This window comes from Pinus tabuliformis, chromosome 4_2 (assembly GCF_031772625.1).
Source record: "Pinus tabuliformis cultivar Carrire ecotype Pingquan chromosome 4_2, CPIR1, whole genome shotgun sequence".
Lineage (NCBI taxonomy): Eukaryota > Viridiplantae > Streptophyta > Pinopsida > Pinales > Pinaceae > Pinus > Pinus tabuliformis.
Window position 1 is genome coordinate 1,016,404,846 of NC_142304.1, and position 144,179 is coordinate 1,016,549,024.

Consider the following 144,179-nt stretch of genomic DNA (forward strand, 5'->3'; position numbering starts at 1 on the left):
ACCTGTACAAGACAAACGAGCCACATATCAAGAAGAAAAAAAGCATAGCAAAAGGGATATAGGCATGAAGCACGGAAATCCGAGCATGCAGCAGCAAAAGAGCCAAGCAGCACTGCAACACAAGCATTCGACCTGCAGGTAAGTGTCTAACCCTCTCCTCTATTGCATCTGTATAATTCAAAAACTGCATGAACGAATGAAATGGTTGGGATTAAACCAGAAAGGTGGCCAGTTAACTGGCCACCCTCATCCAGTTCGACTGCGCTCATCCAGAGATCCCACACATGTGTGCCTAGTCAACTCACAGAAAATCCAAAAAGACAGGTAGTGGTGGGTGTATAAACTCCAATGCAAATGATGGGAAGTGATTGCAGGTAGAAATCATGAGGATTCATGATGACACAGCAGTGGGGACCAACGGTCCGAATAATGGCAACGTACCCTTTTTGCCACCTCACATCATCACCGGAAATATCTCGAGTAAACATAAGTACTCCTCCTCGAACTTATTCACCACCTTTGTTTCCATTTTATCATCATCCCCGCGGCTGCAACAAGCTCTATACCACCTCCATAGCCTCGAAACCACCATTCTCTATCATTTTCATCCCTCCTCCTCTTATCAGCATTCTGCAGGAGCATTATTGGGTTCTACAGGAGTAGTAACAGGTTCTACAGGAGAACCCACAACCATTTCTATAGGAGGGCCAGTAAGCAGTTTTATAGGAGAAAACATGGGATTTTCGCTCAAATTCGGGCTTGAAGAGGTAGGCTCTGTACAAACCCACCTTGGATATTAATATGTGCAAGGAGTGATGCAATATTAAGGTAGAATTAAGCCTAAAAAGGAAGAGGAATTTCATTAAAAAATTCTGCTTGTTTCTTAAAATAAAAACACAGTTTTTCTCTGTTTCCTATTTCTGCAAAAATTCTTGTCTCCTTCTCCACCTGGGGTATTCCAAAAGATTATAAACATAATGATAGGGGGATTCATGAGGAAGGAACCCCTAAATTCAGTCAGGCTCCATGAACATCCTGAGGTAGTAGCCATTTTACCAAAGCCAAATGGATGGCATTTTTCGAAAAATTTTGAGGGTATGACGAAGAAGTGACTCAGGAGTTTGACCTTTCCTTGGTACCCCACTCAAAGACCCATGCCACTGTTACTTTCAGAGGTCTCGTCATGGAAATAACCCCAGAGTTTATCAGTAGGGTTACCAGTCTTCCACTTAGACTATCGTGGAGCAAAGAAGAAAAGCCACTGGGTCAAGTTTCCATGAAAACCTTCTTCCAACCAAATGAGCATCTTGTAGAGGACAAAAATGGCATCAGAAGAACAAGCATACCTTACCCATGGGATGAGGTCAGTTACCAAATTATCAAGTACATTTCCTATGAAGGGAGGTATAACATAGTTTATGGTTACCATTTCAGACTTCTGCATGAGCTGAGATATGGCATGGATACTCCCACACCCCAAAAACTCAGTATTCCCTATTTTTTCCTATAGTCCCTTATAGATTCCAGCATTAAATTGAAGGCAGGAGGCCCAGATCCATTGGCTTACCATGGACTAATTAAATTGTTGGTGGAAGAAGCCCTCCACACCTTCACAATCCCCATATCGTAGGAGATCTTGAGAAATCTGACAAGATAAGATGATATAAAAGCCCTCACATATGACCTCAGTCCTTCTAAAACTGAGGGGGAAAAGCAAAAAGGGGAAGATGAGGAGGAAACCAAAACAGAGGAAGAGGACACCACAACAAAGAAGGAAGAACCTGAAACAGGGAAGGAAGAGACTAAAATAGAGGAGAAAAAGACCAAAGCAGAGAAGAAGGAACCTAGGACAGAAGAGAAAAAGACTAAAACAGAAAAGAAAAAGACTAAACCAGAGAAGAAAAAGACTAAAGCAGAGAAGGCAGAAACTAAACAAGATGAGAAGGAAACCAAAACAGAGCTAGAGGAAACAAAGCTAGCAGAGGAAAAAAAGACAAAAGAAGAGGAAAAAGGGGCAAAGAAGACAAAAGTGTCTCCTAAGACACTAGAAAGGGAAGCAGCAACTATTCTTGCTGCCCTCAACACCCCAATTAAACCCAAACAAAAGAGGAAAAGGCAACCATCAATGTATTTCAGGGCTCAAAAAAACACAAGAATAAAAATAGGGAAACCACATCCATCCTCAGAAGAGCCTATCATAATTGAAGATTCCGCTACTGTCAAAAGGGAATCATCTCCATCCAAAACCCCCATTACTTATGAAAGAGGAAATCCTAGATCTTCCACTTGGAAGGAAAGAATAAAACTACGGGACTCAAAAATAGTCCTACAGGAGGCACTGACCGCTCTATAGTTGTTATAGACATTTTTGGGCACTGCAACCCCAAGCATAAATGTCCATAAACCAAGGGCTCCTAAGTCCGTAAAGGTGTTGTTCCAACCCCTAAAAGAACAAGGTCAACTGATTACAGCATCTCCCAGAAGTTCTCCATGAAAAACTACTCAGAACTGGTCAAAACTGGACCATTTCACCTGCTCCATAGGCAAAGTGCGTTGCATCCCACCTAAGTACACATAGTAGGTGTGATGCATGTCAAAAAGCCCTTCTATGGGGTGTGATGGGTGGGAATGGACAAATGGCAAGGTCAATCCGCAAGGTGGAGGAGCATGGAATCTTCCAGAAACCTCTCCTGTGACACTTGCCTCTCTGAATTCGACCAGGGATGAGTAAGAGATCATCAATCTCCAAGTGGAATCAAGAACTATCAGTGTTAGGCCCCTAGACTACTAGTGTAACCCCTTATTTTTATTAGTATAACCCACTTATTATATTGATGTACCCATGTAGTGCCCATATTGTTACTATTGTGCCCCATAGAAGCCCACTATTGTTATTATTGTGCCCTTACATTATTATTGTTATGTCGGCTCTGATTATGTTATAACCCCTTAGACTCCTATATATAGAAAGGAGGTCTTTTCATTTGTATCATCCAAGAATTGTTCATTTATGTAATGTAAAGGAGGTTGGCCCCTCGAAGAGGCTGAATTCTAAGGCATTGATCTATCTTTTCTATCTTTTTCTTGAGGTGGTTTCATAACATTTGGTATCAGAGCTTTGGATTCTAGGGTTTTGTTGCTCTAAACAGGTCATCGTGGCATTTTCGCTATAACTTTTTTTCTGTGACGTTTCAGAAGTCGCAAAAAAAAAACCCATTTGAGAAGAAATCGTGCTAAACCTTGGATCCTAATTTCAGATCTTTTCACGTGATATTTACGGAGATATGATCTGAGGAAGTTGGTCTTTTTGCAGACTACTGAATTACATTCAAAACAGGTGACCTGGGGAAAATCGTCATAACTTTCTCTCTAGGGATCGGATTGAAATTTCGTAAGAAGGTATAGAAGGAGGACGGACTGTAGTTTCTTGTATGCATTTTTCAGATCCAAAGGTTGAAACAGTGACACGTGGCACTTCATACAATTTCGCTCGTCTTGAAAGGTCTATAATCAGGTAATCTTGGGAGATTGTGCATAACTCTTTCTTAGAGAATCCAATTTGGATCAGACTGGTGGCATTGGAAAGAGGACACAGAGGGCTACTATATTTCACAATTTCATAACTTAAAGATCTGAAAGTACATAGTTACAGTAGTTTCAAGGTCGAGCTCCCAAAAATCAAGAAAAAGCAAGATGAGGAAGTTTGATGGCAAGGATCCGGTAAATTGGATACTTCAGATGGAGCAATATTTTGATCTACATGGTGTACAACTGTTACAAAAGGTATGTATTGCATCTTCATATTTAGAACCAGATCAATTTTTATGGTATGAAGGGCTTTGTTCTCGTAAAAAACTTGTTACTTGGTCAATTTTCACGGAGGAAATGATAGCACATTATGAGGATACAAAGAGAAACACCTTCTTTAGAGCAACACCACAACAATTGGAAAGAGTAAAAGGGCGTTGTGACATAATGGAAAGCAAAATTATGGAAACCAGGAAGCATACCCCTCACAACTATAAAGATGGAAGTGTTGTTTCTCCAAGCCTTCCACAACCTACAAGGGTTACACCACAACAATTGGAAGAAAAAAGAGAAAAAGGGCTTTGTTACAATTGTGATAGCAAATGCACTGAAGGTCATAGGTGTGCTGAGAAGAAATTATTTTACATAGAATATGAAGAGGAGGAACAAAAGGATCAAGAAACATCAAAAGAAGAGGATATATGCCAGGACACCACCCCAGAGAAAGAAGAAATGAATCAGACCATATCTTGTATAGCATTGGCAAGAATTACCACTCCTAAAACTCTCAAGAGAGAAGGACATATCAAGAAGAAAAGGGTGCAAGAACTGAAATATCACATCGAGAAAGAAGAAATGAATCCAACCATATATTGTAATTCAATGGACGAAATTACCACTCCTCAAACTATCAAGATAGAAGGACACATCAAGAAGAAAAATGTTCAAGAAGTGAAAGATCACATCGAGCATCAAGAAATGAATCCGACCATATCTTGTAAATGACTGGAAGAAATTACCACTCAAAAATAGAAGGAAATATCAGGAAGAAAAAGGTTCAAGAAGAGAAAGATCACATCGAGCATCAACAGCAAGTTCTCCAACTTTTAAAGGATAACACCACTTCGGTGCAAAATCAAACGAAACAACAGGTAGATCAACATCGTAGTGAAAAATGTTTTGATGTAGGTGATTGGGTATTTTCACTACTACATCTCAAGCAAGCTATTTATGAGAAGGAAATGTTGGCAATACTACATGCACTTAAAAAATGGCTACCTTACCAAATGGGAAGACTCTTCAAGGATGAGGATGTGGAAGCATTATTTTGTGCTATTTATATTATCCAACCAGATTGGATAAACGAAGCAAGGGATGAATGGAAGAAGGACGAAGAAGTATGGCCACTTATTCAAAAGTTGCAAAAGATCCCAATTCAAGTAATATTGCCAGAAATTGAAGAGGAAGGAAAAATCATATTGGAACCTGGAGCAGTCACAGAAACAAGAACCCGACAGCTACGAAATCGATCAATTTCAGAGTATCTCATCAAGTGGAAGAACTTACCCGCTGAATATTCCACATGGGAGGACAAGAATTTTATACAAAAGCATCAAGAACTACTCAAGCGTTGAGGACAACGCTTTTTGAAGGAGAGGGGCATGTTAGGCCCCTATACTACTAGTGTAACCCCTTATTGTTATTAGTATAACCCACTTATTATATTGATGTACCCATGTAGTGCCCATATTGTTACTATTGTGCCCCATAGAAGCCCACTATTGTTATTATTGTGCCCTTACATTATTATTGTTATGTCAGCTCTGATTATGTTATAACCCCTTAGACTCCTATATATAGAAAGGAGGTCTTTTCATTTGTATCACCCAAGAATTGTTCATTTATGTAATGTAAAGGAGGTTGCCCCCTCGAAGAGGCTGAATTCTAAGGCGTTGATCTATCTTTTCTATCTTTTTCTTGAGCTGGTTTCATAACAATCAGAGAGAAGACACTAATCAAATCTCAAAAGCTGACTCACCTCCCTTGCAGACATCTATATATGGATCCCTCATCCCAGAGATCCAGAGGCTGGACTTTCGTATCTTGTAAGGAAGTGCTGTTGGTTTCTTGGTGCAATATCATAGTGTTGGGTGATCTAAGCTTTTCATAAGGTGAAGAAGGGCTTTCTTACTGAGAGGATGATGTTGGGTCAGAACAATTGGTTGTAATTCTCTTTGCTCTTTCTTGATTATCAATAAAGCAATTCAAGTTTTCCTCCACATTCTTGTATGATTGATGACTTATGCATTTGTGTGGTCAATGTACATCTGATCCTATATTGTTTATGATAATAGATCTATGTTCTTGGATAGTGTTATGCTGATTTGATTCTACAGGTACTCTTTGAAGCTGGGTAGACAAGGAAGCGAGTGGCAAAGACCTACCAGAAGAGAGAGGAATCGAGAAGGAACCAAGCGCAAGACAGAGGTTGGTCTCCTTATTCTTCTCTTATCTATTTCTCATAAAGGAAAACGAAAGTAGTTTTTAGTGTGTTTGTTTCTAAGGTAGCTACCAGCCTTAGTGGGATTAGCATCTCTGCATAGACACTATTCCCGATAACAAAATGGCGACTCCACTGGGGATCGAACCCAGAATATCTGGTTTCGCAGTCAATCTTCGGGTTTTGTTTATGAATTAAACGATTGATTTACACGCTTTCTAATTGCCCTCACGGTGGCTCTAGTAACCTCCTTATATCTACCCTTGTGATTGATTTACTGATTACCACTTGCTCGGCCTAAATCCCTGAACTGAACTGCAAATTGTGACCCGGAACCCAATCAAAGTCTCGTCCCTGGTCCAACGCACTGTCTGTTCTGTGAACTTCAAATGCATCTCACTTCCCGAGTGTAGTAGGTGCGTTTCATTTCAGTTTCACTGTGTTACAGGTGCGCTGATCAGACAAGGCCTTGTTCCTAAATTTTGGTTTCTGTGTTCACTCTTTTCAGCCCTATTCAGGAGTTTTGCTGCCTGTAGTCGGTACACCTTTGTTTGAAAACCATTTCCTTTCTATTATTCCGCCTCCATTATGCAAAGAACTGTAAATGTTTTTATGTATTTTTGAGTCATTTTCAGTTCTCCTTTACAAAGAAGTAGCGTAATTGTACTGTCGTTTCTTGATTTGAAAGTGTCGCAAGTGTCGTTTTCAGTCATAGAAGAGAATCTCATTGTTCTTGATAGTTGATTACCCTGTTACTCTTGTATTTTATTTGAGTTAGTAGTTTTCCAAGTGTCGAAAGCAAGTTTTCAATTCCAAATAACAAAGTGTCGTCATTGTCCTCGTTTTGTTTTGAAAAGAAACTTGTTAGTAATTGTCGCTTTGGAAAATAATTCAGATTTGCACTTAGCTTTGTTTTTATCATTCACACATTAAGAAGGCTAAAAACAAATACATGCATGTGCATTTGCATTTAGAATGTTAGTTGGTTTGATTTAGGAAAGTGCATATAGTGTGTTCTCTATGCTCTTTGTTGAAAGAACGTCATCTCTCTTTCCTTAGTAGCTAGGATTTTCATTGCAGAAAGAAGATTAAACGACTGTTTATCATCTTAGATTGCATTTTAGGAATTGTACATCTACATCACGCAGTGAACCTGAAAGGAAAATTTCTTAAGCAAGATCAACCATAAAATAAATTTAATGAATCTAAAAATGCTTTGGAACCTAACGCACAACATCTAGAAGTCTAGGCTAGAGACGTATTCCAGCGTCGTAAGGCCTGGTAACTGTTGTTTTCACTGTTGGTTGGGTGATTCCTCCACTTTGAGATGATAAGTGCCAGTACGGACTTGTGCTCCCACGTACCGTTGAGTATATTTTGGGAGACCACAATAGGCTATATCCTTTATCCATACGAAGCCGTGTCTACCTCCCTATCAATCGCAATGCACTGAATACAACATTCAGGAAGATTGATTGCCGTACCGTAAAAAGTATTCTGCAGTTTTGCGATTGGTTTGGTAATCCCTCTGTCTAGATTTCCAGAGCAGTCCCTTTCGTTCCTTTTCAGACTCCTTAATGGAAAAGGTCCATCTGAGCACTTGTCACTTCAGGATCATTAAAAATCGAAGGCGACTAGAGTCATCTTTTGTTTTTTCTCGACTCTTAAAAATTTAAAAAACAAGTTGTGTCAAAGCGTCTAAAATTTATTTTAATCGGAATAACATCACTGTTCCCTCATTGGTCTTAGAATTTAGTCTCCCTTCATCGCAAGTTCTTATAGAATCGCTAGGAAATCTTTTGGATAGATTAGATATGTCTGAACAACCGTCGACATCCAGGACTGTGTCATCTGACGCAGTAGCAGCAGAGCCTCCTGCTGCTACTCCAATGATGTTCGTCGGTATACCATCTATCTCGGCAAGTTATCAACAACAAGTCGGAGTCCAATCAGGGACTGTTTCGACGACATGGTCAGTTCCTATTTCTTCATCCGGATTATCATCTGGTATTTCTTATGTTGAAACTCAAAAAATTGATCCAATGTGTCTTCAAAGGCCAATCTACGCTTTAAGTACTGGATTGCCACCATATGGAGGGCTGTATGCCTTTTCATTATTCCCTCCCGGAGAACAACCATATGAGAGTTTACAACAAAGCTCAGGTCAAACTGGAATTACATCCAGCGGTTGGGTACCAATACTGCCTCAACAACCAAGGGTTGTATATTTAATGCAACCAGTCCAACCTGTGTCGAATATTCCTACTATACCTGCTATGGTGACTGTGTCGCAAGTACAAGCGCTACCTGTTGTATGTCAACCCCAAGTTTCTCAGGTTGCAATACAACAGCCTCTTGTCTCAACGACTCAATCACAACCTCAGGTTAGTGCCTCCTTATCTGGAGTGACTCAGGCTCAAACAAGTACTATGACTCCTCATCTTGGTCAATCATCCAGTATTGGGCAACAGCAAATGGTCCAACAACCATGGCTAATTCAATCTCAACAACTGCCATTCCAGCAATCATATCAAGGACCTGAGCAACAAGTCTTTGTAAGTAATGGGCAACTGCATTTCCAAAGCGGTTATCAACAACCATATTATAATGGTTATGCCCATCAACCTTATCAAAGTTACCAGCATCAAATACATTATGCTGGTATGCAAAGACCCACTGCTCAGGCGATTCCATCTTATCCTGGGTATGCTTCGCCTAACCTGAATCAACAGTTGCCCTTTGTTGCAACTCTAGAATTACCAGATCTAAACCGGCTGATGAATGATCCAATTACTTATGCCCCTTGGTGGCTGGCAATTCCACATAAACTTCCATCAGATATTCCTAAATTTAATGGAAATCCGGGTGAAGACCCGTCGAATCATGTGATGACCTTTCATCTATGGTGTTCATCTAACACTCTAAATGATGATTCGATTAGGCTTCGCCTTTTTTAGCGAACGTTAACTGGTCCAGCAGCAAAATGGTATATTGAATTGCCTAGAGCTTCATTCGATAACTTCAGCACCCTAGCCACAACCTTTTTAACCCATTTTCAGTTACCAATAAGGTATGAAACAGGAACAGAGCTTCTTACCAATTTCAAACAGACAACGGCCACTCACATATCTGATCATATTCATGAGTGGCGATGTCGTCACAGAATGGTAAAAACATATGTTCCTGATCAACTGCTAGCTGAATGGTTTATTAAGTCATTATTACCTTCTATCACAGAGGATGTGGCAAAGGGAGGAGTCGTCACTGAAGAGCAAGTTATTGCTCGTGCACAATATCTAGACTTGATCTATACTCAGTATGGCATGCTCTATGATAAAATACCTGATGCTCCTAGACCGGAATTTTCCGTTCCTCCCCCTCCTAAATCAAATAAAGACTCTCATGCCGGTGATGGCGTGATAGGTACGACAAGCACGAAATCGACAAAGGCTACATCTAAGAAAGCCCGTAAGATTTCTGATCAAAATGAAAATGAAGAACTTCTCGCCTTAGAGGTAAATGCCGTGTCAACCGACAAGGGAAAACAACTGAAGCAACCAGGGGGCAAGAAGAAAAAGAAAGGGAGAAAAAATAAGCAGGATGAGTCATCTCCTGAAAAACCTTCTGCAAACCCTTCTGGGCAAAGGAAACCCCCTGCGGGGTGTCAGATATGCGATGAGGATCATCAGACGAGAGATTGTCCTCATAAACCTGAAGTTAAGAAACTCTTTAAGAGTTCAAAAACCTCAGCAGTATTGACTGATCTGTTTCCAAACCTGGGAACCAAACAAGTTGCTAATCAAAATTCTTCTCGATCCCAAGTGCTTATGTTGTCTATCTCAAAGCAGGAAAATGATGCTTTGACAAGGAATAAAGATTACGGGAATCCACAGTTGTCGAATAACAAGGCTAATGAACAACCTAGTAGTTCGACAACAACTTTGACCGAAGTTGTGCCACCCATCATTCCTGAACCAATGATAAAGTCACCAAAGGGAGTAGTACACAAATCGACATTTAATCCTCGTGCAAAGGTAGCACAAAATTATAATATAGTAGAGGACCTGGCCCAATCGCCGTCCGCTATGTCGACACTTGAGGTACCGCAAAATTGCCTCTCCCAAAAGCAGGATCTATTATCAGTAATAGGTGGGATTGACCCAACGGATTCCAATCTTGTATCCTTTAATCACAAAGGATATGACCCTCAATTACCAGCTCAACTAGCTTTCCTTATTCAAGTGAAAGCCCTCAACAAAACTGTTCATTGAACAATTATTGATGAGGGGGCATCTACATGTATTATGTCGATGAGTTGCTGGAAAAATTTAGGCTCACCACCCTTGTCACGATCATCAACAATGTTAAAAGCATTTGATGGATGATCATACACTCCATACGGGATTTTAAGTAACTTGCAAGTTGAAATAGGGGGCAAAACAGTAGAAATTGATGTTGAAGTAATCGACGGAAACCTCGATTACAACATCCTACTGGGAAGGCCCTGGATATATGCCATGGCCGCAGTTGTGTCGACCTACTTCAGGAAGATTGCATTTCCCTTTCAAGGAGGAATTACAATCTTCGACCAAAAAACATTTCTCCCCAACAGTTCACAAGTTACGGGAAGCATTCCAATGATCCATGGAAGCAATCATTCGCTTCAAAATATTGGAGTAGGTCTCCTAAAAGACCCTGCCTTAATGGGTACTTTTTCCCTACCACCTCCAAGTAATCTGGCGGAAGTGGCCACAGTGGAAACCTGCAATATGAAATCTTCTATATCTAATGGATTCGGAAGATTCCTAAACATTTTGTCAGCATGGATCATCACCATTTTAGAAATATTGTAGCAATCAATTTTCTTGGCCTGGGGGGCAAACCCAAATCAACACTAATCTAGTGTTTGGATAGATAGGTCTAAGGAATATGGCACCCCTTCAGATCCTTGGTTGCATGTACATTCTACAGAAGGAGGAATCATTCAATCAATGATGATAGGAGGGGCACCATGGGAAGATTACCACCATCACTCCCATCTTCGGGATTACCACGAAGATTATTCTAGCAACCTTAATCATCCTTCAGTTTTTGATTTTCTATCAAATACTGTAAATATGGTGGATTTCGAGGATGGTTCTTATCTCGTGTCAACCTCGTTAAAAAATGAAACAAGGAGTCATGAGGATAGTTCTTTTACTGTGTCAACCTCATTAAAAAATGAAACAAATCCCTTTCCAAATCTCAAAGGTAAACCTTCATTCCAACCACCGAGTTGAATGCAATGAAGGTTGGGGGGCATGCACCTTGATTTGCGTTATTATGCTGGGGGCATGCAAAGTTATCACGAGCAGTGTTACTGCAGGGTTCAATCTCATTAAAAAATAAACCCGCCTCGAGCAGTTTTAACGCGGAATTCAAGCTCGTTAAAAAATAAACATAAGCAATGAGAAAGTGTTTCCCCCAGCGTTTAAGCTCATTAAAAAATGAACCAATATCCGGTAAATAGCCATCGTGAATGTAGTACTTTAGCCTTTGAAGCCTTGGTCGTGTTCTCGTCATCACCTCCACTCTGTATTGGCTGATCATTCACCTCCATTTGATTGTTTACCCCTTTTGAGGAACAGTTGCGAAGAGTGATCTTGTTAGCCATCCTTGTGACACTGCCGTGATTGGAAAATTCCAAACCTTACTTGGAATCAGCTGCTACCCGAGTCTATCACTCGTTCCTCAAAAAACGAGTCTCCTTTAAGCTCTTTTCAACTGACTCATAAAATATGAAAAGATTGTCGAGCCATTGGCCTCTCCAGCTCGTTAAAGTGACCGGAAGAGCTATCCCTCCTTTAGATTTTAATCTTTTTGGACCTGAGGGATTATTACACAAAATGATCGAGCGCTTGTCTTGTTCGGCTCATTAAAAGTACCGAAAATTCATCCCTTTTGTATTATTTTATACTTTTTCGAACTTAAGGGATTAGATGACGAAAAAGGATTTTTGAAGTTTCCTTTACGTCCCTTTTCAGACTCTCTAAAATTGAAAAGGACCGAGTTATCTTTGTCGTTAAACTCGTTAAAACCTAATAGCGACAAAGTTGTCCATAACAGACAAGAACAAGTTTCACTATCGCTAGGCTCGTTAAAACATAGTGGTGGGTTTTCCCGAAGGGCAAATTATAGAACAAGAATATGTTATCCTCCTCAAGCTTGAAAAAAATAAAGAGGTACTGGTCAGCAATGACTGGGGAAAAATTGGGAAGAAAACTTGAAGAAACTTTGTTGGTAGCAAGTCGCTCTTGAACATGACACTTTCACTCCACATCCGAGTCGGGTTGGGTTGTTCCATTCACTGGTCACATCACCATGGTTCCATAACACCATCCACATTTGGGGTTAATGCTACCAATCCATCATGTCAGTGTCGCCGATATGTTCAAGAGAAGTTGCTCAGAGAATTCACCTGTGTCTCACCCACTATAATACGTTTTCGCTCCATTCTTTCATGACCGCCACCCTAAACCGTATATCACCAGATCGTTTTCACCTCCATTAAAATCATTTGCTCCGTTCCGTGTCATTGATGTGGGATTCACTAAGGCCCTCCTATGACGGATCGCTTCTTTTCGACATCAGCTCATTATCCAAGAAGTCGATCTAGGAACAACCCTTTCAGTACTTTGAAGCTTGCATGCCTCAATGGCAAGTTTCTCACTTCCGGCGACCGGTTTACATCAATGGCCTTCGACCGAAAGATTTTGTGTGGTGTTCGACGCCAAGTCCCTTATTCACACCACGTGAATTGTACTACAGTACCTTGAGGATCATTATCATTATCGGTGATTCCTCTCGCGCCTATTAACAACTTACATCATTGGCTGGTAATCAGGCGATGTCTTTCCATGTTCGACTCCAGAACATCTCTCACATGGATCAACTTGTACTTTGAGTGAAGATCGAACGAGATTGAAGACCCCGGATCTAGTTTCATCCATTCGGGCTGCGATATATATTCAGGAAAATAAAGACATCGAATGTACATCATTGCTGCACAGATAATCATCCAATCTAAGGGATGATGGCTCTACCAGAATCATCAGTCTACACTCAGACGATTGTCTGTCCTATGTACATGAAAATGAATTGATAAAGCTGAGCATGGGAATGCCCGCCTCAGCTAGATCATGAAAATAATATGAAGATAATGTATTGTATTGTATCTTATTACAGGTCACCTTCCAGCGCGAAAAAACTTTGGATCCTCATGATAAAGCATTTCACCCGACATCAAAAGATTAACGACCTCATGCTTCAGGGGGCAACTGTTATAGACATTTTTGGGCACTGCAACCCCAAGCATAAATGTCCATAAACCAACGGCTCCTAGGTCCCTAAAGGTGTTGTTCCAACCCCTAAAAGAACAAGGTCAACTGATTACAGCATCTCCCAAAAGTTCTCCATGAAAAACTACTCAGAACTGGTCAAAACTGGACCATTTCACCTGCTCCATAGGCAAAGTGCGTTGCATCCCACCTGAATACACACAATAGGTGCGATGCATGTCAAAAACCCCTTCTATGCGGTGTGATGGGTGAGAATGGACAAATGGCAGGGTCAATCCGCAAGGTGGAGGAGCATGGAATCTTCCAGAAACCTCTCCTGTGACACTTGCCTCTCTGAATTCGACTAGGGATGAGTAAGAGATCATCAATCTCCAAGTGGAATCAAGAACTATCAGAGAGAAGACACTAATCAAATCTCAAAAGCTGACTCACCTCCCTTGCAGACATCTATATATGGATCCCTCATCCCAGAGATCCAGAGGCTGGAATTTTGTATCTTGTAAGGAAGTGCTGTTGGTTTCTTGGTGCAATATCATAGTGTTGGGTGATCTAAGCTTTTCATGAGGTGAAGAAGGGCTTTCTTGCTGAGAGGATGATGCTGGGTCAGAACAATTGGTTGTAATCCTCTTTTCTCTTTCTTGATTATCAATAAAGCTATTCAAGTTTTCCTCCACATTCTTGTATGATTGATGATTTATGCATTTGTGTGGTCAATGTACATCTGATCCTATATTGTTTATGATAATAGATCTATGTTCTCGGATAGTGTTATGCTACTTTGATTCTACAGGTACTCTTTGAAGCTGGGTAGACAGGGAAGCGAGTGGCAAAGACCTACCAGAAGAGAGAGGAATCGAGCAAGGAACCAAGCGCAAGACAGAGGTTGGTCTCCTTATTCTTCTCTTATCTATTTCTCATAAAGGAAAATGAAAGTAGTTTTTAGTGTGTTTGTTTCTAAGGTAGCTACCAGCCTTAGTGGGATTAGCAGCTCTGCATAGAAACTATTCCCGATAACAATAGGAGACCCTAACAAAGCTACAAGAGACTAAGAAACTTGAGAAAAGGGCAGAAGAGCAGACCAAGGGGAAGGATGAAACAACAGAGATTCAAGAACCTAACCCCCAGCCTAGTTTGGGCTCTTATTACAATCTCCTTGAGGGGGGAAAATCATCCCACAGAAGTTTGTAGTCCCACTTTTCTTTGAGCTGGAGAAAGAAAGAGTAGGGAGCCATAGATGGATACAAATGGCCAGGTCCAAAGGGGTGGAAGACATTGGCCACATGGAGAGCAAGCTTAGAGAAATGGGTTAGGAATTGAGCACTATAAGACATATAGAAGCAATTAGAAGATCTCACTTGGAAGCAAAGAATGAAATGTTAAGAAAACAGCTACAAGAAAGGGAAACCCAATTAGCATGCATGGCTAGCTGGTCTATGGAGGCACTACAGTGCAGACAACCAGCCAAATCATATGGAGTATACCTCAAAGACCAGTGGCTACAGTTCTAGATCAAGACCTTGGCACAGAGAGGCACCATGCCTTTTCAAGATTATAGACAGTTCATGGACCTATGTGACCACAGTTCAGCAGAAGACAAGGCAAAGTTGGTAGAGTTTTATTTGCGTAACATCGCCCTCACTAATATGAACCTATGGGACCCAAATGATAGGTTAGGGGACTTGCAGCTGATGGCCATGGCATCATGGATGAGTCATGAGGAGAAAAGGGCAACAGAAATCAAGAAGTTGATGGCAAAAGAAAAAAATGAGCCCCTAATGATTAGAGCAGAGCCATTAGACCCTATGGCTCTCATTAGCACACACTAGCTACTTGAAAATGATCCTCAAAGGGCCCCTAAGTACATCAATGATCAGGCCCAGGCTATTGCACATTTTGAGGACATGGAAAGATTACTTGAAGATGACTGCATTCTTGCCTGCATGAGGAGGTGGAAAACAATGCCACAGCTTGCAGATCAAGGAGCATCACTCCCCAACCACGATGAAAGGAGCATTGAGGAGAGTGCCACTGTACAAGCACTCTATGCAGAGTTTGAGGGCCAATTGGATTGGCCTCAAACTAAGTCCCCCACTGCTGCTAGGACTGCTAGAGGGCAGAAAAGAGGAAGAAGAAAAACAACAGTGGGAAGAAGTGGACAGAAAGGCAGGATTCCATGATAAAGAAGAGGATCTCACATCAAAAACATGGAATGTCAGGGAGGCCATCAGGGCCATCAAAGATGAAGAGATGGACTATTTGCTTAGAGGATGAACAACACATTCAGTAGGGGGGTGATGATGAGCCCTAGAAATGGGTAATTATATGGGCTCATTTTGCCTCCTAACTTAGCTTAATCCACCATTCTCATTATAGAAATGGGTAATTATATGGGTTCATTTTTCCTCCTAACTTAGCTTAATCCACCATTCTCATTAGTTTATTGCATTTTTTTTAATTATATTTATGCTAATAGAGTGAGTTGGGCTAGTCATTATGCCATGAAGTCTAATGTGTGATTTATGCAGATTTTTGGTCAATTTTGAGACAAAGTCAAAGGTTTAATGAGCATTTGGCAGCCAATATTTGAGGAAAACAAGGGAGAGGATTTATAGAGGGGTGTCCCCCTCATTAATGACTCCCTACTTCGAATCCTCCTTCAGAAAACTTGGAGCACAAGCAACCACATCAATTCATCAAAGAGGCAGTCGAGCAAGTGAAGAATAATTGCTGTCTATCTCAAGTCTTGGGAGCCAAGCCTCCTTGATTTTAGGAGAGTTGTTGGGGGCTCCATCTGTATAAATAGAAAGGATTAGGGCCTTAGTAAATTGTTGGATTTTAGTCAAATTTTTGCACTTTTGGTGCAGCTCTTGCTCAGCTCATTTCGAGCTTACTTTGGTGAACAGTTTTATGTAATGTGACTATTATTTTGATAATGAAGATGAAATATTTTCTGAGCCAGCCCTGAGTTCTTCCAGAGGGCTGAAGCTCTTGGGTTAGGGCCCAACCCAAGCTGCCCAACACCTCTTGCTTTGTATTCATATGTTTTGTTTTAGTTCATGAACTAGTTACTATTAGATAGATTTTCTTTTCCCTTGGTTAGAACAGGTTGGTTTTGGTGATTTACATAGCTGTTTCCATTTCAGTTTGCTGAAGTAGGTTAAATAGTGATAGGAAAAGATACAAAAAGGCCATCAATAGAGCCTTGACCTCTTTTCCTCCCTTTGGGACTATGAGCTGAGGTCAAGACACTCTTGCTGCCACAAAAACATAGTTTTGCTTCCTCCATGCAATTTCTAGTGTTGCAGTTTGATTTAGAGGTTAATGTTTCACTTCAGATCCATTTTTCCATACTCATTTCTGTTTCTGCAATAAATATCTTTCCATTCTTTCCTTTCCATATATCATTGTTCAGCATTTTATTTTCCTAGATCAGAATTTAGGTTAACATGAGATATAGTTATGTTTTTTTGGTGCAGCTAGTTCTTTTCTTGCTCAGTTTCAATGTTTGATTTGTAGCTCTCTTACAGTACATATCTACTCATAATAATCCAATAAATCAGCCATCACCATCTCTTTTGCTACATGTTTCACAGGTCATTCACAGCCCTTCACAAATCTGCCCTAATTTCTGCACTTTTCTCATAAACTTTCCTCTCGTCTTTTGAACAAATCCAACCATCATTTTCTTTCCTAATCATCCTTGATGAACTTCAGACACCTTAACACATCCCTCTAGTCTTCAACTACCCTTTCCCACCATTTTTCCACCTTTAAAACCTCTAAAACAACCCTCGGCATCCTCCTGTAGATCCTCCTGTAGATCCCCTGCAGCCTCCTGTAGAATTTCCTGTAGGTGACTTTTTGAAGTCCGATTGTAGGGAAAGCCTCTAGAAGGTTGCCAAAGGCCTCCTAGGACCCCTCCACACCTTCCTACACCTATGAAAATTCCAAAGTCGCCCTCCATCGCCACCTAATCGCTGCCACATCCACAAATAGATAAATTACATGCATGACAATTTCACATAAAATACATAAAAATCCAAAAAGATGTTTTTTTTTCTCATTTCTTTCTAGAAATAGCTTGAATAGATGTAGGTTACTTCCTCAGTAGGTAATGGCATTCATTTCATAGGTTTTCATCTCTCTTTCTGCAAAAATAGGGTTAGTTGGTAAATTAGGGTTTGCTAGGTTTTGCTTTACATTCTAGTCTTCTTTCTCTTTATACAAGTAGAATAGCTTATGTAGAGTAAGCTTTCCCTTCTTTCACCACATTTAAAGCTCCTTCTAGAATCCATAGAAGTTGGCTTGAGCTCCTAGTGATCTTGTGCCAGCTGACCAATTGACAGCCTGCAGTAAGAACTAGTACTTGTGCATATAGCACCGTCGCTTCCAAGTTTGTTATGAACTACTAGGTTGATAAAAGTAAAGTAGGAAGTCCCAGAAGTTGTAGCATTATTGTTGCAATACTAGTGCTCACCAATGGTGGGGCATGCATAAAGAAAATATAGGAGATTGGAAGGAGTATCACCAATTGATGAGGCTCAGGTTTAATCATGCAAACACAAGGCTCGTAGAGAAGTATAATGGTAAGGATTATCCCTATGAACATTTGTCTCATTGAGCTCTAACATGGGGCGAAGAACCTCAACTAGAATGGGTACACATATTTGTCCACACTTTGGATGAGATATCGATGAATTGGTATCTCGAAATGGAGTTTTGCCATGGCACTGCTCACTGGTAGGATCTAAAGGAAAGTTTCCTATTGATATTTATCTTAAAATATTATTTTCAGTGTATCGATGATGCCCTTCAAGAAACCACAACAAGAGTTTTCTGGACACCAAATGAGCCAATGACTTGGGTACAGCCTAATCGGAATTCACAATTGCAACATGTAATAGAATCCTATAACATGACCGCAGAAGAGGGCGAGGAAGATACATGCAACATTAACATCCCTAAATCAGAAGGGCAACGTGAGGTTGCGGGACTAGAAGTTGTGATACCTGACATAACATATCCTGTTAAGACGAAGCAAGTCAATACAGTCTCAGAGGCGAAGTCCAAATTCGCGTGCATCGAAGATTATTGGGTTGTGGATACAGTAGGTAAGGTCATTGAATTATTGCATGAGTACCAAGAGTTGTTTCTGATGCATTTCATTGAGTTAAAAGGCATCGTAGGCAATCTAGGTGTAATGAGGATCACTTTGAAGATAGATGTGAAACCTGTAAAACACCGACCATACAGGCTAAACCCAAAATACAAATAGAAGGTGAAGAAGGAGCTTGAGAAGATGGTCACAGATACAATAATTGAACCTGTGGAAGAATCTGGATGAGTGAGCCTGCTAGCAGTGTAGGAGAAAAATACTAAGGGAGACATAAGGATTTGTGTCAATTTAAGAAATTTGAACGATGCATGTGTACACAATCCATTCCAAACACCATTCACTGATGAAGTTTTGGATAATGTGGGAGGATATGAGGCATACTCCTTTACAGATGGTTTTTTAGGGTACCATCACATTAAGATCACACCGAAAGATAGGAGTAAGACCACTTTTTCTACTTAATGGGGATCGTTTCAATACACAGTCGTGTCGTTTGGATTGAAGAATGCACCTGTGATATTCTCGAAAATTTTCATCGCAACATTAAAATAATTCATCCAAAAATTCGGGAGGTTTATTTTGATCACTGGACAGACTTTTAATTGTTAAAGAAGCATGTTTCAAACCTACGCTTGATGTTGGATACCTGCAGGAAATATCAAATCTCGCTAAACCTTAAAAAGTTTTTTTTTGTGTACCATATGGAATATCACTGGGACATGTTTTTTTCAAGTAGGGGCTGATGTTGGACCCTGCAAAAATTATTTTTATTATCAGTCTGGATCCACCAAAGAATGTGAAGCAGTTATGCGTGACTCTAGGGCATATTGGTTATTATTAGAAGTTCATAAAGGCCTAAGCGCAGATCACTGCGCCGATGGAAAAATTGGTGAAGAAAGATATCACCTTTTCTTGGGACGATGAATGTCAAAAGAGCCTCGACATATTAAAGGAAAAAATGGTCACTACACCAATCCTAGTGTTTCCAGATTGGAAGAAGGAGTTCCACGTTCATGTAGATGTGTTGTTCATAGCTTTGGGTGTTGTCTTAACACAGCGAGGAGAAGGGAATCTTGATTAACCGATCTTATTTTCGAGTCAAAAATTATCTAAGGAAGAAAGAAATTATTCTACAATGGAATGAGAAGGCCTGGCTATGGTGTACACGCTGCAGAAATTCAGTCATTACTTACTAGGCACACACTTCAAGATGTTTACGGACCATTCTGTGTTGAAATACTTGGTGAACAATCCTGTGTTGGGGGGGGGGGGGGAGATGTGCAGGTGTTTATTGCTCTTCCAAGAGTAAGATTTTGAATTAATATTCAAGCTAGCATGATTGAACGCTGGGTTGGATCATCTATCCAGAATTGAGATCGATGAAGAACCAACGAACATTGAAGAAGAATTGCCCGATACTCAGCTCTTTGTAGTAAGTTTTGTTGATGATCATTTCTTCGATATCGTTTACTTTTTGTCTACCAGAGTAGCCCCTGTGGAGTATATGAATCAACAAAATAAAGAACTTGTAGTCATAGTTATGGATTTTTCTCTGATTGTCAGACATTTGCATAAAATGGGCCCCTATGAGATATTGTACAAATATGTCCTTGAGCACAAAAGACATAATATTTTGGCAGAATCACATGGTGGAGTTGCAGGAGGACACTATGTAGGAAAACCACTGTGTAGAAGATTTAATAGCGAGACTATGGTGGTCCACGGTGCACAAGGATTCCAAAGAATATTGTAGTTCTTGCGATGTCTGCCAGAGGAATGAAATACCATCAAGAAGGGACAAATTGTCGTTGAATCCAAAATTCACCTTGCACGCTTTTGATAAGTGGGCGATTGAATTTGTTGGGCCGATCAATCCGTCGGGAAAGAAGACTGGTGCGTGATACATTATTACTGCGATGGATTATCTGACCAGGTGGGCTGAAGCACAACCAATAAAGGATTGCAACACAGACATTGTTGTGCAATTCATATTTGAATATATCTTGTCGATATTTGGGTGTCCAAAGATCCTGATGAGCGACCAAGGATCACACTTCCTACACAACACTATTGAAGCATTGACGAAGGAATTTCAATTACATCATCAAAAGAGCATGCCTTATCATCCTCAGGAAAATGGCACAATTGAGGCTTTCAACAAAATTTTACAAAGCTCTATGACTAATGTATGAAATGTCAATGTAAATGATTGGGATGTGTGCATACCAGCAGTTTTATGGGCATACAGTACTACCTACAAGAAGTTGATGAGACAAAATCCATTTAGATTGGTTTATGGACAAGAAATTGAAATGCCTATATAATACATAGTACTGAGTCTTAGAATTACCGCAGTCACGGATATGGTAGGCAATGGCATTATGGAGGAGAGATTGGAAAAACTGCTTGCACTTGAAGAAGATCTCTTTATTGCAGGACTTCACCAACAAGTGTAGAAAGCCAAGGAAAATGCCTGGCACAACAGCCATATTAAGAAGAAAATTTTCAAGAATGGAGACTTGGCTCTGTTATATGATAGCAAGTTCACAAGGTCCCTAGGAAAATTCAAAATGCATTGGTTAGGACCATACATTGTCAAGGATATCTCAAATGGTGGTGTAGTTCAACTCGCAAAGCTGAATGGAGAATTCTTCCCTGGGCGAGTAAATGGTAGTAGGTCGATAATCTACAGGGACAATTCCATCCCTTGGACCACACAATGACTATATTGACAAAGAAATTATTAGTGCTATAGGCAGTTGGAAGGAAGCACAAGACTTTAAACTACTTTGTCAAAGCAGGACTTCATCGAGGAGGAAGTGTTGTGCTGTATTAAGGAGAATGGTGTCGCTGGAGAAAGTTTTGATGAAGAAGGAGTAACCACATTGCAAGGAAGGGTCTGACGCAGATCACCCAGAATATGACCCTTGAGGTTGCTACAGTTGATTTGACAAGGAAATTTTTGTTACAAGGAATGGGAGGAATGCATTTAATGGGCATATCTAGGAAAATTTGCCGCCAAATTGGCATTTATGAGGTTGATTTGAAGGAGATCATGGAGTTTAAAATTCAAAAAGGTTATAAATATCGAAACCTGCTGCATATTTGAACACTTTTCTCACTGAGATTTTGACTAGTGAATCTTCACTTAAGTGTGAGTCGAGTGTTCTATTTTATGAACTGGGAGGAGATTGAAGAAGAATTTCTTAGATGAGGGCTACGATTCCTCATGACTGCTACACTGCTAGTGCCTGTCACCGGGCCAAGGTCCCCCAGGAAGAAAATTGTTGGCACAAGCACATATAAGAAGAAGTCACCACAACAACCTCCAGTTCGACAATCGCCAAGAAAAATCACTAAGTATCAGAGAACTAAGGAGACGCTAGACAAGCAGAAGTAGGCAATGGAGCCCCGAGATTCAGATGTGGAAGAAATGGCCGACGGAACAGAAGTTGCAGATGAGGCTGCAATTGGCAACTCCACGAGACGTTCGGGAACAACGTGAAGCAGATATCAAGGCTTCTATGGAAAATATAGCTACTACATTCAAGGACTGTAGCTAGATCTTCAAAGACACTATGGAGATATGGGCCTCGTTGTAGGAGGACCCAAATGCATAGAAGATATAGGCATAGATCCACGACAAGATGCAGCAGTTTGATGAAATCAAAGTGACGACATAGACCATAGTCCCTGCTCAATAGTTTTCCTGTCTTCAAGAGGGAATTTTTTTGTAGGGACGAATCGATGAGTTGCGGTGCAAGAAGCAGACCATTTCAAAACATATGCAACCATGGGCTGATGAACCCATTTTTCTCAAACAGACAGTCGAGAACAACCTGAAGACCTTAAGGCAGATGCGAAGAACCATCGATCTGGTGACAACAAGGCCAATAACAAAAAAGGTGGTAGAAGAAGTAATATAGGCACCATGCAGTGCGCAGAGACACTTCAAACTTTGAAGGATGCATATAGCGGTCTCAAAGTGAAGATTCAGGACATACCAAGTGGGTGACTAGGGACGAGTCAGATCTTTTTGTTGGGGGCCTCTTGGGTAGGGTCCTGCTACGTCAAAGTTTTGTAAAGAGCCTGTATTTTGAGGAGTGGAGCATGATTTGTGTAGTGTTTTAGGAGTCATAGGGGCTTTAGGGTGGGTCAAAGCCCCTTATTTTGTAAAAGGATGGGATCAATTTGTATGTTTGGAGCTCGAACCATGGTTCGCAGACCATGGTATTGTAAGAAAAAATGATATATAAAGGGTTGTCTTAGTAAGTCATATGCAATGAATCAATGAATCAATAATGATGGATATATTTTGATGTTTTGGGTCTGTAATATCTTTCTGTGTTAGAACGAAGGGGAAGTCTCCAACAACTATGTGCGCGGAGACCATGATAAGTGTGCACTTGTGTGTGCAGGCCCCTTCAATTGTGTGTGCAGGGTAAGAAGGACTGTAATTGTGAAGATTTGAAGATAATAAAGAAGATTTTGAAGGTAGATCTCTGTAGTTACATTTTGTACTTTACTTTATGCAATTATTGTTTACTTTTGTGTTGCACAGTAAAAGATAATGTATGAATGTTGTTACAATTAGTTACAGTTAAGGTCGATTGACTTATGCACAGTAGATAGAGTTTTAGATATGCAAAGTAGTATTTTTGTATGAATAAATCGGATTTGATATAATATTAAGGTCGCATAGTGCAGTACTAGATCTGTAGGTGAGTCAGACTAAGTCAATATCCACACTCCATATCCTCCTGGATGTAGAAATATGGTTCCAACATCCTCCAATATTGCCTCGGGTGAGACTGCAGTCTACGCGAGCAGATCCCTGCCGAAAGGGTTAGTGATAAAATGGTTTTGTTAGTTAGCACAACTAACTCTGAACCTGGGTTTGAGCCCCTCAAGAAAACACCCAGTGGGCCCTTTTTTCTCCTAATTCTTTCTGCATAATTAATTTTTTAAATCTTTTATACAAAAATATTACCTTGGTTTTATATTTTAGCAGATAAAATCTAAATCTTTTACTACCTTAAAGATATAAAAGGCTTGTTTTTCAATTGTTGGGTAATTAGCTCATCTCCCTTTGTTAGGTCCCCATAATACTAGTGTATATTCCATATTGTTATTGTTGTGCCCATGTTAGCTCCCTATAATACTAGTGTAGCCACGATATTGTTATTGTTGTGCCCCACAGAAGTCCACCAATGTTATTATTGAGCAACTACATTATTATTGTTATGTAGGCCATAATTATATTTTGATCCTTTAAACTCCAATTTAGACCAAGAGGGTCTTGTCATTTGAATCATCCAAGAATTATTCATTTATGTGATGTAAGAGGAGGTTTCCCCCTCGAAGAGGCTTATTTCCAAGTAGTTAATATATATTTTCTTATGTTTTGTAATTTGGTTACATATGATTTCACATAAGAGCTTTGGATCTTAGGTTGTCACTGCTTCAAACAGGTCATCTTGGAATTTTCCCAATGATGTTTTTATTAAAGGATTTAGAAGATCAAATTTCGACCACGTAGAGCTAAAATCATTTTGAACATGTAAAACTTTCATATCTTTTTTCACTATATTCTCAGAGATATGATTCAATGAAGTTAGGGTTTTTGTATGCTCCAAAATTTTGTCTCAAAGAGGTGTCCTGAGGAAATCATCATAACTTTAATTTCATGCATCCAAATTGAATTTCGTAAGATTTGGCTAAATTTTTACAGATTATAGTTTCTTGGGTACCATTTTCAAGGTTGAAGGTTGAAATAGTGACATGTGGCATTCCATAAAAGTTTTCTCTACTGAACCAGTCTATAAGTAGGTCATCTTGGGATATTTGTCCTAACTTTATCATGAAGAATCCAATATTGTTCTAACTGGTGTTAATGGAAAGAGGACATAGAGGGATACCACAGGATAAATGTTTCGACCTTACGAGGCTAAAATTATAGAGATACAATAGTTTCAATATCAATCTCGAAAAACCAAGAAAAAATGTGTGTGTTTTTTTAAATTTGCATAACTTTGGTTTGAAAATTCAGTCTAAATTGATTCAAAGGGCATGGTAAAGCATATATATCATTATTTGGTTTCAATATTCCTCGTAACAAAAACAATTGATACTCCTAGTAAGAAACCATAAATATCTACTATGACACATCAAGAAGAGGAACAAATCCAACATGACATATCAAAATTACAAGACCAAATGCAACAAATTTTTCTCTCCCAAAGAGTAACCAAAAATGAAATAAAAGTGATGATGAATTTTAATATGGATGGTTCAGAAGTAAAAATAAAAAGGGAAATGGAAAGTTTTACGAATGGTTCAAAAGCAGACATTGAATTAATGATGAATGTCAATATGGAAGGGTTGAAGGAAGGTTTGAAAAAGTTGCTACAAGAAAGGATTCCTAGTTATGATAAGGAATTCCATGAAAACAAGGATGAGGACAAAATTAAAATCAATTATGACTTTAGAGACTCTAATTTAGGGTTGAAGATAAACCATATTCCAAATATTGATATGTGGAAGTTTGATGGCAAGGATCTGGTAACATGGATACTACAAGGAGAAATTATTTGATCTACATGATGTGCCACTTACACAAAAGGTACACATCGTATCTTTATATTTAGAACCCAATTGGTTTGTGTGGTATGTATGGCCTTGTTCTCATAAATCAATTTTCACTCGAACAAATCTTGTAGAGGAATTAATAGCACATTATGAGGATGCAAAAAACAATACCTTATTTAGCCAATTGATAAATCGTAAACAAAAGGGTTCAATGGCGGAGCACATCGAGGACTTCCAAAGACTTAATATCAAGTTACCTAATATTCTAGAGGAGTATATGATTGATGTCTTCATAGGGAATTGAAAGGATAACATCCAATTTGAGGTTCGCCTTTTGGAACCTAATTCATTATAAAATGCATTCAAGGTGGCAAGAAAAGTTGAAAGAAAAATTATGGAAACAAGTAGGCCTATCACTCACAACTATAAATATGGAAGTGTTTCATCTCGTAGCTTCCCACAACCTACAAGGTTGATGCCACAATAACTGGAGGAAAAAAGTGAAAAATGGCTTTGCTAGCTTTGTGATAGAAAATACGCTAAAGGTAATAAGTGTGATGAGAAGAGATTATTCTACATAGATTGTGAAGAGTAGGAAGAACATGAACAATAAAAATCAAAAGACGAATATATAAACCAAGAAACAACCCAAGGAACTGAAAAATAAGAAATGAATCTAGCCATATCTTGTAATCCAATGGAAAGAATTACCACTCCTCAAACTCTCAAGATAAAAGGGTATATAAAGAAGAAAAAGGTAATAGTGTTGATTTATTTATGTAGTACTCATAATTGTATTCATTATAAGATAGCCAAGTATTTGAATTAATTTCTATATCCAGCACCAAAGTGTGAAGTCATGGTTACAAGTGGAGGACCTATGCATTTCTAATGAAAGTACCATAATATTAATCTAACCATGGGGGAATATGTAGTGAATAGTCCAATGCTTGACATTCCAATGGGTGGTGTGGATGTTTTATTAGGAGTCCAATGGTTACAATCTTTAGGGATGATAGCTTTTAATTTTCAAGAACATTTCTTGAAAGTTTTCTTGTAAGGAAAGGAAATTGAACTAAAAGGTATGACAGGGAAACCATGGAAAATAATCGGCTATGATTGCATGAAAAGGCTTTTTAATAAGGAACAATGAGGGGTAATTACACAATTATGTTCACTAGATGTTCAAATATCTAAGTCATCAATTTCTCCTAGTCTCCAAAGAGTCCTTGACAATTATTCCAAGGTATTTGAGATTCCCAAAGGTATCCAACCTATTCGTGATCATGATATTTCTATTCAATTGATTCCAGGAAGTGTTCCTCCAAACATTAGACCTTACATACATTCTTATGCTGAGAAGAGTGAAATTAAACATATGGTTGTAGAAATGCTAGAGGGAGTTATAATTCAACCTAGCCAAAGTTCTTTCTCTTCTCCAATAGTATTGGTGCACAAGAAGGATGGACCATGGTGTATGTGTCCAGATTATAGAGAACTAAATGAGCTCACTATGAAGAATAAATTTCCCATTCCTATCATTGATGACTTGTTGGATGATATACATGGAGAAATTTACTTCACCAAGCTGGATATTTTCTTAGCATATCATCAAATTAGAATGAAGACAAAAGGAATTCCAAAAAAAACATTCAGAACTCATGAAGGTCATTATGAATTTTCGATCATGCTTTTTGGCCTTACTAATGCACCTTCCACATTTCAATGTTTTATGAATTTCATTTTCAAACCCTTCCTTAGAAAATTTATGTTAGTATCTTTTTATGATATACTAATCTACAACAAGTCTTGGAAAAATCATGTTCAACATGTTGGCATGGTGCTCAAACTAATGGCAGAGAAACAATTGTATGCAAAAACATCTAAATGTTTCATTGGGGGATAGGAAGTGGAATATTTGGGTCATATTGTATATCATGCAGGTGTTAAGGTAGACCCTAAAAAAACAAATCCATAAAGGAATTGAAAATCCCCACATCCTGAAAGCATAATCAATGATTTCTCGGGTTGACGAGGTATTATCACAAGTTTATTAAGAATTACGGGAAATTAACAACACCACTAACAACATTACTGAAGAAAGATGCAACTTTTTGAACTCCAGAAGTAACTAAGTCCTTAGAACATCTTAAAGAGGAAATGTTTCGAGTTGCAGTCTTAACTACACCAAACTTCACAAAAAACATTATTATGGAATGTGATGCCTCAAGAAATTGTTGTTGTTTCAATGTAAGACGGAAGAACCATTTATTTTGAAAGTCCTCCAATCAAATGAAATTATATATGCAAATCTATTTATGAGAAGGAAATTTTGACAATACTACATGGTCTAAAGAAATGGTGCCCTTACCTAATGTTAAGACACTTCAAGGTAAAAACAAATCATGATAGTCTTAAATACTTCTTCGAACAAAGATAATCTTTAGACGAGCAAGAAAAATCGGTCACAAAAATTTTGGGTTATGAATTTGAAATCATCTACAAAAAAGGAAGAAAAATGTTTTTGCAGATGCACTATCAAGAAGGGAAGAGGATGTGGAAAAAATTCTTTGTGCCATTTCTATTATCCAACCTAATAAGATAACTGAAGCAAGGGATGAATGGAAGAATTAAAAATAGGTATGGACATTCATTGAAAATATGAAGAAACATCCCAATGAATTTATTACATTTACATGGGAAAATGATTCACTATGTTAGAAATATCGCTTATATCTATGTAAGAACTCCCAACTCAAACAAAAGGCTTTTATGGAATTGCACACCTCTCCTATGAAAGGGCACTTTGGATTTAAAAAAAAATTACCATAGGGTCAAGAAAGAAGTTTTTTTTGATGGCCTTAAATATGATATTCAAAAGTTATCGCAGAATGTTTACTTTTCCAAAAAAATAAAGTGGAGACAATTAAAACCCCAAGTATTTTACAACCATTAGCTATTCCAATTCAGCATTGTGAGGAGGTCTTACTAGATTTTATCACCAGTTTATCAAAGTTCAAATGAAAGAGTGTCATCATGGTGGTCGTTAGTAGACTTACAAACTATGCACACTTTTTGTGCATTACTCCATCCTTTCAAGCCCAATAAAATAGCTACTACATTTGTTGAAAATTTTTAAAAGATACATGGAAACCTAAAGATTATTGTAAGAGAAAAACTTAGGATAAGACTATTCTCTTGTCTTGGTACTCAATTAGCTCATAGCTCATGTTATCATCGAGCTCAATCCCATTAGAAAACTGAGATAGTGAACAAATGTTTGGAAGGATATCTTCGTTGCTTTGTATAAAATAAAAAAACCCACTCGGTCAAGTGGTTACCTCTAGAAGAATGGTGCTATAACACTTCCATCCATACCACAACAAAAAAGGCCCCATTTATGGTTCTTTATCGATATCATCCACCATCCATCACATCGTCTTTAAGAGACAATTCTAAGGTTCAAGAAATGGAAGATCACATCAAGTATAAAAAAATGTTCTCCAAATCTTAAAAGATAACCAAACTCTGGAATAGAATTGAATGAAATAATAGGTAGATCAACATCACAATGAAAGAAGTCTTGATGTGGGTAATTGGGTCTTTTTATGGCTATAACCATACAAAAAAATATCCCTTAAGAAAGCCAAGAAGGATAATAAATTATCACCGATGTACTATGGCCCTTAAAAGGTGCTGCAAAATATTGGTACTATGGAATACAAATTGGAGTTGTCTGCATCTTCACGAGTACACCTACTTTACAATGTTTCATGCTTAAAGAAGGTTATAGGTGAAAATATCGTAGTTCAAACTATATTTCCAGAACTTGAAGAGGAAGGAAATATTATATTGGAGCCTAAATAAAACATGGAAACAATAATCTAACAATTATGGAATCGATCAATTTCAAAGTTTCTCAGAAAGTGGAAGAACGAACTTGTTGAAGATTCCACATACAGAGGTATCCAGAACTACTTAAGCATTGAGGACAACAGTTTTTTGAAGGGGATGGGCATGTTAAGTTCCCATAATACTAGTGTATCCCCCATATTGTTATTGTTGTGCCCATTTTAGGTCCCTACAATACTAGTGTAGCCCCCATATTATTATTGTTGTTCCCCATAGAAGTGCACTATTATTATTGTTGAAGTGTACATTATTATTGATATGTAGACCCTAATTATATTTTGACACTTTAGACTTAATTATATACCAAGAGGGTCTTGTCAATTGAATCATCTATGAATTATTCATTTGTGTGATGTAAAAGGAGGTTTCCCCATCGAATATGCTTATTTCTAATTTGTTGATCTATCTTTTCTTCTGTTTTGTGATTTGGTTACATAAAATCGTTAAAATCATAGATCATGAATGAAATAGGAATTTCATTATCAAGCTTTGTTTTCTATGTAAGGACAACAACATAAGAAGAATCAAAATAAAATGTATAAAATATAAAATACTTAGAAAAATCATAGCTCATAAGGGAAGGAGCTTCAAAAATCGCCTATTTTATAGTGCCAAAAGCCTGTTTTTCCTATCTTGTCCACTTATAGTTAACATTATTTTTTAAGAGATCTTGAAGTGCTTAACTATTTCAGAAAAATTTGGGTTGGATCGTCTTAAAAAAATAATTGTATCAAGGAAATACCGCATGGCCTTTTTGTAGTTAAGAGGCACTAAATTATCAACGGTCTTTGTTCTTTCCAGGTCAATCATTATACTCTCTTTGGACATAGTACATCCTAACAATTTTCCTTCTGTGGCTACAAAGATAGACTTTTTTGGGTTTAATGAAATACAAAATTTCTTGTAATGCTCAAACACATTTGTGAGATCGGAAATATGATCATCTATTTGTTTAGAATAAATGATGACATCATCAAGGTAAATGACTACATGACTACAAATTGGTTATTCATGTTAGAAAATCATATATTACAGAGCAATGGTACACATAAAATAATGTGAAAACACAAACACAAAAAACACATAAAACAAAAGAGACAGATATATGTGGTTCACCTAGTTTGGGCTACATCCAGGGAGAAACGACCAGTCCTTCCTTTTATATTATCTAGAAAAATGAAGACATACAACCTACAACAGGTTCGTTGTGATTTCCTCTTTTCTCTCACACAATATCTCCTCTCTTTCGTTCTCAAAATAAACATATACACATCTGCAATAAAATTCCCTCATATATAGCGAGGGGTTTCCTTCTAAAAGAAAACCCTAAATTAAACATAACTTCTATTGTGAGATCATCCACCTAATGAACGACTCAGATTGACTATGAAATTACAATATTTTATAGTCACCCCTCCTAGACCCACTTGAAAATGGTTAAATTGGCGGCATTGCCGCCCTGTTAGGAATTGGGATCCAACACAGTGATACCTATGAATAAAGAAGATAATCAAGCTCCACACCTAACAAATCAACCCCAAAAAGGTAATATCCATTGCCCCCTAAAAAGCTTCCCTAACATTAATTAGTCCGAAGGGCATTGTTTTGTAGGAAAATGTTCCCAATGGAGTTCTAAAGGTAGTTTTAAATTAATCAGAGGGAGACACCATAACTAGATTATAGCCTACAAAACCATCTAAGAGGGACAACATCTCAATGCGTGAAACTCATTGTAGGAGTTTCTCCATGGGAGGTACTAGGTATTTATCTTTGTTAGAGTCTTTATTTAGATTTATGAAGTCTACATAGAGATGAATGTATCTGTTCGTCTTTCGCACTAGGACTAAATTTGGAACCCATTGGGTATGGAAAATAGGGAATATGATTTTGGTTGCTAAGAGTTTTCTCAATCCACTCTTGATGGCTAGCTCTAAGTTGGGGTGGTTGTTCCTCAACTTTGTTGGAATGTTGTATGGTATTGGGATGAAAAGGTTTAAGGTCCTCATAGTCCCAGTCGAATATATCTTTAAATTATTTAAATAGACGTATAAAATTCAACTTTTCCTATGTACAATTAACCCCAAAATTTATATTTTTAGGTTTATCTTTAGTTCTAAAGTTTATGACTTCGTATTGCATGGTTGAACTCTTAGTCTTATAATTACTAGTTTTATTAAATTTGTCCTACAAGTCATAAAAAATTTCAAGCCTAATAACAGGTCAAGGGATAGGGTTTACTAGATCAACTGAGTCATCCACTGACTATTGACTTTGAATATGAGAGAAGTCATGAAGGTTCTCCTCATGCGTCAATTATTTGATTAGATTATCACAAAAACTCTCTTTTGAATGGAGGAACTAAAGTATCATTGCTTGGTAATTTTTTAGGTGAGTTGAAATACAATGTATGGTATCCTTTACCTTTTTAATGATTATTTCATAATCACCATAGACCTTTAAGCATTGAATTCCAAGGTCGAAAGCCTTCTTTAGTCCTTGTTTTAGTGCCTCATACTTTGTAATCATGTTAGTGCACTCAAACTCTAGTCTACAAGAAATAAACAATTTATTACCTCTAGGATCCAAAAGGAGGTAATCTTCACATGTGCCTTCTTTCAATTTCAATCCATTAAAATATAAAGACCAAAGTTCACATTTAGGATAAGAACTAACATGAAGGAATTTTTTTCTTTTGTTACTGTTTTATTAACAGAAAACAACTCAAATTGTTGCTCATTGTTAGCAAAAGGAGAAATATCAGTGGTAATGTTTCCAAAAAATTAATCAATATTTAGAGAGTCATTAAATATACTTGGTTCATTCAAACTGTCAATATCAGTAATGACATGGCTCATATATTTTTCTTTGTTGACACTAATGTGTTTGGGTTCCCTTTCCAAGGTAGCGACAAATGAGTTAATTTGGTATCCATGTATCCCTTTAGATGTTGCATCCAGTCCCGACTTAGGAATAAACCGTACTCTTCGGGAACATCTGCAATAACTATGTTAATAGTTTGGTGAAATCTGTGATCTAAATACATTCTAATAAGCAGATCTGTTAGCTCACATACTTCCTTTACATTCATTCTATAAAGTGAACAAATTTTGCCTCAAAAGGATTCATTTGGGCATTGTGTTTCTTGCATATAGAGAGCGGAATGACATTCGAGGAGGCCATTGAATCTATCATGAAATCGTGAACATTGCGGTTAAATATCTCATAAGAAAGCAAGAATGGAGGTGGTTTTATTCTCTATGTAGGAGGGTTTTCTAATGGACATTTTAAAATTTTCACATGATGAGTTGGGGTTTTTTCAAAACTATCTATATTCTGTTTATAGCGGATTTATTTTTAGCAGAATTTTCAGCAAAATGTCGTTGAACTTTTTGTTGTATTAATGCGACTTTCAATAGCTCAAACAATGATAAGTTATTTTTTTGGTTTTTCAAGTATTCGATTCGATCAATACTCTAATTTCATAACAACATTTTTCCATACATTTACAGATTGTTTTTTGGTGTTCTTCGCTTTATCAACGGGAGGAGAATCTTGTTTTCAATTAATATTTTCCTATGTGTGTTGTGTAGGTTTTAACCCCGTACAGAAATTACCTGCATACGAATTCTAAAAAACAAAGAAAATAAACAATGCGAGAGCATAACACATAAAACACATATACACAGAGATTTTCCCCTGGATCCCAAAACCATGACTACCAGCTTGATTTTTCATTATATTCCTTTCAATGTTACAATACATATTTATACATGCCAAAGCATCTAATACCATGGACTGAAAACCATCACGTCCAAAACCATGGACCGAAAAGCCATAGGTAGGTCCGCCCAACCTAATATAGGGTCCAAAAAAAAAATTCCCGGGGCATTGCCCCGGACCCCGTAGAGGGGGGCTACTCGCCCCCCCTGTGACCCCCCCGCTGCGCAATCGGTGTAACGAAGGGGGGGATCTACTCCCCCTCTAACCCCCTGGTTCACTACGTGGGTTAGTCATGGAAAGAATATAACACAACCCAACATTCTCCCACTTGTTGTTTTCTTTCAACAGGGGGCCACATGAGAGCTTAGTCATTTTTCCAACCCTGAAATTCCTATTGTTTCTCTACACCAGGAGCACTTCTCAGAGCTCACAGATTTTGTCAATGCATCTGTAGTATTCTTCAAAGTGTCCACCTTTACCGGCAACACCTTTTTGTCTTCTATCATATCCCTCACAAAGTGATATTGAACATCAATGTGCTTTGTCTTTGAATGATAAGCAGGGTTCTTTGCCAAGAAAATTGCACTTTGGCTGTCATAGTCTATCCTTGTAGCTCCTCGTACTAACCCCATACTTGAACATAGTCTCTGCAACCAAACTACTTCCTTGCTTGCATGAGTAGCTGCGATGTATTCTTCCTCTGTAGTTGATAGTGCCACTAGAGATTGTTTCTTACTCATCCAACTGACTGCACCTCCAAATAGGTTAAACATATACCCACTTGTAGATCTTCTCTGATCTAAATCTCCAGTCGAGTCTACATCAACAAAGCCATAGATATCCAAAACTCTGTCCAATCCTCGTCTTCCTTGATAGCACAAACCATAATCACTAGTGCCACGCAAATACCTGAAAACCTGCTTCACTGTTGTCCAATACTCCTTCCTCGGTTTTGAGATAAACCTGCTCAATACTCCCACTGCATGTGCAATGTTTGGTCTAGTACAAACCATTGCATACGTTAGGCTACCAATTACACTTGCATATGGAACATGGGACATATCCTCTTCCTCTTCTTTTGTCTTGGGACACTATTCAACAAATAACTTTACACCTACAGGAATAGGAACCTTCACCGGTTTACTATCCTGCCTATTAAACCTCTGCAGTATTGTATCGACATACTTCCTCTGGTTTAACCAGAGCTTCCTCTTTGCCCAATATCTTTTAATTTCTATGCCCAAAATATAGTTTGCAGCCCCAAGATCTTTCATGTCGAATTTGGAGGACAATTGGGTCTTCAAATCATGGATAATTTCTTTGTCATTTCCAACCAGCAACATATCATCCACATACAAGACCAGATAAGTAACACAGTCACCAATTAATTTAAAATACACACAGTGATTTGATTTGCTTCTGGTGAAGCTAAGCCCCTGTATAAATGTATCAAATTTATGATACCACATCCTTGGTGACTGTTTTAACCCATACAGAGACTTCTTTAACTTGCATACCAGTTCTTTCTTACCCTTCACCGCAAAGCCTTCAGGTTGCTTCATGTAGATCTCCTCTTCCAGATCCCCATGAAGAAATGTTGTCTTCACATCCATCTATTCTACCTCAAAATCAAAAGCAGCAGCAACAGATAAAAGTAATCTAATAGAAGTTACCTTGGCAACAGGAGAAAAAATATCACCAAAATCAATTCCTGACACCTGGGAATAACCTTTTGCTGTCAACCGAGCTTTGTATTTCTCCACCTTTCCTTCTGCATTTGTCTTCTTCTTGAACACCCATTTGTTGTCAATGGGTTTTCTTCCAGCCAGCAACTCCGCCAGATCCCAAGCCTCATTTTTGTACAAATATGTCATTTCATCAACCATGGCCTCTTTCTAGAGTTTTCCATCCTCTAAATCTACTGCTTCCTTCATAGTTCTGGGATCATCATCAGTAATAGATAAAGAAAAATTTGAATAGAAAGAAGATGTACTATACCTTTCTGGCTGCCTTCTTTCTCGAACTGATCTTCTTACACCCGGAGTTTGTGGCTCTTCATCTTCTGAATCCTCCTCTGTTGTAGAGTCTGATTCTTTCTCCTTTAGCTCAAACTCTATCTTCTCACGTTCTTTTGGTTGGAATTCATGTTTAATAACATCTTTCACCTCTCTGAACACCACATCTCGGTTGTACACAACCTTCCTTGTTGCTGGGTTCCAAAGCTTATAACCCTTTAAACCATCCTTATACCCAATAAAGATGCACTTTTGAGATTTACTATCCAACTTGGTTCATTTCTCCTTTGGAACATGTAAATATGCATCACATCCAAATACCCTCAGATGTGAAAGAGAGGGTTTCTTACCAGTCCATAACTCTTGTGGATTCTTATCCTCCAACGCTGATGAAGGTGATTTGTTGACTAGGTAACATGTTGTCTCCACTGCTTCTACCCAGAATTCCTATCCTAACCCAGCACCACTAAGCATGCTTCTTGCCCTTTCCATAAACGACTTGTTCATTCTTTCTGCAGCTCCATTTTGCTGAGGTGTATATGGAGTAGTCTTCTGTCGTGCTATACCACACTTCTTACAGAATTCTTCAATTCCGTTACTGAAAATCTCTCCATCGTTATCTGTCCTCAACACTTTTATCTTCTTCTTTGTCTGGTTTTCCACCAGAGCCTTAAATTCTTTAAACCTGTCAAAGACTTCAGATTTATTCTTAAGGAAATATATCCATGTCTTCATTGAGAAATCATCTATAAATGATACATAGTACATAGACTTACCCAGTGATGGAACCTTCATAGGTCCAAACACATCACTGTGCACAAGCTCTAATATTTGTTTCACCCTCTTACACCAGAGGGGAAACTCACTCGATTCTGCTTCCCATACACACAATTTTCACAGAAATCAAAATCCAGAGAGCTATTACTCATACCTTGTACCATACCTTTACCATGAAGTATTCAAAGGCCCTTCTCTCCAATATGTCCAAGCCTTTGATGCCACAACATGGTCTTCTCTCCAGAGTCCACTAGATTTTCTACTCCACTTTTAGGAACCAAAGAACTATGGCACCCATCAACAACAGTGCTACCTTGCAGCTTGTACAGAGTTCCAGTCCGAAATCCCCGCATCAATTCCAGTGCTCCTCAAACCATCTTGCAGGTATCTTTCTCGAACACTGTTTTTACACCTGCATCATCCAACTTGCTTACAGAAATCAGATTTCTGGCTAATGAGGGAATATGCAGAACACCCGGAAGTGTTCTAACGCTTCCACCTTGCAACTTCAACTTTAATTTTCCGCGAACAACGATTCTAGGCTTCCTATCATCCCCTAAGAAGACATCACCACCATTGTATTTATCATACTCACAAAACCAATCTCTATGGGGAGTGAAGTAAAAGGATGCACCTTAGTCAATCAACCATGCCTCATGATCTACATGTGTACTTGAAGAAGCCAAGTACACATCCCCACCTTCATCTGAGGTGGTTTTCGCCTTTGCAGAAGAAGCATCATCAGATCCCTTTCCTTTGTCAGGAGCTTTAGATTTACAATCCCTTTTGTAGTGCCCTTCCTTTACCCATTTCCAGCACACCACCTTTACATGTTTTCCTGGAGATTTAGATCTCCCACTCGATGACTTATTTTTGTTCTTGTTCTGGGACTATCCTCATATAGACAAGGCATCACCTTTCTGGCTCTCCATATTTTTCCGTCTCATCTCCTCCGTCAGCAAGGATGAGACTATTTCATCAAACTGCAAGGCAGTTGCATTGCTACCTATTGCAATAACCAGACTATCCCACGAATCTGGTAGAGAACACAACAAACTGATGCACTTATCTTCATCTGAAATTTTAATATCAACAGATAATAACTGACTTACCATAGTATTAAATGCGTTCAGATGCTCTGTCACCGAGTCTCCATCTTTTATCCTCGGGTTATACAGCTTTTTCCATAGGAACGGTTTTTTCACCAGAGACTTAGATTGGTACAAAGTCCCTAACTTGTCCCACAAAGCCTTCACCATAGCTTCCCCTGATACATTCAACAATACTGAATCTGAGACACACAATCGTATTGTGCTCTTTGCCTTCTGATCCAACTTCTTCCATTCTTCATCGGACAATCCGGTTGGTTTAGTACCTGGATCTACCGCGATCCACTAATCTTTATCCACCAACAGATCCTCCATATTGAGTTTCAATAAAACAAAACTCTGACCATTAAATTTATCGATCTTTGTCTTTCCATTGCTCGTCATCTTCTCTCACCACCAGAATCGATCCTGCAGATCTCCCTCTAAATAGGGTCTACCATAGGCCCGAGCAAAACCCCTCAGCAACAAAGGCATCCCCTTGAAGCCAAAACAACTCTGATACCAAATGTAGGTTTTAACCCTATATAGAAATTACCTGCATACGAATTCTAAAAAATAAAAAATAAACAATGCGAGAGCATAACACATAAAACACATATACACAAAGATTTTCCCCTGGATCCCAAAGCTGGGACTACCAGCGTGATTTTTCATTATATTCCTTTAAATATTACGATACATATTTATACATGCTGAAGCATCCAATACCATGGACCGAAACCATCGCGTCCAAAACCATGGACCGAAAACCATAGGTAGGTCCACCAACCTAATATAGGGTCCAAAAAAAAATTTCTCGCGGCGCTACCCCGGACCCCGTAGAGGGGGGCTAACTACCCCCCTCAAACCCCCCTGTGACCCCCCCATTGCATAATCAACACAACAAAGGGGGGGCGGACTAACCCCCCGGTTCACTACATGGGTTAGTTATGGAAAGAATATAACACAACCCAACACGTTGTATTGGGTGTTGGTTGACAATAATTGGATCAGGATATTTCTCAAACAAGTCTAAAAGATGACCTATAATAGGTGGTGGTTGATCAATATCTTCTTCAATATTTGTTTCAATCTCCTTTGCATTATTTTCATCAAAGGTAGAATCAACAATAATTCCCTATATAGTATCTAATAGGCCTTCAACGGTTAAGCCTTCATATGGTATAACAGGTTTCCTTTGAAATTCCTTCCTATAAGTATTTTTAAGTTTTTCTCTGTTAGAAGTACCTTTAGCTGAACTCTTTTCTATATTTGATGGTTTTTTGAGAGCCTTTTTAAGTATTTCTATATCAGAAGGAGACATTTCTTTCTTTTTGGAGGATTTTTTGGATGTTTCAATTTTTTTACTGGAAAAAGAGGTTGTGTCACTCTACTTATCAAATTTTTTCTTTAAATTAAGAATGTATTTTTCAACTGATAGAGCTTCCTTAAATGTTGCTTGTAAATAAGAATTATGGGCTCTCTTCACCAATATGGAAATTTCGGTAGGCAAGGATTTTAGAGTACGCAAAAATCAAATGCTAAGCGAGCATAGATTAACTAGGAATTTTATTTTTTAATGAAATAAATCTTACATTAAAGTCTTTTACCTTTTATTTTCTTTCAATTTTCATGTTTTGTAATTATGTAACTAAAACCTGTGAGGGTTTATCATCTCCAAATTTATCTAAAAATGTAATTTCAAATTGCACCAATGAAATAATACTTGAGGGGGAGGGGGGTGCGCTGACGGAAATACCAAGTAGTAGATTTCCCCTCAAATTTATAAATGAACAAACTACAAACTATGTCTTCGTGTCATAAACTTTTATGTCTAATAGCCAACATAAAGGCTTTAATATTGTCCTCAGCTAGCTGCTTAGAATCATGGTTTAATTTTGGGAGAAACTTGTGAGGGATTCTAGGTAGGGGATATTGTACACTACGAATAGCGACAACATCTCGGTCAAGCCACAAAGTTGTAGGATTATTTTTTCGTTTGCTTGGTTTTTAGCCATTCTTTGGGATCCCTCATATTATGATGACTTGGAAGAGTCTTATTCATTAGAGGAATGCTCCTGAGAACATGGTGAGCTAGGTGGGGAGGGAGGAGAACCATGACCTCCAAAAATGGTAAGTTAGCTAGATTCACTAGTGGGTAACTCATATGCAGTTTGATTGAGATTAATGATCCTACTAGTCAAGATATTGGGGAATATATCATTGAAGGTAGTGGTAATACGAGGGGTGTCTACGTGGGTATCTAGTATTGTGGACTCTTATAATTGAGGATCATGAGGAGTAACTAGGTGTTAATATAGTCTTTTTTCAATAAACCTAGTTTGTTCAAATTTCTCTGAAGTTATAGAGAGAAGTTCATGAGATCTTTGGAGAACTTCATCAACCTCAGATTGAATATGTGATTAGGTTGGAGTCATGGTCTTGTTTTTTGTCTGTTTAGGATGAGGTTCAGAACTAGCAGAAGTTTGAGTAGGTAGAGAGTCTGTGTGAATTCTTGTGACAATGGGGGACCTAATGGTTTGAAAGTTATGGGCCCTCCTTGTAGCGCCATTTTGTTGACGGGGGTTTTATGACCTTAGTCAACAAGGGAGAATTGACCGAGACCGAAGCTCTTTAAATAGCCCAATATGTTTGGCATGGTCACTCTTAATGGGTTTTAAAGCTCAATTAATTTTTGGATCCTTCCTCTTTTGAAAAATAAAACCAAGGAAAAAAACTAATCCTAATCTATATTATCTATGCAAAACCTAATATGTTATTAATATACCCAAAACTACTAGTTATTAACTAAGAAAATACAACCTATGAGTTAACTAATGTAATGTATATAGTAAATCTAAACTACTAAGGATATATGTAAAATTATCAATTAAAAAAATATAATAAAAAACCAAATTATGGCTAGTGATAAATATACAATGAATTGTGTACAAATAATATTAGAACTAAAATACATGAAATGAAAAGGCCAAAACATAACATAAATATCTCAAAATATTGTTATATTTATCTCTATGAAAATGTAGAAAATCCTTGAAACCTTGCAACTACTAATGAGAGAAAATTGATCACAAAAGAAACAATATTTCTCTACCAAAATTATGTGGAAAGAAAATAATCAATAGAAACATAATCACACATATATCAATCATACATAGAAATTTATTTGGGGAACCCAACTAGGAAAAAACCCTCTTGCTTTTGTTATCAATTGATCAATCTGATGTATTACAAAGAATCTGATTCAAGCTTGAAGCCCTTGCAATATTGATCAACTCCTACAAGACTTTCCCAACACTTAGTAAAATAAGGCCTACTAGGAAGCTATTATTTCCTAGCAAAAATTTGCCCCTAAAAAATAGGAATTTATCTATTTCCTTGCGCAATTCCCAAGATAAATTTCTCTACTTAATCCTCAAGCCTCTACACAAAAACCTGTGTACAATGAATTAATAGATTTGTGCCTTCATTTAATCTCAATAGGAAATTCGAATTTCATGAGCTACTGGGGCTCAATTTAGTACCTGCAACTAGTTAACTGAGAGTCGGTTGAGTCAAAAAAATTCACACTACTCAACTAGACTCAATAACTCAAAGTCTATCTCTATTCTAGATCTCACCCAAGAGATCTGGGTTCAAGTCCTGGCAACAGAACCATTTTTTGGCTTAGTGTGTCCTAAACCAGGTTCAGAGTTAGTTGTGCCAAACAAAAACCTACACTACTGGCTCTTTCAGCATCAACTTGTGTAGTACGGGATGAAGTCTCACCCGAAGCAGTATGGGGGGATGCTAGAACCAAGTTTCTGCACCTAGAGATCAGTGTGATGTCCTTTTTATGTCCGGGATCTGCCTCCACGCAGATCTCTAAGCCCTTAGGTATTGGTGTTGTAGCTTCCTTCAAATGGCCTCTAGAACTATGTGAAGGTCTACGATCGGCTTCTTCGGACCTTTAATAGATAGGCTGTCTAATTACATGCATCATATACTAGCCTTAGATCTGAATCCACATAGATTTTCTTAAGTGATTAATAAAATTAGCAGAAAGTATTATAACCTTCGCGTAAATACTTAACATGCATTGTGTTCAATTAATAAGACTTATCCATAGATTCGCGCATCAATACATCGTTATTTCATAAAGACATTGTCTCATCACAACATATATCTCAAACATAAATAACAGAACGAAACAAATAAAACATATGAATTTCTCCAACAGTCTTCTTTATTGATCTTCAGTACAAGGTTACAAACTCAAAATTTCCTGCGCACTCAGTTGCAGGGGTCCACGCACTCAGCTACAGACACTACTCTAGGCCTCTGCGCACTCAGCTGTAGATCCTTTTCCTCCTCTAAGACTTATTTCTCTACGTTAACTCTCTAAGACTCCATTCGTCATACCCATAGACAAAAGCGTAGATCTGCCTTAGACTCTCTACAACGCATCTATTTATACAATCCCATGGTCCGTGGACCAAGGGTAGATCTCAAAACCAACTCAATATTTTACATTAATGGGGTAAAACCGTTTTTGACTCCTATCTACCTACGCCCTCCGCATCCACAATTCACGGAGACTTTACATCTTTTTGTCAAAATTTACATCAAAATTTGGGGTTTTAACCCAAAACTGACCAAGGGGACCCCATCCCAACACATACACTAGAGTTTAACTCAACTATATAACTAAATTTTCGCTATCAACTAGTACATAACTCATTGAAGGCCATCTAACTCAAATTAACTGATAATAAACTAGTGATAGGCCACATCACACATGTTAACTGACATGCAACTCAAATATCTTTGAGGCTAAATTTGAATTAGCATCTTTAATTAAGGCACAAGTCAATGAATCCATTCCTTGCTACAATTTCAACACTCCCTCTTAGCAAGGAAGGGCTTCTTGGAAGAACCTCATCGACCTATATTTGTCTTCATCTCTACCAAGTTCTTTGCTAATGTAGTTTCTCTCTCTGAACTAGAAAGAGCCATGTAGCTTGTGTATCTCGATGTATGCTTCTTTGTGCTAGGAGACTCAACTATCTTCTAACCTCCCTTAACCAATTCCTCTTCCCACTTGGCCCAAAATTTCCTACTAGAATTCTATAACTAAGTGGTTTTCCACTTTCCCTGGGCTATGGTCCCCATCATCATCATCCTACCGTTTAACCCAAATGTTGAGAAACTTAGACTAAAAATGAGATACTGGATAAGGCTCCATATTGTGAGCTCTATCCTTCTCTCGCTCAACCACCACTTCTTTACTATGGAAACTCTTTGCCTTGCCACTGAGGGCTGCACATCCATCAACCTCCAATTTACAAAGCCTCTCAATCCTAACCACGATATGATTGACTTGTCCTGAATCTAAAATGCTTAAGGTAAGCCTTCCCTTTGTTGAATACACCATCATACATGTTTTCTTCAATGAATTCTATTGAGATAAGGTTTTTTTCCAATCTTCTATCACACATCACAGTATTGAGATGGAGAACGGAACAAGACTCCCTCTTAAAGCTCACTATACTAACTCCTTTGGTCAAGTATCTGCCATCATATCCAAGATCAATATGGAATTGCATGTCTATCTCCTCCAAATTGTTGGTGATATAGCTATTCCATATCATGTGGAATGAATCCCCTGAGTCAATGTATGACACATTACCTCGTACTGAGCTTACCATGAAATCTATCAATGAGAAATATAATTCGAATTGAGAAGAGCGTAACACCCTCCTCCCACATCTACCGAAGTAATTGGTCAATTGGGGTAAACATGTGAAAGATGCTACTATGATATGATTCAACTTCCTAGGTGACCTTAATGAAGTGGAATCGATGGAAACACATCAAACATACCTTCCACATCGGCAACAACACTCTTAGGAGCCACCCCAACCACTCAGGTATCATACCCCTGGGTCCCACTAAGTCTTTAATTTATTAAACCTATGGATGCTCCCATGCTATGGGCATGCCAATGTCTAGAGAGCTATGGAAATCCCCACAATCTTGTATGACCATGTCCATGGTCTATTTCCACCAAACCTGTGCTAGAGTCTATGAGATTTAAGGCACTTTTCAAGCCTAGAATTTCGGCCACTACCCAGAATCCATTAAACACATGATGACAAGACTAATAAACCAAAAAATAACTTGAGGACTAGACCTGACCATCCCCAAATGGGACTAAATTTATTTTCAAACACTTGGCATCAATTCAAACTGTAGGTTTTAACCCCGTATAGAAATTACTTGCATACGAATTCTAAAACAGAGAAAATAAACAATGCGAGAGCATAACACTTAAAACATATATACACAGAGATTTTTCCCCCGATCCCAAAACCAGGACTAATAGATTGATTTTTTGTTATGTGCCTTTCAATGTTACAATACATATATATACATGCCGAAGTATCCAATACCATGGGCCGAAAAAACATTGCGCCCAAAACCATGTGCTAAAACCATGCACAAAACTACAGGTAGGTTCATCCAACCTAATATAGGGTCCACAAAAAATTTCCCTGAGGCACTACCATGGACCCCATAGAGGGGGCCTACTGGCATCCCTCAAACCCACTGGATAGGGGGGGCTTCCACCTCCCTGTGATTCCCCCATTGCGCAATCGACGAAACGAAAGGGGGCCTCTTACCCCCCTCTAACCCCCCGGTTAACTAGGGGAGCTAGTCGTGGAAATAGTATAACACAACCCAACATTCTCCCACTTTTTGTTTTCTTTCCACATGGGGCCACAGGAGAGCGTAGTCATTTATCCATCCCTACAATGCCCATCATTTCTCTACACCAAGAGAACTTCTGAGAGCTCACATATTTTGTCAATGCATCTGCAATATTCTTCAAAGTGTCCACCTTTACCACCAACACCTTTTTGTCTTCTATCATATCCCTCACAAAGTGATATTGAACATCAATGTGCTTTCTCTTTGAATGATAAGCAGGTTTCTTTGCCAAGAAAATTATACTTTGGCTATCACAGTCTATCCTTATAGCTCCCTGTACTAACCCCATACTTGAACACAATCTCTACAACCAGACTGCTTCCTTACTTGCATGAGTGGCTGCCATGTATTCTGCCTCTGTAGTTGATAGTGCCACTACAGATTGTTTCGTACTCATCCAACTGACTTCACCTCCAAATAGGTTAAACACATACGCACTTGTACATCTTCTCTGCTCCATATCTCCATCCTAGATTGCATAAAAAAAGCCACGAATATCCAACACTCTATCCAATCCTAGCCTTCCTTGGTAGCACAAACCATAATCACTAGTGCCATGCAAATACCTGAAAACCCGTTTCATTGTTGCCTAATTCTCCTTCCCCAGTTTTGACATAAACCTCCTCAATGCTTCCATTGCCTGTGCAATGTCTGGTTTAGTACAGACCATCACATACATCAAGCTACTGACTGCACTTGCATTTGGAACACAGGACATGTCCTCTTCCTCTTCTTGTGTCTTGGGACACTGTTCAGCAGATAACTTTACATCTACAGGAATAGGAACCTTCACCGGTTTACTACCCTACATATTAAACCTTTGCAATATTGTCTCGACATACCTCCTCTTGTTTAACCAGACCTTCCTCTTTGACCGATCTCTTTTAATTTCCATGCCAAAAATATAGTTTGCAGCACCAAGATCTTTCATGTCAAATTTGCAGGACAATTGGGTCTTCAAATCCTGGATAATTTCTTGGTCATTTCCAACCAGCAACATGTCATCCACATACAAGACCAGATAAATAACACAGTCACCAATTTATTTAAAATACATACAATGATCTACTTTGCTTCTCGTGAAGCCAAGTCCCCATATAAATGTATCAAATTTATGATACCACATCCTTGGTGACTATTTTAGCCCATACAGAGACTTTTTTAACTTGCATACCAGTTCTTTCTTACCCTTCACCGCAAAGCCTTTAGGTTCCTTCATGTAGATCTCCTCTTCCATGTCCCCACAAAGAAATGTTGTCTTCACATCCATATGTTCTACCTCAAAATCAAAAGCAGCAACAAGAGATAAAAGTAATCTAATAGAAGCTACCTTGCCAACACGAGAAAAAAATATCACCAAAATCAATTCCTAGCACCTGGGAATAACCTTTTCCTACCAAATGAGCTTTATATTTCTCCACCTTTCCTTCTACATTTGTCTTCTTCTTGAACACCCATTTTCTGCCAATGGTTTTCCTTACAGTTGACAACTCCACTAGATCCCAAGCCTCATTTTTATGCAAAGATGCCATTTCATCAACCATGGCCTTTTTCGAGAGTTTTCCATCCTTTGAATCTATTGCTTCCTTCATAGTTTTGTGATCATCATCAGTAAGAGATAAAGAAACATTTGAATAGAAAGCAGATGGAATATACCTTTCTGGTTGCCTTCTTTCTCGAACTAATCTTCTCACAACCGGAGTTTGTGGCTCTTCATCTTCTGATTCCTCTTTTGTCGTAGAGTCTAATTCTTCCTCCCTTAGCTCAAACTCTATCTTCTCAGGTTCCCTTGATGGGACTTCATGTTTAATAACATTTTTCACCTCTCTGAACACCACATCTCGGTTGTACACAACCTTCCTTGTTACTGGGTTCCAAAGCTTATAACCCTTTAAACCATCATTATACCCAATAAAGATTCACTTTTCATATTTACTATCCAACTTTGTTCTTTTCTCCTTTGGAACATGTACATATGCATCACATCCAAATACCCTCAGATGCGAAAGAAAGGGTTTCTTACCAGTCCATACCTCTTGTGGAGTCTTATCCTCCAATCCTGATGAAGGTGATATGTTGACTAGGTAACATGTTGTCTCCACCGCCTCTGCCCAGAATTCCTGTTCGAACCCGGCACCATTGAGCATGCTTCTTGCCCTTTCCATCAATGTCTTGTTCATTATTTCTGCAACTCCATTTGGCTCAGGTGTGTATGGAGTAGTCTTCTGTCATGCTATACCACACTTCTTATAGAATTCTTCAAATTCCTTGCTGCAAAACTCTCCATTGTTATCTATCCTTAGCACCTTTATCTTCTTCTCTATCTAGTTTTCCACCATAGCCTTAAATTCTTTAAGCCTGTTAAAGACTTCAGATTTCTTCTTGAGGAAATATAAACATGTATTCCTTGAGAAGTCATCTATAAATGATACATAGGACATAGACTTACCCAGTGATGGAACTTTTACATGTCCAAACACATCACTGTGCACAAGCTCTAATATCTGTTTCGCCCTCTTAGCACCAGAGGAGAAACTCACCCGATTTTTCTTCCCATATACACAATTTTCAGAGAAATCAAAATCCAGAGAGCTATTAGTCATACCTTCTACCATACCTTTACCATGAAGTATTTGAAGGCCCTTCTTTCCAATATGTCCATGCCTTTGATGCCATAGCATGGTATTTTCTCTAGAGACCATTAGATTTTTTGCTCCACTTTCAGGAACCACATAACTGTTGCACCCATCAATAATAGTGCTACCTTGCAGCTTGTACAGAGTTCCAATCCAAACTCCCCGCATCAATACCAGTGCTCCCCAAACAATCTTGCAGGTATCCTTATCAAACACTGTTTTTACACCTGCATCATCCAACATGCTTACAGAAATCTGATTTCTGGCCAATGCAGGAATATACAGAACACCCGGAAGTGTTCTAACCCTTCCACCTTGCAAATTCAACTTGACTTTTCTGTGACCAATGATTCTAGCCTTCTTGTCATCCCCCAAGAAGACATCACCACCATCATATATCTCGTACTCGCAGAACTACTCTCTATGGGCTGTAAAGTGAAAGGATGCACCTGAGTTAATCAACCATGCCTCATGATCTACATATGTACTTGAAGAATCCAAGTACACATCCCCACCTTCATCTGAGGTGGGTTTCGCCTCTGCAGAAGGAGCATCATTAGATCCCTTTCCTTTGTCAAGAGTGTTGGCCTATGGGGGCCTGACCTAGGTTTAGAGTTATTTAGCCAAACAAACCCCTACACTATTGGCCCTTTCGGCATCAACCCGCAGAGTATGGAGTAAAGTCTCACCCAAAGGAGTATGGGGGGATGCTGGAACCAAGTTTCTGCACCCTTGAGATGTCTGTGATGTCAGTTTATTCCAACTAGGCTTACCTTCGCGAAGGTCGTTTCGTGCACTATTCTAACCTTCAATATCTTCACGATCTGTTATAATCATCTTTCGCACAGCCCTAACCAGGGGCTGAGATTCCTTCGCACTACTATGGCAGTGACCTGCGCTATTTCCCAAAACTACACCATGTATCTTACTTATATTCTTAACAGATCTTACTTATCCTTGCGTAAATAGTTATTCTAACTTGCGTTCACTTAATCAACATAGTTATACACATTCGCACATCATATAAGCATTAAAAGTGCAATTTATATCCAATGTAATAGATGCATAAAACAGGTAATAAATACGCATAAATGATAAGAAACTTCTCTTTATTAATACTTCCAACTGTTATAGACTCGACTCACCCTGCACACTCAGCTGCAGGGGTCCGCACACTCAGCTGCGGACTACTAGGCCTCTGCACACTCAGCTGTAGAGCCTTCTCCTACTCTACGACCCAAAACTAGACTTTTCTCCTCAGATCTATCTCGCATACATCATTGATTCTTCCATTCCTTAGATTAGATGTCTTAACTACTTAGAGCCTTGCTCTATTTATATAATCCCATGGTCCGCAAACCATGGGTAGATCTCTACAGTCGACATTACAATAACAAAATTAAGGGCAGACAACCCTATGACTCTTTTACAAACTACGTGCTTTGTGCCCACAAAATGCGGAGTCTTTACATCAAGGTTACAATCTTTGACCAAAATTTTGGCTCTAAGCCCCAAAACTTCCCTTGGGGGATGCCGCGCCCAACAGGCCCCCAACACAAACATCGTGACTCACCCTCAAATCACTCTGTCGGTGCAGAGATCTTTGAGTGAAGACCTCCCAACTCTGACTGGATCGCTACAAGTTCAGCAGCGCACTAAGCGGTTTCCTGTTGTACTTCCTCAACACGATGTTTAGTGACCATTGTGGTTGAACTGCTGCCCTGGATCCTTTCCTGCATTGCTTGCAGCTATGTGAGCTTTGCATCAATGGAGGCTGTAATGGTGTACGCCTCATCGATCTACGACTATAGGCATGCCTTTAAAACTACTTCCTTATGTCGAGGAGCATCCACCTGCTCCTTGAGCGCTTTAGCCTGTTGCATCCTCGCGAGCCTCTGTGTAAGGGCAACCATCTGCATAGTCCCTTTTACTTCGCCATCTCTATGCTGCAGCTTGCACGCCTCTATATCTAGGCACTATATGTTTGGGTTCTCCTGTAGGGTTGTGAGGACCTCAAATGACTGCTCGAACAACTTTGTGCAGTCTGTCACTACACTATTGATCGCCGCTATTGTTGTCGTGATCGTGATGGTGCGCTCTTCCTTAACCTCCAGCAGAGTTGAAGGCTACGCCTTCAACTGTAGTTCTACTATTTGAAGGTTTAGCTCTAGCTAAACCTTGGCCATTTCCTTTCTGGCGTCGCGCACCCCTGCTGCTAACTTCCGGATGCATTCCTCCACTAGTTCTTTTGCTTGGATGGCCAACTCCGGGACCATCTGGCAGGATTCCTCCACCAACTGCACTATTTGTCTATTCTGTGCAACTACCTCGTCGCAATGCAGGCTCAACTATTCAATGTTAATGAGCTACTCGCTCATTACCTGGAGTGTGCAACCCTCCCTGGCACGTAGTTTTGCAATGACTCCATCTTGCAAAATATAGAGTGTCTCCCGAGGGAGCGCAGCCACGTTTAATTCGATTCCCTTCAATCCACTGACCATAGGCCTATCAGCCTTATTTTCTGTAACTAGTGTGCCATCAGGCAGTACTATTGTATTTGTCATCTGGGCGAGCAACATTTCCTTGGCCATAGATGTGCCTACTGTGAGGCTGGTTGACACAGTGCCAGCCTGTGGAGTGTGCACCTGCAACTCCTGTATCTGTGTCCGGAGAGCCCCCAACACCAACTCCTCCAGGGCTCCGCAACCCGTCATACCTGTGAGCGCTACTATGTGCAGACTAGGCATGATGTATTCCATGGGCATTACGGCTTCCACTCCATAGACAGCCTAAAAGGTGTCTATCCCATCAGTTTCTTACATGTCGTCCTATAAGTCCATAATACTGCAGGTAGACACAAGTCCCAATCACTTCACTACACGTTGCATACCTTGTTCAGTGCATTGAACACCTTGTTGAGCACCTCTGTGAGTAGAATCTTTTGTACAATAGCTCCTCCTGTATAATGTCTTCCCAGCATTAATAGCCATTTGCACCTTTGTCCCCCCAGCACATGCTTATTGACCAGGTATTTCACTGTGGAGTACATGTGCATCCACGCAGGTTGGGGCTCTTTTCCATAGGCCTGCATTCTCCTAGCCAGATGTGCATGCAAACCATCCTGTCCATTGTATTTATTTGTCAATTGCACCCTAGGATTCCCAAATCATGTGCGCATCATTCTCCTACATTCGCGCGAGTCGTCAAAGCTCCCTTTGTGAGTACCCTACCATCTCGCAGGTGTAGCGTGCAGTACCGAGTCCAAGGCCTGGAAGCATTGCTCTTCCAGCACTTCTCTTTCAAATTTATCTAAGAAGGTATCTACCTCACTTAAACCATCATAAGTAGACAGGTCTCTTACTTCTATCAATACGCAGCACAACGGCCTTGTCATCATATTACAATTCAGTGTAGTTACCTCATGTAACCAATTCTGCCATCACTCTATTTTCTCATCCGAATCTGAAGTACAGGAGCTTTCGCACTCCCATGCAATCCACCCATCCACGGTGGGATTCACCCAGTCCTGGTCTCACGCTGTTATCTTATAGATGCAGTCTAAATCATTGTCACTTTCATAGTCACACACCCGCTCCGTATAGCACGATCCTTGAGCAGGGTCCAGGGGTACAATTAAGCGTAGTGACTTCTTTTCAAACTCATTTTACACTTCTTCATATTGATTACCCCATTCATGTCAGTGGTCCAGTCAATTCCTAAGAGCACGGAGTAGGGATTGCTATCATCAACAATCTATATCACTTCAAAATACGTCAGCGTGCTCATTCCCTCAATATCCACAGTTATTCCCTGTAATCGCCCCATGGGTATTATTTTGTTAGGTCCCTATACTACTAGTGTAACCCCTTATTATTATTAATACAACCCCCTTATTATATTTTTGTTCCCATGTAGTCCCCTATTGTTATCATTGCGCCCCATAGAAGCCCACTATTGTTATTATTGTGCCCTTACATTATTATTGTTATGTTAGCTCTGATTATATTATGACCCCTTAGACTCCTATATATAGAAAGGAGGTCTTGTCATTTGTATCATCCAAGAAGTGTTCATTTGTATAATGTAAAGGAGGTTGCCCCCTTGAAGAGGCTTATTTCTAAGGCATTTATCTATCTTTTCTATCTTTTTGTGAGATGGTTACATAACATATTTTTAGCTGGTTCTCCATCCTCAGCTGAATTGGAGACCACTACAGTGTAGGTTTCCCCATTCGCTCCCATGTCTACTTCGACAGAAAATTTGCATTTGATCCCAAATCTAGAATTACTTGGTCCATCTCATATTCTTCGATCTGCGTGGTTAGTCTCATCTCTCTTCCCATTCTTGTCTTATGCTTTCCAATCTTCTGAACTACGCGCGATTCTCCTGGCGTGGGCCTACCACATCTGTTGATGAGTTCCTGTAACACTTTCACCACCTTACTGTCGCGCAGTAACTTCATACATGTTTCCAGGAACATTGTGAGCATAGATGGGGCCATCTTCTGCTCCGGTTTATATTTGCTTCCTAAAGTGGAGGCATCAGCGAATCTCTTCATAGATTCCATGAAGGTTTCCTGAGTGTGCTCTAAATCAAACTCTGCTTCTTTTGTCGGAGCATTGTGAACCCAAGTACTATCTTCTGGCTATTTTCCTTTGTCATCTCCCATCGCGATTCCAGTTCGGCGCACAATGTTCACATTTAGATCTTCCTCGCGCAGCTCATAGCTCTTCATCTATAGGTTCTGAGTCGGGGGAGGCGGTAGCACTCCTTTCTCACGTATCCTAGCTATCAGCATATGACAATCTTCTGTCTCATGATCAAACAAGGTGCAATACAAACATGATGGGTTCATTGGATTAGTGCAATCGCGGGCATAATTTCCTGGCCCTCCGCAACTGTAGCATATCAATTGTCCGCGACCTCTTCGAGGTCCTCCTACACCTCGGCCTCGTCTATGCCCCTGAAATACTGTTCACGCCATTCCTGCATTTTGGTCAAAGGGTCGCTTTTTAGCCTAAAATTGGTAGGTGGGAGTTCTATCCATCATCAACTCATAATTTCTACAAGTGCACTCGTCATGTCCCACCGACCTACAAAAGTTGCAGAACAACCGTTGTGAATTTTGTGTATACTTCTATAACAAGTGACAATTGTTCGTGGCATGTTTTCTTGCTATTTGAAAAATTGCGCACCACAAAGCAGACGCCGCACTAGGTCCTACTTGTGCTTCCAGCCTTAAGTGCATCGGTCCTCCTCCTGTAAGGTAATTTGTGAAAAGTGGGCAGTGGTACTTGTCATGACCCTGACACTTGCATTTTATGCACCATACCTCTTTGCGCACTTCTGTTCGAGTTGTCCTATCTTGTTTTAGACTCTGCATCTCAAGGCATAAATTATTTAGCTGCACGTGGATCTGCTGAACTCCTAAGTTAGGATACTGCATCGGGGTCTCATGTACCGTCATGGCAATCTCCAGGGCTTCTGCCTGAGTTGTTATCTTCTATTGAGATAACATACTCCTTAAATGTGGCATAATCGAAGCTACAAACCACTCGCGATGTTGTCCATTCGTTAGATTCATATTAGCTTCACGAGTCGTACATTTCAGCCTCTGATCCAACTCCCAAGGAGTCTCGCCTAGTAGCATCGTGACTTCTTTGAATCCAATGATCGACTGTGCTTCAGACTTTGGCCTGCTAAATTCTCTATTTAGCGTGGCTTGGATATCCGTGATTCCCAAATTTGGATTATCATTAGAGTGCTTAATATCTCAAGTCAGCGTGCGGTCCTGCAAGGCACTAACCAGTGTTTCTTTCTTTATATTTTCATCTGTAACTCCTTGCGCTTCACATACAGCCCTTACCATGAACCAGAATTGGTCTGGATCCTCATTTCCCAAACCTTTGAACACAGGCAACTTCACTATGCTTGCCATATTGAATCGCGGTGGTAATGGAGTGGGCACGGATGAGGATGGAGGTGATGGTGGTGAAGCTGGTGGTGGTGTTGGTGGAGGTGGTATTCACGAAATTATTTGTCTTATGAGGTGCATCATACTTCGCGGTGAGACCTTCAAGAGCTCTTTCTTTTCCCCTCACGGAGGTGAAATCAAGGGGCTAGTTTCTGGTCCCTTATTTCCTTCATTCCTATAAGCTTTTCCACTTCGCATAGCCACGAACATCAAGGTAACTGTATAACCCTCTTTTCGCACAATAGAATTTTAATCCAAGTATTCAAAGGCTTTACGTACTTACCTCACGGTCCTTTGAGAAAGCAACGCTCTGCCTTGCTGTAGCTAACTGAGGTGTCAACTACAAACTCAATAACGAATCCTCCTATAATACAATTGAGCCAATGATCAACGGCACACGCGATCTTATCCTCCGATGCTTCCAACCTTCTCACTAACTATGGGCTCCACACAATAGGACTGTCAAGCTTCCACCTTCCTTGTCTATTTGCTAGCTTTGCAATCCACTCATATAGCTTAGTAGGGAAGGACGCGAAGAGGATTTCGTGGATCTCCGTGTACAGGTAGAAGTCTAACCACTCTTCTTTTGACAATCGCGGGTTCCTATTCTCCTGCACTGCAAACTCGTGAATTCTTCTATCCAACCAGCCTTGAATTTCTTTCTCAGTTGGATTCCAATGATATGACATCGGACATCTCTATGCAGATTCTGGTCCCGGCAATGAAACCATTTGTTGGCTTATGGGGGCCTGACCCAGATTTAGAGTTATTTAGCCAAATAATCCCTAAACTACTGGTCTTTTTGGCATCAGCCCGCGAAACCAATTTTCTGCACCCTTGAGATGTATGTGATGTCAGTTTAGTCCAACTAGGCCTGCCTTCGCACAAGTCATTTCGCGCACTGTTCTAACCTTCAATACCTTCGCGATTTATTATAATCAGCTTTTGCACAGCCCTAACCAGGGGCTGAGATGCTTTCACGCTGCTATGGTAGTGACCTATGCTATTTCCCCAAACTACACCATGTATTTTACTTATCTTCTTAACAGATCTCACTAATCCTCGCATAAACAATTATTGTAACTTGCGTTCACTTAATCAACACAGTTATACACATTCGCGCATCATATAAGCATTAAAGGTGCAACTTATATCCAATGTAATAGATGCATAAAATAGGTAATAAATATGCAGAAATGATAAGAAACTTCTCTTTATTAATACTTCCAACTGTTACAGACTCGACTCACCATACGCAGTAAGCTGCAGGGGTTTGCGCACTTAGCTGCGGACTACTAGGCCTTTGCACACTCAGCTGCAAAGCCTTCTCCTACTCTACCACCCAAAACTAGACTTTTCTCCTCAGATCTATCTCACATACATAATTGATTCTTCCATTCCTTGTCATGATTAGATGTCTTAACTACTTAGAGCCTTGCTCTATTTATACAATCCCATGTTCTGCGGACCATGGGTAGATCTCTACAGCCGACATTACAATAACAAAATTAAGGGCAGACAATGCTATGACTGTTTTACAAACTACATGCTCCGCGCCCACAAAATGCAGAGTCTTTACATCAGAATTACAATCTTTTACCAAAATTTGGGCTCTAAGCCCCAAAACTTCCCTTGGGGGATCTCGCGCCCAGCAAGGAGCTTTAGATTTATAGTCCCTTTTGTAGTGCCCTTCCTTTCTGCATTTCCACCACACCACCTTTATAGGTTTTCCTGGAGATTTAGATCTCCCTCTAGATTTAGATCTCCCACTCGATGACTTAATTTTGTTTTTGTTCTAGGATTGTCCTTGTACAGACAGGGCATCACCATTCTAGCTCTCCATATTTTTTTGTCTCATCTCCTCTGTTAGCAAGGATTAGATTATTTCATCAAACTATAGGGCAGTTGCATTGCTACCTATTGCAATAACCATACTATCCCGCGAATCTGGTAGAGAACACAACAAACTGATGCACTTATCTTCATATGAAATTTTAATATCAACAGATAATAACTGACTTACCACAGTATTAAATGCGTTCAGATGCTCTGTTACCGAGTCCATCTTTCATCCTCAGGTTATATAGCTTTTTCTGTAGGAACATTTTATTGACTAGAGACTTATATTGGTACAAAGTCCCTAACTTGTCCCACAAAGCCTTCACTGTAGCTTCCCCTGATACATTCAGCAATACTGGATCTGAGACACACAATCCAACTTCTTCCATTCTTCATCAGACACTCCCGTTGGTTTAGTACCCGGATCTATCGTGATCCATTTATCTTTCTCTACTAATAGATCCTCCATCTTGAGTTTCCATAACTCAAAACTCTGACCATTAAATTTCTCGATCTCTATCTTTCCACTGCTCGCCATATTCTTTCACCACCAGAATCGATCTCGCAGATCTCCCATTGAACAGGGTCTACCATAGGCCTGAGTGAAACCCCTCAGCAACAAAGGAATCCCCTTGAAGCCAAAATATCTCTGATACCAAATGTAGGTTTTAACCCCGTATAGAAATTACCTGCATACGAATTCTAAAACACTGAAAATAAACAATGCGAGAGAATAACACATAAAACACATATACACAGATATTTTCCCCTGGATCCCAAAACTAGGACTACTAGATTTATTTTTCATTATGTTCCTTTCAATGTTACAATACATATATATACATGCCAAGGCATCCAATACCATGGGAGGAAAAACCATCGCACCTAAAACCATGTAATAAAACCATGCACAAAATCATAGGTAGGTTCGTCCAACCTAATATAGGGTCCAAAATAATTTTCCCTGGGGCACTTCCCTGGACCCTGTAGAGGGGGGCTACCTGCCCCCCTCGAACCCCCTGTGATCCCCCCATTGCACAATCGGCACAATGAAGCGGGGGCTCTGCCCCCTCCTCTAACCCCCTGGTTAAGTAGGGGAGCTAGTTGTGGAAAGAATATAACACAACCCAACAATGGACACTCCCATGCTCTGGGAATGCCAACGTCCAGAGAGCTATGGAAATCCCCACAAGCTTGCATGATTGTGTCCATGGACTATTTCCACGAGACCCATGCCAGAGTCTGTGAGATTTAAGGCACTTTTCAAGCCCAGAATTTTGGCCACTGCCCAAAACTTACTGTAACTTCCAGAATCCATTAAACACATGATGACAAGACTAATAAACCAAAAACTAACTTCAGGACTAGTTTTGACCATCCCCAACCGGGACTAAAATTTTGTCAAACACTTGGCTTCAATGCAATCTACAGTTATGAACAATAGATTTAAGCATAGGGGTCTCATACTTGTATAAGAATAGCTAAGAAGCATTGCTCCCTTATATCATTTGCTACATTATCATCTATTAGGTCATTGATACATTGTTAATTAATTTACAAGTAAAAACATGGTGAGAGCCATACATAGCCACTATCATAAAACATATACATAAACAGCATAATAGAAATATAAATACCAAGGAAATCATAGCCATACGATCCACATATAAACCAATATATTACTCATAGAAATACAAGGAGAAATAACCTCATATTGATGACGCAAAATTGAAACCTAAGATGGGACTACCATGTTCCACCTGACTATAGAATGGTTGAGCGAAATCTCTCTTCATCCATTCACCCCAATTCCATATTTCAAGCATGAATGCAGGACTCGAACTAAAAGAACCAACAAGGGCATCCCGAGGCTAAACCACCTCACCCTCATCAATAGAAACTAGGATTTACCCTAATCCATCCCGAATCACTAGGCCAACAGAATGAATATGTAATAACATGCTTGACCATGATCTTCACTAGATCACTAGACCAAAACAAGAATGGATGCCACTGGATTTATCCATCTACACTGTGAGGAATTTTCCTATCTCCTAGTCTCTTAGGCTTTACTGCAATCCACACCAGATCACTAGGCCCTAAATTGAGACCCAATCTCTAAGATTTACCTCATATCCAATCTCGAGATTACTAAGCCTAATGGAGAGCGCCCACCTCTAGGATTTACCGTATATCCCACCATTGATCGGTCGAGTATTCCTAGGCTCACCGAGGCCACAAAAAATCCGACTTTACTGCAACCCACAATATGGTTCAGGGGTTACTATGCCATGTGTTCTATCATTCAGAGATCCTCCTCACTCAGCTTCGAATCTATCCTGCAATCCATCTCAACCAAAACATGAGAATCCCATCACAACATGTCTATCTAAAAATGGCAAGCCTAGGCTAAAAAGACTGTCACACCTAGCAAAACACATGCCATGATAGAAAAGAACCACATGCAATACCATGTATGCCAAATCGAGCAAGGAAATCACACATTCAAATCAATACCTTCCTTATTCTTGCATTCTTTTTCTTTTCTTGCTCCAATGCCAAGGGATCCAAGAAAACTCTAAGTGTCCAAGAGTGAGAGAGAGGGAATAATGAGAGAGATCCAAAACTAAACTAACAAAAGGTACCAATTGATGCTCATAATCCTTTTTATTAATTAGGCCTCTATTTTCTTCATTTTCGATTATTTCCATTCAATTTCCTCCTCATATGCAACATGTGACCTTTCACCTCCCTTTTCTTCTAGTGTCCATTATTTTCATAAATAAATGTTCCAAAAATTCCATTTTTCCTTTCCAAAGCCTTATTCGTTTCCTTTGGAAATTTCCTTAGCCCTAATAAACCAAATGAACACCCACACTAGGATGTCTTTCCCAACATTCAGTTTGGAATAAGTGTCCCATCAACCGTGGTTATTATTTTTGCCTTTATTAACCTTTATTACATGGAAATTTCACCAAGTTTGTTACCGATCCCTCCCACTTGGGGGACACCATCCTCAGTGTTCAACCACACCTATACCTCAACAAAATCACTGAAAAATAAACATACTACCCATGGAGCTTTATAACAGAGCTTTTTGTTGTATTTATAATGACCATCTTCTTAAAACATGAAAAACATACCATTTACTCGAGCTTTATAAAAAATATCTGTATTTACAATAATTATCACATATACACACATACACATTTGCTTCACCTAGAAAATTATCATACTGCCTATGGAGCTTTATTAATCTAGCTCGATACAATATTTACAATAATACACACATATACACATATGCACATTTCCTCAACCAACAAATAAAAGGATATGATGTCTGCATCCGCAATAAAGGAATCTAGAGGCTCACACCTCCACCATCATGTTGGGTGTGGAGCATCATTATCTTTTGTATTCAAATGTCTCAACCGGATGTATACCCCAGGAAGACTATACACCCCTCCATGCGGGGGGGACTTGTCCCCCCCATGGGGGTCCGGGGGGGGGCTAATCCCCCCCGGCTGGGGGGTCCAGGGACCAGCAGTCCCCTGGCGGGGATTCGGGGGTAGCGCCCCCGAAGCCAAAAATAGATGTAAAATTTCCTTGTAAAATTTCCTTGTAATTTCTAGTCAATCTGGGTCGTTCATTAGGCAGATGATCTGACAATAGAAGTATGTTTAATTTAAGGTTTTTTTCCCTAGAAGGCAACCCCTCACTATATATGAGGGGATTGTATTGCATCTATGCACATTTATATTCTGAGTGAGGAAGAGAGAGGAGATTAAGAGTGAAGAGGGTGTTACCATGGATCTGTTGTAGGTTGTATCTCTTCAGTTTGCTGGATAATATAATAAAAGAAGGACTGGCTATTTCTCCATGGATGTAGCCCAAACTCGGTGAACCGCGTATACCTATGCCTCTCTTGTTTTATGTGTTTTCTGTGTTTATATTTCTGCAATATTTTATGTGTTCCGTTGCTCTGTAATATATAATTTTCTAACACATTAAAGTTATACCTAGATTCACCTCCTTCCCAGGAAGTCCAAAATCCACTGTCAAAGTTAAAGTTGCATCCAATGTCGAACACTACAATCCTGTGCCACTTGTCCTCTTAGTGAATAGTTACCATCTCGTTGTCCCAAGGAACACTCCCAATATGCATTTGATTCCATATGAAAATCCTAATGGGCAAAACAAATATATCCCCGACCTTCCCTTCTCTCCTACATAGTCCCTCGGGCAAACCTGTTAGCCTATTCTGTGCTCTGTGGTATAAGATATGACCCAAAGAGAAAGAAACCCACTCTGATACCACTCTGTGGTGTCACATATGACCCAAAGAGATTGCAACCCACTCTAATACCACTCTGTAACACCCTCGTCCCACATCTACCCAAGTAACTCACCAACCGGAGTAAACATGTGACAAGAGGCTACTGTGATATGATTCAACCTCCTAGGTGACCTTAAGGAAGTGAAATCGATAGAAACACATCCGTTATCACCAAAAAATTGATCATCTAGCCTTAATTTACTAGATGGATCGAAGTACACCATGTAAGGCCAATTTTACCATAGTAAAATTGCTTTCACTACGAGAAATTACATAATAAACCACATTTGATAAGTAATTCATAATTAAACCCACAAAGAATAATTAAATAAATCATTATTTATTTAATTATCTTCTAGGAATAATTAATTAAACCATTGTTTAATAAATATTCCTTGTCATATTTGACCCAGATACGAAAAATAAATAGATAAATTATTAATTATCTTATTTTTCTCTAGGAATAATTAATTAATCACTAATTAATTATTATTCCTTGGCAAATCCATTAGGAATAACTAAATAATTCATTTTTTTTAATTATTCCTTAACCATATTTCTTGAGATGATAAATAAATCATTTATTTATTTATTATTTCTAAATAAAAGCTTAAATATTTTTTCCCTCCTAACCAAATATAATAAAATATTCCAAGTGGTTATTTCTAGAATGGGGTTAATAATATTTTATTATTGCTCATTATTCAAGGATAAACTAATATTTTGTTATAAATAGAAGGGTTTTCCATTCATTATTCACTTTTGATCATTTTCATTGTTACACTCATTGTTGTAACTCTGATTAATATCATTGTTGCGTGCCATTTTTCTTTCTATTTGAGTTCCCATTGAGATCAAACATTTTATTTGTTGGGTTTACAGATTATAGAGGAGAGAGACTCTACAAAAGTTGAAGACATTTGAGGATACCCAAGAACCCATCCCATAGAGGGGGGCTGGTAACATTTATTTTTTCGCTTCACAGGTGTTATTTAATAAAATCTATTCTTTGTATATCTAGTTTCCATTCGATTATTGGAGTTACCCGCATTTATTACTACTCCATTTTGTTGTTTAACTATGACTGTGGCATAGATTAGGACTTTGGTAGGTTTTGTTTCTATCATTTGTTATAGATCTACAATGTTTAGCAACCATTTATATTATTGAGACTGTTTGTCATCCACAGTATTAAGTGTTTCCTTTTTGTACACCTTCAAGGGGAAAACACTATAACAAAATTGGTGACTCCACTAGGTTTTTACTTCTGATCCAAGAACCGGGGTGACCTTTAGTTTCCATCTTAGCATTTCTTCTTTTTTCAGTCCCTTAATGTTGTTTACTAGCTTTCTAACCCTAGATCTGTCAAATTTCTAACTTCCAGAAGTTTTTTGGTCTTTTCCGAACGTTACAAGAACCAGCCACGATAGAAACGACAAACTTTTTTGAGACTCGTTGATGGGGAATTGAGTAGAAATCATACTTTTCCACCCCAAAAGTGTGATATGGAGATCCAGAGCACACCTTCCAACCTAAAAAGTGTGATCTCCCTGGAATTAGGTCAGTACCTATGATTTTTAGGGTTTCGAGGAATTTTTTAGATCTATTTGTGGGTGTTGCTGAGAGCAGTCTGTTGGGTTTTTTTGACCACTATCCTATCCCATTTAGGCCTTGATCTACTCTATTTTTCTCATTGAAGTGGAATTTATCCCATTAGGGCTTCTAGTACGCTTCCACCTTTATAGGAGGAGTTTAGGTGAGTAAGAAGTCCAAGTTTATGCAGCGCTTTTAGCCATATTTTCTAAATCTATACCATTATGTTTCAAATCTTCAAAGATAGGTTACTTCCATCCAAAATTTCATCTTAAACCTTGTTTGGTCATTTTCCTTAGGGTCCCATTGGTTGCCCTAGGTTTTACACCCATCTCCCTATCTTTTTGCAGCGATTTTCCTCTCTGGTTTTTTGTTGTTGCTGCACCACTTTCCAACAACATAGTGTCATTTGATCCCAGTCACACCGATGCTTAGATCTATTGGCCTTTTTAGTGTTTTTTCAGTTAATTTCACCACCAACCAACATAGTGTTTACAAACCCAATTTGGGTGGGGTTTAGTTAATTGATTTGTTGTTCACTTTCTGTTTTCAATTATACTTTATTTTCAACAATCTTTTTCCTTTTTTCAAACATGTTATGGGCTTAATTAATAAACACACTTGCACACACAAGCACACCTTAAGCGAAGGGCATTTGGTTTACACTGCCAAGCCAAGACTTAACATAATTAATATATCTCCCCACACACAGACAAAAACATCTTTTTGATCTCCCTTCTCCATTTCTATGTCACTTGTGTCTTACCACTATTGCGCCACCAAGGCATTTGTCATGGAGACTCTTAGGCCTTCATCCATAGTTTCTGCTTGGGCATATTACTCCTCCTCAAAGCATTCGAGTTCATAGTCCCCCAAGTCCCCATACCTACTCTTCTCCGGATTCATTTGATTCCTCATCTAATTTTGAGCCTCCTTCACCGCATATCGTCACCATATTTGGACCCACTGGTATTGCAGGAACCCAACCTGGTGTTGTCTCTAGTTCTGCCCTGGTGGTCACATCTAGAGAAACCATCTCAGAAACCATTCTGGAAGCTCCCATGCTACCTTTTATGGTTGGGTTAAGCCTCTCGGATTTTATATAGTTGATAAATGGCCCAATACACGACAATGTTGGTTGGGTAGCTATGTCGACTACGCTTCCCTCTGACATTCCAATGTTTGAGGTTCATTCTGGAGAGGACCCAACCAAGCACGTCCGCTCCTTCCATATATGGTTTTCATCCAATTCCATTACCGATGACTCCATTCATCTTCGGTTGTTCCAATGCACGCTCATTGGAGATGCTAGAAAATTGTATGTAGTGTTGATCTAGATTGCCATTGATGTCAATATGGCAATATTTTGGATAGTAAATAATGATGTGAAGCCAAGGAGAAGCAGATCTGTAAAGTAACATGAGCAAGATGCCAAGGACGAAAGCCATAAGAAGTCAAGAACGGGATCTATCAAAGAAGAGCTATCGGAAGTCAAAGGAAGACCTATTGGAGCAAGAGAAGCATATTGGAAGCAAGAGAAGCAGTTTATCGGAGCATATCCCATATGCCCAAAGGTAAGTGCTAAAGGGAAGAACAATGACACTTATCACATATACCCAAGAGTAAGTGCTAAAGGAAGAAAACAGTGAAATCGGAGGAGCTTTGCGGACCTGACGGTTCTGTTACAATACGCCTCTATTGAAATATCGCATCCACCGCATCACGAGTCTTGAAGCCTTGTTGTTACACTGAAATCCCCGATTGCGATATGAGTTGTGGACCCGATGGTCCCATTATAACACACCCTAATTAATATCGCATCCATCGTATCGGAACCTTCGCAAGTTACGAAGGCTTGTCACATTAAAACCCCCCATTGCAATATAATGGAGTCAAGAAATGGACGGCAGAGATCAAACCCAAGTGGTTGCAGAAGAAGAATGGTGGTAAAATAGATCTGGGTCGTCAGATCGACAGATCTATTAGATCAACAGTAATTAGCAATTGCGGGGGTAGGAAAGTATGGATTTCGTTGATCGTGGTTGAAGTCCTGCACTCAATCCTAGCAGTCAATCTCATATTCAACTCTTAGATCACAATCAAATGTGGGGGTCAAGGCCATTTTAATCTGTGTGCCAGTTGGAGTCCCACAAACCATAGATTGTGATATAATACACGAACCCGATAACTCCATTAGAACATACCTTTATGTAGTATCGCATCTAGATATTGGGGAAGTTATGCAAATCATAAGAGTTGTCACCGTCGGACTGCCAATTGCAATAAGACTTGTGAACCCAACCACCAATTGTGATAATATTGTGGATCCGATGGACTTATTAAAATAGTTTATTAAATATCGCATTTGCCATGGGATGATATGTGAATATCAGTGTTATTGAATGTTGTGATTGCGGGATTCTCATGAAGTTGTGATCAAGGGATTAAGCCATGACGTGACGTGTGGGGACCTTTATTAATGTGGATTTTCATAAAGTTGCAATTGCGAGAGTCTTATGAAATTATGATTGCGATAAAGTGCTGGACCCAATGGTTTTATCAAAACAGTTTAATATAATATCACATCTAGTAGGGGTAATTTTCCATCGGCTATGTTATCGGTAGGACTTGTAAAAGACCTCCGAAAGTTGCGATTGCGATTGAGGTAGTGACGTGGCATGTGGGATCTCCCTATGGGTATAGCCTCTCTTATATGGTTTTCGTGAATAATCAAGTCTATGGATGAAAGACTCTTCGATATAATTTTAATATGCGAACTCATAAGTTGGCCTCTCCTCCCAATGAACGTGTCTTTTGGTTATTAGTGAGACTCGTATAAATACAAGTTAAAACGCTTCACTTCAAGCAGGTGAATCGACCATCTATCACAGAGAAGAAGGACAGTTCAGAACTCGTGAACATGAGGTAGTAAAAGAAAGGAAGCTAAAGGTCGAGCGAACGAAAGTGGAAGCCGAAGGTCAAGCGAGCGAAGAAGGAAGCCGAAAGGTCCAGAAAAAGAAAAAGGAAGCCGAAAGGTCCAGCGGAAGAAGAAGGATGCCGAAGGTCGAACATTCTGTTGACTGGGTTATTTATTAAAAATATCGGACCTGTGTTTGATAGTGATTCAGATAACAGTTCAAAAGGATGCTCTGCAGATCTAAGAAGATTATCTGAGTATGAACAGGGTTGTTTTTAATTGAATGCAAAATATGAAACTGCGACAGTCACTCCTCTAAACAAGTCACTCCTGAAGAAATTACTCCTGAAGTTGTCACTCCTGAAGCATTTATTGTGACAGTGAGAATAGAGGCTTGAAATTTTTGTGTAGAGCTTAGTGCAGTTCATTGTAGACACATTGAAGTTGTGTGAAGACTCTTGTAGATCATGATGGCTATTTGAAATCATCATGAGGTAACTTTGCAAACTCTGTTTGGGCAATATGAAGAATTGTGAAGACTCCTTCATATGAAGACAGGTTGTCATTGATGTAGCAGTGAAGTTGTAGATTGACAAAACACAATGAATAAGATTTTGAGAGTAGTGTAATACAATCAAAACATTTCTTGACAAGATAGGGTTGGAGCCCTTGGGGTTGGTGCCTTAGTATTGGAAGAATTGGTGTCCTTGGAGTTGGTGCACCTAAATCCAAGGTTGGTGCCTTGATAAGATAGGGTCGGAGCCCTTGGGGTTGGTGCCTCAGAATTGGAAGGATTAGTGTCCTTGAGGTTGGTGCTTCTAAACACAAGGTTGGTGCCTTAAGAAGATAGGGTTGGTGCCCCAGAGGTTGGTGCTTGGCAATAGGTTGGAGCCTTGTTATCGGGAAATCTAGTGTCCACTCGGAGCTGCTAGTCCCACTAAGACTGGTAGCTATCTTAGAAACAAACAAACTAAAACTACTTTCGCTTTCCTTTATGAGAAGTAGATAAGAGGGGAACAAAGGACACCAACCTCAGTCTTGGGCTTGGTTCCTCTCCCTTCTGACAAATCCTTGCCTCTTTTCTTTCATCTACCCAGCTTCAAAGAGCACCTGTGAAATCAAAGCAACATAATACTATCGAAGAACAGAGATCTACAATCATAAACAATATAGGACCAAATATATATTGACCACACAAATGCATATATCATCAAACATACGAGAATGTGGAGGAAAACTTGAATAGCTTTATTAGTATCAAGAATAGCAAAGAGGATTACAACTAATTGTTCTGATCCAGCGTCATCCTCCCAGCATGAAAGCCCTTCTTCACCTCATGAAAAGCTTAGGTCACCCAACACTATGATATTCCACCAAGAAACCAACAGCACTTCCTTATAGGATACAAAATTCCAGCCTCTGGATCTCTGGGATGAGGGATCCATATATAGATGATTGCAGGGGGGTGAGTCAGCTTCTGGGATTTTGATTAGTGTCATCTCTTTGATAGTTCTTGGTTCCACTTGGAGATTGATGATCTCTTACTCGTCCCTGGGCAAATTTAGAGAGGCAAGTGTCACAGGAGAAGTTTCTAGAAGATTCCATGACGATCCACCTTGCAAACTGTCTCTGCCATTTGTCTACTCTTGCCCATCGCACCCTACAGAAGGGCTTTCCAGTATGCATCACACCCTTTACACTGAGCAGGTGAGATGCATCGCACCCTCTGCACTGGGCAGTCTGTATGGTCCAGCTTTGACCAGTTCTGAGCAGTTTTCTGTGGAGAACTTCTGGGAGATGATGTAATCAGCTGACCTTGTTCCTTTAGGGTGTGAAGCAACTTTTTTAGGGACTTAGGAGCCCTTGGTTTATGGACATGCATGATTGGGGTTGCAGTGCCCAAAAATGTCTATAACAGTTGCCCCCTAAAGCGTGAGGTCGTTAATCTTTTGATGTCGGGTGAAATGCTTTATCACGAGGATCTGAATTTTTTTCAAGCTGGAAGGCGACCTATAATAAGATACAATACAATACATTATCTTCATAATATTTTTCATGATCTAGCTGAGGCGGGCATTCCCATGCTCAGCTTTATAAATTCATTTTCATGTACATAAGACAGACAACCGTCTGTGTGGCAGACTGATGACTCTGATAGATCCATCATCCTTTGATTCAGATGATCATCTGTGCAGCAATGAGGTACATTTGATGTCTTTATTTTCCTGAGTATATCACAACCTCGATGGATGAAACTAGATCTAGGGTATTCAAACTCATTCAATCTTCACTCGAAGTACAAGTCGATCCATGTGAAAGATGTTCTAGAGTTGAACATGGAAAGACATCGCCTGATTACCAGCCAATGATGTAAGTTGTTAACAGGTGCAAGAGGAATCACCGATAATGATGATGACCCTGAAGGTACTATAGTACAATTCATGTGGTGTGAAAAAGGGACTTGGCGTCGAACACCATTCAAAATCTTTCAATCAAAGGCCATTGATGTAAACCTGTCGTCGGAAGTGAGAAAGTTGTCGTTGAGGTATGCAAGCTTCAAAGTACTGAAAGGGTTGTTCCTAAGTCGACTTCTTGGATAATGAGCTGATGTCGACAAGAAGCGACCCATCATAGGAGGGCCTTAATGAATCCCACATCTACGACACAGAATGGAGTAAATTATTTTGGAGGTGAAAACGATCTATTGATACAGGGTTCAGGGTGGCGGTCATGAAAGAATGGAGCGTAAATGTATTACAACGGATGAGACACAGGTGAATTCTCTGAGCGACTTCTCTTGAACATACCAATGACACTGACATGGATTGGTAGCGTTAACCCCAAATATGGATGCTGTGATGGACCAATGGTGATATGACCGGTGAACGGAATAACCCAACCCGACTTGGACGTGGAGTGAAAGTGTCATGTTCAAGAGCGACTTGCTACCAATAAAGTTTCTTCAAGTTTTCTTCCCAATTTTTCCCCAGTCATTGCTGACCAGTACCTCTTTATTTTTATCAAGCTTGAGGAGGATAACATATGCTTGTTCTATAATTTTCCCTTCAGGCAAACCCGTCACTATGTTTTAACGAGCCTAGCGACAGTGAAACTCATTCTTGTCTATATGGACAAGTTTGTCCCTATTGGTTTTGACGAGTTTAACGACAAAGATAACTTGGTCCTTTTCAATTTTAGAGAGTTTGAAAGGGACGTAAAGGAAACTCCAGTAATCCTTTTTCGTCATATAATCCCTTAAGTCCGAAAAAGTATAAAATAATACAAAAGGGATGAATTTTCGATAATTTTAACGAGCCGAACAAAACAAGCACTCGATCTTTTTCTGTAATAATCCCTCAGGTCCAAAAAGATTAAAATCTAGAGGAGGGATAGCACTTCCGGTCGCTTTAATGAGCTGGAGAGGCTAATCGCTCGGCAATCTTTTCATATTTTACGAGTCAGGTGAAAAGAGCTTAAAGGAGACTCGTTTTTTGAGGAACGAGTGATAATTTCAGGTAGCAGCTAATTCCAGGTAAGGTTTGGAATTTTCCAATCATGGCAGTGTCACAAGGATGGCTAACAGGATCACTCTTTGCAGCTGTTCCTCAAAATGGGTAAACAATCAAATGGAGGTGAATGATCAGCTAAAACAGAGTGGAGGTGAGGATGAGAACAAGACCAAGGCTCAAAAGCTGATGATAATGCATTCACAATGGTTATTTACCAAAAATTGGTTCATTTTTTAATGAGCTTAAACTATGGGGGAAACATTTGCTCATTGCTTAAGTTTAATTTTTAACGAGCTTGAACTCCACATAAAAACTGCTCGTGCCAGTCGTATAATAAGGATGTCTCATCAATAGGTTCAATTTTTAGGGAGCTTGCACCATTCGAAACTTTGCTCCGGATCCTTTCATTAAGTAAGCTAGGAACGACCAATCCTACGAGTTTAAGGGGATGAGAAACTACAAACTAAGAAAATAAATGGTCGCTCTTTACTTTCAGGCAAAATGGTTTGCATGCCCCCAGGCATAGCGAAGTAGAGTTTCCAGGTTACCATATGAAAGCTCTCGCATTTGCAAGATTGCTCCATCTGCGTTGCAGACAAAACACTTCCTTGGCGATGTCTACCGAAATAGACAAAGGTGAGTGGTGCGGTCGCCTCCACTCACATAACTTTGACAAGGGAATCTTATTCCAGTCTAATCCCATTTTCCTAAACGGACGGGTGTGTCAAACCAGTCATATATCCTCCGCGGAAACCTACCCTATACCCAAGGTTTTCCTGCCGAAATAGACCAGGGTGCATGCCCCCTGGGTTTCAGTCATGTCCTCCCGAATTACTTGCATTCTTCAGGTGGACGGACTGGAGATTGATGAGACATTCCTTGCGTGAAAAGACCATTTAGGGATGGCATTTGACTATTAGCTATGTGTGAGCTGGGGAACGAAAGCTGGTCTACGAGCTGGACCACTCGGCCTTCATGCGGAAAACACATTACTCTAAAGAGTGAGGAGATAATGGCTCCCATGCTATAAATATAGTCGCACCCAAGGAGTAGATTATAATCTAGAGGTCCTTGGACTACCATTACGTTCATATAAACGGTTTTCCTTCTCAATGTTATGGGCACATTGGGAAGGATCCCTAACAGTCGACTGGTTCCTTTGTCGAAGCTTGTCAGATTTCTCATCTCAGGCAGAAGCGATGGCGAACCAAGCACTTTCCAAGCAGTTGAGGAAAGGATACTCACAGAATCCCCTTCATCTATGATGGTATCGACCATGACCATTTTGTAAGCTTGTACAATGATTCGGAATGGCACACTAGCGGTAAACGGGGTCTACCTAGTAGATTCCAATCGAAGGAAACGACTAGGTTGCTTGGAGGTGGGACCAAATAGACGGCCGGATATGACTCTGACGAACTTCCTTCCTGCGGTAAAGGAATGGGTAGATTGCCCCCATGTTCATCGGAGTCTGTGTTTACGAAAAGAATTTGAATGGTGTCATTCTCATTCTCTTCGGTGATTGTATCATCTGAAGATGGACCTTCCGAAGACAAGACCGGGTTGACTGCCGCCTCAACCTTTTGACTTTTGTCTGGTATGGATTCAGTGGGTTTATCTTCAATGACAGATGCTTCGACCGACCACAATGGCGTGTCGGTCAGATTTTCAACTAGTGATGGACTCGGCAAGAGTTTCTTGTATCCAGGAGGAAGCCGTAGCAGTGAAGCAAGACAGTTATCCAAGACTCTTTTAGCTTCGTCTAGGAAGGGACAACGGTGGACGATGTGATCACCTTCACACAGCTTACAAGGAAATTTACATTTCCTTTTCTGTCCAAATGCTTTGCTTTCACTAGTTGATGGTGTACTTTCAACATGATCTTCAGAGGTTGATGACACCGGATTGTGCAATCAAGGAGACCAGTCCCTTAAGATCCGAGGGATGCAAGGACAATCTCGATGATAGTGGTCTCCCTTGCAAATGACACATGGATATTTAGGCTTGGACAGTGCGGTGTGTGGATTTTCACTAGATGATGCTCGGTTACCCCTTTTCGCCTTTGGCTCCTTCTTCTTCTTCTCTTTCTTCTCCTTCTTAGTTACTTGATTTTTGGCTTTACGAGCTTCATCAAGCGAAGAGGAAGGAGGAGAGGGAGAATTGGACGAAATAGAAGGTTGGGGGGTAACTCTAGTATCATCTAGTTGCTGACTCGATTGTTCAGGAATCACGGTGTTCTGAACGACGGAGGTTGAGAAGAGCCATATTGGCAAGCCAATCGTCAATCCTGGAAGTGACAATGTGGCCATATGAGGTGCACCAACATCTCCCCAAGAGGAGAAAGGACTAGGATTTCCTCCAAGGGGAAATCCTTGGTTGGTGGACTCCATTTTCCTCAACCTAAGACCAATGCGGGAATGGTGATTTTATTCCGATTAAAATAAATTTTAGACGCTTTGACACAACTTGTTTTTTCAGTTTTTAAGAGTCGAGAAAAACAACAGATGACTCAAGTCACCTTCGATTTTTAATGAGCCTGAAGTGACAAGTGCTCAGATGGACCTTTTCCTTTAAGGAGTCAGAAAAGGAACAAAAGAGACTACTCTGAAAATCTAGACAGAGGGATTACCAAACCAATCGCAAAACTGCAGAATACTTTTTACGATACGATAGTCAATCTTCCCGAATACTGTGTTCAGTGCATTGCGATCGATAGGGCGGCAAACACGGATTCCTATGGATAAAGGATATAGCCTATTGTGGTCTCCCAATATATACTTGACAGTACGTGGGAGCACAAGTCTATACTAGCACTTGTCGTCTCAAAGAGGAGGAATCACCCAACCAACAATGAAAGCGACAGTTACCAAGCTTTACGACACCGGAATACGTCTCTAGCCTAGACTTCTAGATGTTGTGCATTAGGTTCCAAAGCGTTTTTATGTTCATTGAATTTATTTTACAGTTGATCTTTCTTAAGAAATTTTCCTTTCAGGTTCACCGCATGATGTAGATATACAATTCCTAAAATGCAATCTAAGATGATAAACAATCGTTTAATCTTCTTTTTGCAATGAAAATCCTAGCTACTAAAGAAAGAGAGATGATATTCTTTCAACATAGAGCAGAGAGCACACACTAGATGCACTGTCCTAAATCAAACCAACAAGCAGTCTAAATGCAAATGCACATGCATGTATTTGTTTTCAGCTTTCTTAATGTGTGAATGACAAGAAGAATGCTAAGTACAAATCTGAATTATCTTTTCAAAGCAACAGTACTAACAAATTTCTCTTCAAAAACGAAAGGAAGATAATGACGACACTTTGCTATTTTGAATTGAAAACTGCTTTCGACACTTGAAAAACTACTAATTCAAATAAAATACAAGAGTAACTGTATAATCAACCATCAAGAACAATAGAATTCTTTTCTTTGACTGAAAACGACACTTGCGACACTTCCAAATCAAAAGACGACAATTTGATTATGTTACTTTTTGTAAAATAGAACTGTAAATGGCGCACAATACATAAAAACATTCACAATTCTTTGTACTATGGAGGCAGAATCATGCAAAGGAAGGGAGTTTCCACAGTGGTATACTGATCACAGACAGCAAAACTCCTGAATAGAGCTGAAAAGAGTGAAGAAAAACCAAAACCTGGAGGCAAAATTAGCCTTTTCTGATCATCACACCTGTATCACAAGGAAACAGGGATGCATCCCACCTACTGCACATGGGAGGTGCGATGCATACTAGTTTCCTTGAAGAGAGGGTGCGATGGTACCAAGACGAGACTTTACTTGGCTCTTGGTCACAGTTTGTAGCTCAGTTCAATGATTTAGGCCGAGCTAATGATAGTTAGTAAATATAAATCATAGGGGCTGATCTAATGAGGTTACTAGAGCCACCACTAGGGCAATTAGAATGATTGCAAATCGATTGTTCAGTTTATAAACAAAACCCGAAGATAGACTGAAGCAGCATTGATCTACTTTGCACTTGCATCGCAAATGCAGTTCGAAGGCTAGCTGGACTAACTTCAGGCTCCATCTGTAAGTTTATAAAGCAAACAAATATAGACAAGCAAACAATCTATTCGCTTCCCAGTGGAGTCGCCATTTTGTTATCAGGAAATCTAGTGTCCACTTGGAGCTGCTAATCCCACTAAGACTGGTAGCTATCTTAGAAACAAACTAACTAAAACTACTTTCGCTTTCCTTTATGAGAAGTAGATAAGAGGGGAACAAAGGACACCAACCTCAGTCTTGCGCTTGGTTCCTTGCTTGGTTCCTCTCCCTTCTGATAGATCCTTGCCGCTTTTCTTTCGTCTACCCAGCTTCAAAGAGCACCTGCGAAATCAAAGCAGCATAATACTATCGAAGAATAGAGATCTACAATCATAAACAATATAGGACCAGATATATATTGACCACACAAATGCATATATCATCAAATATACAAGAATGCAGAGGAAAACTTGAATAGCTTTATTAATATCAAGAATAGCAAAGAGGATTACAGCCAATTGTTCTGACCCAGTGTCATCCTCCCAGCATGAAAGCCCTTCTTCACCTCATGAAAAGCTTAGATCACCCAACACTATGGTATTCCACCAAGAAACCAACAACACTTCCTTACAAGATACAAAATTCCAGCCTCTGGATCTTTGGGATGAGAGATCCATATATAGATGATTGCAGGGGGGTGAGTCAGCTTCTGGGATTTTGATTAGCGTCCTCTCTCTGATAGTTCTTGTTTCCACTTGGAGATTGATGATATCTTACTCATCCCTAGGTGAATTCAGAGAGGCAAGTGTCAGAGGAGAAGTTTCTGGAAGATTCCATGACGATCCACCTTGCAAACTGTCTCTGCCATTTGTCTACTCTCGCCCATCGCACCCTACAGAAGGGCTTTCCAGTATGCATCGCACCCTCTGCACTAAGCAGGTGAGATGCATCGCACCCTCTGCACTGGGCAGTCTATATGGTCCAGCTTTGACCAGTTCTGAGCAGTTTTCTGTGGAGAACTTCTGGGAGATGATGTAATCAGCTGACCTTGTTTCTTTAGGGTGTGAAGCAACACTTTTAGGGACTTAGGAGCCCTTGTTTTATGGACATGTATGATTGGGGTTGCAGTGCCCAAAAATGTCTATAACAAGCCTTATATATATTGTACCTGATTTATGGTAAAGATTATATTAATAAAAGAATTTATTCCTATTGTTCATTTTGTGTTCTAAATATAAACGATTTAATTGGTAAAATTAACAATTGAAAAGAAATATTGATTGACCCCCCCTAGTATTTCCAGCAATTGGTATCAGAGCTAGCACCTTCACTCAAAGCCTAACAGCTTGAAGGTTGATCATTAGAACACAAATGGCAAAGCCAAGGAAGAAAGTCTCCAATCCTCCTAAAGATATGTCTCCCTCAACCACTGAAATTGAAGTCAATCAATTTGTGACAGCTCCATTGTTAAATGGGAACTCTGATATATGGGAGGCAAGAATGAGGAATTTCTTAAAGACTCAAGGCATTGAAGTCTGGAAATCGGTGATTGTTAATAGCATTATGGATGGAGAATCCAACGAACATAATACAAGAGCAATGAAAGAAATCTTGAATGGGATACCTAATTCTATAAAGAACAATTTAGGATAATATTCATCAGCGAAGGGTATATGGGACAAACTTCATGACCTTCACTCAAAAGGAGCATTAACCATGACCATTAGTCAAGAAGATGATGGAAACCAAGAAGGAAATCTCGAACCCATCATAGAAGCTAAAAATCAGAATGATGACATCAAGGCTAAAGAAGACCTAGAACATGAAGATAATGAAAACGATTTTGAAGAAGATCTCCTCACTAAGCTTATGGCTTCCATGGAAGAGATAATCAATTTGAAAAAGGAAAACAAGGAACTTAATAAGAAGGCACTAGCTCGTGACCAAGACCAAACAAGGAAGAAATTTGACCTTGTCAAGCTTCAAGTACAAGAAAGGGATGAAGAGCTTGCCAAGCTTAAGAAGGAATTTCATCAAAGCAAAAGAAAGCATCATGAAGAAGTCATATCCATGACAAATCAATTGGATAAAGCAAAGAAACAGGAAGATAAATTGTCAAGCCACCTTGAACAAAGGAACCAGAGCTTAAACAGACTTGAAGCAGAGATTGGTCAATACAAGGAAGAGGCCTCCTCCCTTAGATCACAACTAGAAGAAGCAAGGAAATAAGCACAAGGAGCTGAGAAGACAATGGAATCATTGCAAATCATAGAAGGACAGGTTGATGAAGCAGAAAAAGAGAGAAACACCATGATATGTCAACTAAAAGCAAAGGATAGAGAAATCTTCAAATTAAAATCTGACATCAACCATCTCGAGGCTGAAACATGTAAAGCTACAAGGATCAAGGAAGAAATGGAGAGCAGTCTAGCAAAGGAAAATGAAGAAATATTCAAAATGAAGTCAGATATCATCTCTCTTAAAATAGAAGCAAATGAAGCAACACATATCAAGGAAGAGTTTGAGAAAAAACTTGCTGAGAAGAATCATGATTGTGAAAGATTGGAAGAAGAGATTGTCTCCCTCAGGAAAAAAGTTAAAGGAATGGACAAGATCTTGAAGAGCTCTCAAGCCTTGGATGACATGCTCAACCATCAAAGATCTCCATTTGATAAATCAGGTCTTGGCTATGAAGGTGAATCCTCAAGCAAGAATGATAATACTTCAAACAAAAAATATGTGAGGAAGTCAGAAAGAAATGTTGATGCTCTCAGTTTCAGCAAAGGTAAGGATAAGATTCAAGGCAACAATGAAGGAAGTCCTATTCCAAGAAGAAATGTAGATGATGTCAAGGATGCGAGAAGAAATGGTTATCATCAAAGGATCTCAAGGCAAAAAGACTTCAAAAGTACATCAAGGAAATATCCATTTCCCAGGTACCAAAGTTTATTTATTGGTTATTGTTATGCCCGCACAAACTTTGAACACATGGCAAACGCTTGTAGGGCATATCATAAAGATAGATATTATGGTCCCCAACAATCTCCAAGGAACAATTTTGCAGGAAGAAATCAAGAAATCTTATTCATGAACAACATAGAATGTTTCAAGTGTCATAACATTGGTCATATGGCACGTGATTGTAACTTGACTTAGGCTCCTACACAAGCTAGAATCATGCCAGAAAAGAAAGTTACACAAGTATGGAGAAGAAAGAAAATACAACCTGAAAATCTCCTAAACTGTCCAGCCAACAACACATGTTGTAGACTTGATGAAGATATTCTTGATATTTCGAGTGTTTGATGATGGGATTTTGCCCAAAAAAAAAGAAAAAAAGAGACCATGCATACAGTTAGGGCGAGCTTGTGATTCTTGATCATTATTGCAGAAACTATCCATGAAAGGGTCCTTATGAAATCCTTGATGAGCTATATTAACAATCATTCTTTGATAAAGATCATTTCTTAGGAGCAATACATTGAAGAACATGATCCCTTAACCATTCTTTTGACTGTTGTTGAAGATGTTTTCCACTTGATCACTCAGTAGAAATTGGAGTAGCAGAGAAGGCCATCTAATGCTAGAGAAATAGGGAAAATAACTATGTTGTTAGTATTACAGAAGTTGAATGTATTGACTTAGGGATATGATGTGAGAACAGGTAAATCGAGGACAGTAATAAAGGCAACCTTCAAACAAACAGACACATCTGGGAATGGAGCTTGAAGCAAGAGCAGTTGGCAGCATCTAACATAATTGAAGCATTACAAAAAGTTGTCAACCAGTAGAAAGAATTAAAAGGACAGTCATGGATTGGATATCTAAGAAAAGGGAGAATGTTGTGTTGTCGAATATAGCTCAGCAACTTAAGGGGAAGCACAGAGATATAGAGGAATCCTCATTTGAAGAAAGATAGTGAGAATGACAGTGTCAGTGGCATTTTATCTTGATTCAGACTATGAAGGCCTCTTAATTCTGACTGTGGAGACAACAAAATAAATTGTAGAAGTGTAAAAACTTGGACTTGGACATTTGGTGTATGACTATTTGGAGTCTATTTTGAAGCATTTAAGTGGAGCATATTTAAGCATTGTTGAAGCCATGATGAAGAAATTCTGAGACATGAAGAGGGGATAATGTGCTAGCTAATCATGAGGCAACAATCCTTCTATCTTGAGTAAAAAGAAGAGCACCACAACAGGGGGAGTAACATACCCATAAAGATCTACTGTTCATAAAGAACAGGAGCAGTTTGACAGGGGGAGTCCTTGTGCACTCCTTTGACATTGATGTCAAAGGGGGAGAGAAGAAGAATACTGCCGCCGATGGCAAAGGGGGATATTGTTGATCTAGATTGTCATTGATATCAATATGAAAATATTTTGGATAGTAAATAATGATGTGAAGCTAAGGAGAAGCAGATCTGTATAGTAACAGGAGCAAGAAGCCAAGGAAGAAAGCCATTGGAAGTCAAGAACAAGAGCTATCAAAGAAGAGTTATCGAAATTCAAAGGAAGACCTATCGGAGCAAGAGAAGCATATCGGAAGCAAGAGAAGCAGTTTATCAGAGCATATCCCATATGTCCAAAGGTAAGTGCTAAAGGGAAGAAAAATGACACTTATCGCATATACCCAAGAGTAAGTGCTAAAGGAAGAAAACAGTGAAATTAGAGGAGCTTTGTGGACCTGATGGTTCTGTTACAATATGCCTATATTGAAATATCACATCCACCACATCACAAGTCTTGAAGCCTTGTTGTTACACTGAAATCCCTGATTGCGATATGAGTTGCGGACCCACCATTATAATACGCCCTAATTAATATCACATCCACCGTATCGGAACCTTCGTGTCACAGGTTATGAAGGCTTGTCACATTAAAACCCCCAATTGTAATATGATGGAGTCAAGAAATGAATAGCAGAGATCGAACCCAAGTGCTTGTAGAATAAGAATGGAGGAGGAATAGATCTGGATCATTAGATCGACATATCTATTAAATCGACATTGATTAGCAACTTCGGGAGTAGGAAGGTATGAAATTACTTGATTGTGGTTGAAGTCCCGCACTCAATCCTAGCTTTTGATCTCATATTTAACTCTTAGATCATAGTCGATTGCGGGGGTTAAGGCTATTTTAATCCATGTGCTAGTCTAAGTCCCAAAAACCATAGATTGCGATATAATACGCAGACCCAATAGCTCCATTAGAACATACCTTTATGTAGTATCATGTCCAGATATCGGGGAAGTTACGCAAAACATAAGAGTTGTCACCGTCGGACCACCGATTGCGATAAGACTTGTGAACCCAACCGCTGATTGTGATAATATTGTGGACCCAATGGAATTATTAAAATAGTTTATTAAATATCGCATCCACCATGGGATGATATGTGAAAATAGGTTTTATTGAATGTTGTGATTGCGGGATTCTCGTGAAGTTGCGATCACGAGATTAAACCATGACATGACGTGTGGTGACCTCTACTAATGTGGATTTTCATAAATTTGCGATAGCGAGAGTCTTATGAAATTACGATTGCGATAAAGTGGTGGACCCAATGGTTTTATCAAAATAGTTTAATATAATATCGCATCTGGTAGGGGCAATTTTCCATCGGCTATGTTATGGGTAGGACTTGTAAAAGACCTCCGAAAGTTGCGATTGCGATTGAGGTAGTGATGTGGCATGTGGGATCTCCCTATGGGTATAGCCCCTCTTATATGGTTTTCGTGAATAATCAAGTCTATGGATGAAATACACTTCGATATAGTTTTAATATGTGAACTCATAAGTCAGCCTCTCCTCCCAATGAACGTGTCTTTTAGTTATTGGTGAGACTCATATAATACAAGTTAAAACGCTTCACTTCAAGCGAGTGAATCGGGAATTTATCACAGAGAAGAAAGACAGTTCAGAACTCATGAACATGAGGTAGTAGAAGAAAGGAAGCCAAAGGTCGAGCGAATGAAAGTGGAAGCCAAATGTCAAGCGAGCGAAGAAGGAAGCTAAAAGGTCTAGCGGAAGAAAAAGGAAGCCAAAGGTCAAGCAAATGAAAGTGGAAGGTGAAGGTTGAGCAAGCGAAGAAAGAAGCCAAAAGGTCCAGCAGAAGAAGAAGGAAGCCGAAGGTCAAACATTCTATTGACTGGGTTATTTATTAAAAATCTCGGACCTATGTTTGATAGTGATTCAAATAACAGTTCAAAAGGACGCTCTGCAGATCTAAGAAGATTATTTGAGTATAAACAGGGTTGTTTTGAATTGAACGCACAATATGAAATCGTGACAGTCACTCCTCTAACGAAGTCACTCTTGAAGCAGTCACTCCTGAAGCACTTACCATGACAGTGAGAACAGAGGATTGAAATAGAGAGTTGTTTTTGTGCAGAGCTTAGTGCAGTTCATTGTAGACACATTGAAGTTGTGTGAAGACTCTTGTAGATCATGATGGTTGTTTGAAATTATCATGAGGTAACTTTGCAGACTCTGTTTGTGCAATATGAAGAATTTTGAAGACTCCTTCATATGAAGACAGGTTGTCATTGATGTAGCAGTGAAGTTGTAGATTGATAGAACACAGTGAATAAGATTTTGAGAGCAGTGTAATACAATCAAAACATTTCTTGAGAAGATAGGGTCGTAGCCCTTAGTGTTTGTGCCTCAGAATTGGAAGGATTGGTGCCCTTGGAGTTGGTGCTCCTAAATCCAAGGTTGGTGCCTTGAAAAGATAGGGTCAGAGCCCTTGGGGTTGGTGCCTCAAAATTGGAAGGATTGGTGTCCTTGGAGTTGGTGCTCCTAAATACAAGGTTGGTGCCTTGAGAAGATAGGGTTGGTGCCCTAGAGGTTGGAGCCTCACAAAAGACCAAGTTAGTACTTGGAAACATGTTGGATCCTTATATATTGTACTTGATTTATTGTAAATATTATATTAATAACAACATTTATTCCTATTGTTCATTCTGTGTTCTAAATATAAATGATTTACCTGGTAAAAATAACAATTGAGAAGAAATATTGATTCACCCCCCCTCTTAGTATTTCCAATATGTAGACCAACCCACCGCCTCTCATTCCACTTTCAAAATGCTTGCTAAAGAGTTCCTTTCATACTTTTAGTTACCTCTCCGATACGACACTGGTACAGAGCTCTTGACTGCATTCCGTTATTCCTCTGCCACCCATCTTTCCAATCATGACCAGGAATAATGTAGAATGAGGAGCATGTGTTATGATCCATCCTTCAAAGGCCGTGTCTACCTCTATTGGTTTCTTAGGACTCTTTTATCACCTATTGCCAAAGATGTCGCGTCTCATTTTCCTCAGACAGAGGAAGAGGCTCTCTAGACTGCTCTGAGATATGACTTGATTTATTCTCAATCCAATTATGTAGATACTATTATACCAGACCTCCCTCATCTTGGTGGTGCCAATGCATTGGGGGCATCTCACACTGTCGACGGTATTATTGGAACTATTTCACATCCTTCACCATATACTCAGCATATTTATGGCTATCCACAAGGGGCACCATTTCCTCTAGTGCTTATAGCCTTCCTGCCAACAACATGTATTCAGGACAAAGCACCTCTTACGCATTTACCCAACCACATGAGTAGATGATAGGGCTAACTAGTGCTCAATCTGTCTACCAGACCGTTTCTCCTTAACCATCTTATACCTATGCACTACTGAGTGCTCTAGCCCCTCAGGAATTAGTGTCACAGCATCCTATTCATCCTCAGCGCCAGTAGCCACCACCCCCTCAGGGTCAAGTGTTTTCATAGCAGAGTGTGACAAATCCCCAAAATTCGAAGAAAACGAATAAGGGGAAAGGTAACAAGGGTAACCAAGGTAATCAACCTAATGAACCCCAAGGGAACCAACCTAACCCCAATAACCAACAATAGGACGACAAACCCAAGAAGAACAAGGTTATTCATACGAACTAGTCTTGCGGGTGTTGTGGTGTACATGGCCATTACACTCATGAGTGTCCCCTCTTATCCTAGATGCACCAAATGTGGGAAGCCCAAGAAGCTTTTAGAGGTCAACCGCCCATGTAGCAACCACCTCAGAATCCTGGGCCATCTCAACCGGCCATGCTTACAAATCCTTTCCCTCATCTAGGATTTGTTGCTGCTCAACCTCAGGTGGGTCAAGTAGCTAACCTTCCCCAACCTTTTGGTCTTGGTGACTACCAGGTCCTCATGATGAATTCTAACAAGGTCAATACCTCTGATGTCAACATGCAAACTCGGTCACATCAATATGACAAGCCTTCGTCCACCACTGAGTCCAAAACCAAAGCATCTACTGAGCCTCTTAGGACACCAAATATTCCATTATAGATCACTCAACCTTAAGTTGAGTCAATTCCTAATATCCCAAAGGGGCCATTACACTATAACGCGACTTCTAATTGAGCTACCCATATATACAGTATAGTAGACGACTTAGCACAATCACCCTCTACCATGTCAATGCTAGAATTCCTCCAGTCGTGCCCATCTCAAAAGAAATCTCTACTAACTACTTTAGGCACAGTATATCCTTAAGATGATAATTTTATTGTCTTCCCTGTTGATACATCATAACATCCTCCATTACCTCCATCCATTTCTTTCCAGATACCAGTCAAAGTCTGTAATTCCATCATCTCTCGATGCATTATTGACGAAGGCACATCCACCTATGTGATGTCCATTGCTATTTGGAAGCAACTCAAGTCACCTGAGCTATCCCTATCAACCATCACTTTGCGTGCTTGGGATGGTCACTCCTCCTATCCTCTTGACATGTATCGGAATTGTTCAGTGACTCTTGTAGGCAAAGTGATGCCCCTCTTGATTACAATATTCTCTTGGGTCATAGTTACACTTATGCCATGTCAGTCATCGCATCTGCGGTTTTCCGCAAGATGTGCTTCCCCCATGAAGGGAAGATCGTCACCATCGATTAGTTGACATACTACGAGCCAACATCCTTGACCTCCCCTGAGTCCATTATCTCATCAATTTCCAAAAAATAGTCTTCTACCCCCTTCACCAATGTCTTAACCGATGTCTACAAATATTCCTCATTATTAGGTGCTTTCCTCGGTCCTCCCCCTCATATCTCTGAGCCTAGCTCTTTCAGTGTTTTCATGTTACAAGTGTCACGGGATACTCAAAAGAAATTTGGTACATTTGATCCACAACCGACTCCTCAGCACCCTACGGTTACCATCTCGGTTGAGCCATCCAGATCCAGCCCCCCAGGACCTCCTCCTTTTATGGGTGCCTCCTCTTTGTTCCCACCAGGAGTTGTTCATTCACATCTCAACCATTTGGAGTTGTTCTTCTGGGACATTACCCTACAGGCTAAATACCTTTCTTGTTTCCTCCTCTGATAATATTTTTGTCCCTATCATGGCTTCATTGGTCCTCCCTAATATAACATTGGGGATCCTAGTGTAGTACATTGATCGCCCTGTGAACACTCTACCTGGTCAGCTAAGACCATATCATGCTTTGACCCCAGTTCCATTGGTCCTTATGACTGCTGTCACTGCTCAAGTTCCACCGCCACCTCAACAGGAACCCACTCCTATCATGAAAGCATCTGGACAGGGGGGAAAGACCAAGAAGAAGGAACCTAAGGACAAGGCTCCCCAAGCACCTCCATCACCCAAAGCTCCAAATTCTACACCTCCATGCACTTTGTGTGAGGTGTTTGGGAATGCCACCAATAACTGTCGTGAACTTCCTGATCTCAAACCTTTGGTCCCTGAAACATTCCTTGAGTATAATATCCCCGAGGTCCAAGTTACCTTACTGGATTTAGCCAAAAGAATTAAAACGTTGCACAAAAATCACCCTTGTGCCTTGTGCAATCATTATGGAAACTATTCCCATTGTTTCCCTCATCTTGACAAATTTCATGATTACCTTCATGTGCTTTGAGAATACGAGGCCACTTGTAGTGGATCACCTACTCTACCTGTGGATTCTGGTACCACTATTGCACCAGAATAGGGTGACATTGGTCCCACATCGTGATCCCTCCCCCTGATGTCGAGATGATGGATTCCATGGTCCATATCCTTTACCTATCGTGATCCCTTAGTTCCTTGCAGGAAAACCTTTCTGAGGTTTCTGCATGCACTTCTATCGAACCTCCTTCGTCAGAAACCCTGGTCTCAATATCAGTAGATTTTTCATCTACTAACTTGTCGTCTCCCATTCTAGATGATGCATATGTGAACCTTAGTTATCAAGATGATGCACCAAGTATCCCCACCACATCATGTAGTTAATCTTCTTGCCATCTCCCCATCTCCCATTCTGATGAGGACATCGTCAAAGCCATGACTACCCTTGATTATCCTTGCAACAATATGCACCATCGTGTATACTTCCTCCCGTATTTTGAGTCCATCACTCTAAGTACATCCAATACACCCATAACATACTGGGGGGCACATAGACCCCTATATCTCCTTATCATCCTTTGGAGGATCTCATGCCAAGTTGGGTTGAGATGCTTGAATCCCTTTTTCGAGCACTCAAAACACAATGGTGTGAAGAAAGCAGGTTCCCTCTACAGACAGAGGTAACCCCGCTAGCCGTAGAGTGGGTCTAGTCACAACAAAGACAATACCAAAGCAAATTTCCTTAGATAGTTTATGTCATGAAGGCCTACCTTCAAATCATCATTTGATGAAGTTCTCATTGTGTTTCTCCATCTCTCGTTCTTCTAATCACTTCTGTACTTGAAAACAACATACAAAGAACAAAAAAGAACATAATAGAATACGAAAAAAATGATATACTTAATGGGTCAAGGGGCTTCAAGCTATCAATATGAAATTTTACATAAGATATAGGAAATAAACCATTGATTTGTATTAATATAAACTAAAGTAAAACTTACAACCAAGCCTTGACATCGTAAGTCTCCTTGAAGGGTCCTGTCAACATGTCTTCGCAAGCATTCACTCATGAACTATCAGAGGAAAAATAATTCTCTCTCCTACCCAAAAGGAAAAATTATGATGCTATTACATTCTTATAATCAAGAAAAATACACTCAAAACTATCCCAAGCTAAGTTACATAAGAGGCTACCACCAAAGTCTAGCAAAACTCTCTACCTCCACTAACTGAATTCTTGAACTCTGAAGCTAGCTGATCTTAGCCATGGAGGAGGTAGTTATAGAAGGAGGAGATTCCATAAGATATGGGAGAAAGAGCTTATCCCTTTAGGAGGTTGCATAAAAGGTGGAACAACCATCCCAAAGGAGCGAGGCGAGCTCATCTAATCCAACAACCAACCCTAGGACTGCCCATGAAGTTGTTACACTCTGGAGATTCGACAATTTGTTTAAAAAACTTGCCAAAAGTAGCTCATCGCGAGTGAAACATAGGGACAGAGTGAGAACATCACTAGGGCTAGTTCAATCTTGGCTATTTTTGTGGGTGGAACAACTGATGACCTATGACGACCCAAAAACATAGGTTATAAAGGGTCTGGTCCAGGAGTAATGAATTGAGGTATTTTTGCTGATAGGACAAGGAAGACATTGACACATAATTTGCAACATGACACAAGGAATAGTTCAATAACATAGACCAACAGTGTCTGGAATCAGAAAATGCAGGGTCAGTGACAAATTACTATGTAACAGATGCCCCCTAAAGCATTAAGGCCGAGACAGTGGGAGGGGTGAAATGATTTACAAATCCATAACTGAAACAGAGCACCATTGCAGAGAACCTACAAACACAAGTACAACTGACATCTCTGATAGATGAGTACATAGTGAAAGGAAATACATGTGCACAAGGCATGGCCGCAACCATCCAAAAGATAAACATAAATGATCTATGGTATGGACGCAACCATCCAATCAAAAGGACCATATAAAAGACTCAGGTATGGTTGCAGCCATCTAATCAAAAGAGTCATGTATTCAATCATGAATCAACCCGCGCAACCTGGACTGGTGTAATCTGAGCCAAGGGTCTTGAATCCCTACCTGATCAAGGTACAAATTCTAATATGCAAATAGATGTGCTAAAGTTGAACATATTAGAAAATCGCTTGATTATCGGTCAATGATGTAAACTTTTAACAAGTGCGAGAGAGACCACCAGTAATTTCAATGGTTCTCAAGGTACTGCTAGTACAATCCACGAAGTGTGAAGAATGAGCTGAAGTTGAACATGTGTGAAATCACCCGATCGAAGGCCAATAATCAAAGCCTATCGTCAAATGTGAAGAACTTGCCATTAAGGCATGCAAGGTCCAAGGTTCCAGAAAGGAGTCTCTAGATCAACTTCCTGGATAATGAGCTGAAGTCGACAGGAAGTGATGGTTTGAAGGAGGGCCATAATGTTTCCCACATCATCAATGCGAGACAAAGGAACAAGATGAATTTGGATGAGACAGAGATTCTAAGGAAGGTGTCTAAGGATACAAACTGCAGAAGGATTAAGCAGTGGCGACACAACCCCAGAGTTTGGCAGCATTTTGGTAACAAGTGATCAAAGGTCATGATGATGCAGCAAGGATCAAATAGAGTAAGGCAAAATGGATAACCCGGAAGGCCAACGATTAAGTGAGGATATTCCAACCCAACACGAAGCAGAAAGAGTGTCGATGTTCAAAAGCGACAAGCTGCCGTAATAATTAATACAACCAACGAAATACTTACAAATTTTCCCCCACCATTTCTGGTGAGTACCCCAATTATTTTTTATCGCAAGCTTGAAGGGGATAACATATGCTTGCAATGTAAATTCATCCTTTGGACGAATCTGATCTAGTAATTTTAACGAGCCCTAGGAAGGAAAAACTCATGTTCATCATGGTGACAAAGCTGATGTCGTTTAATAGTTTAACGAGTCCGACAAAGGTGTAACTTAGTATCTTTTGCATGTTTATAGAGTTTGAAAAAGTCACGTAAAAGAAAACTCCACATGGTCCCTTTTTGTACATTGGTGTCTCTCGAGCCCAAAAAAGTAGAAAGCAATACTTGAGAGAATTGCTTGACCATTTCAGCCAAGGAGTCCCTTTTTCATAAATAATGCCTCCCAGCTTGAAAAAGGGGTAAATTTATACTGGGTGCATGATGTTTTACATCTGTTAACAAGTTTGAAATGACAAGGGCTTGGCCATATTTTCGTTTTTAAAGGGTCGGAAAGGAATTGAAAGCAAACCGCCCATTTTATTCTCTTTAACGAGTCAAAAAGGGAAAACACTCAGTAATATTTTCATCTTTTACGAGTTAGAAAAGAGCTTAAAGTTGACTCGTCCTGGAGGAATGGGTGGTATAAAGGGTAGCAACTGGTTCCAGCAATAGTGGAACTACTCAAAACATGTAATGGTCAAGAGGCTAGCTAATAAAACCACTCATCGCTACGGTCCCTCAGGAAAGGACAAGCAACTAAGTGAAAGCATATGATTGGCCAAAGAGATGGTGGTGATGGAATGAAATAACCAAGTCTCATCTAGCAAAAATCAGCTGATTAAAATGACAATCACGAGATGTAAATCGGGTGTGGGTTCATTTTTACACAAGCGTGAACCATGGAGAACTCTGCTTCGATTCGGTTTCATGTTTACACAAGCTTGAAATGAAAAATTATGCTTGCCATAAGTTCGCATGCGCCCAGCATAATGACTCAAATCGAGGTATATGCCCCCCAAGCTTCATTTCATTCAACTAGGTGGATGGAATGAAGGTTCACTTTCGAGATCTTGGAAAGACTCAACTGGGATTTTACAAGATCTTAATCAAAGACACAGTAAAGGGAGTTTGTTTCATTTTTTAATGAGGTGGACGCAGTAAAAGAACTATCCTCAAGACCCTTGTTTCATTTTTTAACAAGCTTGTCACAAGATAAGGAACTATGCTCCGGGCCCTTGTTTCATTTTTTAATGAGCTTGACACAAGACAAAAACTATGCTCACACCCTTGGTTTCATTTTTTAATGAGGTTGACACAAGACCAGGAACTATCCCCATACCCTTTGTTTATGGACCATACGAGAACATGGCTCCCAAGAGATCCTCACTAGTTGGAAGGACCACGCTCCGGGAGGAATACATGTCATTTTGTACCAAAGACAGATCGGGTTCCAATTCTCCTAGTACATAATGTAAAATCCTATTTGTGTAATCATCACCAGATGTAGAGACGGAGTGGGTAGCCACATAATTGACCTGTGGTGGGGAAGGTACTGCTTGTAAACAAGAGCCAATAGGGGATGATGGTTCCAAAGGAGACGCCTGGTGACCAATGAATGACAGTTGATCAATAGTCACAATTCTTCCTTCGTGCAGAAAATAAACCACATGGAAAAGTGAAGAAACAAGATCTCCCATGACATACACATAGTCGCGTCCAAGGAGGAGATTGAAATCTAATGGACCTTGGACTACCATCACATCTATATAGATGGTCTTTCCTCCCAAAGTAATAGGGAACTGCGAAAGGATCCCTAAGGGTTGACTGGTTCCTCCATTGAAAGCCAACAGATTCTGGGTGATAGGCACAAGCTGTGGGGAGCCCAAAGCTTGCCAAGTAGTAGAAGACATGATGCTAACAGACACACCTTCATCTAATATAGTGCCAGGTACTACCATATTATAGGCTTGTATTGTAATCTAGAAAGACACATAAGATGGGAGGCGGAAAGCAGTCAAGTGACTCCAATCGAAAGAAACGACAGGACTACTTGGTGGGGGTATAATATGATTGCCCCCATGCTTTGCAGGAATAGAAGAAGGAATCTCCTAAATAACCGATATGGGAGGATCACTCTTCAATTTATGAGAATCTGAGGAGACGAGAAGAACATGAGTAGTGTGATCACCAATCTCTTCCGGAACAGACTGAGAAATTGGTGGCAAATCCAAGTCTACACTCTTTTCGACCAATGGTTGGTCGGGAACAGAACCAAGAGAGTCATGCTCGAGAAGAGCAGGATGGGCACAAGATGAATCCAAGTCAATCTCTTTACGAACTAGGAGAGGATTATAAAAAGCCTCTGATAACCAACAGGGAGTTGGTTTGAGGAGTTGTAAAGTCTTCCAAAACTTTGGAAGCTTTATCCATAAGAGGTCAAAGGTGAAGAAGATGCTCTCCTTCACATAGTTTATAGGGGAATCTAATCTTCCCTTTCTTCTTACCATCGCTAGCCAAGAACGTTGCATCAACATGATCTCCAGAGGTCGATGGGGATGGTCGATCCAGATTTTGAGACCATACCTCTAAGACTCTGGGAATGCCAGGACAGTCTCAAAGGAGATGGTCACCCTTACACAACTTGCAAGGGAATTTGACCTTCTATGGAGGATCAGAAGAAGGTTTTCCAATAGGAGGTGCATTTGAGGTAACAGTCGCACGGTCGACCTCTCGCTGATCTCACTTCTTCTTCCTCGTCTTCTTCTTCTTCTTCTTCTTCTTCTTAGCCTGCTGGTTACTAGATCTGAAACTTTCACCAGGCGAAGTGGAAGAGGAAGGTGAAGAAATAGGGGAAGAAGGTGAGGGGTCAACCTTAGAATCATCATGACATGATTCGAATGAAGGAGGCGACGAGGCAGGAGTTGGGACACTCGGGATCATTGAGGTTGAAAATAATTAGACAGGTAAACCAATGGTTAACCCAGGGAGGGACAACGTTTCCATATAAGGAGCACGAGTGTTTCCAAAAGAAGGAAAAGGACCAGGATTACCTTCTGAGGGGAACCCTTGACCGGTGGACTCCAGAAAAGCTTCCATTTGAATCGACTATAAAGAATTACTAAGGAAGACAACTTTAACCAGGAATATTTCGTGGGAAGTTAATTTTAGAACACTGAAACAAAAATTTACCTTTTCATGTTTGAAGAGTCGAGAAAAGGATGAAAGTTGACTCTATCGCTTTCGATTGGAAATGAGCTCGAAAGGACAAGTGCTCGAATGATCCTTTTAATTTTAGAGAGTCGAAAAGGAATGAAAGAGGCTTCTCTGGAACTCTAGGCAAAAGGTTTACCAGACAAATCGTAAAACTGCATATACACCTTGGTAGTATAATGAAAGAGAAATGACCAAGGATACGACACATTGGCCAATTAGTAAATAGAACTTCAAAATTGAAACTTATAGGAATCTTCGCGAGTGTCAAACTGACAACATGCACTGACAATGAAAATTCGCAACCCCCCTAACTAGCTACTTTGTGGTGTCGTCGCAAGAGTACACCAGACAACAGCGTCGAGCTGATTTCAGAGTCCTTCGTGACTGTGAGGTGATTTAATTGCACCAAACAGTAGAAGATGCAACTAATTAGATAGTGCAGATGCGACTATCTCCACGATTGTCATAAAATTAATGGCGATGACCCTAAATCAAAGGAAATATTTCAAAATTCAACTGAGAAAAGGCTAGACCTATCACTTATGATAGAGGGAAGACTACTAGGAGTAGTCAAACAACCCATAATATGAAGAATTCGACCCAGAAAGTAAAGGAGACAATAAACAGGCAAAGAAAAATCAAATCAAGAGACAAAATACAAAGATCCCCAGTGGAGTCACCAACTTGTGATGTAGGCAAGTTCCCTCTATGGACAGAGGTAACCCCTCTAGCCCTAGAGTGGGTCTAGTCACAACAAAGACAATACCAAAGCAAATTTCCTTAGATAGTTGATGTCATGAAGGCCTACCTTCAAATCCTCGTTTGATGAAGTTCTTGTTGTGTTGCTCTAGCTCTCATTTTTCTAATCACTTCTATACCTGAAAACAACATACAGACAACAACAACGAACATAATATAATACGCCAAAAACGATCTACTTAAAGGGTCAAGGAGCTTCAAGCTATCAATATGCAATTCGACATAAGATATAGGAAATGAACCATTGATTTGTATTAATATAAAGTAAAGTAAACCTTACAACCAAGCCTTGATGTCGTAAGTTTCCTTGAATGGTCTTGTTAACATGTCTCCGCAAGCGTTCACTCATGAACTGTCTCCCAAGAGGACGAATAACTCTCTCTCCTACCCAAAAGGCAAAATTATGATGAGAGAACACTCTTATAATCAACCCAAATCCACTCAAAACTATCCCAGGTTAAGTTACATAAGAGGCCACCTCCAAAGTCTAGCAAACCTCTCTACCTCCACTAACTGTACTCTTGAACTTTGAAGCTAGCTGATCTCAGCCATGGAGGAGGTATTTATAGGAGGACGAGCTTCCATAAGAGCTGGGAGAAAGAGCTTATCCCTTTGGGAGATTGCACAAAAGGTGGAACAACCATCCCAAAGGAGAGAGGCGAGCTCATCTGACCCAACAACGAACCCTAGGATCGCCCATGAAGCTATTACACTCCGAAGCTTTGACAACTTGTTTAAAAAACACACCAAAAGTATCTCGTTGTGAGTGCAACATAGGGATAGAGCGACGATGTTGCCAGGGCTAGTTCAATCTTGGCCATCTTCATGGGTGGAACAACTGATGACCCACGACGACCCAAAAACATAGGTTAAAAAGGGTCTACTCCAGGAGTAATGAACTGAGGTGTTTTTCTTGATATGACAAGGAAGAGATTGACACATAATTTGCAACATGACACAAGGCAGATGTTAATAACACAGATTGGCAGTGTCCGGAATCAGAAAATGCGGGGTCAATGGCAAATTACTATGTAACAAATGGCACTCCACAAACTCCTCCTACTAGGGGGCATCATCCCCACCTTTGCATACTAGATCAATCCCCTCCATCACATATGTTTGCAGGTAGTATCCCATGCTTTTGGGAATGATGGCTTTCCCCTTCAATTGATTAGCATAAGTCTCGACCTAGATCCCACTAGATCTAGGTATGGTCGATTCTCCTCCCATTCCTTGGATAATTTGTCCTACTAGCCTCTTTGGCGAGCGATATACACATCACATATCATAGACATTTGATACCACATCTTCAAATATTCTAGACCTCCTCTAGCAGTTCATTATCGTTTTCCTCTTCCCTTAATTCTTCACCAGGAACCATTGATCCAAGAAGCATTAAGGCCATCTTTAGACAAGGAAGGCCACTTGCCTGAAATTCATAGATCTAGATTCCGATGGTTTGTTTTTCCGCTATGATCTCCATAATATTTAGGGCCTCTTCCTCCTCTCCAAATTCACTACAACTCACTTAGCAAATGAATTAAAATTGGAGGGAAAATGTCCTTCTATAGAAGAACTCACAATTTTTTTTCCACCCATTGTGACCAAACTGTAGCTCAGTTTGATGAACCGTTAATAGCATTGGAAAGCTCTCCTTGAGTACTATAATGGGTCTTTCTCAATTTTTGATGATTTGACACTACACTAGGAAGCCATTTTTCCAAGAAGAGTCACTTCGTCACCTCTCAAAATCGAATTTCTTCATATATGACCCTTGTACCTTAGGGACCACCTTCCTTTAATGCTTGTTGTCTCATGTGTCAATTTTTCTCATGACTAACCATCATTTACTCATGCTTTCATGGTCGCCACCAGGCCTATTCTGTGTGGTAGCATCATCAAGTCACCATTGTTCAGAGCATTTGCGATGAGTCACCCTTGCATCCATGGAGTCTGTCTTCTATCCCATTATATCATGTCATAGTATTCCATCCATCTTTGCATATCGTTCATCCCGTGTTGCCCATTTTTGCCTCTAGTCGTACTGTCCCCCATCCCCTCCAGAGTCGAGTTAGTCACTGCCAGGTCAACCATGTACTTTATGCTCTGACAAGGGAAGTCATATGTTTGTCCCTCAGTCCCACTCTTTTCCATTCTCCCTAGTGTTAGTCAATCAGTCACATCACTATTTTCCCTCACACCTTAGTTGAGGATCCTCATTCCCTCACTTATGGCGGGCCCTATTCTATCGACATCAACACATATATTCTAGAAGAACGACCTAGAGGGCGGTGTATTTAGGTTCTAGCTTCCATTCTTGTTCAGTGCCTTGGATTGAGCAAAGGGACTCATTATTTCCCTTTGACTTGGTTGTTTCATGTTCATGATTCATACACTTGATGGTCTAGTGATACAACAGATTGTACCAGTGATTCCCAGGTGTGTGTGAGATGTTTCATACCTCATGAGGGGGTGGCCCTTCGGGTAGCCCCCCACATGCCCAAATGCCTTCGTATTATGCTACATCCTCAAATGCAGTTCTATAGATTTCATGGGATCCGTTCCTACTGATCACATTGTTCATAACATGCTCATCTCCTTCAGATGATCCATTTAGTTTTGCAAATCCCTTCCCTATTCATCAGGACTTCTTTGGTTGTTCTACCTTCCCTCCCACCAATTTTTTGAGGGAAGAGTCATTACATCTCATGTACTAATATATTAGTGTATTCAGTCTTGGCTCATCTCTTATTAGGTGCAGTATGTCTGGGACACATTGTATTATTTTCTGGCTCAGTTATGCCAGCGTGTCATGTACCATTCAACATGTACTTCATTGCTTAGTTTTATGTTTCTGGGCGCATCATTATTTTTGTACTAAGTTATCTCGACGAGTATAGGTATGCCTCCGCCACCTCACAGAGATCTGGTACCAAAACATAAAAGGAGACTTGCATTGGTCTCGCCCCCTCTATCTCTATCCTCTTTGCTTCAGCTCCACGGGTTTCTCTCTCTCTCTCTCTCTCTCTCTCTCTCTCTCTCTCTCTCTCTGATTCCACTTTGTTGTCTAGTGATTGTGTCTTTACAACATATTTTGGTCATTCATTTTTCTCCTAACACTTGTACGTTGGGGGCCAATCTGTTATCACCAAAAAATTGATCATCTAGCCTTAATTTACTAGATGGATCGAAGTACACCATGTAAGGCCAATTTTACCATAGTAAAATTGCTTTCACTACAATAAATTACTTAATAAACCACATTTGTTAAGTAATTTATAATTAAACCCATGAAGAATAATTAAATAAATCACTATTTATTTAATTATCATCTAGGAATAATTAATTAAACCATTGTTTGATTGATATTCCTTGTCCTATTTGACCTAGTTACAAAAAATAAACAGATAAATTATTAATTATCTTATTTTTTCTCTAAGAATAAAAAATTGTCACTAATTAATTATTATTCATTGTCAAGTTTGACTAAATCCCTTAGGAATAATTAAATAAATCATTATTTTTTTATTATTCCTTAACCATATTTCTTGAGATGATAAATAAATAATTTATTTATTTATTATTTCTAAATAAAAGTTTAAATACTTTTTCCCTCCTAACCAAATATAATAAAATATTCCAAGTGGCTATTTCTAGAATGGGGTTAATAATATTTTATTATTTCTCATTATTCAAGGATAAACTAATAATTTTTATAAATAGAAGGGTTTTCCATTCATTATTCACTTTTGATCATTTTCATTGTTGCACTCACTATTGTAACTCTGATTATTATCACTGTCGCATACCATTTTTCTTTCCATTTGAGTTCCCATTGAGCTCAAACATTTTATTTGCTGGGTTTACACATTATAGAGGATAAAAACTCTACATAAGCTAAAGAAGTTTGAGGATAACCAAGAACCCATCCCATAAAGGGGGACTGGTAACATTTATTTGTTCCCTTAACAAGTGTTATTTAATAAAATCTATTCTTTGTATATCTGGTTTTTATTGGATTATTAGAGTTACCCACATTTATTATTATTCCATTTTGTTGCTTAACTATGATTATGGCATAGATCAGTAATTTGGCGGGTTTTTTTTCTATCATTTGCTTCAGATCTACAATGTTTAGTATCCATTTGTATTGTTGAGGCTGTTGGTCATCCACATTCTCAAGTGTTCCCTTTTCGTACACCTTCGAGGAGAAAACACTATAACAACATCAATGATACCTTCCACATCAATGACAACACTCCCAGGTGCCATCTGAACCACCCAGGCATGATGCCCCTGGGTCCCACTAAGTTTTTAATCTATTAAACCTCTGGATGCTCCCATGCTATGTGTATGCCAGCATCTAGAGAGCTTTGGACTCTCCAACAGTCCTATATGCCTGTGTCTAGGGACTATTGATCTGAAAATGAGATCTTAGATTAATATTAAGGTATTACAGACTCATGTGCAGGATTTGCCTATATTACTTAGTGCAATGGATCGAAAAGATTGTGAATAATATAGACAATGAGCAGTTAGAGAAACATAACAGACACACACACATAACACAACAAATAATCAAGGAATTCACCCAAAACTCTTGGGCTACGTCTCCTAGTCCAGCTTTCAGTGGTGACCTCTCTATTATGTCTTCAAGAGAAGAGTTTTTACAAATGTGAGGTCAAATTGAGTCTCAACACAACAGGAACAAACAACAGGGTTTTGTTCGAATCCCTCAAGTCTTTCTAGGTACACAAACTCTCCCTCTCCTTCTCTGTCTCTGTTTTCTCTCTCTCTCATCATTGCCTGCCTTTGTCTCTGACAATGAGTGGCTTTTAAGCTTATTGGTGCTTGCCTGTTTGTTTCCCCTTTCGAGCTCTCTAACTCTCGCCCTCTGTCCGTTCAAATGCCCTCTGAGCATTAAACAATCATTTTGAAATGCCTTCAGGTATGGTGGCCACCTGTCTCGCAAAAAAAGGACCACTGGCATGTTGAAATCCCACAAATACCATTTCTATGACTACACAGAGAAATACACAGAAAATGTTGAAAAATCTGCCTAAACGCCTCTTATCAGACTTTAAATAATATTAATTCCTCCTTATAATCCTATCGGGTCCGCCTTTGGGTCGCTATCGCATGCCCACCATTGATATGCGTGATCTTTGATCCATCGGTTGATATTCATTTCGGGTGGCTTATGCGTACGAAGATTACCTGCCCGGAAAGGTGGTTTTCTCTCTCCGGCACCAAGCCACATGTCGGCCAGTATATGGGATCAGGCGGAGCCTGTCCAATACCACTTACTGCCTAAGGCCCACCCGAAATCCCGCTCATTATGAAACTCAAATAAGATAAAACTGCATGTATAATCCTTTCGGGTCCGTTTTATCGCTCCGGGCGCATTTCCTTTGTATTTTGTTTATTTAACGAAAATGCAAAAATACATAGAAAAACCCTTTTTACCGGAACTAAAAATATATATATTCACATCCATAAACCCTTTCGAGTCTGGCTATCGCAAGTCGCATGTTTGTATCGGCCCTGCTCCTTTGTATCACTCCAATGCGATATATCACAATCACATATCGCTGAACCTTTAGGCCGTGGGTTAAGTCCTTCCCTGTGTGTATATTAGCGATTTGATCTGTGCGCTTCATCAACAGCCCTCATTTAATTACGCTGATCACTATCACGATTTTCATAAGGTCGCCTTCGATAGACTCCGCCTGCTACCTCTGATTGCGATATGCCAATTAGATCTGGACCGTTGATCGGCCAGATCCGACAGCTCCTGTGTAATGTTGCTTAAGCCTCCAATTATCTCTTTTTTCACCATTTCTCCATGTCTTTCCTGTGCGATAGTGTTTTCTGCCATTTGTGAAGGTTTTTCCTTTGCGATAGTGTTAAAGTATATAAAGACTTAGAGGGTTTTAGGATCCATTTTGGATCACACCTTCCCACTGAAAAGCTTTTGGACCACCAAAATTTGGTTTTTAAGCATCGATCAAGTGAGGATATAGCTTCCTCACTTGCCCAATTTCTATCCATCGTCCACTGCTTGGTTTTGAACATTTGAGTCTGATCCTCAGGTACTCAACATCCCCTCTCTGCATAGGTCTCACCTTCTTGTCTAGAACTGTGTCTTCCTGCAACTCATTGAGATATTCAGGCAACAGATCATCAATAGAAGGCAACTAACTTTGCTCTTCAGGATCTTCAATCAATGAAGGTTCATACAGTCTCAATTTTTCTCATTAATGACTGAATAAATATGCATATAAGCTGGCAAATCAAGGTGAAAAGCATTTTCACCAATTTTCTCAAGTATCTTGAAAGGCCCATACCTTATTGGTTTCAGCTTCTTACCTTCACCTTGCATTTTGTCTTTGTTGATGTACAGCCAAACTTGATCAACAACTTGGAAACTATGCTCAATTCGATGCTTCTCATGCCTTGCCTTATACTTGGCCTGGCTTCTTTCTAGCTGTTCCTGCACTGCTTGGTGAATTTCTTGGATCTGTTCAATGAACTTGATTGCTTTGTCCACATCACTATGTCCATCAACTGTTATGTCTTGTCCAAAGACAAAATCCAAGGGAGACTTTGGTATAAAAACAAAACAAGTCTCAAAAGGAGATCTCTGAGTAGAAGAGTTCTTGGCACAGTTGTAAGAATGTTGCACATAACACGAATGTTCATCCCAAAGCTTGGGATGCTTGTTACAATAGCCTCTTAGCAACTGGATCATTGTCCTGTTGACCACCTGTTAGCCCCTATACTACTAGTGTAACCCCTTATTGTTGTTAGTACAACCCCCTTATTATATTGTTGTACCCATGTAGTCCCCATATTGTTATTATTGTGCCCCATAGAAGCCCACTATTGTTATTATTGTGCCCTTACATTATTATTGTTATGTCGGCTCTGATTATATTATTACCCCTTAGAATCCTATATATAGAAAGGAGGTCTTGTCATTTGTATCATCCAAGAATTGTTCATTTGTGTAATTTAAAGGATGTTGCCCCCTCAAAGAGGCTGAATTATAAGGTGTTTATCTTTCTTTTCTATCTTTTTGTGAGCTGGTTTCATAACATTTGGTACAAGAGCTTTGAATTCTAGGGTTTCGCTACTCCAAATAGGTCATCGTGGCATTTGCGCTATAAGTTTTTTTCTGCGAAGTTTCAAATGCTAAAAAAAAAACCCATTTGGGTCGAAATCATTATGAACCACAGGACATAATTTCAGAGCTTTTCGCACTATATTTGCGGAGATATGATCTGAGGAAGTTGGCATTTTTGCAGACTCCCGAATTACATTCCAAACAGGTGACCTGGGGAAAATAGTCATAACTTTTGTTTTGAGCATCAGATTGAAATTTTGTAAGAATTCACAGAAATAGGACGAAATGTAGTTTCCTGTATATATTTTTCATATCCTAAGGTCGAAACAGTGACACGTGGCACTTCTTACAAGTTCGATCTTCTGAAAAGGTCTATAATCAAGTCATCTTAGGAGATTGTTCATAACTCTTTCTTGGAGAATCTAAATTTGATCAGACTGGTGGAATTGGAAAGAGGACGAGGAGGGTTACTATAGGTTGTAATTTTAGAACTTAAAGATCCGAAAGTACAGAGTTATAGTTGTTTCAAGATCGAGCTCCTAAAATCAAGAAAAAGCGAGATGAGGAAGTTTGATGGCAAGGATCCGGTAAATTGGATACTACAGAGGGAGAAATATTTCGATCTACATCAGGTGCAACTATTACAAAAGGTATGTATTGCATCTTCATATTTAGAACCAGATCAATTTTTATGATATAAAGGGCTTTGTTCTCATAAACCACTTGTTACGTGGTCAATTTTCACGGAGGAAATGATAGCACATTATGAGGATACAAAGAGAAACTCCTTCTTTAGCCAATTGATAAATCTCAAACAAAAGGGTTCAATGGAAGAGAACATTGAGGACTTTCAAAAATTGAATAGAAGGGTAAACTATATTCCAGAGAAGCAAATGATTGATGTCTTCATAGGGATTTTAAAGGATAACGTTCAACATGAGGTTCGTTTTTGGGAACCTGATTCATTGGAGGAGGCATTCGAGTTGGCAAGAAAAATTGAAAGCAAAATTATGGAAACAAGGAATCCCACCACTCATGACTATAATTATGAAAGTGTTTCTTCTCCTAGCCTTCCACAACCTACAAGGATTACACCACAACAATTGGAAGAGAAAAGAGAAAAGGGGCTTTGTTACAATTGTAATAGAAAATCCACTAAAGTTCATAAGTGTACTGAGAAGAAATTATTTTACATAAAGTATGAAGAGGAGGAAGAAAAGGATCAAGAAACATCAAAAGAAGAGGATATACACTAGGAACAAACCCCAGAGAAAGAAGAAATGAATCCAACCATATCTTGTAAAGCATTGACAAGAATTACCACTCCTCAAACTCTCAAGATAGAAGGACATATCAAGAAGAAAAAGGTTCAAGAAGTGAAAGATCATATGAGAAAGCAGAAATGAATCCAACCATTTCTTATCATGGCTGGAATTACCACTCCTCAAACTATCAATATAGAAGGACATATCCAGAAGAAAAATGTTCAAGAAGTGAAAGATCACATCAAGCATCAAGAAATGAATTCGACCATATCTTGTAAAGCATTGGAAGAAATTATCACTCCTCAAACTCTTAAGATAGAAGGACATATCAAGAAGAAAAAGGTTCAAGCAGTGAAAGATCACATCGAGCATCAACAACAATTTGTCCAACTTTTAAAGGATAATGCCACTTTGGTGAAGAATTGAATGAAACAACAGGTAGATCAACATCACTGTGAAAAAAGTTTTGATGTAGGTGATTGGGTATTTTTACGGCTACATCTCAAGCAAGCTATTTATGAGAAGGAAATGTTGGCAATACTACATGCACTTAAGAAATGGCAACCTTAACCAATGGGAAGACACTTTAAGGTAAAAATTGATCATGATAGTCTTAAATACTTTTTAGAAAAAATATTATCTTTAGAAGAATAGAAAAATGGGTCACAAATATGTTGGGTTATGACTTTGACATCATCTACAGGAAAGGGAAGAAAATTTTTGTTGCATATGCACTCTCAAGAAAGAATGAGGATGTGGAAGCATTGTTTTGTGCTATTTCTATTATCCAACCAGATTGGATAAAATAAGAAAGGGGTGAATGGAAGAAGGACAAAGAAGTGTGTCCACTCATTCAAAAGTTGCAGAATATCCCAATTCAAAAAATATTGCCACAACTTGAAGAGGAAGGAAAAATCATATTGGAAGCTGGAGCAGTCACAGAAACAAGAACCCGACAGCTAGGAAATCGATCAATTTCAGAGTATCTTGTCAAGTGGAAGAACTTACCTACTGAATATTCCACATGGGAGGACAAGAATTTTATACAGAAGAATCAAGAACTACTCAAGCGTTGAGGACAACACTTTTTGAAGGAGAGGAGCATGTTAGGCCCCTATACTACTAGTGTAACCCCTTATTGTTATTAGTACAACCCCCTTATTATATTGTTGTACCCATGTAGTCCCCATATTGTTATTATTGTGCACCATAGAAGCCCACTATTGTTATTATTGTGACCTTACATTATTATTGTTATGTCGGCTCTGATTATATTATGACCCCTTAGACTCCTATATATAGAAAGGAGGTCTTGTCATTTGTATCATCCAAGAATTGTTCATTTATGTAATGTAAAGGAGGTTGCCCCCTCAAAGAGGCTGAATTCTATGGCGTTGATCTATCTTTTCTATCTTTTGTGAGTTGGTTTCATAACACCGCCTCTGTTTGACCATCTGTTTGTGGATGAAATGTTGTGCTCTTCTTCAATCTGGTGTCCATCAACTCCCATAGACCTGACCAAAATTTCCCAACAAATCAGGAATCTCAATCAGATACAATATAAGTGGGTAACCCAAAATGAACCCATACATGCTAAAAGAACAACTTCACTGTTTTTTCAACTGTAACCTGCTTGTTACAAGGTATCAAAATACACATTTTTCTGAACCTATCCACAATAACATACAAATAATCATGACCTATTCTAGATTTTAGTAATCCCCCAACAAAGTCCATGGAAACACTTTCCCAAGGACAAGAAGGAACTGGAAGTGGGGTGTACAAGCCTAATTTTACATTACTGGGCTTGCTTTTAGCACACATAGTACACCCTTTAATATATCTAGGAACTGTTTCATGTATTCTTGGCCAATAACAGAACCTTTGCAACTGTGCAACTGTTTTACTTACACCAAAATGACCTGATATGACATAAGTATGTGCTTCTTGGATTATGTTAACTCTTTCAATTTGTGGAATGCATAACTTTCCCAAATGATATAAGAGTTGGTCCTTAACATAATAATCCAATTCTTCTACTTGCTTGCCATGACTTAAAGTTGCATATACATCTTTAAAATCTACATCTTGAGCATATTGTTCAATGTAACTTTCATGGATTACTGAGTTATGCTTAAGTATAGTAGATGCATTTATGATTGGTCTTGATAGCATATCTGCAACCTTATTGTGTATGCCCTTCTTATATCTGATGACAATATGAAATTGCTGTAGAAAACCCATCCACCTATAATGTCTTGATTGTTGCAATTTAGTTTGTGAGTGAAAATATTGAAGTGGTTGATGATCTGTATGTATGATTGTTTCTTTGCCCATTAGGTAATGTTTCCACATTTTCACACTCTATACTAATTAATTATCATATGTGGGATAATTCACTACTGCATACAATTCTTTATCATATGTGGGATAATTAACTACTGTAGAAGTAAATGTCTCATAATGATAGCATATGGGTTTACCATGTTGCATTAACACTGATCCCATGGCATAGTCACTAGCATCTATTTCAATCTCAAATGGTCGTTGAAGATCTGGCAATGCTAGTACTGGTGCTATACTAATTTTTCATTTTAAGGTGTCGAAGGATTTCTGTTGTTTGCCTCCCCATTGAAACACTTTGTTCAATCCTGTTAAAACATGTAATGGAGCTACAATCAAAGAAAAGTTAGCAATAAAATTTATCCAATATTGTGCTACTCCTATGAAACTTCTAACTTCTGTAGAAGATTTGGGTTTAGGCTAGTTCACAATGACTTCAACCTTAGAGGGATCTATCTTCAATTCACCACCCCCTACAATATCACCCAAATAATTTAAAGATGTTTTGCCAAATTCACATTTTGATAACTTCACATAGAGATTTTCTCTTTTCAAAAAATCTAAAGTCTGCTTTACATGCTTCAAATGGTCTTCCCATGTTTTACTGAAAACAAGAATGTCATCTAAATATACAATTACAAAATTGTCAATAAAAGGTCTGAGTACATCATTCATAACTCTCATGAAAGTGGCAGGAGCATTAGTTAAGCCAAAAGGCATAACCAACCATTCATACAGCCCTTGCTTTGTCTTGAAAGCAGTCTTCCATGCATCTTGTTTTACAACTCTAACCTGATGATAGCCACTACGCAAGTCTAACTTGGAAAAGTAAGCTACTTCTTTCAACTGATCTAATAGATCATCAATGCGAGGAAGAGGATAATGATTCTTGATCGTTATTTTATTCAGTGCCCTATAATCAATGCACATCCTCCACGAACCATCTTTCTTTCTCACCAGTATGATTGGAGATCCACATGGTGATATGCTTGGTCCTATGAACCCTTTATCAAGCAGCTTCTGTACCTGCTTCTCGATCTTTGCATTCTCTAAAGCCGATAACCTATACATTCCAATGTTAGGTAATGGAGCTGTTGGAAATAATACTGAGAGTGGGGGGGGTGAATCAGTATTATCAGATCAATAAAACTTTTTCAATTTCATACTCAGAAACATATACGCTACTTCAGTTAAGTGAACCAGCGTGTACACGCTACTGTGTCTAAAGCAACCAGCGTATAATCAGAAATCTTATGATTCAGTTAGTTTATCTTCAGTAAATGCATCAGGACATTATTAACCATATTAATAGTAAACAGGTGCAGTATAACAGAACAGATCATCACACAAAAGCCACACACATAAACACCATGATATAAGGTGGAAACCCAATGTGGGTGAAAACCACCTGCTGCAAGTCGTCTCTATCTTTCTTTAATAAGAAACTTCAGTTTACAATCTTTTGTACTGGTGCAGCCTTATACCAGTACACAGGCTACAACCTGCAGAAGGCTACAACCTTCTCTCCTGGAAGGGAGCTCCAACCCCCTTTGCTCTTGTACTAGCTAAGATACTAGTACGTAGGTGCTAGCCTACAATCTTCTTTCCTTCAGGTACCACTTTTCATACATTTTCAGACTGGATATTCCTGAAGCACAACATTACAATCTGAAGACCATAATCAATTTTCATAACAGATCATTGAAGCACAAAACAACCAATACTAGCATCATCAATCTTTGAATCACTGAACCACTGAAACCCTGTCAACACCCAGTCACTAGAACACAGAGCAGACTACAGAATAGTCAGACCCAACTACAACCCCAAAATTAAGCTTCAAAAGATATACGCTACTTCAATGAAACCAATCTGCGTATACACGCGCTTTTACCAAAGACAACCTGCGTACAGATCTAAAAATAATTTCTCATAACTTGCAACTGTACCAGACATCAGTCATACTCAGAACATAACATTGCGTCAGTATGCAGATCTAAAACTATGCATAATCAACCATATAACGATAGTTCATTTCAAACCATTTGATCCCGATCTATCCTTAGATCTAGTCTTCCATCAACCGGTGAGATCTCTCCTTAGCTTAGATCAAACAACCCAGAACCTGCATACTAGATCTCTTTCTTTATCAGATATTCAAGACTTTTTCGATGCAAATGCCTAATGATCTTCTTCTCCTTATATAGCCTTAGGCCCTTCTCAATACCACGGTCCAAAACCATAGTAACACAATACCATCAACTTCAAAACTAGGGATCAACACATCTGTCGAGATACCTTGGTCAAAAACATAGGCTCAAGTACCGAGGACTAACTACCACGGACCAAAGGGAAGCTTCTCGACATGTACGCTCTTTTCTGTTCATGAAACTGCGTGTATACGCGACTTTGTATATAGCGAGCCTGCGTATCCGCGACTTAGTATATAGCGTACCAGCGTGTATATGCAACTTGGGCTTAATGAACCTGCGTATATGAAATTTCTCTTCATTCTTGTAGTCTGGACTGAGATCTGTCATCAAAGAGAGTTGCCATCAAGGACAACACCTGTACCGTAGCGCCACACCTGTGCCAAAATGCCAACAATCTCCCCCTTTGGACTTGATGGCAACCCCAAGATCCTTAGAATCATTCTCCCCCTTTGTCATCAAGGGCAAAGGGCTCTGCTCCCCCTGAGTACATGCTGATATCTCTGCTCTGCTGTGCTGAACATGCTCCCCCTAACTGCAGGCAAGATCTGCAAAAGATGTTCTTTAAAAAGAACCAAGACTGTTACATCATAAAGGACCTTCCTATCACCAAAAGACTCAATACATACATCCATACTCCCAACCAAGAGGGGATACATCAGAAATTTACATATAACAACCAATTACATTACATCATTCATCCCAGGCATAGTGGGGAAACCAACATAGGCCGTTACATGACCTTGACACCATAAAAGAGATATTACAAAAGAGATACATGACATAGAGACGAAAAATCTAGACCAAGACTTATGAAAGTCACCAGCAGCATCTGATAATCATCTTTTAGATCAGCAACCAAGATTTCCTTCTGTGCTCCTTCTCTTGAAACCAACAACAGTCGTAAACTAGAACCAAAAGCATCTAAATGCCAACAATGCTTTATTAGACTTTAAGCTGCTCCCCCTGAATCTGTGCCTGCTGCACCCCCTGAAACTGTGCCTGAAGGACTCTGGCATACCCATCTCAGACCTTCTCCAACCAGAGTCTGCCCTTGCTGTTCAGAACTCCATATATGCGACTTCACCTGCATAAATCAGCGTATGTACGCGGATATCCCTTATACAACACGCGTACACCAACTTTTCTTTAGAACAGACAAGCATCAACAGCAGGATGAAGCATCAACTACTCCCAGCTTTTGTCTGAGATATTCAAAAGTCTCCCTGGGCAGTGGTTTTGTGAGAATATCAGCAACTTGTTCTTTAGAAGAAACATACTCCAACTTGACCTTTTTTTCAAGCACTTGTTCCCGGAGGAAGTGATACTTGATTGGTATGTGCTTGGTCTTTGAATGCATGACTGGATTCTTTGAAAAGCTGATTGCACTTGTATTATCACATAAGATAGTGACAGGTGGAGTGCAAGTGATTTGAAAATCCTGCAACGTCTGCATCATCCAAAGAAGTTGTGTGCAACAAGATGCCGCAGCCACATATTCTGCTTCAGCTGTAGATAAAGCAATCGAACTCTGTTTCTTGCTGAACCAAGATACTAATCTGGAACCCATGAAGAATGCACCACCACTTGTGCTTTTCCTGTCATCCACACTTCCGGCCCAATCTGCATCTGTGTAAGCATGAAGAGTGAGATCTGTATCTCTAGGATACCATAAGCCAAAGTTTTGAGTCCCTTGAAGATACTTGAAGATTCTTTTGACTGCCTGAAGATGAGTTTCCTTTGGGTTGGCTTGAAATCTTCCAACAATTCCTACTGCATGCATAATATCTGGTCGGGTACCTGTCAAATAAAGCAAACTCCCAATCATGGATCTATAAGTTGGTTGATGAACTGCTGCTGATTCATCATTTGCACTGAGGCTGCATCCTGTAACCATGGGGGTACATACTGGCTTTGAATCTTCCATGCCATACTTCTTCAAGATTTGCTTGAGGTACTTGGTTTGAGACAAGAAAATACCTCCTTCATTTTGTTGGATTTGCAATCCAAGAAAGTATGTCAATTCTCCAAGTAATGACATTTCGAATTCTTTCTGCATAACCAGGGCAAAGTTTTGACTCATAGCCTCTTCATTGCTGCCAAAGATAATATCATCTACATACACAACAAGTATTAGCAATTTGTTATTTTCCACTTTTATATAGAGATTGCTATCTGCTGATCCTTTTGAAAAACCTTGTTGGTGAAGATATTTGTCCAAACGATAGTACCAAGCCCTTGGAGCTTGTTTGAGACCATATAGAGCCTTTTTCAATCTGCATACAAGGTTTGGATCATTCCCAAGAATGAAACCATCTAGCTGCTCAATATATACTTCTTCTTCTAAGTCTCCATTCAGAAAGGCTGATTTCACGTCCATTTGAAATACCTTGAAGTTTTGAAAGCTTGAGAGAGTAAGGAACATTCGGATGGCCTCAAGTCTTGCAACAGGAGCAAAGGTCTCTTCAAAATCTATTCCTTCTTGCTGCGCATACCCTTTACAAACAAGTCTGGCCTTGTTTCTAATTACTTCTCCATTTTCATTCAATTTATTTTTGAAGACCCATTTAGTCCCTATGACATTCTTATCTTTTGGTCTTGGAACCAATTCCCAAGTGTTGTTCTTTTCGATCTGCTCAAGTTCTTCATCCATTGCTTTGACCCAACATTCATCTTTGCATGCCTCTTTCACATTTTGTGGTTCAGTGGAAGAGAGTAATGCCAAATAGCTTGAAGCTTCTGCAATTGTTCTTCTTGTTTGTACTCCTGCTTCTTTCTGCCCCACAATCTGAGATTCTGGATGATTCTTCTAAACATATCTGGATGGAGTCTTCTCTTCTATTCTTGTCTGCTCCTCTGGTTCTTCTTGAGGTTCTTCTTCTTCTTGAGGTTCTTCTTCTTCTTGAGGTTCTTCTTCATCATTCTGTCTTTGAGGGTAGCCTTCATCTTCTTCGATGTCTTCATGATGAACTTTCCTAGGAATGTATCCCTTCTCATCAACCACAACATCAATGCTGTCAACAATTCTTCCAAGTCTTTTATTGTAGCACTTGTATGCTTTGCTATGTGGAGAATAACCAAGAAGAATGCCTTCATCTGCTCTTGGTTCAAGTTTGCCAAGTTGCTCATCAGTATTCTTAATATAACATTTGCTCCCAAAGATTTTGAAGTGCTTCACCGAAGGAGTCTTACCACACCAGAGCTCATGAGGAGTTTGAGTGCTCTTTACTCGAACAATTGTTTTGTTGAGAATAATAACCGCAGCATGTGCAGCTTCACCCCAGAAAGTTGCGGGAGTACCTGATTCATCAAGCATAGCACGAGCCATTTGTTGGACTGTTCTGTTCATTCTTTCCACAACTCCATTTTGCTGAGGAGTTCTAGCTGTAGAGAATTCTCTTCTTATCCCATGTTCTTCACAGAAATCGAAAAATTCATTCGAGGTAAACTCCCCACCCCTGTCAGATCTGAGGCACTTAATTTTGTGTCCTGATTCATTTTCAGCCAAGGCTTTGAAGGATTTGAATTTTTCGAATGCTTCATCTTTGTGCTTCATAAGTCCTAACCAGACAAACCTGGAGAAATCGTCAATGAATAATATCAAATATTCTTCTCCTCGAGGTGTTCTTTCTCTGAATGGACCACATGTATCTGTATGTACTAGCTCAAGAGGCATGCTAGCTGATCCTTCCTTCTCAGGAAAATTAGTTCTGGTTTGCTTTCCAAACTGACATGATTTGCATATGGTGTTGTTTGGAATTTTGATATCTGGAAGATCACGAACTACCTGATATTTGCATGCTTTCCTTATTTGTGGAAAGCTTAGATGCCCCAACCTCTAATGCCATAGCCAGTGTTCATCATCCTTGCTCAAATAGCATTGTTGTTGTCTTTCTTCAAATATGTATAGATTATTTGGAGTCCTTCTTCCTTTGATCACTGTTTCACCTGTATCAAGATCACGAACACAACATCCATTTGATCTAAATATTACCTATGTTCCTTGATCGCACATCTGACTGACACTCAGAAGATTATGCTTCAATCCATCAACATACAAAACATTTCCAGCTTTGACCTTCTCTTTCAACGGAGCAACGCCTTTTCCTTTTATGGCCGCAGAGATATCGTTTCCAAAAGAAACTTTCTTTCCCTTTTCTAATGCGGTATATGATTCAAGTTTTTCTTTGTCCCCTGTCATATGCTTCGAACATCCGCTGTCAATGTATCATAGACTTTCTTGACCTTCTACATAAAAGGCTATCCCACATCTTTCTGGTTGCGGTTCCTTTATTCTCCATGTTCTGACATTTGAGGTTTGTTCCTTCTGAGTTGTCTTCAAGAACCTGCTCCTGCATTCAGAGTCTTCATGACCAAAGTTATTACAAATAGAGCATTCAACTTCATTTTCAAGAACCGAAAAGTTGTTATAAGTCCTCTTCATGGTTCCAGTCATACTTCTTTGCTTTTGAGCTTCTCTAGTCATGATTGTCTTGTAGGCAACACATTGCGCTGCTTTGTGACCGAAGTTATGGCAAGAAAAACATTGGCCATTAAAGAAATTCCTGCGATAATCAGATCTATCATCCAACCGATTGTAGCTTCTATTGACATCCATTCTTGGGGAAAATTGGGAAGATTTTACCTGTGGCTGATTGTAGCTTCTGTTTGTCCTTAAGGCAGCTTGTCCCCAAATTTCTTGATAGTCTTTATTTGTTCTTGAGGTAAACTTTCCCTGATTCATCTGATGACTTTTATTTGGTCTTTTCTCGCTCCTCCTTGCTGCATCAAGATAACTTTTAGAGGTAGAAGCTTGAGATGTTTCTCCATTATATCCCAGACCTGTCTTGATCAGAGGAGAACGCTGCACATTGATAATCTCATCCAAGGTTTCAGATCCTTTAACAAATTTAAGATTAATCGCTTTTGTTTTCTCAATCTCCTTTCTAAGACAAACAATCTCACATTCCAATTTTTCAAGATGTTTTTCCTTTTCAGCCAGTTGACATTGTAGAGAATCAATAATAGCACTTTTCTCTTCTAAGCAAACTTTGAGATTATTCATTTCTTCACAAAAGCCTTCTACATCTATAGCATCCATGTAGTCATCATCTTCAAAAGCCATTAAAATTTTATATCTATTACCCTGTTCATCTTCGTCACTATTTGAAAGACCATCACTATCTTCATGAGTGTAATAGCTTTTCTTCTTTTCATTCTGTTTCTTGTTCCATTTAACAGGTTCCTTTCCCTTGTCATTCTTATCTTTGTGAGGACATTTGGCAGCATAATGACCTACTCTTCCACAAGCAAAGCATTTAAAAGGTAACTTACCTCTGAACCTTCCAGAACCCCTTTGAAGATTTCTGACAAAATTTGATTCTTCTTCTTCATCTTCTAGCACGTGACTTGCTTCATAATAATCTTCTTTGCCTGAAGCCTTGAAAGCAGCTTCTCTTCTGTCTGATGGACCTCCCTTTCTCATTTCATAAGCAGTTAGAATTCCGTGAAGCTGAGACATAGTAAGAGTTCATAGATTTTCCTTTTCTTCTATTGCAGACACTTTAGATTCAAATTTGGGGGACAATGATCTTAGAACCTTTTCAACCACAATAGCCTCTTTTATTTCTTCACCCAAGTTTTTCATGCAATTAACAATCTCATCTACCCTAAGGAAATAGTTAGCCACACTTTCATCATTATACATTCTGAGAGTCTCATACTTAATCCTGAGAGTTTGAAGTTTAGCACGCTTTACCTGTTCGTCTCCTTCATAGCTCGTGACAATTTTGTCCCATATTTCTTTTGCGGATTTATAGTGCATTACCTTCATGAATTCCGATTGGGATATACATCCCAATAGTGTACTGACTGCTTTCGCATTTGTTTTATATTTCTTTTTCTCAGCTGAATCTGTAGGAGTAGCTGAAGGAAAAGTGTAGCCTGTCTCTACGATGTCCCAAACTTCTGTACCAAGAGATTGAAGATAGGCAGTAACTCTTACCTTCCAATAATTGAAGTTTGTCCCATCAAAAACCGGTGGCCTGATTGATGCTTCTCTCTCGTAGTTGCTCATGATGAATGATCTACCTTCAAGTGATCAAGCTTCTCTGAAGGACCCACTCTGATACCAATTGTTGGAAATAATACTGAGAGGGGGGGGGGGGGTGAATCAGTATTATCAGATCAATAAAAATTTTTCAATTTCATACTCAGAAACATATACGCTACTTCAGTTAAGTGAACCAGCGTGTACACGCTACTGTGTCTAAAGCAACCAGCGTATAACTAGAAATCTTATGATTCAGTTAGTTTATCTTCAGTAAATGCATCAGGACATTATTAACCATATTAATAGTAAACAGGTGCAGTATAACAGAACAGATCATCACACAAAAGCCACACACATAAACACCATGATATAAGGTGGAAACCCAATGTGGGTGAAAACCACCTGCTGCAAGTCGTCTCTATCTTTCTTTAATAAGAAACTTCAATTTACAATCTTTTGTACTGGTGCAGCCTTATACCAGTACATAGGCTACAACCTGCAGAAGGCTACAACCTTCTCTCCTGGAAGGGAGCTCCAACCCCCTTTGCTCTTGTACTAGCTAAGATACTAGTACGTAGGTGCTGGCCTACAATCTTCTTTCCTTCAGGTACCACTTTTCATACATTTTCAGACTGGATATTCCTGAAGCACAACATTACAATCTGAAGACCACAATCAATTTTCATAATAGATCATTGAAGCACAAAACAACCAATACTAGCATCATCAATCTTTGAATCACTGAACCACTGAAACCCTGTCAACACCCAGTCACCAGAACACAGAGCAGACTACAGAACAGTCAGACCCAACTGCAACCCCAAAATTAAGCTTCAAAAGATATACGCTACTTCAATGAAACCAACCCGCGTATACACGCGCTTTTACCAAAGACAACCTGCGTACAGATCTAAAAATAATTTCTCATAACTTGCAGCTGTACCAAACATCAGTCATACTCAGAACATAACATTGCGTCAGTATGCAGATCTAAAACTACGCATAATCAACCATATAATGATAGTTCATTTCAAACCATTTGATCCCGATCTATCCTTAGATCTAGTCTTCCATCAACCGGTGAGATCTCTCCTTAGCTTAGATCAAACAACCCAGAACCTGCATACTAGATCTCTTTCTTTATCAGATATTCAAGACTTTTTCGATGCAAATGCCTAATGATCTTCTTCTCCTTATATAGCCTTAGGCCCTTCTCAATACCACGGTCCAAAACCATAGTAACACAATACCATCAACTTCAAAACTAGGGATCAACACATCTGTCGAGATACCTTGGTCAAAAACATAGGCTCAATTACCGAGGACTAACTACCACGGACCAAAGGGAAGCTTCTCGCCATGTACGCTCTTTTCTGTTCATGAAACTGCGTGTATACGCGACTTTGTATATAGCGAGCCTGCGTATCCGCGACTTAGTATATAGCGTACCAGCGTGTATATGCAACTTGGGCTTAATGAACCTGCGTATATGAAATTTCTCTTCATTCTTGTAGTCTGGACTGAGATCTGTCATCAAAGAGAGTTGCCATCAAGGACAACACCTGTACCGTAGCGCCACACCTGTGCCAAAATGCCAACAGGAGCATCTTGTTGCAAATGAATATCATGTTCTATTTCCCTTTTGGGTGGCAAACCTTTAGGTTCTTGAAATAGGATATCATATTTTGAAACAACTTTAACTAAATCAGCTTTTTGTTTAGCATCACAGCCTTCAAATACATTGGTTTTATCAAGGTTCCTTTCCTTTACAACCATTAGTAAAAATTGCTTGCATGAATTTACAATTCTTTTCATCTGCCCTGAGTTTATGAGAGAATAGTTATTTTTGAGTTTATGAGCTCTTACAATATATTCTATTCCATCTTTAGTGAGTTGATACTTATTTTCATCTCTATAGAAAATGTCTTTTCTATCATACAAGTAAGGACTTCCTAAAGCAATACCACATATATCCAAGGGAACTATATCTAACTCAACCACATCTACAAATGTTGACCCAATAACAAACTTAATTTTACATTGTCTTGTCACTTGTAGCTTTGCTTTATCACATACCCAACCTAATGGATATGGCTTCTTGTGAGGTGTTGTTAGTAATCCCAACTTCTTTACAGTTGTTTTAGAAATCAAGTTTACTTGTGATCCACTATCAAATAAAGTATCAATCTTTTAGTGCTTGGAAATAACTCTAATATGAAAAAGCTCATTTATTTTCCTCTCATTATCTTCATTATCAATATATTGTGCAGAATTAAGTTTAGATGCTTCATAAGTTTTACCTTTTATACCTGTGGTTGTCACTGTTGTTTCTTCACTTGAGTCTGACCCCAAGTCTTTCTAAATAGCAACAACATTCTTCTTCTTCTTACCACCGAACTTCTTAGGTTTCAGCTCCGGATGAAAAGACCAGCAGTGTGCATCATTGTGTTCGTCCCTCTTGCAATGAGTGCATGAAGGTTTGTCCTTTTGTACAGCGTTTGTCTTCCTCTCCTTCCATTTCAGCTTCTTCTTTTCCTTGTTCTTGCTTGCAGAGGGTTTTGATGACCCCCCAACCTCTGGGTTCACATTCTTGCCACTAGCTTCTAGATGTGTAGCCTGAATTCATACATCATCTAGGCTAGTGGGATTAAATGTGAGAATGGTGTGATTCAAATAGCTATGCAGACCACCTATATACTTCAACAAAGTTTCAGGTGAGTCTAGAGATATGCCTAGAGTTAAAGACTCCTTTTCTAAATTCCTGGGTATAAATTTATACACTTTGTCCATTTAATTGGTGAAGAGTTTGCCAACTCATCATTGCTTGCTACATATAAGCTAGAGGATAGAATTGTTTTTTGATGGCAGAAACAAATTCATTCCAGGTAGAAAGAATTTTACCATGTCTCTTCAGATCAACTTGTGTCTTGCCTTCCCACCACACTAGTGCAGTTCCTCCAAGGCGAAGGCTAGCCAGCTGAATCTTTCTCCTTTCTGAATCAATGTTCTACACCCTGCAATATACATCAATCTGTCTAATCTAGTTATCTAGCTTTTCTGCATTTAGTTCTCCATCATAAATTGGCAAATCAAATTTCACATCTAATTTAATCAAAGAAGTTTTCTTCTTTTTCTTTTCAGGGCTAGGAGATGAGGATGATGGAGGTGATGGTGGAGGAGATGATGGAGGAGGCTTTTCCCCTTTCCCTTTGCCCTTTGGAGGGGCTTCTAGAGAAGGTTCCTCTGCTCCTTTGTCTAGTTTGGGTATTGAAGTGCTTTCACCTCGATCGTTCTTAAATTCTTGATACATATCTTCCACCATGGCTCGCATGGCCATAAAAATATCCATGAACTGAGATTCTGATTCCAATGGAGTTTCTTCTAGCATTCTTCTCCAGGGATAGACCCAAGTTCCAATCTCTGGATTAGCCTCAACAAGTTCTCCTTCTCGTAGTTTGAGCTTTGACCTAGTTAGCATTCAAAATCCAGCACAATCTTGTCTAACCTTAACAAAACCAAAAACCAAAATCTCTTATACCATTTGATCTAAAAATGAGATCTTAGATTAATATTAAGGTATTACAGACTCATGTGTAGGATTTGCCTATATTACTTAGTGCAACGGATCAAAAAGATTGTGAATAATATAGATAATGAGTAGTTAGAGAAACATAACAGACACACACACATAACACAACAAATAATCAAGGAGTTCACCCAAAACTCTTGGGCTACATCTCCTGGTCTAGCTTTTAGTGGTGACCTCTCTATTATGTCTTCAAGAGTAGAGTTTTTACAAATGTGAGCTCAAATTGAGTCTCAACACAATAGGAACAAACAACATGGTTTTGCTTGAATCCCTCAAGTCTTTATGAGTACACAGACTCTCCCTCTCCTTCTCTGTCTTTGTTTTCTCTCTGTCTCAGCACTGTCTGCCTCTGTCTCTGACACTGAGTGGCTTTTAAGCTTATCAGCGCTTGTCTATTCATTTCCCCTTTCGGGCTCTCTGGCTCCCGACCTCTACCCGTTCAAATCCCCTCTGGGTGTTAAACAATCATTGTGAAACACCTTCAGGTATGGTGGCCACCTATTTTGCAATGGAAAGGACCACTAGTGCATTGAAATCCCAAAAATATCGTTTCTTTTTCTACACAGAGAAATACATAGAAAATGCTAAAAAATCCTCCTAAACGCCTCTTATCGGATTTCAAATAATATTAATTCCACCATATAATCCTATCGGGTCTGCCTTTGGGTTGCTATGACATGCCCACCGTTGATCTGTGTGATCTTTGATCCAACAGTTGATATTCATTTCAGGCGGCTTATGCGTACGGAGATTACCTGCCAGAAAAGGCGGTTTTCTCTCTCTGGTGCCAAGCCATGTGTTAGCCAGTGTATGGGATCGGGCGGAGCCCGTCCAATACCACTTACCACCTAAGGCACACCCGAAATCCCACTCATTACAAAACTCAAAGAAGATAAAACTGCATGTATAACCCTTTCGTGTCCGTTTTATCGATCCGGGTGCATTTCCATTGTATTTCGTTTATTTAACGAAAATGCGAAAACACATAGAAAAACCCTTTTTACCGGAACTCAAAATATATATATATATTCGCATCCATAAACCCTTTCGGGTCTGGAAATCACAAGTCACATGTTTGTATTGGCCCTGCTCCTTTGTATCGCTGTGATACGATATTGTGATGCGATATATCGCAATCGCATATTGCCGAACCTTCAGGCCGTGGGTTAAGTCCTTCCCTGTGTGTATATTAGAGATGTGATAGCACGAGTAGATCTAGACCATTGATCTTCACACTTGATCAATGGTCCTCATTTAATCGCTCTGATAGCTATCACGATTTCCATAAGGCCACCTCCGATAGACTCCGCCTGCTGCCTCTGATTGCGATATGCCGATTAGATGTGGACTGTTGATCGGCCAAATCCAATGGCTTCTATGCAATGTTGCTTAAGCATCTGATAAACTCTGTTTTCGCCATTTATCCATGTTTTTCCCGTGCGATAGTGTTTTCTGCCTGTCATGCGGAAAGAGTCAATTTTGCGGACAAAATCGACCTCCCTAGAAGCTAAGGCTTTCTAGTGACAAACAAAACAATCAAGCACTATCTTTCCCTAAATATGCATTTAAAATAAAAGCAACCAGGTGTTTAAGGCTTACCTCTAGTCCAACGCTTGTTTGCAGCAGCCAAGCCTCTCTAATCCAGATGAGCTCCTCCTTCTCTTTGAAACCTGCATTCACTAACAAGCAAACGATTACATAGCACCTGAATAACTCATATAATAAAACATATTCATCATAAAGACCAAGGAGTATATGAAACAAATTATATATAACAACTTGTTGAGAAAAATGAACTTAATTGTATTAATTGGAAACAAAAGAAACCATTACAACCAGTGCCTTGGTGTTGTGCAGGTCCCTCCCAGGTCCAGCAAGAGTTCTCCTTTACTTTGATCAGCTCACCCACTTCCAAATGAAGCTAAGAAAGGATTGGAATCTCTCCTCTCAAGCTCTAAAAGGGAGTCCTAATTTCAGCAGCATCTACCCTTAGGAATGTTCAGCTTTCAACCTCCCCTCCCTCTGGCCCAATGCCTGTATTTATAATGCTTTGGAGGAAGTTAATCAGGTCCACCATCAATGGGATAAGCCCCTCTTACAATGGGATAGCCCCCCTCTTGATGGGATAAGTTCCTCTTTCTTTGGGATGCATGAACCATCTGGAGGCGCTCAATACACGTCAAACCATCTTCTAGAATGCTCTAGAATCGACCACAAGTAACTTTTTTGAAGTAAAACTTGCGCCTTTTGACCTTTACAGGAGTACGCACCCACCCCTTTACAGACAGAGCGTACAAGTACGCAGGAGTTATGAACTTGAGGTGCATACATGCAGGTAAGGCTAAGAGAAACTGCGTAACCAGAGTTAATTGACTTTTTAAGGACTTTCTCTCTTTCTTGGGGTTTGACATGAGGAGCAGAGGTATAAGACTTGCCAAGGAGGATAGTATGACAATTGATGGAGCCATACTAACTGCAAATAGTCATGGTGACAAATTTTAGTGTAACAGATTGCCCCCTAAAGTGCGAAGCCTGTAGTAGATTAGGGTTTCATATCATCTAGGAAGGGTGAAGTACTTTATCATTTCAAGGATTATCTCGTGGAGAGCCCAGTCGGAACCTGCAAATATTCAACACAAAATACATATATGAGATCATATCATCGCTGAGGTAGGCATTCCCATACTCAGATTGAAAACTTTAACTAACAAACTAACTACTGCTCTGATACAGGAATGATTTCGCAGTACATCATAATCATAGACTCATGTAGACACAGTATGGACGCAGCCATCTGTTTATAATTAGTCTACTGTATAATGAATACAAAACTCCTCGCAGCCTGGATGGTGGAAACTAGATCCAGGGTCTTCATTTCTACTTCCCGAAATAGTACGATTCTATCCATGCGAATAAATGAGTTGATGTCGAACATGGTAGAAACCACTTGATTACCAGTCAATGATGTAAACTGTTAACAAGTGTGAGAGAGACCACCAGTGATGTCAATGGTTCTCAAAGTACCCAGTACAATCCATGAGATGTGAATGAATGTGTTGATGTCGAACATGTCACGGAATCCTTCGATCGAAAGTCAATGATGTAAACTGTCGTCAAAGGCGAGAAACCTGCCATTGATGCATGCAGACTTCAAGGTACTGATGATTTCTAGATCATCTTTCTAGATAATGTGCTGATGTCGATAGAAAGCGATCCGTTGCAGGCAAGCCCACAACACGAAATCATAGATCAAGTTGAAGAAATGTAGCTGTAAGGACTGACTCAGGGATGGTCAAGATGGATGACAGGTATTTTGCAGATGAATGGTTTATTTGCAGTGACCTCTTGAACACATAACGACACGACAGATGGCTTGGTGACAATTGACCCAAAGTTAATACCGGCTGAAGACTTTCAATGTGGTTTGATCAACTGTGAGGCAAAGGATTTCCCAACCCAGGTGAATGAAAAGTGTCGTGTTCAAGAGTGGTGATAAGGTTTCTCTGAGACAAAGGATAACAAATAGGCTCATTTTTCTCTCTTTTCCCCCACCATTTCTGGCAAGTACCTCTTTATTTTTTACAAGCTTGAGGAGGATAACATTTGCTTGATTATAAGCTCATCCTTCGGATGAGTCCAACTTAGTTTAGATTCGAACCCTAAGAAGGAGTGGTCCGTTCCTGTTTGTAATCGAACAGGTCCTTTACTGTGAAATTTTAACGAGTCCAGTATAGGAGAAACTCGGCGTTTTTCAATTTTAGAGAGTCTGAAAAAACTTAAGAAGACTCCAGGGTTGAACTTTTTCGTAAATTTGTGTCTCCCAAGCCCGAAAAAGTATAAAATAATACTTGAGAGAACCGCTTGATCTTTACGACCAAGGAGTACTTTCATGATTAGTGTCTTTGACCTGAAAAGTAAAAAGCGATCAAGGACACGTCGTTTTATTTCCAATATCGAATTTGAAACGACAAAAATCCGGCAATCTTTTCATGTTTTTACGGTCAGAAAAGGGCTATAAGAGGACCGTCTTTTAATTCCGTTTTAACGAGTGTAAAAGAAACGCTCGGCAATCTTTTCATGTTTTAGGAGTCAGAAAAGGGCTTAAAGATGACTCTGATGTTTTTGTTTGTGAAAAATGACATTTTTCCCTGAAAATCCTTTATCCTGCACAAAAACCAACACATTACTCATACCTGTTAAAGATAGATAAAAATACTTTGAAAAATACCTTTTCATGGTGAAAAATAAACAAATTTACCATTTATTTACCCAAAAAACCTATAAAAAGGGCTTTTACCAATTCATTTTTACCATTTTACTGTTGAGGAGAGAAAAAGGGCTTTTGGCAAGAAACTTCCCGTGGACATTGCGGAGAATCCGACCGTCGAAACCGAACGCCGTCTCTTTCAGGTATTCTACAACATCCTCCTCTTCATTTTCATCCATTTAGAATTTGTTTTTAGGCCCTAGTTTCATTTTTTGGAGGCTTTGGGGTTTCAAGATCCGCCTTTCGGGGTACGCAGGTGCTCCACTGGTGACCCGCGTACCCCGACATTTTCTCAGTTGGGAAAATGTTGGGCGTACGCACCTTGCCTTAAGGGAACCTGCGTACCCACGCTCTGTTCCTAAAGGCGGGGTGCGTACCCCGCAAACTGAGTTTTCAAACCCCAATTTCTTCAAAATGGACCAAAATTTTTTGATTTCATTGAATCTAACAGATGTTTTTTGGTGTGTAGATTGCCCACCATGCTTGATTGGCGCGAGAGAGAGCACGAAGATGTTGATTTGGCCGCCATTAATCATCAACCATCCATTGATGCTTTGAAGGCATGCGGCCTTTACAAATACTGGGCCATACCTGGCATGAGGGCCCAGGTGAGATTTCTAGAGTGGCTGGTAGAAAGGTGGAATGTTCAGGATCAGTGTTTTTATATTGGAGGGCACCAGCTCGAGATAGAGCCCTCAGATATTTACTTTCTCACTGGTTTGCCCAAGAGAGGCGAACACTTGACTCTGTTCGGGACTAGGCCGGGTGGCCAGTCCATCGCTAGTCTCCGACTAGAGTGGTGTAACACTCAGAACCAGGAGAAGGGGATAGAGATCAAAACTATATCCCGACCTGAACTTATGGTGATTGCCTTTACAGTTACCAGACTTTGCGGGGCTGCCGCTTTGCACATTGCCACTGGTCCCAGATGCGGATGGCGATTGATTGCTATCGAGGCACCATTTTCAACTGGTGTGATGCTGTGTTGGCCAATTTAAAAGCCAACTGACTAGAGCCAAAAACGGGCAGCTGAAGACTTTTGGTTATGGGCCTTTAGTTGTGAGTTTTGGCTTAGAGAGGGTTCCGATGCTGATCCCACAGCAGCTCACTGTTGAGGCTGGGCTTCCCCGAGAGCCTAAATTGATGCGATGGGTTGCGGTTATGGCCCGTCATCCTGATGAGGGCACGGAGGTTGTTCGATTTACTCTGGAGTACTTTCACTGGTTAGAGGACCAAGTCTTTTCGATACAGGATTTTCCTTATGCCGGAGTTGATTTTCGTGGAGATCCGGACATGGTTCTTCCACCGGGAGAACAATGGGATGACACAGGTAATTCATTTTTCACAAGTTTTTAAACTATTTATTTTTTTTGTTTGTTTTTATATCGTCTCAAAACTGACAGTAATAATTTTCAAAATGCAGATGTAGGCCCACGTCGTCCAGCCAATCTCTGCCTTTCGAGAGGAGACTACCAGTTGCAGCGGCACCGGCCCCACAGGACGAGGCCACAGAGACTTTAGCTGAGTTGGAACAAGACCTAGAGCGTCTTACAGCAGATATACCAGAGACTACTATAGATGATATTCCTATCAGGCTTCAGCGCTATGTAGTCGCAGTCCCAGGACCTTTTAGAAGGTTCTTGTGTAGGGTAGCCCGTGCAGTGGTGTCGTATAGAGAGCATCACCAGTGATTGGATGGTCGTTTTGTAGACACATGTGACATTTTGGTTTTTTGTACTTATCATTTTTGCCGATCATAAGGTGTTTTTCAACCTATGATCGAAGACGATGTATTTTTTGACACACTCCTATCTATATATATCATTATTACCGGCTTATCTTGTTAAACATGTGTGATGAAATGTTTTTAAATTTACATGTATGATTATTGCAAATGTCTATTTAACATTCGAGAAGCAATTGCATCTGCTAATGTATTTAAAGACCTTGGAATATGCTGATATTCAATGTAATCAAATTCACGTTCCAAGAGACGCACTCTCAAAAATAACCTTAATAACACTGGATTTCTAATGGCATACACTCTATTAAGCTGTAATACAACGAGTTCAGAATCTAACCTCACTATCAAACTCCGAATCCCAAATGAAATAGATTCAGACAATAACTCAATCACTGCACTGTATTCTGCAATGTTGTTTGTTGTTTGACCGAGGCTCACCCCATGCATAGAAACTAACTCGTCAGAGGGCGAATAGATAACCCAAGCTGCGGAAGAGATATTTCGTGTACTACGACAAGCACCATCAGCGAAACCAATGTATGTTTGGAGAGGCATCGACATCTGCATCATCAAGAGTAAAACCAAGATAAGCCAGAATAACGACGAAAACACACTTTCTAAGCTAAGCACACTGTCTAAACTAACAAACACACCAGCTAGAAAGAAAAACCTAACCTAACTAAAATCTCCATACCCATCTTTTAAGCATAATACCTCTTTAGGTAAAGTCCATTTCTGGGTTTACCCAAAGAGTCCCCGTCAAAGTCTACCAGCTCATAGGCCCCTTTTGCTAGCTTTCGCTTGACAATATAGGGCCCATGCCACATAGGAACGAATTTTCCAGCACCTAATTTATCATTAGCTTGATCATATAATAACACTAGGTCTCCTTCCGAAAAATTTCGAGGGGTCACATTTCGATCATACTGAGCTTTCATACGTTTTGCGTGAGTCTCGATCGCCAATGCAGCATCACGTCGAGTCTCATCTAATTGAGCTAAGTATAATAAACGCTTTTCCTCTTCGGAAGTAGCTGGAAGTAACTCGATGGCCATTTGCAGTGACGGGATTTCGCATTCAATGGGTAGCACAGCTTCCAAACCATAAACTAGTTGGAAAGGAGTGAACCCTGTTGATGTTTTCACTGAGGTTCGGTATGCCCAAAGCGCTGAAAATAACATGTTGTGCCAATTCGACCGATGAATACCAATGATTCGTCGGATCATGATAACTAAAACTTTGTTGATGGACTCAACCAGACCATTTGCTTGTGGATAATAAGGAGTTGAACTATCGTGACGCAAACCAAGCTGGCCTGTAAGTTCTGTCATCATAACGTTTCGAAAATGGCGCCCATGGTCAGTGATTATCGCTTGTGGGACACCAAACCTAGCAATAATGTGATTGAACACGAAAATTGCAGCTGTCTTGCCGTCTGCCTCGAATGTAGGCATCGCCTCGGCCCACTTAGTAAAATAATCAACCGCAAGGATGATATACGCATGCCCCCCGGCCGAGTGAGGGTTACATGTAATAAAATCGATACCCCATTTGGCAAAAGGACCAACGGAAATTATAGGGTGGAGAGGAGCAGGTGGAGCGCGCATCTTTCGATCAAACACTTGACAGTTGTGGCATTTTCGGACCGCAGTAATACAATCTTTAAACAAGGACGGCCAGAAGTAGCCAGCGCGCAATATCTTTTGGGCTGTGGCATACCCAGACATATGACCGCCACACGCTCCAGAGTGACAGTCATTCAGAACCCTTTCAGCTTCTTCGTGAGTTAAGCAACGTCGGAAAACTAAGTCTGCCCCACGGCGATAAAGAGTATCTCCAATAATTTTGTATTGTTGGGACTGGAATCGAATTTTCCGACGTTCCGACTTTGAAACTTCGGGCCGAAAGGATTGGGTCTGGAGATAGACGATGATATCCCCATACCACGGATCTAAAGTGCTGATTAGAAACAAAGATTCGTCCGCAATGGGCTCCTCTGCCACAGTTTCTGTGTCAGCACGCGGGAAGTCACACATTAACTCTGCAAAAACTAAAGATTTCTTAGACTTAGATTTCTCAAACTCCAAGTCGAACTCCTGCAGGATAACAATCCATTTAGAGTACTTGCCCCCTAGCAATTGTTTAGTCAAAATGTAGATCATAGGGTTGCAATCCGAAATGACTGTAGTTTTACGGAGTAAAATGTAGTGACGAAAACGTTGGACAGCTTGAACGGCTGCCAATGCCAATTTCTCCACATGTGAATATTTGAGCTCAGTTGGGTTTAACGTCCGACTAAGGTAATATATCACATGTTCCGTTCCGAATTCATCTTCCTGAACTAAGACCATCCCAATGGTGGAATGGGCGGCGGCGAGGTACAAAAAGTAATCCTGGTTGTAGTTGGGAGGATGCAGCAACGGTGCATGGGTCAACGCGTGCTTGAGTGCATCAAAAGATTTCTGAGCTATCTCATCCCAAGAGAATTGAGCGTTCTGTTTCAACAACCGTGTAAAACCCTTTGTAACCTCGGCGTAGTTAGGAATGAATCGTCGTAAAAAGTTTGCTTTCCCCTGCAAACTTTGGAGTTGGCGAAGACTCGAAGGAGGAGGCAATTTGATGATAGCTTCGACCTTCGAGGGATCGACGCGAATGCCGGCTTTTGAAACTACAAATCCCAGCAATCGTCCCACTTCTATACAGAAGACACATTTGTGTGGGTTCAACCGAATACGATAATGCCTACACCTCATGAAAATTGCTCGTAAATGGACAAGGTGGTCAGCTCGATGTAATGAATGAGCGGGCAAATCATCGAGATACGGTTGCACAATGTGTTTGATGTCATGAAACGCATAAGACATCGCCCTTTGAAAAGTTGCTCCGGCATTCTTAAGCCCAAAAGGTAATTTGCAATAAGCAAATGTCCCCCATGGACAAATGAAAGCCGTTTTTGGTTGATCGGCAGGTAGAATATTGATTTGATTGTAACCGGAAAAACCGTCCATAAAGGAAAATATTTCACTGCCGGCACAATCATCAATTATTTGATCGATATAGGGTGTTGGGTAGTTGTCCTTTGGACAAGCTCGATTAATGTCCCTATAGTCGATGCATATTCTTATTGTTCCCTGTTTTTTGTTAACCGGAACAATATTCGATACCCAATCCGTTAACGGGATCGGATAAATGAACCCTGCTTTCAACAGCTTCTCAACTTCTGCTTTAATTGCAGCCGCTTTTCGTGGGTGAATCTGACGCAAACGTTGCTGGACGGGTTTAGCGTCCGGGTAAGTCTTGATCTCATGGACAACAATTGCGGGATCAATTCCTGGCATTTCCTCATAGGACCAGGCAAACACGTCGCGGAATTCTTGAAATAGGGCCTTGTATGTCTGAATTTCGTCATCTGTACACGAGGCACCTATATGAATGTTCTCAACAATTTCGGGCTTAACTGAAATGTCAATGGGAATAGTTCGAGAGATGTTCCCAAATTCAGCTCTGAATCAGGATGTTTCATTGGATTCTGAGCTTCTTTGACATATTCAGCTGTAAAGATTGATGAGAAATCATTTTCAAAACGATCATCCTCAGGTAAAAACGAAGATCTGTGATGGAGATCTTCCCATGGTAAATCGTCTACACACAGGACTTCACGAAGTTGCTCGTCAGATGACACAACTTCGGGAAACGCTATTAACTCCGAGGTTGATGTGAAAAGTGATTCCTCACGGACCACATTCATTTGGTCGATTTTGGTTGAATGCGGGTCGGTAAAAGACTGCATAGGAAATTTCATATGGACTCAAAGGCATAGCATCACCAAATGAGTCTATTTCAGATTCAGAAGGAACGATCCAAGGATCGTCATAAACAATAGTCTCTGATGTAATCATATGAATGGATGCAAATGAAGACAATGCGTTGATTGGAGGAAAAGGAAAAGTTCCCAGTAAACCGACATCTTTAACTAATCCTACTCCAACATCCTTATAAGGGATAGTCGTTTTACCGACATGCTGGATACTCTCTGAAGAGGCTGGGTCGGATGAAAAGTAAGCCAGCTGGTCTATTGTTACGATCTTGCCATTATGTGGAAACTTTATTACTCGAAAGACCGATGAAACGACCGCTGTCATAGCGTAAGACCAACTTCGACCCAAGAGAAGGTTGTAGTCTAGAGGGGCATCAACCACCTCCACATCCAGACTAACGGTTTTTCCTTCAACCCCTATAGGCAAATCCTGTAGAATGCCAAAAGGATGAAACCCACGGCCATCAAAGGCCTTAAGAATTGTCGGGGATTGATTTAGTGAAGGAGAACCAAGCGATCTCCAACACTGTATCGACATAATACACGTGGAAGCTCCCTCATCAATTACAGTCCGATGAATAGGCCTGTTTTTGACTATCACTGGGATCTGGAAAGCCATTTGATGAGGCAAACGCGGTGTACTATTTTCTAGATCAAAGATTATTAGGTTCGGGTCCTGAACATCAACAGCTCCTATAGCCGACAAAAGTAATTTGCGCTGTGCTGGGCATGATTGCAGCACTTCCAAAGCCGACATTGCTGAGGGTGAAACAGCTAAGTCCTCAACAATGTTATAATTCTGGGCCGCTCTCGCATGTGGATTGAAAGCAGACTTTCGAAGTATACCCTTGGCGGGCGGTTTGATTACTAAGTCCGGGTTAGGTTTCTCGATCTGTAGTGGATCGGAACCGGGAGCTGAGGTTGATGGATTAGAATGAGAAGATTCTGCTTCTTTGCCATCAACAGGACTTTTACTACCATAATCTTGCGATCGAGTCGCAATCCTTACATGAGACATCATCAATATGGGTTCTTCACTGGCACTCGAGGAAGAACCTATCATCTTACTCTCCTGCTTTGGAAATGGATCTTTCAAAACAGCAGGAGTTGGGGAACCTTTGACGATTTTCACAACCTCTGCCCGATGAGGGCAATCTCTTGTAAAATGATCCTCTTCACAAATAAGACAAGGATAACGAGGTTTGCGCTTTTCGTCATTGGTTTCCGACTTTTCAGTTTTCTCCTTTGGAGTTTTGTCTGCTTTATTCTTCTTCTTGCCTTTCTTTTTCCCACCGGATTTTGATTTAGCCGTAGATGACTCTACAGCGTGAATATCGGCGGAAACTTCAGCAGAAGAATCTCCTGTCGGGGAGTCTGGTAAGGTTATAATAGGAGAAGAATTCTTTGAGGATTTCTTCTTGCTTTTAGTGTTCACCGTACCAATCATGCCATCAGCAGCATGAGATCCCGAAGGAGCAGCAGCGATTTGATTTGACTTAGGAAGATCTGGGATCTTTTCGTGTAACGTACCTGACTGAGTGTAAACTAAGTCAAGGTACTGCGCTTGAGCAATCACTTGCTCCTCAGTAACTACTCCGGCCTTAGCTACGTCTTCAGTAATCTTCGGTAACAATGATTTAACAAACCATTCAGCTAAGATCTGGTCCGGGATAAAAACTTTCACTAACCGCCTTCGACGTCTCCATTCATGAATATGATCGGAAATATAAGTGGACGTCGATTGTTTTAATGAAGTTAATAACTCCGTGCCATTATCATATCTGACCGGCAACTGAAAATGAGTTAAAAACGAGGTAGCTAACTGGCTAAAATTATAAAAAGAGGCCCGTGGTAACTCAATGTACCACTTGGCCGCGAGACCAATGAGAGTACGCTGGAAAAGACGTAAGCGGATCGAATCATCCGAGATGGAATTAGAGGCACACCAGAGGTGGTAAGTCATCACATGATTCGACGGGTCCTCTCCAGACTTACCTTCGAACTTGGGAATGTCACTGGGAAACTTATTTGGCATTGGCGGCCAAAACGGAAGATAATTTATTGGATCGTTCGTTAGGCGCGACAAGTCTGGTAAATCCAAAGTTGCGATAAACGGTAATTGCCGATTAGGATCCCTAAAACTCTGGGTCACAAGACCAGTCCCAGGAGGAGGATATCCAGGATAACTAGGAATAGGAATCGCGTTCGGGATATTGTATCCTCCCGGAAAACCAGGATTAACCGGACCGTACTGGGGTTGTTGTGATTGTTGATAAGTGTACCCAGGATACGGTTGATACTGGTAAACTGGTTGCTGGACAGCAGGACCGAATTGGTACTGTCCCTGGTACGGTTGATAAGTGAATTGTGGTTGACTTGTGACAACCGTACTTAAACCAGGTTGTCCTACAGGCATCTGAACCGTAGTTTGAATCGTGGATCCAGACGATGGTAAAGATGTCTGAGGAGTAGTTACAGAGACAGTAGAAACCGGAGCTGTCGATACTCCAGAAGTAAGTGTGGTAGATGAAACAGATGTTGCGGTAGTTGCAGCAGTCGTTTGAGATGGAGTACGAGGCGAAATAGGCCCAGACTGAGAAACTACCGAAGGTACAGAAGTTTGAATATTAGACTGGACTGGTTGCTGGGGTGAACCAGAAACTAAGGGTTGTCCAGTTTGAGATGACAACTGTACACTTGGCTGCAATACCTGTTGAACTTGCGATGGATCCCACACTATGTTCATTCTGGGGTATTGACCCATAACAGGTTGAGGATATTGAGATCCATAACCGGATTGAGGGTAGGATTGATAATTAAAAGGTACATTTCCCATACCTTGAACATAAGATTGACCTTGGGGTGGTTGGAAACCTTGACTCGAGTACTGACCTTGGGGTAGATACCCTTGAGGTAGGTACTGATACTGGGGTTGACCTTGAGGTATAAATTGATACTGAGGTTGACCTTGGGGTACATATTGAGGCTGGGGTTGACCTTGAGGAATGTACTGCACCACGGGTACATACTGTCCTTGAGGTTGCCCCCAGACACAATTTGTGTACCTTGAGGTTGCCCCCCAGGCGTTAATTGAGGCTGCCCCCCAGGCGGTAACTGGCCACCTTGAGGTTGAGAACTGGGAATTGAACCTGACATCATGTAAATGTCTCCTACGCTCAACAGTTTATTACCATTGTTTCCAGTTAATAACCCATGTTCAATGGGTTGAGGAGATGCTCCCGCAAAAGTACCAGAAAGTGACTGATACCCAGAGGGAATAGAAGGACCGCCGTACAAAAAGGATTCAGGCGATTGAGTAAACATGGACGACTGACCAGACATATTTACAGGAGTATAAAGACCTCCAGGTGGATAAGGAGCACGAGGTGGAGAAAAACTTAACCCTGAGTTGTCCAAATAATTAGTTAAAGAAAGATACCAAGTAGTACTTCTAGGTGGACTGTAAAAAATGGATTCACGCTCCCTTAGATCAATAGTAGGTTGATTTTCAGGGATAGGGACGCCTATTTCTTCTTCTGGAGCAAGTTCTTCAATAGCTATCAAACCAGAAGGAAGATTTTCGGTGATGACTCTTTCTACCCTAGGTGAATCAGGAGCACTAGAAGTTGGAGAGACTAACCCCGATGTTGGAGTAACAGGTTCAGATATCTCAGGTTCTTCGCCTATATCACTAGTAGATGAAAAACTACCAGCAAGCTCGGAAACTGCAATAGCTTCAGGATTATAACCTGTTTCTAAAGCTTGGTAATCAGGATGAACAACCAATGACGACTCTCCTTCTTCAGGTGATCCTACTTTACTGCCACTAGGAGTTACAAGGACTTTTAAACCTTCGTAATGACCCAGGACGTCTTCAGGAGGTTGGCCCCGAAGTCTACGGGACTTCCTCAACAAATCGGCCACGGTTACAACTTCAGGAGACTGGCCCCGAAGTCTACGGGACTGTCTCGGTAATTCAGCCACAGTTAAAACTTTTAACTACTGCACACGCAAACAAAGTAAAATCTCAAAGAAAACCGCCTAAAGTCTCTAAAGAACCAAACAAATTTGAATCACACGCCTAAAGAATCTAGGGCGTCAAACCAAACACAAACAGTAACCTTCCAGACCGAAAACACTAGTTGGTGATGAAATCCAACATCGCCGAATTCAGTACAGAAGTTGCGGGTGGAACAATTACCCCGGCAACCTGCTTAATGAATAGACTGGACCAAGTTCCTCCACTTAAACCGTCTCGAGTGAAGTGAACCCCCCAGAAAATCCAAGTGAGTCTAGCCGACGTCTGCTCCAGGTACAGTGGGATCTTCCCTCCACCGTCACCTTGGGTAGAATCCTAAAGATAATAGTCACTAAGGTTACCAACATCAACAAATATACCTGGGGGAACAGTCTACGACCCGATAGCACGCAAGGGCAGAGTAACAAGCTCAATCCCCTTGCCGGCTCCTTGACAATAATCCAAGGTTTACCGACAAGTGACCCCAGGCTCCTCGACAATGGTTAATCCGAGGTTTACCGTTTGTAGTACGTGCGTATCTGGCGTCGTTCCCAATGAAGGAGGATTGATTCCCTCACTGGTTCGGACACGGTCTCGTGCTTCTCCTTTAAGAGGAGCTTTCCCAGAGTACAAATGAAACAGTTGGATTTATCCTACCACAAGATAAGCTACTTGTTTGGTTTTGCTGTCTTGGAGAGTTAATTACTCTCCTACTCCAAGACACTAGCCTGATCTATATTGGTGTTTCAGAGCCCTAGTAAATAAAAAGTTACTACGTTGATTTTACTTTAAGCGTTAATTTTTATGGCTTTTCTTTAGGACAAAAGGTAGCGGAGATGAAACTGATGGTGTGTAGACTCGACTCAAATCCACTAAAAAGATGCACCTAGGATGAAACAAAACAATCTTTCCTTTTCAATGAATTCCCTAGCTAAGAGAGTTGGAGAATGCAAAACTTATAAAGACAACTTTCTTGGCAATGAAAATCAAAGAAATAATCTCTTTTATCTTTTCCAAAGCACACAACACATGACCACTAATTATTTCACGAAAACTTCCTTTCTCTTTTCAAAGACTTCAAATGCTACTGAAACAAACTTTCCTCAAAAGAGATTTTTTGTATTTTTCCCTATTTTAATCAAAGCATGTAAAACTACTTAACAAAAATCAATCTTAAAAAATCTATGAAAATCAAATCAACTTACCTAAAAGAAAATCTAAGAGAAATTTACCTAAAAGCAAATCTAATGAGGTAAAAGCCTACAAAATATAATTCCAGGATGTTTTACTCAGTTACAATTCAACCAAGGACTAATTCATGCATAATCATAAACTAATCAAAAACAAAATGAAAATCTTTTGTTCTTTTTTTTAAGAATGAAATTCACAGCTTTAACAGACAAGCTTTCTCGAAATTCCTCAAAGAGACAACACAACGGTAGGTTTCTCACAAAGGTGGATTTTACGAAAGGTCCGACTCCTAAGAAGACTGAAAAGACCAGGGAGATCCAAGGTGTTTACAACTTCTAAAGCCAAAGTCACTACAGGACCAATGCAAAAATCAAACCTAGGGCTAGAATCTCTATGAACTTCACTAAAACCCTTGACGCTAATGAAACAAGCTTAGATGAAAGCTTTTGACAGGTAAACAGTGGATCTGCGCAGCAAAAACAACTAGAAACAAAATCTAAAAGGTAAAAAGGAAAAAATGGAAATTTTCTAGACTTTTGACAGGGTACGCAGGCAGCCTGTTTGCACAGGTGCGGCCACGCTCTGTGTACACAGCAAAAGTGCGTACAAGTACGCACTGTGCTTAACGCAGAGGGTGCGTACTGCTCTCAAAATCAAGAAAAATAAAAAACTAATTCAACCCTAAGCTATTCCACCCAAATTCACAGTCAATCAGTCAAAAACCAGAAAGAAATCGACTTTTCTCAAATCAAAGTATCAATCAAAAGAGAAATCAATCAAATCCATGGATTCCCCAGTATGGTCGCCATTTTGTCATGCGGAAAGAGTCAATTTTGCGGACAAAACTGACCTCCCTAGAAGCTAAGGCTTTCTAGTGACAAACAAAACAATCAAGCACTATCTTTCCCTAAATATGCATTTAAAATAAAAGCAACCAGGTGTTTAAGGCTTACCTCTAGTCCAATGCTTGTTTGCAGCAGCCAAGCCTCTCTGATCCAGATGAGCTCCTCCTTCTCTTTGAAACCTGCATTCACTAACAAGCAAACGATTACATAGCACCTGAATAACTCATATAATAAAACATATTCATCATAAAGACCAAGGAGTATATGAAACAAATTATATATAACAACTTGTTGAGAAAAATGAACTTAATTGTATTAATTGGAAACAAAAGAAACCATTACAACCAGTGCCTTGGTGTTGTGCAGGTCCCTCCCAGGGTCCAGCAAGAGTTCTCCTTTACTTTGATCAACTCACCCACTTCCAAATGAAGCTAAGAAAGGATTGGAATCTCTCCTCTCAAGCTCTAAAAGGGAGTCCTAATTTCAGCAGCATCTACCCTTAGGAATGTTCAGCATTCAACCTCCCCTCCCTCTGGCCCAATGCCTGTATTTATAATGCTTTGGAGGAAGTTAATCAGGTCCACCATTAATGGGATAAGCCCCTCTTACAATGGGATAGCTCCCCTCTTGATGGGATAAGTTCCTCTTTCTTTGGGATGCATGAACCATCTGGAGGCGCTCAATACACCTCAAACCATCTTCTAGAATGCTCTAGAATCGACCACAAGTAACGTTTTTGGAGTAAAACTTGCGCCTTTTGACCTTTACAGGAGTACGCACCCACCCCTTTACAGACAGAGCGTACTAGTACGCAGGTGTTATGAATTTGAGGTGCGTACATGCAGGTAAGGCTAAGAGAAACTGCGTAACCAAAGTTAATTGACTTTTTAAGGACTTTCTCTCTTTCTTGGGGTTTGACATGAGGAGCAGAGGTATAAGACTTGCCAAGGAGGATAGTATGACAGTTGATGGAGCCATACTAACTGCAAATAGTCATGGTGACAAATTTTAGTGTAACACTGCCATTTGTGAAGGTTTTTCCTTTACGATAGTGTTTAAGTATATAAACACTTAGAGGGTTTTAGGATCCATTTTGGATCAACTATTTCCAATAGACCTATGCCAGAGTTGATCTAGGAGAATATTGGTGGCCACCCTCCTATTCCACTTTGACCCCAATCACTGTCTCTTTAGTTTTTCGATTTACTTAATTGTAGCACATTTTACTATTTTTGGCATTTTCTCGGGTCCTGAACTTTCGGAGTCGTTTTGAGGCCCTAAATGACGCTTTTAGGGAAAACAAAGAGACCGTAAAAGTCCCAAAGAAGGATATTAATTTTTTTGTAGTCTAGTCGATGAGATCTTTGAAACGAGGTAGATTGCATGCCAAAGTTACGACCCTGGAAAATTGATGTACCAATTTACTCAAACATGGCCCACAGTTTTGGCGTTTCATCTCCTAGGGTTAGGTTTATGGATGTTTAGGGTTTTCCATTATTTCTCAATAGTAAATAGGCCTTGGAGCCTCATTGTAACATACTTCAGAGGCATGTAGCTGCCACATCTCTTCTCACAGATAAGCTACCATTGTGTGAGCTATTTTATTTCCATTCTGTTTGTAAGCATATTTTAGCATTCTGATATTAATGAAATTAAGTTTTATTTCTACTACATTTCTGTATTTATAGTTATATCTATAATTTTTTGCCTTGCCAATTAAGTTTGGATATGTGGTATCAGAGCAGTTTTCTCTTTCTATGTTCTTCTTTGCATAGTCCCAACGAGGTTAGGATATAAGGAGTTAGGGCTTGATTTGGTTGTGCAAGACCAACCTTGCAAACCCTCACAGCTTCCCATGGCAGAAGAAAATAAAGACGAGGGAGCAAGAGATCCTTAAAAAATATTGCTCGAGGAAGCCCTCAAGTGACTGAGGAACGTGATGATGGATAACTTTACCCAGATCCTTCGACAACTACCCAGAGGAAATGCATCTTCATCCAACAACGACTCTAGAGGTGCCACTCCTTTAAAGGTACAAGTTAACTTTGATATTCCCATATTTCAGGGCCAAATAGATGCAGACACCATAAATAAATGGTTGAATCTATTCGAAGGATATCTTTCAATTCATGAATTTTCCAATTGGGAAAAGATTACTTTTTCACTTCTCAAAGCGGCCCCACACATCAAGGATTGTTGGGAAACCTACTGTGATCAAAAGGATGAGAGGGAATCCTCACTATTTTTAGCTGCACCCACTTGGGATTCTTTCTGGGACACCATCAAGGAACAATATTACCCTATCTAGAGCTATAAAGATAAATACATAAAGCGGATCACCCTATGGCAAAGAAGGGACCAAGATGTGTCAGAGTTCACAAATATTCTCCATACCGTCTGCACTAAGTTTGGTATTGAGGATTCTAAGCGTCATTTGGTACTCAAGTACCGCGACTGTCTACACAAGTACATCCAGGACGAGATGGATTTCTTGGACATCTCCACGCTTAGCACAGCATACCGCTACGTTGTCAAGATTAATAAAAAGTTTAAACAGAATAACCGAGACTTTGGATATGCGAATTTGAAGCAAGGAAAAGGCACTGCCAAACTATATTTCAAAGACCAAAGCCAAGGCATGGTGACCCAGGACAACCTACCGAAACCACAAGAAAATTAAAACACCATGAAGATAATGAAGGACATAGGAAAATGGTGTGAGTTCCATAAGAGCTCCACTCACAACACAAGTGAGTGTTGGCTAGGCAGTCATTGGTGGCTGAGCTGAAGGCTTTAGAATCAGACGCATGTTCTGACTTTGAGTTAGAACCTAACAAGGGGATTGATAAAGGGAATTAGATCATTGATGTAGAGCCCAGTACCACAGTGGGCACCACCAAAATTGAAAAGATTGAGCCTGAAGATCCAGAGCAGGGGGAATGCCTCTTCAACTCACAGATGTGGGTGAAAGGTTATCCACTGTAATTCATTGTCGACAGCGGGAGCCAAAAGGACCTCATTTCAGTAGAGGTCGTGAAGTGGTTGGGCCTACCAATGATAGAACATCTGCAATCATACACCATCGGGTGGTTTTATAGCGGCTACAACCACCCTCCAAAATTTTTCCTTATCTTCATTTTGGAGCCTCCCTTCCAACCTTCACATCAACTTGCCTTGCTTTGTCAAGTCCATAAGCTTCAGTGTTCTGCTTGCATAAAGGCAGCCTATCGATCACAACTTGATCCATTCACCTCACACAATGTTCACCCGAACTTGGTCCAACTGGAGGCTATGTAGCCTCCACAAGAAAATTGCGCATTTCTGGAGGGAAACCAACCTTCCCTCCAAAAATTGCAAAATCCCTTCTGGTAGCCTGCTGGGCTCTGTATTGTGCAATTATGCCAGTCAATACTCCCAACAGGAATTGCACAGTTTTCCCTAGTAGGGCTGCTCAGCCCAGAATTTGCACAAATCTGGGTAGCAATTAGCTACTCCGCCCATAAATTGCGCAAATCTCCTAGGCAGTCAGCCCAGCTCCCAGCCAGAAATGTGCATTTCCTTCAAGCAGTCAAGCAGTCTCTTGCATGTGCAGTTGAGTTGACCGATTCCCTATGGGACTGAGAAAAATAGACTTGCATGCATGCGTTGCTTCTCCCAATGCAGAATGCAAAGGCATCCCTTGTTTCTGGGATCTATGTTTAGCAGTTGCAGGTTACATGCAAGGATCATTTCAAAAACCTCCCACCAAGTGTCGCTTTCCCTAGATTTGTGGCATGCACATCACAACCTTGATGTTATCAAAACTCATCAACCAGACATTGTAGAGCTCATTCCTCACATAAACCTTGCAACTTTGACATCCCAGATCACATCTAGGTGCAGTCGACACATTCATCTCAGTTATTTTTGGGTAATCTCACTTCCCATGGCTTGTGTTGCATTTTTGTTGTCTTTTGTGTTTTCGCTTGTGTGAGTATTATTTTCTTGATTTCAATGAGTGCTCGTTGTCATTTACATGTATATTAGCTTGTCCTAGCACCGTTTCATTTTTCGTCAACATCTCAATGTTGTCGCATGCATGAAACTATTTTTCGTGAACGGTTGCCGATTTGATGACTCGCCTCACCCACATGCTTGTTGTTCCATTTTCTGAATCTGTCATTCACCATTTGCATTCATGATCATTCACTTATGCTTACACTCAGTATCAACATGCATTCACACTCTGTTATAGACATTTTGGGCACTGCAACCCCAGTCATATATGTCCATAAACCAAGGGCTCCTAAGTCCCTAAAAGTGTTGTTCCAACCCCTAAAATAACAAGGTCAACTGATTACATCATCTCCCAGAAGTTCTCCATGAAAAACTACTCAGAACTGGTCAAAGTTCGACCATCTCACCTGCTCCATGGTCAAAGTGCACTGCATCCCACCTAAATGCACACGGGAGGTGCGATGCATACTGAAAAGCCCTTCTATGGGGTGCGATGGGCGAGATTGGACAAATGGCAGAGTCAATTTTCGAGGTGGAGGATCATGGAATCTTCCAGAAACTTCTCCTGTGACACTTGCCTCATTGCATTCGCCCAGGGATGAGTAAGAGATCATCAATCTCCAAGTGGAATCAAGAACTATCAGAGAGAGGACACTAATCAAATCTAAGAATCTGACTCACCTCTCTGCAATAATCTATATATGGATCCCTCATCCCAGAGATCCAAAGGTTGGAATTTTGTATCTTGTAAGGAAGTGCTACTGGTTTCTTGGTGTAACATCATAGTGTTGGGTGATCTGAGATTTTCATGAGGTGAAGAAGGGCTTTCTTGCTGAGAGGATGATGCTGGGTTAGAACAATTGGTTGTAATCCTCTTTGCTATTCTTGATATTAATAAAGCTATTCAAGTTTTCCTCCACATTCTTGTATGATTGATGATATATGCATTTGTGTGGTCAATAAATATCTGGTCCTATATTGTTTATGATAGTAGATCTCTGTTCTTGGATAGTGTTATGCTGCTTTGATTCCACAGGTGCTCTTGAAGCTGGGTAGACGAGGAAGCGAGTGGAAAAGATCTATCAGAAGGGAGAGGAATCAAGCTAGGAACCAAGTGCAAGATAGAGGTTGGTCTCCTTTGTTCCCCTCTTATCTACTTCTCATAAAGGAAAACGAAAGTAGTTTTTGTTTGTTTGTTTCTAAGATAGCTACCAGTCTTAGTGGGACTAGCAGCTCTGGATAGACACTATATTTCCCGATAACAAAATGGCGACTCTGCTGGGGAGCAAATAGATTGTTTTTTTGTCTATATTTTTTTGCTTTATAAACTTATAGACGGAGCTTGAATTCAAGCCAGCTAGCCTTCGAACTGCATTTGCTATGCAAGTGCAAAGTAGATCAATGCTACTTCAGTCTATCTCCGGGTTTTGTTTATGAACTGAACAATCAATTTACAAACTCTCTAATTGCCCCTGTGGTGGCTGTAGTAACCTCCTTAGATCTACCCCTATGATTTATTTACTGATTATCACTTGCTCGGCCTAAATCCCTGAATTGTGCTGCAAACTGTGATCAAGAACTGGATCAAAAGTCTCACACTGTACCATCGTACCCTCTCTTCAAGGATATCAGTATGCATCACACTTCCCGTGTGCTGTAGATGGGATGCATACTGGAATCCCTGTGTAACAGGTGCGCTAATCAGAAAAGGCTAATTTTACCTCCAGACTTTGGTTTTTCTTCACTCTTTTCAGCTCTATTCAGGAGTTTTGCTGTCTATAGTCAGTATACCTCTGTTGGAAACCCCCTTCCTTGCCATTATTCCGCCTCCATTGTGCAGAGAACTGTAAATGTTTTTATTTATTGTGAGCCATTTTCAGTTCTCTTTTACAAAGAAGTAATGTAATTGAACTGTTGTTTCTTGATTTGGAAGTGTCGCAAGTGTCATTTTCAGTCATAGAAGAGAATCCGAATGTTCTTGATAGTCGATTACACTGTTACTCTTGTATTTGATTTGAATTAGTAGTTTTTCAAGTGTTGAAAGCAAGTTTTCAATTCCAAATCACAAAGTGTCATCATTGTCTTCAGTTTGTCTTGAAAAGAAGCTTGTTAGTAATGTCACTTTGAAAAATAATTCAGATTTGCACTTAGCTTTCTTTTTATCATTCACACATTAAGAAGGCTGAAAAAAAATACATGCATGTGCATTTGCATTTAGACTGTTTGTTGGTTTGATTTATGACAGTGCATATAGTGTGTGCTCTCTGCTCTATGTTGAAAGAATATCATCTCTCTTTCTTTAGTAGCTAGGATTTTCATTGCAAAAAGAAGATTAAACGATTGTTTATCATCTTAGATTGCATTTTAGGAATTGTATATCAACATCACGCGGTGAACCTGAAAGGCAAATTTCTTAAGCAAGATCAACTGTAAAATAAATTTAATGAATCTAAAAACACTTTGGAACCTAACGCACAACATTTAGAAGTCTAGGCTAGAGATGTATTCCAGCGTCGTAAAGCCTGGTAACTGTTGTTTTCATTGCTGGTTGGGTGATTCCTCCACTTTGAGACGATAAATGCCAATACGGACTTGTGCTCCCACGTACCGTTGAGTATATATTGGGAGACCACAATAGGCTATATCCTTTATCCATAGGAAGCCGTGTCTGCCGCCCTATCGATCGCAATGCACTGAACACAGCATTCGGGAAGATTGACTGTCGTACCGTAAAAAGTATTCTGCAGTTTTGCGATTGGTTTGGTAATCCCTCTATCTAGATTTCTAGAGTAGTCTCTTTCGTTCCTTTTCAGACTCCTTAAAGGAAAAGGTCCATCTGAGCACTTGTCACTTCAAGCTCATTAAAAATCGAAGGTGACTAGAGTCATCTTTTATTTTTTCTCGACTCTTAAAAATTGAAAAAACAAGTTGTGTCAAAGCGTCTAAAATTCATTTAATTCGGAAACATATTTCCCCTTGATTTTTAGTTGATTGAGTAATCCGCAATCATGGAAGAAAGTCAATTGAAACCCCGTCGTGCGCGAAGGCTTACGAGTCAATTGTCTTTGTCTCTAGAATCAAAATTGTTACAGACAAAGCGAACTCGTTTAACCAGTTCCAAATCCCCTAGTAAAGTTAGAACAAGTGTTCCAACACCATCGGAGACTCCGGTTACTCCAAACATTTCCGGTATCCCTACCTTTATAGAAGAAGTTCTGCAGCCACCAAAGGACAGTAGAGTTGATCCTAGTGGGAAGGTAAACACTTGTATTACTGAACCAGCTCCATCTACAACTGATTCGGAAGGTGTTATTCCCCAAACATCTGTCGCTGCAAAATCTATACCTTCTTCGACATCGGAAATATTTTACCGACCTGACGGTCTACCTCTTCCACCTGGTCTGATTGCTATAGAAGAGATTGTGGAGGATCCTCCATTTAGTACTCCATCGCAATTTGGAGTCGGGATCAACCTATATCCTTCTTCATCAGAAATTAGTCTACCGTTATCGGAAGCTCCTGTAGAATCGCTAGGAAATATTTTGGATAGACTAGAAATGTCTGAACAACTGTCGACATCTAGGACTATGTCATCTAACACAGTGACAGCAGAACTTCCTGTTGTCACTCCAACAATGTTCGTCAGCATACCATCTGTCCCAACTAGCTCTCAATCGCTAGATGGGGCCCACTCAGGGGCTATTTCGACAATATGGTCTGTTCCCGTTTGTTCATCGGGAATAATATCCGGGAACTCTTATGTTGAGTCTCAGCAAATTGATCCTTCACGGTGTCAATTTGGGCAGTCCGGTCCTCAAGGGCAAATCATTCCTTTAAGTACCAGATTACTGCCGTATGGGGGGCAATATACCCTTTCATTGTCTCCTCCGGGAGGACAACCATACCAAAGTTCACAACAAAATTCAAGTTATGCTGGAATTACATCTAGCGGTTGGGTGCCAATACTGCCTCAACAACCAAGAGTTGTATACTCGATGCAACAATGTTTACCTATGTCAAATATACCAACTACGCCAGCTATGGTGACGGTGTCGCAAGTACAAGTGTTGCCTATTGTATGCCAACCTCAGGTTTCTCAGGTTGTAATGCAACAGCCTCTTATCCATGCGACTCAACCACAATCGCCAACTAGTGAAATGACACAGGCCCAAACGGGTACAATTACCCCTCATCTTGGTCAAACAGCCAGTATTAGACAACAGCACATGGCTTCACAACCATGCCTGGTACAATATCAACAACCACAATTCCAACAAGTTTACCAAGGATCTGAGCAACAAATCTTTGCAAATAATGGGCAACCGTATATTCAAAACGGTCAAAGTCAACCATTCTACAATGGTTATGCCCATCAACCTTACCAAAGTTACCAGCATCAAATGCATTATGCTGGTATGCAAAGACCAACTGCCCACGCGATTCCATCTTATCTTGGGTATGCTTCGCCAAACCTGAATCAACAGTTACCCTTCGTGGCGACTTTAGAGTTACCGGATCTAAACCGGCTAACGAACGATCCAATTGCTTACGCCCCTTGGTGGCCAGCGATTCCGCATAAACTTCCATCAGATATTCCTAAATTTAATGGAAATCCGGGTGAAGACTCGTCGAATCATGTGATGACCTTTCAATTGTGGTGTTCATCAAACACCCTAAACGATAATTCGATTAGGCTTCGCCTTTTTCAGAGAACGTTAACTAGTCCGGCGGCAAAATGGTATATCAAATTACCTAGAGCTTCGTTTGATAACTTTAGTACCCTAGCCACAACCTTTTTAACCCATTTTCAGTTACCCATAAGGTACGAAACAAGAACAGAACTTCTTACCAATTTCAAGCAATCGACAGCCACTTACATATCCGATCATATTCATGAGTGGCGACGTCGTCGTAGAATGGTAAAAATGTATGTTCCTGATCAGCTTTTAGCTGAATGGTTTATTAAGTCATTATTACCTTCCATTATAGAAGATGTGGCAAAGGGAGGAGTCATCACTGAAGAGCAAGTTATTGCTCATGCACAATATTTAGACTTGATTTATACTCAGTCTGGCATGCTCTACGATAAAATCCCTGATGCTCCCAGACCGGAATTTTCCGTTCCTCCTCCTCCTAAATCGAACAATGACTCTCATGCCGGCGATGGCGTGATTGGCATGACAGACACGAAATCAACAAAGGCTACATCTAAAAAGGCCCGTAAGATTTCTAGACAAAATGCAAAAGAAGAACTTCTCGCCTCGGAAGTAAATGTCGTCTCAACTGACAAAGGCAAAGAAACCAAGCAATCAGGGGGCAAGAAGAAAAACAAAGGGAAGAAGAAGAAACAGGAGGAATCATCACCTGAAAAATCTTCGGCAAACCCTTTTGGAGATAGGAAACCAAATCGTCCATGCCTTATATGTGATGAGGATCATTGGACAAGAGAGTGTCCATATAAAGCTGAGCTTAGAAAATTCTTCAAGAATTCGAAAACCTCGGCGGTATTAACTGATCCATTTCCAAATCTAGGAACAAATCTGGTTGCCAATGATAATGCTTCTTCGTCCCAAGTGCTGATGTTGTCGGTTTCGAAACAGCAAAATGATGCTTTGATAACGACAAGGAATAAAGATTACGGGAATCCACAGCTGTCGAACAACAAGGATAAAGATCAACCTAGTAGTTCGACAACAACTTCAACAAAATTTGTGCCGCCCATCATTCAAGAGCTAACAATAAAACCGCCAAAGGGAGTAGTACACAAGTCGACATTTAATCCTTGTGCCAGAGCAGCACAACATTATAATATAGTGGAAGATCTGGCCCAATCGCCATCCGCTATGTCGACACCTGAGGTACTGCAAAATTGCCCCTCCAAAAAGCAGGCTTTGTTATCAGCAATAGGTGGGATTGACCCAAAGGATTCTAATCTTGTGTCCTTTAATCACAAAGGATATGATCCTCAGTTACCAGCTCAACTAGCTTTCCTCATTCAAGTGAAAGCCCTCAACAAAACTGTTCATCGAACAATTATTGATGAGGGGGCATCTACATGTATTATGTCGATGAGTTGCTGGAAAACTTTAGGATCTCCAACCTTGTCGCGATCTTTGATGACATTAAAAGCATTTGATGGACGAACATATACCCCATATGGGATTTTAAGTAACTTGCAAGTTGAACTGGGGGGAAAAATAGTAGAAATAGATGTTGAAGTAATCAACGGAAACCTCGATTACAACATCCTACTGGGAAGGCCCTGGATATATGCTATGGCTGCCGTTGTGTCGACCTACTTTAGGAATATTGCATTTCCCTTTCAAGGAGGAATTACAATCGTCGACCAACAAACATTTCTCCCCAATAGTTTCCAAGTTACGGGAAGCATTCCTACAATCCATGGAAGCCCCCATTCGCTTCAAAATATCAGAGTAGGCCTACTAAAAGACCCTATATTAATGGGGACTTTTGCCCTCCCACCTCCAATCAATCTGGCAGAAGTGGCGACAGTAGGAACCTGCAATATGATATCTTCTATTCAAAATATCTCAAAAAACAATATTAACATGGATCATCTACAAGTATTGCCTCCAAGCCAACTAGAAATATTGTAGCAATCAATGTTTTTGGCATGGGAGGCATCAAGCGTTTGGATAGATAGGTCTAAGGAATATGGCACCCCTTCAGATCCTTGGTCGCAAGTGCATTACACCGACGAAGGAATTGTTCAATCAATGATAATTGACAGGACGCCATGGGAAGATTACCACCATTGTTCCCATCTTCCGGATTGTCAAGAAGATACTCATGATGACCTTCATCATCCTTCAGTTTTTGATTTCCTATCAAATACTGTAAACACGGTGGATTCCGAGAGAAACTTGTCCAATATCGAAGAGACTATTGACATAAATACCTCAACCAAAATAGATGTTGTAGAGAATATTTATGTTGGCAAATGTTGTTCTCCTTCAGAACTAGAAATATACAAAGTTCTTTTTCGCGAATTCAGAGATGTCTTTGCTTGGTCATATGATGAAATGCCAGGCATTGACTCGAGTATAGTTGAACATGAAATAAATATGTATCCAGATGTCAAACCAGTACGACAATGGCTACGGTAGGTGCACCCCAAGAAAGCTGCTGCCATCAAGGCAGAAGTTGAAAAACTTCTCCATGTTGGTTTTATTTACCCGATTCCTCTAACCAATTGGGTATCGAACATTGTTCCTGTAATGAAAAAACAAGGAACGATTAGAGTGTGCGTCGATTATAGGGATGTAAATCAAGCTTGTCCAAAAGACAACTACCCTACACCCTTTATTGACCAGATAATTGATGAATGCGCCGGATGTGAAATCTTTTCATTTATGGATGGATTCTCTGGGTATAATCAAATAAATATCCGCCCACAGGACCAGTCAAAGACTGCATTTATTTGTCCATGGGGCACATTTGCATATCGCAAGTTACCCTTTGGTTTAAAGAACGCAGGGGCAACATTTCAGAGGGCAATGAATTATGCCTTCCATGACATCAAAAACATCGTTCAACCATATCTCGATGATCTTCCAGCTCATTCGCGAAAGCGGACAGATCATCCGCAGCATTTGAGAGCGATATTTCTACGTTGCCGACACTACAAGATACGACTCAATCCACACAAATGTGTGTTCTGTGTCAGTTCTGGTCGTTTGCTTGGCTTTGTAGTCTCAAAGGATGGGATTCGTCTCGACCCATGTAAGGTTCAGGCAATCATAAATTTGCCTCCACCTTCAAATTTGCTTCAGATTCAGAAACTCCAAGGGAAAGCAAACTTTCTGAGGAGGTTCATTCCAAATTACGCCGAACTTGCTAAAGGTTATACTCGTCTATTGAAAAAAGAAGTACCCTTCATCTGGGATCATGTCGCACAAGCTTCCTTTGATGCTTTAAAAGAATCCCTAATGAAAGCATCATTAATGTACGCTCTTGATTATCAAAAAGACTTTAACCTGTATCTGGCTGCAGTGGATACAACCATCGCAATGGTTTTAGTTCAAGAAGACAACGGAATTGAACATCCTATATATTATTTGAGTAGAAACTTAAATGATACAAAAAGCAAGTATTCCTACGTTGAAAAGCTAGCTCTCGCGGCTGTTCAAGCGATACAGAGATTTCGACACTATGTCCTCTTTCAAAAAACTACCATTTTGTCATATTGCAACCCCATGACTTATATATTGTCGCGACAGTTGCTAGGGGGAAAATATTCCAAATGGATAGCAATTCTTCAAGATTTTGATCTGGAATTTGTAAAATCCAAATCGAAGAAATCCCTGGTTTTCGCGGAATTACTATGCGATCTCCCATCGTCGTCCAACGATGAAACATCTGAAGAAACCATCGTGGATGAATCTTTGTTTCTGATATCTTTAAGCAATCTGTGGTATGGAGATATAATCATCTATCTCCAAACCCAAAAATATAGGTCTAATACCTCTCACTCGGAACAAAAACGTATTCGATACCAATCAAAAGACTACATGATCGTCGGTGATACGCTTTACCGTCGTGGTGTCGATACAGTTCTGAGGAGGTGCCTCACCCATGAGGAGGCTGAAAAAGTCCTGAATGATTGCCATTTAGGCGCGTGTGGGGGGCATCAATCTAGTTACGCTATGGCGCAAAAAAATTTACGAGCAAGATACTTCTGGCCAAAAATATTCAAAGATTGCATAACCGCAGTCAGAAGTTGCCATGCATGTCAAATTTTCGATAGCAAAACCAGAAGACCAACCGCACCCCTGCAACCAATAGTTGTTGTTGGGCCATTTGTCAAATGGGGCATAGATTTTATGACATGTAACCCCACCTCGACCGGGGGGCATGGGTATATCATAGTCGCGGTAGACTATTTTACCAAATGGGCCGAGGCGATGCCTACATTAAACAACACTGACGAAACAGCTGCCCTTTTCTTTTTCAATCATGTAGTTGCCAGATTCGGCATTCCACAGGCCATAGTCATAGATCATGGATCGCATTTTTACAATCACATGATGGTTGAATTGGCTACCAAATTGGGGTTGTCCCACGACAGCTCTACTCCATATTACCCGCAGGCCAATGGACAAGTTGAAGCAATCACCAAAGTCCTGAAGCGGATGCTGCAAAGGATAATTGGAGTCCACAAAAGGAGTTGGCACCTGATCCTGTACTCAGCCTTGTGGGAATACCGAACATCGGTAAGGAATGCAACCACGTTTACACCCTTTCAACTGGTGTATGGCCTAGAAGCAATCTTACCAGTTCAGTGTGAAATCCCGTCCCTCAAACTCGTAGTCGACCTTCTGCCCGGAACTTCAGAAGAGGAGGCTCGTTTCTTGGAACTAATCCAATTGGATGAAACCCGTCGTGATGCCGCTTTGGCTGATGAATCCCATAAGAAACGAGTCAAGGCGCAGTTCGACAAGAATGTCAAACCCCGTGTCTTCTCAGAAGGTGACTTGGTCTTACTTTACGACCAGGAATCCGACAAATTGGGAGCAGGTAAATTCAAGTCTTTGTGGATGGGCCCCTATATTGTTAAATGTGTATTAGCAAAAGGGGCCTATGAGTTAGTGGATTATGACGGGATTCCACTAGCGCAACCCTGTAATGGGTTGTACCTTAAGCATTACTACGCATGATTCAGTGTAGTAACCCCTATGCTTTTGTTACATTTTTGTTTTCGCTAAGGGTAATTGTTTTGGTCAAGTAATCCACTTTTTACATTTGTTGTAGATGTCGAACCTATTGGAATCATTGGTTGGATATGCCGACGGGGCGAGTCGTAGTTCGCGGAACCTATCTTCTGCGGCCTGGGCCATTTTTGATCGAAGCGGCGAGTTAGTAAGTGTCAGAGAGGTATGTATTGGTCGGTCAACAAATAACATCGTTGAATATAGCGCGTTGATAGAACTTCTCTCTGATGCCATCAGACATGGCATACGCCGACTTGTCATCAAGCTAGACTCACAACTTGTCATCCTACAACTCACTAGTATCTACTCCGTCCAAAATCCAGCTATCTATCGCATGTTCCTAAGGGTCAAGATTTTGGAAAGGCAATTTGATTTTATTCAATATCAGCATATTTCCATAAATTTAAACACATTAACAGATTAATTGGCAAATTATATGTTAGATATACATTTGCAACATTTATAAAAAGAAGCATTTCATCAATATTTGCATCAGCATCATGTAACTTAACCAAAATAAAACTCCAAAAATCAAAAATATATATATAACTGTTTATGGTTTACACATAATGTTCTGTAACCAAGAAAAAATTGGTCAGATGACCCAAAACTCAAAATTCTAGGGGGCACCCTAGTCTAATGATGCTGGTGATAACAAGTCACCGCCTGTGCAATCATGCGTAAAAGCCTAGTCCATCGACTTGGCACGCCGGTAGTATGTCGCTGCAACCTCAGAGGCAGCTTGTCAGTCCTCATGTCCGGAATACCAAGAGTGAGGCCTTCAACCTGATCCTGCAATGCTAAAAGAGTCTCGGCCACACTAAGGTCGCGAAGGATAGCCCTTCCCACAGCCTCTCTTGCTAGAGCGGCAGCTGGCACTCTCAGGCATACTACTGGCCGAACTGGTCTAACATCTGCACGAGCACATGATTTTTGATTAGTCCTGATAGAAGAATGCACAAGAACATTATAAAAAGAAATGATAAACAGAGATATGGTCAGAGAATTTACCAATGGTACCCCACTGCTCGCCAACCGGCAGCACCAAATCCGGGTCACCCTAGAAATCCATACCAGCATATGGATACTCGGAAAAAACCATCTCCTGACGATTGAACCACTCGAAGAAGGTATCAGAAAAGGAAACCTGGGACTGACCAGCATGTCTGGCCATAAGGTCAACCCATCTCTACATCCGTGGCTCAGTCGGTGGAGGTAAACCAAGTGAAACATACTGCGGCTGCATCAGCGGGATCTTTTCCAAGGCAAAAGCGGTCAAAATAGAACCATATCCAAAGTTCTTCAATCTTCCGTTTTTTACCTTGGTCAGTTGTTCTTTCATCACAGAGAGTACTGCATCACACCAGTTGAACACCTTTGGTTCAAGGCATTCCAAGGCATACTGCATATAAGACCTGTTGGCCACATGAAGAGCCGCACTACCAGCCAGTCTAGAAAAAGTGAACAGAATGGTCCTCAAAGACCTGTCAGTGACATCTCGAATATTGATCTTTCTGTCTTTACTCGGCTTAGATCCCTCTTTGCAATACCGGCGAATGTAATCTCTCACGGATTCACCCCCACAGGCCGAACCTGATAATGAGATAGGGGCACCACGCCTTGATAAGCCGGTCAAAAAATAGATGTCCACGACAGTCAAAGGGATGGATTTGCCCCTAATCTGGAACACCTGGTTGGTAGGATCCCATGCATCGAGGAAATATTGCAACAAGTTGATTTGTTGCCTCATGCTAGAGATGCAGAAAAACTTGAACAGGCCACAGTTCCGCAGTGCATTTACCGTAACCGGATCATGTAAATCAAGTATGTCCTCTTCTTCATGCTCACATTCTCGCCATGTAACAGGCATTTTGCTCCAATGAATCTCTAAAAACAAGCAAGAGAAGAGTTAGGATCCTGAATTGGTGAAAAACAGGCAAAAATTTCCATGAAAGACTGTGCACAAGCCCTCCTTGCGCCCATCGCACCCCCAGTAATGTACTGGGTGGGATGCATGTTGACTGGCCAATGGCCAAGCCAACATGCATCGCACCTTTCGATATAGGAAATGTGCGATGGAGCCAGGGTGAATTCTTCAAACCCTAGGGGCTCATAAAAACCAGGAAACATGCTCAGAATTCAAAAAGGAAAGAATGAAACTGAAGAGCTCCGGTTTAGCTCTTACCTGGTCCAGACGGCACCAAGAATCATCCACAGAATCTCTCGGAATCAGCTAGTGAAAATCAAGTGGGAAAGCACCTCCAAAGCTCGAACAAACCAAAGTTCAAATGAAATGGTAAAATGAGAGGTAAAAACCACTTTTAAATTACTTTTCATGTAATTCAAGTAAAATATTAGTGTTTTGACTCATTTTTCAAGCATATATTATTCATTTCTAACTAGTTTGATGAAGCAATTGAATAGGCAGTGCAACCTTTGAAGGAACAAAGTTGTCAATGGTAAAATCAAAGTAATCAATGACCATTATATCGAGCAGTTTTTTTTGTGGAGTTCAAGCTCGTTAAAAATTAAACATAAACAGTGAGCAAATGTTTCCCCCAGAGTTTAAGCTCATTCATTAAAAAAATGAACCAATTTCCGGTAAATAACCATCGTGAATGCATTATCATCAGCCTTTGAAGCCTTGGTCGTGTTCTCATCATCACCTCCACTCTGTATTGGCCGATCATTCACCTCCATTTGATTGTTTACCCTTTTTGAGGAACAGCTGCGAAGAGTGATCCTATTAGCCATCCTTGTGACACTGCCGTGATTCGAAAATTCCAAACCTTACCTGGAATTAGTTGCTACCCAAATTTATCACTCGTTCCTCGAAAAACGAGTCTCCTTTAAGCTCTTTTCATCTGACTCATAAAATATGAAAATATTGTTGAGCAATTGGCCTCTCCGGCTCGTTAAAGTGACCAGAAGTGCTATCCCTCCTTTATATTTTAATCTTTTTGGACCTGAAGGATTATTACACAAAAAGATCGAGCGCTTTTTTTGTTCGGCTCGTTAAAATTATCGAAAATTCATCCCTTTTGTATTATTTTATACTTTTTTTGGAATTAAGGGATTATATGACGAAAAAGGATTGTTAGATTTTTCTTTACGTCCCTTTCAGACTCTCTAAAATTGAAAAGGACCGAGTTATCTTTGTCGTTAAACTCGTTAAAATCGAATAGCGAAAAACTTGTCCATACCGACAAGAACGAGTTTCATTATCGCTAGGCTCTTTAAAACATAGCGATGGGTTTGCCCGAAGGGAAAATTATAGAACAAGCATATGTTATCCTCCTCAAGCTTGACAAAAATAAAGAGGTACTGGTCAGCAATGACTGGGGAAAAATTGGGACGAAACTTGAAGAAACTTTATTGGTAGCAAGTCGCTCTTGAACATGACACTTTCACTCTGCATCCGAGTGGGGTTGGGTTGTTCCGTTCACTGGTCATATCACCATTGGTCCATCACACCATCCACATTTTGGGTTAACGGTACCAATCCATCATGTCAGTGTTGCCGATATGTTCAAGAGAAGTCGCTCAGAGAATTCACCTGTGTCTCATCCACTGCAATACATTAACGCTCCATTCTTTCATGACCGCCACCCTGAACCCTATATCATCAGATCGTTTTCACCTCCAAAATCATTTACTCCATTCTGTGTCGTAGATGTGGGATTCATTAAGGCCCTCCTATGGTGGGTCACTTCTTGTCGACATCAGCTCATTATCCAAGAAATCGACTTAGGGATGACCCTTTCAGTACTTTGAAGCTTGCATGCCTCAATGGCAAGTTTCTCACTTCCAGGGACAGGTTTACATCAATGGCCTTCGACCGAAAGATTTTGTGTGGTGTTCGACGCCAAGTCCCTTATTCACACCACGTGAATTGTACTGTAGTACCTTGAGGGTCGTCATCATTATCGGTGATTCCTTTCATGCCTGTTAACAGCTTACATCATTGGCTGGTAATCAGGTGATGTCTTTCCATGTTCGACTCCAGAACATCTCTCACATGGATCGACTTGTACTTTGAGTGAAGATCGAACGAGATTTAAGACCCCGGATCTAGTTTCATCCATCCAGACTGTGATATATATTCAGGAAAATAAAGACATCAAATGTACATCATTGATGCACAGATAATCATCCAACCTAAGGGATGATGGCTCTACCAGAATCATCAGTCTGCACACAAACGATTGTCTGTCTTATGTACATGAAAATGAATTTATAAAGCTGAGCATGGGAATGCCTGCCTCAGCTAGATCATGAAAATATTATGAAGATAATGTATTGTATTGTATCTTATTACAGGTCGCCTTCCAGCTCGAAAAAACTTCGGATCCTCATGATAAAGCATTTCACCCGACATCAAAAGATTAACGACCTCATGCTTTAGGGGGCAACTGTTATAGACATTTTTGGGCACTGCAACCCCAATCATATATGTCCATAAACCAAGGGCTCCTAAGTCCCTAAAAGTGTTGTTCCAACCCCTAAAAGAACAAGGTCAACTGATTACATCATCTCCCAGAAGTTCTCCATGAAAAACTACTCAGAACTGGTCAAAGTTGGACCATCTCACCTGCTCCATGGTCAAAGTGCGCTGCATCCCACCTAAATGCACACGGGAGGTGCGATGCATACTGAAAAGCCCTTCTATGGGGTGCGATGGGTGAGAGTGAACAAATGGCAGAGTCAATTTGCGAGGTGGAGGATCATGGAATCTTCCAGAAACTTCTCCTATGACACTTGCCTCTCTGCATTCGCCTAGGGATGAGTAAGAGATCATCAATCTCCAAGTGGAATCAAGAACTATCAGAGAGAGGACACTAATCAAATCTCAGAAGTTGACTCACCTCCCTGCAATCATCTATATATGGATCCCTCATCCCAGAGATCCAGAGGCTGGAATTTTGTATCTTGTAAGGAAGTGCTGCTGGTTTCTTGGTGTAACATCATAGTGTTGGGTGATCTAAGCTTTTCATGAGGTGAAGAAGGGCTTTCTTGCTGAGAGGATGATGCTGGGTCAGAACAATTGGTTGTAATCCTCTTTGCTATTCTTGATATTAATAAAGCTATTCAAGTTTTCCTCCACATTCTTGTATGATTGATGATATATGCATTTGTGTGGTCAATATATATCTGGTCCTATATTGT